Here is a 140,207-nt window from a genome sequence, read left to right as displayed (position 1 = left end):
TTGGTTCTGGATGTGAATCGACCCATTACAAGGAGCGAGGAGATGGCGAGCCCCTCATCTTCTACCAATGCAGAAAGTGCTGTAGTGGATGAAAACGGGGATTCGTATGATGACGAGGAAGCTCCTCTATTATCAATGGCAGAGTGTCGTATTTGCCAGGAGGAAGATTCCGTTGATGCTTTGGAGACACCCTGTTCTTGCAATGGCAGTCTTAAGGTATTAATCCATTGTATCCATAACTTTATTGCTTTCAACTTAATTTTTTGAGACTAATTTTATATTGTTTACTCTGTTTGAAATTTTAATATATTAAAGTCCTTGTTGTTTATGTAGTATGCTCACAGGAAGTGTGTTCAACACTGGTGCAATGAGAAGGGTGACATAACTTGTGAGATTTGCCATCAGGTATGTTATCATTATCAAATATATGTTATCATCATTCTGTTAATCCACTTATAATTACTTTGGATGAATGATATAAGTCAGTGTTTGATAAACTTGTATAGTAACTATTACATACTCTGTATATCATATCGGGGAAAGATTCTACCACTTGTGACAACCGTGTGTGTGGTTTTTTACACTCGAGCAGTACTTGCTGCGTCTTGCATCTTGTTAGTCATTTGAAATTTTGAAAAAGAAGTAGCTTAAGCAAGCATTCTACTTTATGCATCTTTTTTGAGTATGTTTTTCCTTTCTAATATACAGTCTTCTGTTAATCTTTTGTTTTGCGCAGCCTTACCAGCCTGGATATGTGGCTCCTCCTCCCCGCCCATGCTTGGAAGAAACCACCATAGACATTGGGTATCTTTTCATTGCCATTTTGCTTTAAGTCATGAGAAAGCATCCGTCTTTACTGTCGTTGTTAGTAGTGCCAATTTTGACCCCTTTACTTATGAATGCGATGATTTGGTTGTGTTTCTATTCCAAATGGGTAAAAAAGAAAACATTTGATACTAAGAGAACATGTCAAATGGGTTGAACCAGTCAAATCAAATGGGTTGATGTGGTCAAGTGGCTTGAAATTAACCCAAAGTCTATTTTTAATGTAGCAATCTTCTAGGTAGTCTTTATTTAAATATTTAGATTAGCATTTTAAATTCTCATGGTAGTTGGTAATCGGAATTAAAACGCAATCATTTATAAATTTTGTTAGAACATGGACAAAAACTTTTGACTCATATCTAAATAAATCCATCTAAACTCAAATTCATTTTGGCCAATTACCCAGCCTGGCCGAGTCACCCATCTTGGAATTGCTACCCTGGACATGGTAAACATGAACATTTACAAATATGGTAATAATTTGTTCTTATTTTTGTAGTTGTAACTTACACTGGTTGGCTATGTGGATGTTTTTGCAGGGGAGCATGGCAAATTTCGGAAGCCGACCGTCAGTATCTGGAAGCCGAGTATGATGATTATAATGCCACAAATGCCAGTGGAGCTGCATTTTGCCGTTCAGCTGTTTTAATTGTAAGCCCTCAAAAACCACATAGACTAAGAACTTTAGATTGATCTGTCAGCAATAATCTTGATTACAAAATAATGTTTGACATATATGGAGAAATATAGCATTTGAATGTTTTAGGCTACTATCCGTGACATCTGTTTACTCCTAAGATGTGTGTCATAAGTGGCTCTAATCTTTTCTTTCTTTTGGCAGTTGATGGCTCTTCTGCTGCTACGACATGCATCAACTGTACCAGATTCTGATGGAGATGGAGATGAGGATGCTTCTACTTTTCTTACTGTAAGTGCACTTGCAGATTATGCTTCGTAAAAAGCTACCCTTTAACTAGATAAGTGGTTTAGGGGTTGTTCGGATATGCATACTCAACCATTTTGATCATCATCTTGTTCTGAACACGTCATTGAAAGTTGGGTTTTTGTCCTGCTTAAGTCATTGGGTGACCAGATGGCCCCGATCAAGTGGAATAGTAGATGACCCAAAATGGGATTAAAAGCCCTAACTAGTGACCCCTTTATGCAGTTATGCAACAGAAATGATGCAATTTCTTTAGGGACAGATGGAGTTATCTTATGAAGTGTTACATGTTTCCATGTTTGTAGTTTATACTCTACACCGATGGAAATAACTTCTTTGAGTTATGTAATTCTTCTCATATTCTATTTTCTATATAATTGACAGCTATTCTTGCTTCGGATCGCTGGGTTTCTTTTGCCCTGCTACATTATGGTCTGGGCCATCAGCATTTTGCAACGTCGTAGACAAAGACAGGTTTGTCTTTATTTCATGACAGTTGACCTTTACAATAATATATAATGGCCTATCGGCTGGAAAAAAAAAGAGATTTAAATTTACACATTATCTTTTATCCTAGAAAATCATGTTTCAAGATAGACTTGTTCCTTCAATTGAAAATCAGAATTTCATTGGATGATTTTTGGTTAAATTGGGTATGCAGGAAGCTGCAGCATTGGCGGCCGCACAATTTGCTTTTGTATTGCAAGCAGGACAAAGAAGAGGGCTACACTTCACAGTAGCTTCTGTAGGCCCCGCACCAGCGCAAGCACCCGCACCAGCACCCACTGTGACTCCAACTGCGGCTCCACAAGATGAAAATGTTTAAGATGGCGGTGGAAAATTTATTCTTTTTTATTCGAGATTTTCGTTCGAGCTTCCCTTTTTTTCTTTTTTCTTTTTCTTTGTTGATGGCGTCAGAATTATTGTGAATAATCAAATGTTATGTTAATGTGTATATGCAGCCATTTAACAGTTGAGCATTCTTCAACAACTTTAACAAAGCAACAGAGTTTGCAACCATGTTTTATTTAAGATATTATGTACTAGTATAATATAATGGCTGATTTAGTTCTCGAGACGAGATGAGCTTATTGTACTGCTTGCTTGCCCTGGCCTTGCATCTTCTACTTGTTTCTTCGTTAGACCCTTGTTCTCTCTTTGCCGCATCATGTGTTTCAAATTATGGATTTGGTTTTGCTTTCGAAGCAACTGCCAACCGGTAGGTCTTCACCAAGGCTATAATTTTCTTGGGATAATGACCTGTGAGAGTAGCTAATTAAGTCAAAATGTCTATGTAATGTAACCATCTTTAAAGCCGTCTATGCAATGCAACGGAAAACGTATTTGTGTCTATGTGATGCATGTAATCGGCTAATCTATAGGTTACTGGTCACTAATTTTTTTCCTTTTATTTTTATAATACGTGGCTGGCTGAGGGGGAGCTTTGACCCAGAATTCTTTTTTTCTCTCTTTCTTATTATTCATATACATATAACAGATTCATCGCTAATCAATCATTTGTTAAACTTCCAAAAAAATATCATCCAACATATACATACAGATTCATATATCTCAACTGGGTTTTCAAAATCTTCCATCAACAAACCAAACCATCAAATGGGTTTCTCTGTAACCCATCAAGATTCACGGAAAATCAAGAAACTGGTGGTTAGTAAAGAAAAGGTCATGAAACAAGTTGTTGGGCAAGAAAATGATACATTGAAAGTTGAAGTGATTGATGATACAGCCCTGATTGAGATGGGTGGTGGGTTCAACTGTTCAAGAATAGTAAGGGGAAGAAGGGAATTGATGTCGGTTTTGGGGACGGAAAGAAGAAGAATATGAAGAGGGATAATGGGTTCAAGAAACCAAGTGTCGAGTGTTTGTTGAAATGTGTGAATGAGAAGAAGGGGAGTGAGGGTCGTGTGGCTGAAGAGCGGAAAAGGGTGATTGTGAACAAGGTTGAAAAGGGGAAAGATTGAAAAGAGGTTAAGAGAATGAGTGTATCTGAAAAGATTGGTCGCGGGTTGTTGAAAGAAAGTAAGGTGGATTTGAATTTACCTGAAAGATTGTTGGTAAGGCTTTCTTTAAAAAAAATGCAGTGAATCTGAAGGTGTCAAATGGGAAAGAAAATGATTTGAATGTTAAAAATATGAGTGATAAAGTGAAAGCTATTTATCGAAGGAAGGATACCAAGAATCTGGATATGGTAGGAAATGGTGTTGAAGAACACAGAAAGTTGATAATCTGAGTGTATCAGAAAAGAGCAGTTGCGGGTTGTTGAAAGAAAGTGAGGTTGATTTGAATGAAAAGATTCTTGAAGAAGGTGAGGTTGATCTGAATGAAAAGATTGTTGGTCAACTAAAAATAAAAGGAAAAAAATTGGTAACCGGTAACCTATAGATTAGCCGGTTACATGCATCACATGAATACAAATACGTTTTTCGTTGCATTGCATAGATAGCTTTAAAGATGGTTACATTACATAGACATTTTAACTTAGTTAGCTACACTCATATGGGAAAAAGGGTGACAATGTTACCATATCTGAGGGGAAAAAGGGTGACAATGTTACCATATGAGTTGCTTCAAATTAATAGAGTATTAAACATAAGAAATCATTATTTCAATAAGATATTGTCGAAAAAGTTAATTCTAGAAATGAAGATACATATATAAGACATAAGCCTATATGTGATCTAATTTTCAGGGACGGATTTGAAGGTGTTAAAAACGTGCAAACGAATAGGGCCTAGTCTTGCTTAAGGGCCCAAAAGTTCAATTATTTGTTTGTTAATATTGAATATTCATATTATAATACCCAAGAATTATAATTTGATATTGTATTTCTGTTTGAAATTGCTTATTATGAAAAAAGTATTTTGTTTTTTTTATAACAAAGGAATACGTAAATAATATCGATAATCTTTTGATTTTGCTTTTCTAATGTTTTTTCTTATTTTAATATAAAATAACTTTCTCATATAAAATTTGGTTATTTTATTTGTATAACGAAACAAAAACTTTTTTCCAAACCTTTCACTTAGTAAAATTTTTTATTTAATTAAAGGTCTTTATATTCAACACAGGACCTCTAAAATCTATGAGACGGCCCTGCTAATTTTTATACAAATATAGTATATGTAAATATAGATATATTCACTAATGGCAGAATTAGTACTATTATATAGTCACTAGCAAGATGCTAGGATCAAGGTATAGAATCCCAAATCTAGAAATAACTGAAACTACATATTTTGGATTCATACTGGAATTTTAACTGACTGCAAAAGGGATGAAAAAAACCCTGCTGAGACGAGAGAAAAATCCCCATCTACAAAGGTTGTGTAGCCGGTTTTCACTTCCTAGTGTTTCTGATGCAGTCCCATACAAACCCACTGATAATAACGAATGATCCATTAATCAACCTTGAGTTGTTGCTCCATACTTTAGATCGATAATTTCTAACTCTAAAGTCATTTACACCAATGCTATCTTCCATGCGTGAATGACCCGAAACAACCATAATAAGCATCTGGCTGGTCTTCAGACATTGTTTGCTGCCATCCTTCCGATTTAACAATTTCTTCCAGTTGGACAACCACTTCTTTCATTTCGGGCCTCTTCCTTGTATCACTGTCCCAACATTTTTCCATTAAGCGAGTCAACCACATTGTACAATTCAGTGGTCTGCTTGGTTTTGTATGCTGTAAATATCAACGACCGTATTCGATCTGTATGTCAGATTCTGATACTCTCGTATAAGTTTTAAATCTACATATTTAAATACTACTCATCAATGAAGAAAACGAGAGATTGTTGTTGTTGTGTGTACTCATCATCATGCCGTCGACTGCTACTACTACTTTCTTCAATTACGTATACGTATGCGTACTGTGATTTAACCTATAATCACAAGTACTGAAGTACACAACTACACATCATTCAACCTGAATTGTGTGTTTATGGTACATATTAATTACTATCCACTTATGAACTACTAGAGTTGGATACTTGGATTTTGTAGATAGGACATAAATTTGAAACTCAATTATTTTTTGATTGATGATAATTGATCCAAACTATTGAGACCTAGCTAGTTAGCACTTAATTAGCACCCAATACATAAATATTAAAAGAGACTCTGAAAATAATATATTTTGATTAATATGGTAATATCTTGTATACCTTAGCATGTACATGGAAAATTATTACTTTGCGCCACTTGTAGCATGTCATGTTGTCAGCTAATAATCTTTAAAAACAAACGATATTTTATTTCTTGATTGACATTTGAATATCCATTTTTTAAAATATACAAAATGAAATTCGTTACCTTTTTTTGATTTACGAAAACGCCTTACAAAACCTCATGTCCATACAAAGATTCAATTTATATATCAAAAGAGAAAATAAAGTCACTTTATTGAGTAGTATAATTTTCTCCAACATTTGATGACAGATCGATTGATAGTGGCACTTAACAAATTAAGTGGATTTAGAGTCATGCATGCTTTTCGTGAAATGGATAGCATAAGTATGGGTTTTAAAAATAATATAAAACATGCAAATCATACGGGCCATATACATGCCTTTTTACTACTAATTTTTTCCCTTTAACGAATGATATATATATATATATATATATATATATATATATATATATATATATTATATATATAGGGTTGGGTATTATAAAACAACTATTAAAATAAAACAAATAAGACAAGATCTTGACCCTTAGATCATGGCTAGATTGATGCACGAAGATTCACGAAACAATTGATGCACGATGATTTTCATGAGGAACGTTGATTTTCAGTAAAGAGAAACATATTGTTTATTTGTTTTACTTTAATATTTGTTTTATATTACCTAAAACCTATATATATATATATATATAATATAACTAAAAGAGGAGGTTGAGGTACATTTGGCATCCATAATCCCCTCCTTAACCTAATACTCCCTCCTTATTAATCGTCAATTTTTTAAATATTTATTTAATAAATGACTAACCTTTAATAAAAAGATCTTATAAAAAAATCTTTAATATTATTATTATCTATATATATACATACCACTTAAAAAAAACCCTCACATATTATTATTATCTATATATATATATTTCTTTAATATTATTATTATCTATATATATATATATATATACCACCTAAAAAAAACCCTCACATATTCTCAACCCAAAAAAAAAACCCACGGCAAAAAAAAACCATATGATCGACTACCAAAAAGGTTTTTTTATTTATAAACTTTGTTTATATTTAATTATTATTATTTAACATTGAATTTTTATGTTATTGTTATTAATATCTCTTTTAATTTAGTTTGTTATCCATTATAAGTTTATTATGGCTTCTTCTTTAACAACAAAAAATAAGATCACATTTGTTCATCTTGAAGATCTTAAGTCAACACATGTAACCATCATCAACGACTCTGTGTTGTGCATGTATGGACTGTTTTTGAGTGGAACAACTCGAAAAAAATCAAAACGTTCGAGATGGTCTTTATTGATGAATTGATATGTATTTTTCAAATTATAGACTCTACACTTTCTGTTTCTCTTTTTATTTAATTAAAGTTGGGAAAAAAAAGTAAATGGAATCAATATTTATATGGAGTAAATTTTCATATGTTTCTTCTTTAGTTTTCGTATTGATTAGGTTGTGATATTGGTTATATTAATGGTTGCTCGAACCATATCGTTACTGTATAAATTTTTAATTCGTCTATATCTGATGTAAACCAAAAGATATTACTGTTTGGTCGCTAGCTTTTTGTTGCATAAGAAAATCACACTTGAATTAACTTTAACTAAAAAAAATCAAAAGTGGTCATCAAGAATCAATTTACTAAGAATATATATAGAGATTGATCCATCAAAAATTAGTACTTGATCTTCGTACGCAATGCAACTTCTATTTAATATATTTGAATTCCAAATTTTTAGCTTTGATTAATATATTTTAGGACTATCCGTCCATTGTACGGGGCTGAGCACTAGTATATATATATATATATTAAAACAGCAGGAATCCTAGCATTCTAAAGTTTTCCTTAATCTTAAAACTATGTTAAAATATTGTCACGTAAGGCAGTAAGCTTTCTCTTATGTGACATCTCCATATTAATTTGAATTTTTATTAAATAAAACTATTAAAAAATTGCAAATGTCATAGATGTTTATAGAAAATGATAATACCAAATCCTATACAAATATTCAAAATCTTTGTTTACATATACAAAATAAATATTATATCAAACTATGATTACGAAAGAGATTCATAATTTTTTTACTCTTTATCAATTATATTTTACTTTTTGTATTTTTATTTGTTCTTTATTAAATTGACATCCTCTTTTGTTTATAGTATTTCTGGAGACAACTATATTAACACAACTTTGATTATATATTTTTTATATTTTGATGTACTTTTTTTTTATCATGTAGGTTTAGAAAAAAATGCTTTGTTTCTGTCAAATAATTGATCCTATTCACGTTGAAAATTACATGTCTTTGAGGATGTTAAGGGATAAATCTTTTGTGACAGATTTTTTCTATGACTTTTGTCAGAGGACGTATTTGTTTGACATATTTAACATGTATTCACTTTCATACAATTTATCAAGGTGTGTGTATTTCTACATGTTTTATTTTATTTTATTTTAAATCTATATGTTGAGGATTTTATGCTCATGCGTTAAAACTTATAGTGTTTACTAATTAGTTTAAAATAATACTTTTTTTTTCTAACAAGTTTTTGTTATCAATCATCATTCATAAATAAAACTATGATATTACTTCTTCAATCAAATTGTTGTTTGCTTTGTATGTAAGTACAAATTCTTTAAACTCATATAATGTTATTAGATTGCTTGATGTATCAAAATTTTTGTCTTTTGTTTTATTTCTTTCCATGTTCTTAGAAAAAAAAACTAAGATATTAAAAATACGATAATAACTAAAACGTTTGTAATTAAAAAAGTTTGTATAAAACTTTTAGTAAATATTTTTTAACAGCCGCACCTCGTGCGGGTAAAAGACCTAGTGTGTATATATATATATATATATATAAGGTAGAGATCCTGGAAGAATGTGTCTTAAGGAGAGAAGGGAGAGAAGGTCTTATAGGCCAATCAGAACGCGACATATGTCAAAATGAAAAAAAATGTGCGTTGACATTTTGGTAAATAAATCAAACTTTTCTGAAGCTTGATCAGCCTGGGTTCTGATCAGCTTGAGTTTGGGTCAGCTTGGGTTTTGATCAGCTTGGTCAGCTTGGTTGGGTCAGCTTGGGTTCTGGGTTAGCTTGGTTGGTCAACCTGGGTTCTGGGTCAGCTTGGATTCTGATCAGCTTGGTTGGTTAGCATGATCAGGTTGGTCAGCTTGGGTTGGGTCAGCTTGGTGTCAGGTTGGGTCAGCTTGGGGTCAGGTGAGGTCAGCTTGGGGTCTTGGTCAGATTGGGTCAACTTAGTTAGCTTGGGTTGGGTCGGCTTGACAAAATCTACACAAATGTAGATTATGGGTTTTGGGTCAGCTTGAGGTCAGGTTGGGTTAGCTTGGGGTTGGGTTGGGTCAGCTTGGTTAGCTTGGGTTGGGTCAGCTTGACCCAATCGACACATAATCTACACAAATGTAAATTATGGGTTTTGGGTCAACTTGGGGTCAGGTTAGGTTAGCTTGGGGTCTGGGTCAGGTTGGGTCAGCTTGACCCAATCTGCTGCACAAATGTAGATTAATCTACACAATTGTAGATTATGGGTTTTGGGTCAGCTTGGGGTTCGGTTGGGTCAGCTTGGGGTCTGGGTCAGGTTGGGTCAGCTTGACACAATCTACACATGATCTACATAAATGTAGATTAATCTACACAAATGTAGATCCCAAGCTGACCCAAAACCCAGGCTAACCAACCCAACCAACTGACCAAGCTGACCAACTAAGTTGATCAGAACCCAAGCTGACCCAGAACCCAGGCTGACCAAGCTGACCAACCAAGCTGATTAGAACCCAAGTTGACCCAGAACCCAGGCTGACCAAGCTGACCCAACGAAGCTGATCAAACCCCAAGTTGATTAAAACCCATACCGACCAAGCTTGACAAAAGTTTGATTTATTTACAAAAATGCCACTGCGTTTTTTTTTTAAAACCCACATGTCACGTTTTGATTGGTTCATAGGACCTTCTCTCCATTCTCTCCTTAAGACACATTCTCATTTGATCTCTCTTTCTCTCATATATATATATATATATATATATATATATATATATATATTGAAATGTTCATTTTAAAACTAAAATTTTTGTGAATTAGAATACTGACCAAAACACATTGTGATCTGAATTTAACACAATATGTTTTAATTGTGTTTTCTAAAAACACAATGTGTTTTTATTGTGTAATATAAAAACACTTTATGTTAAGTTTTAAATCATAGTGTGTAACGTGTGAAAATCAAAAAATTGTTCAAACACACTGTGATATGAACTTAACACAATGTGTTTTCAAACAAAATTTAAAAACACATTGTATTAAATTCAGATCACAGAATGTTTTGACCAGTTTTCTAGTTTCACGAAATTTTTAGTTTTCAAATGATCACAACTCATATGTAAAATGTTCATTTAAATATTACGAGTAAATTTTATGTAAAAACCAGAATACTGGTCAAACATATATATATAGGGGAAAGATAATTTGAGACCAACTAAAAAAAGTCCAAAAAAGGACCATTGATTTTCGTAACTTACACACCACCATCATCATCTACTACGATATACAAGACTTTTTTGTAAAAACACTAAGACTTTCCAGCGACCGGCCCACAGAAAAATCATGGAAAACAAAAAACGCGTTCAAATTGTATTTTTCTTAAAAAGTTTTCCTAAAAAATGAAAATTCCATTTTCTCACTTTTGCACTAAAAATTATAAAGATGTTTTTTTCAGTTTTAGTTTTTATTTTTCTATTTTCCAAACCTTTTACAAACCTAAAACAAGTGAATTTGAACATGTTTTTTAGTTTTCTAAAATAGAAAATAAAAACTCCATCTTTTATTTTAAATGCGTTTTCAAAATTTTTAAGTGTTTTCTAAAATTGAAAACCCTTTTCATTCTCTAGAAAACTGAAAATGAAAAACTTGAAATCATTTTCTCGAACTAAATGCGTTCTTAGTTTTCAAGTTTCTATAGCTTTGAAAATTAAATAATATTCTTGTTCAGTTTTTTTGAAATTTTTTTAAAATATCATGATTAGAACGTGTAATCTATACTCCCTTAATAAGCAAACTACCCACCCCTCTTTTAACATCTCTACCTTTAAAATGTCTTTTATGCCATTCTAATTTATTCTACCCTATTTTTTCTCCATCACACTCATTACACACACATACGTTCATCCGATTTTCGATTTTCTCTCCCTCCCCCCTTCTCTGATTTTCTCCCCCATAAACACCATCCACCACCGCCCCAAATACCACCATCCACCACCGCAATCCACCTTCTATGTACGCTATCCCCCCATAAACACAATCCACCACCGCCCCAAAAACCACCATCCACCCCGCCGGCTTATTTTTTTTTCTTTTTCATCGCCGCCGCCCCACAAACCACTATCAAACCACCAGCGTTTTTTTCTTATTCCTCGCTGCATCGCGCGGGTACAACGCTAGTTTAATTAATACTCACACCAAACTTTTTTCAGAGTATCTATTAAACTGACCTAATTGGTAATAATAATTACTCACACCAAACTTTTATAATTACAGTAGGATTTATAACATGGTCACCAAGCCTCGCCACCGACTGTTATATATACATAAACTTATCACGAGTATAGCGAGCCTTAGGCACGGGGCTTCTAAGTCAAAGGTCATTAACTATGTCGATTAATTCATCTAGCGAGTACTAAAGCAACTCCTTAATTATTTTCATTATGGTGTAACATTTACTAACTAGATTAATACCCGGTCGTTGATCGGGTGAAAAACAACTTAAGTATATAAAAATACGTTTCACACATGTTCATTTTACTAAAATAAATTAATAAATGTATGTGGTTGAAATTCTCATGTATTTTGATTTTGTAGTCTAAACTTTAAATATTCAGTCGAAGTATAAGTTATAATAACGCTATAATATAGTTATTATGGCCTTAATACCCGGTCGTTGATGACCTCCCAAAAAGATCTATAAATGTGTCACACATTACAAAAATATACATCAAATTGTTAGAAGATACATTTTGAAAAGACAACAAATCCTTTTTTTAGTCCAAGGCTATTTATATTAAACTTTTTTTTCATTACATTAGAATTGATGTAAAAAACAACCCATCAACTCATTTGACACGTCAACATGAAACTTGACCCTTCAATCTGCTATCCCGGTTTAATTGGATTTTTCATTTAAAAATGTCATTTTTGTAGGACTATTTCAAAAGTTGAACTTAGTTTTTTATTTGATCAACATAATAATATAAATGAACTTATTTATGATAAGTTAGAATTTATATACAATACGTTAACGTAAACGCATTGATTAATGTTTTTTGTTTCTTAATATTTTGTTTAGAACGACATAATATCCTACTCATATTCTTAAGTTATATAAATGTTTGAAATAAAACTGGTGACTTTCAACAACTCTATTAATCTACCCCACAAAAAGGAAATGAGACTCGAACTCAGATGAATTCTTTTAGGGTCAAAGACCTTGCTAATGAGCCGCCAATCTCATTGATATCTTTCTATAAGTTTTTTTTTGTTGATTTTAAGTTGGTGATTTAATAATCTTTTCAGAATAAATGTTTTTATACTTTGTTTATTTTTATACGTAAATTTGGTTATAAAGTTGTGTGCAGATTTTACCATACATTAATTTAACATATTGTTTATGAAAAAAGAATATGTAATATTGGTTTTAATTTGAGCTCTAAAAACATGTTTCCAATACTGATGAATTACAACCCTTTTATATATTTTTTTTCTTGATAAGTATATATATAAACTAAAAGGTATATATATTTGTTGATATGATGATGTATGTTTTTGTAGTATGAGTCATCTCGGTTGAATCGGCCGATAATAACCCTTTTCGATTACAAATATTTATTTATTCTGTTCCCTGTTCTATGAATAATTAGTTTTCAAGGTGAGCTTTGTTGTTTTTTTATATCTCATTTCTCATTTTAAAAATGCTTCCTTAGTTTCCATACAAATTGACATAAAAGTAAAACAGTAAGTGGCTAGCAACATAGAGAAATAAAAAGAAATTGGAATTCAGCTTCGAAACACATTGTTATGACATCCATATCTTTGTAATTACTAGTAGCATAGTATCCGCGTGATGCGACGGTAATTATGGCGGTGACGGTGTAATGATTGGGCGACGGTTGGTGATTGAGCGAAGTTGAGTTGTGTATATAATTGATGTAAAGGGTTAATGGACATATTTTTAAAACATAAAGGATTGATAGTGTAATTTAATCATTAATATTAAGGAGGTAGTGTATGTGAAAGTATTTTAAGGGGTGCCAAGTGAAAATATTACATATTTTCAACATTAACAAAAACAAAAAGGTCTATTCTTTTTACAATATAGTATAGATAATGTTAGTTGTTTATTTTAAAAGAGGCATTAAATACTTTCCAAAACTAAATTCAACCAATCATAACACAAAGAATTCATCTTTTTAACTAATAGGAATCAAGAGAATCCATAATATTTTCTCTTAGCTCCATGACAATATATATATATTAGATATATATAATATACAATTGTAAAACATTTTTTTTCTGTTTTAAATAGAGCTTGTACTTGTATCATCATATATTATTAATCTATCATATATAATTAATCTATCATATCTTACAATTGATATAATAAGCAATACAATTTTTGGCATATGAGAAAAGAGCCTGTACTGTATTTTAGTATGTTTGTTTCAATTTTTAGCATATGAAAAAAGATATTTCAAACTTTTAACTAAAGCAACAATATATAGTTGTATACGAATGGTCGATAAATATTTTCAAGATTCAGATGTATCGACTTCTTAGTATTGCAATCATGGAATACATGGATGTTTCGACAGGGAGTAAAGAAATTGCACATCACTTGCTCCCAAAATTCAAAAACCTACAAAAGGACATAATAAAGGTTTATTTTTGAAGATTTTTATAATCTTGATAAGATATGAAGTGGATAAATGATGGGAAAAAGTGAAAGAAAATGAAACAATGAGGGTTGGAAACTGAAAAGGGGAGAAAGGGATGGGACTTAAGGGCAACATCTTTTATTAGTGCATTAGGCTACGCATTTGGATGCTTTTTCGTCTTTCCTTCAAAATTAAAAACACATGTTTCGGATTTAAGGTTTATAAGATTTAAATTTAGATGTTCTTATTTATTTGGTGCCTAGCAGGTTTTGGGAGAGGATTCCCTCAAGTTGCTTAACATGACTAGTCATGTTAGACAATTCTTAACCCTTAGATTAAAATCATAGGTCAAGATTCAAAGATTAACTTCGAATCTTGACCCTTAATTGTCATCCAAAGGCTAAGATGTTTCCAACTTAATCTATCAAGTTGAAAACAACTTGAGGAAATCCCTTCCCGCAGGTTTTTAGGAGCTATAAGCTTAAAAATCCTTAACTTTAAAAAGAAGTCCTTTTAAAAATGATAACCCTTTTTGGATATATATTTGAGATCAAAAGTTCCAACTTCATCAAAAAGTTTTTAAAATCTCTGAAAAGTCTGTGAAATAAAAGCTTTTATAAAATTGGTTGAAATAAAAGTCTCAACTCCTATTTTCATTTCCAAGCTCTAACTCAAAACCCCTAACCATAACCTAGCTCGAAACTTTTGTACCAAATATATCCTTTGTATTCAAATCCTACCCAATGCATATATGATAGTGACCACAAATATTTAATTTCCACCAAAGGTGGTCATGAGTAACTTTTTCTCTCCAGTTTTCTAAGTGATAGAAGTTTCTCATCGAGAGTTTAAATTGGAGATCTCTTCGACAAGGAGACTCTCTTATTGAGGCCAGGTTAAGACAACATAAGCTAGAGCTCTTGATATTCACGAGTAATTAACACTTTTTTTAAAAAAAAAATTATTTACCAAAAACTAATTTTCAAAGACATAGAGGCGAATGTGAGCTGCAAATTCCCCCTAGCATTTTTTATATAGTTTTTATAATCTGATTTTCTTAAATAAAAATTCATTCAATATATTATTCACATATGAACAACAAGCAATAATTTAGAAGTTTTCATGGTTTTTTTAATTCAAATGGTTTTTAATGAACTTTTTTATATACAAGTAAATAAATAAAATAAATTAAAGTAATGAGGTTTATAAACTAAAGTTATAAGGTTCATAATGACAATTTTTTTTCTTGAATGTTTAATCTTTGGCTATAAGAGTAGTCCAAGACGATATATAGAATCCAATCAAAGAATTCGGGGAAAAACCACACAAAACTAAAACTTGATAATGATACGATTTGAAGAAGGTTTATATATATGAACCTCTTTATAATTTATTAATTATATGTTGGATCTACAGGTTTATTAATTATAAATATTTTAGCGTTACTACATAATAAATATAGATATATAGTATGGTAACCGCATAATGCGGCATTGATAGTTATGACGGCGGTCTGCTGGTGATGGTGCGTGCGAAGAGGAGTGGTGGTGGTAATTGATGTAAAGAAAATTGATTAAGGATAGGATGGTAAATTTGTCGTGGAGTGGTAGTGGATAATATTAAAAGATTAGGGACTAATGATATAAATTAATTAATTTATTAAAGATAAAATGATAATTTTGCGTTTCTTCTTTTTCTAATTTTAATTTCAATAAGTGTGCATTATCGTAATCGTAATCGTAATATAGATATATAAGTATCGATAGGTTTATAAAATGAATACGTTTTTAAAATATATGCATGTAGTTTAGCATTGTAAATGCTATGGTGATGGGAATATGGGATCACATGCATATACCGGAAGTAGTGATGTTTCTCCTTTTTTTCTATAAATCGAGGGTATAAAATGATTAAATGGTAGTCTATTCATCTTCACTATCTCCATTTGCTGACTAGAAGTTACCACCCGGGCATCCATTAAAATCAAAATAAAATATAAAATTTAAACAAATATACAAACAAAAAAAAAAAAAAAAAAAAAAATCCCGGACGTGGTATGATACTATTATATGCCATCGTATCACCTAGCTAGCTAACCGTCTCAATTGTCTTTCGTTGTCCCAATCCCTTTAACATAATAATGGGTTAAAGTAACCTAAACATAACAGTACGTTTTACGAATCTTAATTACAAATCTTTCTATATATTTGGATTATTTTTCTTTCACAAACATACGACTTCTTTAAATATATAATAATGGCCCAAAAGTTCTTTACTATATGCATTTACTAAGAAACCCGAATTCTCAAATTGTTGATACCACTAATGCAACTTTCCACGTAGTTAAGAATAAATTATTGCATTTTAATAAGCGTCACTCCACTATATATACAAACCAACAATATATAATTTTTGGTATCCATATAGCCAAAAATGGGCACCAATAACGTAGAAAAGATGGAGAGCCAAATTAACATGCATCCACAATCACATGAACCACCACCAATCAAAGGCACAACATTTATAAGAACTTGCTTTAATGGTGTAAATACTTTATCAGGTGCGTGTAATTGACTACTATACCCGACCCAAAAATACTCTTATTAAATTGGGTATATGAACTTTATGCATTTTTTCATACTTGTTAACTAAAAAAGTTACTATATGCTATGTTTTTCAGGTGTTGGCATACTATCAGTCCCGTATGCACTCTCGAAAGGCGGTTGGTTAAGCTTGTTGTTACTAACGTTGGTAGCTGTTTTGTGTTTCTACACGGGATTACTTCTTCGTAGATGCATGGATACCGATCCGGTCATCAAATCCTACCCGGATATAGGTCAAGTTGCGTTTGGGAGAAAAGGGAGGGCAATAGTTTCGACATTCTTGTACCTCGAGCTTTTCTTTGTTGCGGTCGAGTTTCTAATAATGGAAGGTGATAATTTGCACAAGCTATTCCCATTAGGCACCTTTGACATTTTTGGAATGAAAATTGGAGGAAAACAAGTGTTTGTGTTGGTGACTGGTCTAGTGGTATTGCCTACAACTTGGTTAAGAAGTTTGGGAGTTTTGGCATATGTTTCTGCTGGTGGGGTAATGGCATCAGTGATTCTTGTGTTGGCTGTATTTTGGGGCGGTGCATTTGATGGAATTGGATTCCATGAAACAGGGGAGCTCTGGAATTGGAGTGGGTTGACAACCACTATAAGTTTGTTTACCTTTTGTTATTGTGGTCATGCTGTTTTTCCAACAATATGCAATTCTATGAAGGACAAGTCTCAGTTCCCTAAGGTAACTCATTAACTCATTATTAGTCCAATCAAAGTACTCGTATAATTAAAAGTAATCATAGTTTATGCTATATCTTGCCATAAATCTATTCATTTAGTGATCGTGTGTGTACACTTTTGGTGTGGATAATATTGGTAATTTAATAAAAAAAATTAAACAATTTTGTTTATAGTATATGAGCGTATATCAAGTCTAGTGGTATATTGACTTTTATAGGTAGATCATGTGATGATTACATTATGACAAATTAATATCATACGGACATGGGATTTTTATGAGCATGATCAAATGTATATGCCTTTAATTCCTTAATTTTTTAAAGTTTTCCGATTAAGTGGTCAGAGTAGTATACACGAGTAGTTCTTAACGCCTACTTATAACCTTTCTTGTCTCTTTTTAATAAAGTTACGTTATTGTACGAAATTATAAATATTTTTTAGGAATACCAAACCATACAATCGACTAGTCACTAGCCCACCACAACACGCTAGAAGTTCAGGAGTAGTTATTGATACTTTAAAAAAAAATCCATAAACATGTCCCTCTAAAAAGCCCAACACATGTATACATTTTTGGGTCCATATTTTGCACTTCGAAAACCAAAGAGTTATTAATTTTCAATCGCTGTTCCGTTTAACTATATTTTCCCACATGATGCGACTATTAATCGATAAGGCATAATTCATGGCTCGGGTTCTTGATATATCTATTTACAATTCCAGGTTTTACTAGTTTGCTTTATTCTCAGCACCATCAGCTATGGATCGATGGCGATATTTGGCTACCTGATGTTTGGGAACACTTATCATCACAAGTGACCTTAAATCTTCCTACGAAAATATAAGCTCAAAACTTGCAATTTACACGACATTGATTAACCCCATAACCAAATACGCGTTAGTTGTATCACCAATTGCAATCTCAATAGAAGAAACATTCCCCTTTCGTGAAAGCAAGATGATGAGTTGTCTCATTCGAACTTGTCTAGTGATCAGCACGGTCTTTGTGGCATTGGTGATCCCATTTTTTGGCTATGTGATGGCGTTTATTGGATCATTCTTGAGCATTACAGTTTCGATATTGTTGCCCTGTTTGTGTTATTGGAAGCTTGTAATAGGATTCAAGAAATTTGGGATAGAAGTTACTATGGTGTTAATGATCTTGTTAGTTGGAACTTTTGTTGCATTAGTAGGTACTTATACTTCTTTAACCGACATTATAAAAGAGGTACAGCCTAAATGAGTTGAACATGATGATATTCTTATTATCACTCCAAATTGTACGCATAGTGTTTTCATGCTTAATATAAGTGACTCCTTAATCATTTTTATTTTGTTGCGGACTCAAATTAATTTGTGTGTTGTTTTGACACATTTACAATATGTTCTTGAATTCTTTTTGAAACAAAAACAAAAACTGATCATGAACCCGAAATAAACACTAATGGTGGTGAGATTCTATATTTTCCGGATCGGTCAGGAGCACTTCCAATTTTCATCATTTACAATGATTGGCAGCGACAACTCAAAGGTGTTTCACAAGAACGAGTCTCCATAGCGATGAATAAGTTCGCTTTGAAATTAAGGCAATTGTTGGAAAGAGAAGATGAAATACAACGGCTTAGCAAGAGTCAAGTGGACCTGGATCATAAAAAAGCTATGAAGTTAGTTAGGTCTCTGCCAACCATGAACTTCTTCCTTCCTCTTCCTTACTGCCACACCAACTTTCCTCTCTTTTAAAACATCTCTTCCTTATTCACTGCCAACCCATCTCTTCCTCAACTTAAAATAAAACATTATATTAATAAAAATACAATAATTATATTATAAAAGTAATATATATGTAATATGAATTATTTTATAAAAGTAAATATGAAAAATTGTTAACTCTTAAACTTTTAAGGACTAAAGCTGTTAACTCTTAAAACTTGTAGGGACTAAAGTTGTTAAATCCTATACATGTTTTCATCTTCATCTAAAATTTCTATGCAAATATATATATATATATATCAGCATTGGCACAGCTATATCAGTAGGTATAAAAAAAAGAAACTTTTTCCAAATCAAAAAATAGAAAAACTCATAGTTGGCCCCACACCCGCACCTCTCTCTCTCGTCGTGCCTGTTCGACCCAACGAAGCACATGACCATGAACCATCCGTCGACGAGTCGCTGCCAACGGTTGAAACAACGACGAGCCCAAGGAAGAAGCCAAGGACTCGCCGTTGGCAGAGGCCTTAAGAATGTTGGTGCATGTAGTTTACAAGGTGGTATAATTCCTATTTTCAAGGCGTTAGAGAATTTCAGCCGTGACGTTTTTAAAGCTCATAAGCACGTAAGACTGCAATAAACAGGCAATTCTATTTGCGTATACTTCCTAAGGCTAATCTATGAAGCTAATTGTTATGCTTATTACCAATTCATTAAATGGTGAAAATTTTAGGAACATTTTGCTAGGCTAGTGAAATCGAGACTAGCTTTGCTACATTTTGTTTAAATAGAATCATCTATATGGAGAAAGAAAAAAAAACTACTCGTATTAAATTTTTTAAGTAGTGGAAAAATTTGATAAGAAAAAAAATAATAAAGACATTGTTAAGTTTTAAAATTGCATGGAAAGAAAATGAGATGAGAGGAAAAGTAGGGGAATTAAGTTGTAGTTATTTTTGCTTCTAAGACTTTTCTTTCCATTTTTGAGGTGATTAGAAAGGAAATTAAACTTACTCTCCCCTCTATTTCCCTTTCTATCCTTAAGTTAACTAAACACTACCACTACATTCTTGTGTTTTTTTAGATAGGATAAGAAAAAAAAAAAATGAAATAATATAAAATCTTCATTCTTGAGTTTTTATTATACAAAAAAGAAAAGAAATGATAGGATAACTTATGGAATTTTGGTCTTAAAAATTTCTTGCTAAATTGGCATGATTTAGAAAGAAAAAAATGGATAACTAGGTAAAAATACTATTTCAACCTTCAATCTATTTATAATAATTTATTTAATAAGAGCATATTTGTAAAACTATATTTTTTTTCTTTTCTTTTTCTTTCATTTAAACTCAAGAATGTACATAATCTTTTTGATTCTTTTCTTTTTTTTCTAAAACTCAAGAATGCACTATATGCATACAATTTCTTTTCTTCTCCTTCCCTATTTAATATTATCATTTCTTTTCTTTTAATTTTTATCTCAAGAATGCAGTGTACATGAGTGGCAAAAGAAAGAATTTAACTTATTTCTTTTCAAATTATCCCAAAAATGAGATGATTGTTTTTGAACTAGATTTGTTTAAAATTTTCATCCACTTTATCTCATTTCTTTTCACTTCCTTTTTTTCAAAAAACCTAGTGTTACGTTAGCAGACGACCAAAATCATGTCCACATGCTAATTTGCATTCATACTTTTAAATTTAATATGCTTCCTTTACTATTTATCTATGCAAAAATACAATATATCTTTATTGCAAAACCGATTAAAGGGAAGACGGGAGAAAAAGAAAAAAATTAGGATTATTGTATTATACCACCTTCACAATAAATCGATTGTATATTTTTGTGTTTTTTTAAATAGTTAATTTCAATATAAATACAGTAAGACATACTCTTCCCAATCGGTGTATATTTAATAATAATAGTAGAGAACTTTTTTTTAAAAGCTCTATAAAGAACATTTTGTATTGGTGTGGCTTATATTTGGTTGTATAAAAGTAAAGATTACTTTGTGTTAGTGTTTTCTCAAGGCTTGTTTGAGATCATAACAAAAACACCACGAAAAAAAAACCATTGGTGGCTCGGCCTGTGGCTGGGGATTTTTCCTTTGTCACGACAAGCGTAATTGGTTGAGTTTTTTCATTCATATTATGTTCTAGTTTGCAGGTAAGCCTTGTTAGTGATCTAAATTTGTCGGTCGAGTTGTGCATGTACAAAAATGCCCTCATGTTACTTACCGTACGGTGCCACGGTGGTACCTAATTAGCGTATGTGAGAAGAAGGGACCAACAAACGATGAAGGATTTTGCAAACAGTTCGATCGACCAACAATCCGAAAAAGTAGTTTTTTAAACTTAGTGACCAACCATTAAATTTCAAGCAAACCAGAAGGACCATCTGTGTAATTAACTTTTTTTACATGACTTTTTTTGACATTTGAAAAGATTTAAAATTTTGGTGTCACCCGAACCCGAAAGAACAGTTTACGCTATATTTGACCCGGATTATCTGCATCCAAATCGGGCTCAATTTTTAATTTTAAAATCGGTATACGTAACCCTAACCCATATTCGCAGCTGAACAGAGCAGATTCCGGCTTCCGATATCCGACTACCCACCTCCGGCGTCTATCTTTCAATATTGTTAATCATTTTTTATTTCTCCACGGGTAATTCATTTTACTTCTTTTTCAATTAATAGCATTATTTACAAAAAAATAAAAAAAAATGCTATATTGATTTATCTATTTGCTTCAAATTTGAAATCATTACTGTATATATGATTCTGTTAATGCCTGTGTTTCTTCAGTTATATAGATATAATATTAATAACAATTGTTAATAAATTTATAAAATTTTGGTTTATCACATTTGCAATATTTTTGCATTTCGGGTAGCCAGAACAAGTTACGATCACAACAAAATGAGAGAAAAAAAATTATGCCTTTTTTCGAACACATTACCAACGACTAAAATGACGAACGGAACGGTCTTACCAACTCTTCATGATAACCACATTTTGAAAATCTGTAGTTAGAATGTGGATCATGAATGTCCACTAGGTTGAAAGTGCTACCAGTACTAGTGGAAATCTTTTTGTCTTCCATGAAACCATAAACGGAACTTTTTTTTTTTTCTTTTTCATTTGACCTTCACTGATACATTCTTATTTCATATCAAATAGTTTGTGGGGTTGATAGTAATGACCATAAAGTTTTGGTTTTTCAAAGTGCCGTTCTATTCGGTAAGCAATAGTAGCATGTTATTTGTGTATTAGTCAATGACAATGCAACACGATACTAGCTGCATTGTAACTGTAATACAGAATTTACATGCCGCGGAACAGTACCTGCTTCTTTTTTTTCTTCCCGTGTTACAATGTAGAAGTTTTTATTCGCATATACAGATTGGTCTCGTAACAGGTTGAATAGTTGAGGGGTGTACAGTATGCCCATAAAGTCTCGGCAGTCTCAAAGTGCCATTTCTTTAATTAAGTAATGGTTACATGGATCTTTTCATTAGTCGGTTACAATGCAATATGACACTAGCAGCATTGTAATAGTAATAAAGAATCTATATGCTGCAAAAGTCCATGTCTTTTTAATATGGTACACTTAATTTCATATACACATTGTTCTTAAAGTCTAGACACAAGATGGACTGAAATTAATAACTGAAATGACCTTATATATCTGTTTTGAGCAGCTTGCTCTGTTTCCAAATTATGTTATTAGTAATTGTAGTTAAAGCAAAAACTGATATAAAGAATGCGATATCCTTTGTAATTACAAAGCTAATATATCATGTTTACCTTTTTAATTTAAAACTCACCTTTGATTTTTTTACAAGTAAAAGAGATTAAACATTGTTCTGTTTATAGTGTCTATTAAAGTTCTATGATTTTTTTATAGCTTACTAAAAAATTATCGGTAAAGTCATATAATTTATGACTGTCTACCTCCCACCTCTCCCATACCCTGCTTTGACTTAATTGGGTATTGTTGTTTTGTATAATTTATCACCTGTTGATGTCTTCAGCTCTTTATACGTTTGATGGTTCGTATATATGATATAGACATTAGATTCACACGGTCTTCTGAAATGTTGGACGGTGAATCAATAAAACATATATTTGATAAAGTTTCAACCTATTCAAGTAATATCGTAGTTTCATGGTGGTCAAACCACTGCTGTATGCAAACTATTTGATGTTATTAATCAATGCATACTATTTCAGAACAAAGAATTTGTTACTATTTAACATAAGTGTAATGTGTATTTTTGATTGTTTGTAGTGAGGCGAGCAGAGTTGGAGATGAGTTGCTGATATGAGCAGACTATCCTTTAGACCACGGCCCTTAGACATTCACAAGAAGCTTCCTATTCTAAAATCTATAAAAGATTTTGAAGATGATGATACCCCAACATCTACTCGTACACAGATGCTCCGCCTTGTTTCCGAAGCTGATAATGATACTCAGGTTCTGCTTGATTTTTTTTTATTTTCTAAATTGTCTTTTTATTTATATGAGTTTCAGTGTGTTCATATGTTGGCAATACTCTGGTGCAAATGTTGGTCTGGTTAGTATTCGATGTCATTGATCAAACTTTTTTCAGTAATAACTACATTTGTTGAGTACTCCTATCACTGAATAGTTCATTTTTTTGTATGATTATTATCTTTTCAGTATCTCTATCAAGCTGGGTCTAAATTAGAGAAGTAAAGTTGATTGAAAATTACTTAATTTATAGATCAATTAGTCATCATTGAGTCAATCACTGTGATTATTGGCATGGATTGGTGATCCTACTTGGTTTTTACTAACTTTAGGATCAAGAGAAGTTTGTTACCAGATGACTAGCTTAAACTAGGTTCTTGACTTCTTGGTACCCTCTAGTTCTGGCCAAGGAAGGAGAGGCGGAAATGATGTTTGATGAAATAGCAGTTTTGAGTGTTTAAGTTTAGGGTTTATGGAGGGAACTCTATCCCACTAGCCTTGCTCATACTACATGGCATTCTACATGAATCCTCTTTTGTTCACTTTTGCTAATTTGAGGCTTCATGGGAAAATCATTTGTCTATTAGGAGGTTACCAATAGGCACCACCTCGCTGATAAAAGTAGTCATATTTCTATATGGTTCCTAGGCATGCAGTTTTTTAATTTTGTAAAGCGTGTATTGAAGAGGCAACATCATGTGTACATATGAAATATATGCTTCAAGACAAGTGGATTTTCATCCCTTAAACATCTCATCTTGCAGGCTGGTTGATAAGATAGCGACCCTTCTAGCTGCTTTTAGCCATTTATTGGGAAAAGAAATTGCAGGGAATGATAAAAAAGGCCAGGGTACATCATATGCCCTCTACTTCGTTGCAAATTTGCAATGGTTATGATGGTTCCATGTCTATAGCGAGCATGGTGAATAGTGTTTGATGTGTATTTTGCCAATCTCCAAAAGCTATAACTGACATATTTGAATTGGAAGTAAATGATTAGGGTCATATCAGGTGTTCTTTGGGCGACAAACTAGGATAGAAAACATTAGCTGGTTCTTTATACTGATAAGTTCTATGTATTTGTTAATACTCTATTATGCTGTAAAACCGGAACTGCTTCTTCCTGGTAAATTATATGTGACCTTCCACCATTCACGACATCTCTTGCTTCTCACAACAGCTCAGTTGTTCATAAAGAGGGAAATCTACAATGAAATTGTAATATATACACAAATTAGATATATGTTGACTTTTTAAACTTTAATAGTATGTTCAAAAGCATGAAAGAACCATAATGAAAATGGAACTGTAAACTTACTGTGCTTCTTCAGGCTTTACACATTGTGCGAAAAGTACCATGTTTACTGGCTTATACAAGGAGCAGATATAAGATTAGCTGAACTGATGAAAATCTTTTTGATATCTTGCTGAGTAATTGTGTTTATTTTGATCTTTAGGTACACCAAGTCCCTAGTAAGAGAACTGTTTCTGAAATACCTACACCCGAGTATGTTATTGTGGATACATATGAAAGAGATTATTCTCCCACTTTCAATCAGCCAGCATCTTATCTACGCGCAAGGGGAGGTGTGTGGACTACTGAACACTTACTTTCTAATAGAGTAATATCAATTGATCTATGTTGTTAATAGTATCAGAAACCTTTGCAGCACGAGCTGAGATCGGAGAATTTGTTGAGTATGATCTTGATAATGAAGATGAAGACTGGCTTGAAGAATTCAACAAAGAAAGAATGATCCTGTCAGATGAAAAGTAAGTCCTTTTAGTCCCACACATGCTAAAGTTAAGAGTTGTATTCTCATGTTGAGTTCTATGACTGGTTCAGATTTGAAGCTATTTTATTTAAACTGGAGGTATTGGATCATAAGGCCCGGGAAAGAGCAGGTGTTATAACTCCTACACTTGGGTCACCTATACCTGTACTTTTGACATTTGATGCTGCAGTCGAGGTAGGAACTGATGATTCAACTTAGTGACGTTTCTCTTAAATTTATGGTCTTATTATAATTGAAGGTGGTTAGTCACTTAGTCTTAAAGAAATATTATCAACTTCATGTTGGTGGCTTCACTTTCACTTCTAAATGACCATGCTTTATGTTACCCTTTACATACATAATTTTGTTGTAACTCATAGTTCCTCAAAGTCTTCCCCACTAGGATGTTTTCAGAAAAAAAATGTCATTGGATCAGCACAGGAATACATATGATAATATCATTATACACTTGTTTAAATTTTATTTATATAAACCTGTAGGGTACTAATTTCTTATTTTACTTATTTGGTAGGCGCTTCAAGCTCTTTCTATACAATATGGAGTTTTCCAGTCAATTTACAGATACTGGAAAGAAAAGGTATGTCACTTTAACTTACAATATCATGGTGCATTGCAAGATACCGAGCTTTCTTTAGGACTTAAGCTCTTTGCTAGTTTCAAAAGTTATATGCCACTTTGTAGTTTGTACCTGTAGGCCAATTAGTTGGCTGCTAGAGATTTTCTTTTTAAAATTTTTCAGTGAATGATATTGGTCTTATACTCTCATAATGAACTTTAATCTTACACATAATGATGTGTGCTTTCAAAATTTTATTTTATCAGCGGGACCGATATCTAAAACCTATTCTGCGGCGCTTGCAGGTTCGTTCTCTTTCATGTTTATTTTAATATTTACAGCCAAGGACAAATTTTGTTTCTGCTTTCTAAAAAAATGTTACACATTAAGCACAATTCCTCAGAATAATCAGTCTTCGGGGTACCCCTTCCCTCTATGTGAATGTTAATGTCTTTCTTGTTTGGTATTACAGCCGCCTCCTCCAGTTACTGACACCAATCCGTACAATGTATTTAGGCCACGGGAGAAGGCTCATAGACTTCATACAAGAAGAGTAAGTTCCTGAATTGCTATTTAGACCCACCCCTGCTGCTGATTTAAGTGTCTTTAATCCTTGTTACTAGGAATTACATGGTATTAAAAACACTGCATTGGGTTCTAAGTGGACTCCTAGGTATTAAGTGGGTTCACTACTCTGATTAGCTAGGGATGCTCAATAGACCGGCCAAGATTAACCGTCCCTCCCCGTTTAATTCAGCAATATTATATTAGTTATAACTGTACTTGGGGTGTATGTTTTTCTGACTGGTTGCATTAACGAGAAAAAAAAAATGTGAAAAGTTGCCGTATGATGTGTAATATCAAAATTACTTCTTATATGTTTAGAAAATCTAAAGTTGTACAATATAGTTAACTGAATCGCTTCTGCTTTCTCTTAATCCTCCACTTAATTTCTTTTTAACGTCGATAGTGCTGAAAGTTGACTTGACCTCTTAGACTTAATATCTGATAAAATATGTCTATAATCGACTGCTTTACAATTTTTCAGATGCAAAGACGAGAAAACAATGTGCAATCATTTGAGAAGCTTCGACAGGCAAGCTTCTCCATTCTTTCGAATACAATGTTATATCTGATCAACTGTGTACTTTCAGTGTAGGATTTTGTTCTTTCCATCTAATGTATTGCATGTTTATATTTTTGATAGGTGAGGCGCAACCTCGACCAAGCCAAAAATTTACTAGAGGCTTTAATCAAGGTTTGCATGTCTTCACTTTCTCTAAGACTTCTTTCAGTTCATTTTCTTCTGATAGTATTTGGCACTCACTGGATAAAAATTGCATGGTACAGAGAGAAGAGAAGAAGAGAAATGTCATGGAGAGTGAAGTTACCCTTCAAAGGATACAAATGAAATACAAAGTAAGTTAATGTTGCTCATTCTCATATCATTTTTGTGCAAACAACCAGACCGTGGTTGATCTCAATTATTCAAAGCCATAGTTTAATAAATGGCATATAATGTCGCCATTTGAATAAACAAATTACAAATGCTTATAAAATTAGATTTGTTTGTGATTATAGTTATATTGTTCTCTCTCTATATAAAGTCTTCTTATCTAAATTTATGGTTATTTGCATGAATCTATATACTTCTCTTGTTATTACTTTTCTATGTATTATAATTCCCAACGCCAGCTATCGTAGCTGTTATTTATATGATGTGGTTCTTTTCTTTAATTTTGACTCGTTTCTGATCTTTTTGGCCAAAATTACTACTACATTTGTATTTATTGATTAATGATACAATACAATTTTGGGTCTCAGAATCAAACAGATCTTCTTGAAGAAAGCTTAGCTCTGCCTGAAATACCATCCTTTCAGTCCAAATTTGTTTCGAGTGAGGATGAGTTTTTAGAGTCAGATGACTTTCCACACAACCGTGTACGTTTCCAGTCTCATGGCTTAGTCGACTCAAGATTGGTATTGCCTTCTGGTGGATTTATGAAGCAAGAGATCAGACGCGAACCCGTCCCATCTACATGGCTCCATAAATTGGTACATCTCACAGTATTACCTCTTTTTCTATTTGATATGACCAATTGAATGTACCCTAGTATTAGGATCTATAATCATACATAATAATAGTTGCACAATATGAGAACACTGGCCCTTGGGATCTTCCTTATATTGCATGAATTTTCGCTGGTGTATTTTATTTTTTAATCTCAAGAGTTATGATACGATTAAGTTGCCTAGTCGTCCTTGCTGACCTCTTATTCTCTAAACGCATGTTTTGTTTTTTAGGAAAAATATAGTTGTATATTTGGCTAACTTTGGAATATTTGCAGGATCCACTTGAACCAGTATTGCTATTCACAAAACCTCTGGTGCCGGAAAAATTGGCAGCAGCTGGGATAGTACCACCAGTCGATTCTTCAATCCCATCACCACGTAGTCATAATTATCGTGGTAGGATTGGTAGAGGTGGAAGAATAATATTCGATAGGTGGAATCCACTGATGCATACCCCAATAGGTTGTGGTGATTCACTATATATGCCTCCTAAACCACGATCCTCTACACACCATTAATTGCATGGTCTCTCTGGTAAGCATATTTATGGGCAGCAGAGTGACGGAGAGCATTGGAGTTTAGTTTTTATGTATCATAGGGTTCGCAATGAGGTGATTTCATGCACATAAAGTAAAGAGGTTAGTTTTGTTATGTTTGTGCGGGAGCCTAGTAGTTAGGTTGCCTTTTCTGGAAGGAAAAAATATGTGCATGTGCTTGTATTATCCTAATTTAACAATTGATTTTTTTTGGTTAATACAAGGAAAACGTAGCTAGAAAAAGCTCATTCCCCCTTTCGCCCGGTATAGTAGTACAATCATGAGATCCCAGGATTCCCTAAACTTGTTCTGTATTAACTCTATCAAAGAGATGCAGCAAGCAGAACCATGTAATATTTTAATGTGTAACAGCCGAAACTTCCTACTTTTATGTTTTACTACATATGACAAACTCACATAGGGCCTTGATAAGCAGTTATACTTTTAGTAGATCTGATTAATTTCAAACTTAAGAATTGGCTGTAGGTAAGTGAAAGTCATTGCTAAAATATACATGTCAGGTAAAAATAAAGGATCTTTTAGTTTCCGTTCGCTGGGCTCGCCGTAGTTTCTAATTAAGTTATTGCAGATTACATAGTATTTCAGATTACCATACATACTATAAAGAGAACGGAGAAAGTTTGTGGTTATATACTAATATATCAGACGAGTTTTTCATTCAACTATTCAAGTGTACGTGTATTTCCATGATTGTTTAAAAGCCTTTAATCAGACCAAACTTGAGATGTTTTATAGATCATCAATATGTCTGACTATTAGGCAATCTTGATGGTGGTTATATTGATAAAAAAAAAAAAAAAAAAAACATGCATGAAAAATTTGAGAATGTTTAATATTATTGGTTATAAATGTTTGATCATGTATATGACACCCGCTAAAGCAGAAAGACGATAGTAGTATACATTGCATAAAACATAACATGTCAATATTGTACAAAAGAGTTATAAATTGTTCATCGAGTAACATTCTCGGTACAAAAGATCATATTAAAAGTACATTACCTAAGTACAAAAGAAAGAAAACGTAGTGATAGGTCTTATAGAATATAAGCTAGGCCAAACACTTAATAATAGCTTATAAGCTTATAGAAAACAAGCAATAAGCTAATAAACATAAGCTAAACAAAAACGCTAGGCCAGACACCCCCAAAACGAAGGCACAATATAAACTCACCTTGTAATATATAGTACGATATAGATCACAAGTACGCCCAAGAGATCAAAGAGAACATAAGCAAGAAAAAAAAGAAAATGTTTAACACGTCAATTAAGTCTTACCATGAATAGCCCTATACGTTATATAACCTATGTCTTTTGAAATTTCATTACGTCTTTAAGTTCGTTAACATGTGTATATCCACTTTTTAATTCGTTATATGTTTAATTGACATATACACTTTTTTTTTTGGAGGGTAGCTTATTTTAGATGGCTTTTGGTTTTTTAGCTTTTCTTTTCGACTACATAAGCCAATTTAGTTTAGCTTATGGTTTTGGGCTTATATAAGCCATTTTACAAAAACCAATTCAACAATGGTTTTATAATAAAAGCCAATAGCTTTTTTCTTGTGAGAACTTCAAAAGACACATATACCTTTTTTTTTCTTTCACAAAACCACTCATATATGCCTTTATCTTCTTTGTACAAAATCTGCAACATCTATCCCTATTCTTCAACAACTCATCTTTTCATCATTTGTAGTGTACTAAAAGTCTAAAATATTATCAAGTATTTCCTTATTCGTATTCAAGTGTAGATATATATATATATATATATATAACTATTTGTATATATATAAAACTATTCATGGTGTTGTTTTTGGGATATTGAACATATATATTCATGAACTCCATGCATTTATTAACTAATATTATTATGATAAAACAGAATGAAATCGAAAGTAATAAATGATTTATAATGGATGAAGTTTTTAAAATTTATAATGCGTAAATAATAATTTCTGTTTTTAGGCTTTGTCAATTATGTTTTAATGCTTGACATTTTGCTTTTAGGCTTGTATTTTTCACTTTTTGTTTCTATTTTCAAGCAATTCATATTCAGGTTAATATTATTTATGTATGTGATAATATATAACTATGTCCTTTTTTTTTATCATTTTGCTAACAAAAGTTAAATTAAAAAAAAGCTAACACAAACACTTAAAAAAGCTTATGCTTGAACTTGTAGAATATAAGCTAGGCCAAATACTACATAATGGCTTCTAAGCTTATAAATGAAAAGATATAAACTAATATGTACAAGCCAATATATAAGCTAAGCCAAACACTTTCTTTGACTAAAAGAAACTCCTATATGATGTTGACTTTCAGTGACTCTGACCAGGTTGTCAGATTTAAATCAGAGCGTGGGGTTTGGAGTCTTGAAAATGAAATCTCATAGTTATGGTATTTGCATGTAATATGGTTGGTTTCGGGAAAAGGGAGCGCATGTTAATTTAGGGTTCGTTTAGTTGTCGAAATGTTTTCAAGTTTTCGATTTTCAAATTTTAGGAAATGAAATGAGTTTTCAATCTTTAGAAAACAAATGAAATTGTTTTTTAATTTTCCATAAAAAAAGTGGAAAACAATGTTTTCTATTTTCATAAAAAACTTTTTTGGAAAAACTATGATTTGAACGCATTTTCTGTTTTTCATGTTTTCTTGGAAAACAAAAGTGAAAAACACAAAGTGTTTTCACCAACTAAATGCACCCTTAGGTATCTAAAAAAGGATTTGCTTTGAATGGCATGTATACATTAATTTTTTTTGAAAGTTTTTTTTTTAATATTGTATTTTACATGTATATAAAATATGTGAAATTTTGTTGGACATTTCTAAGACATAAAGTAGTCTAGGCGTCAGCTTATTTCAATTTAAGAACTATCTATAGCATTAAGACCTCTTCCTTGTTTCTTCCTAAACTTTTTTTTTATTCTATTTTATTTTAACCCAAATATTAATAAAACTATTATTTTTATAAAACTAAAATATTATACTATTAAAAACAAATCATTACATTTATTAAAATAAACATTACATTACAAATTAAATTACAACCTGGAGATTTTTGTTTAATTGATCACATGAAGAAAAATAGAGAAGAGATGTGAGAGTAGAGTACGGTACAACTTATGTTTTGATCATTTGCCCAAATTCTATATATTTACATGTATTAAAACATGGGGAAAAAATGTTTTTTTTATTAAACAAAACCCACGGTACCCCCGGCCCCACTTCTCTCGTCCACCCTCTGCTTAAAACCGACGAGCACGAACTACTCGGTGGCATTAAGGTCCTAAATCAACGACATGGAAGAGGCCATGGATGTGCTCATCCATGGCTTACTACGAGTGGCCTAAGCAGGCTAAGGCCAAATACTATCGATCCTCTCGTACAAAATATAAGATGCATGTCTAAGTTGAACCTGGAAGACCAAGAATGACAGTTGTTACAAATTAATACTCGTAGTTTTGTTTCAAAGAAATCTTAGAGAAAATAACACAAATAAAATAGTAAATTTTGTTATATTTGTATATATCGAAAGGGTACCTTTATTTATTTTTTTTAATTAACGGCAAAAAAGGTACCTTTATTGAGTTATTCTGTCAACTTTTGATTATGAAAAATTGATTTAGTTACTTGTAAGAAGTTGTTAACGTTGTTTTATGACTTTATATATATATATATATATAGCAACTTACATCGTAATGGAAAATGATTAATCAGCCTAACTCATATATCTAAAAATCAACTTAAAACCTTAAGAATATGACACGTGGATTTCACTAATTCTCTTTACTAATCTTAGAATATGTATACCTTTGTTTAATCTTAGAATGTTTCAATTTTCAAAAGTTTTATATTAACTACTTTTGCAGCCATTCATCGGTTTTAGAAATTCTAGGCCACGATGTTGGCGTAACAAATTTGGTAAAGCCAACAATGTGGATGGGTTTAGATTGTTCCGAATCAAAAACTTACAATTAAATACTACAGTAGTGTATATATATATATATATATATATATATACGAGTATTGTTTTTGTTGAGTTTGAGTTGGATTAATGTCTAGAAGGGAAACTAGCTACCATATACCAATTAGGAGATTATTTAAACGTAGGTTGGGTTTGATTTAAGCTCTTTTTAACGATTGTCCATTCATGGGTTGGGTATGATTTGCATGTTTAGTCTAGTATCTACATTCCACTTACCCGTTTTTTAGGTTGATTACAAGTTCTTATGAATTTTCAATTTTTGGCTTCCTACTATACTGTAAGGTATTAATTGTTTTTCAATTTTCCGAAGATATAAACTTACGTTAAAGGTATTAATCATTTTTTAGGTTGATTACAAGTTCTTATGAATATTCTAAAAAACCGAAGATATAAACTTACGTTAAAGTGATTGTTTTTCAATTTTCCGACGTCATTGGTATTCTTTGCACGGACGTTATGTTGAGTACATGCAAAATTGCACCATTATACAATGAGGTGTACGTTTCTGTTTTTCAATTTTCTGATGTCGTTGGTATTCTTTGCACGTTATGTTGGGTATGTATAGAACTGCACCATTATACTATGAGGTGTATGTTTCTGATATCGAATATATATCGATTAACTGTTGAAAAAATCAAAACATTTATTATATTAAGGCGTGTAACGGATCATGGTCAGCAACGAACTCGCGTTGTCTTATATTCCGACGTTGAATACCGAGTGAGTGTTACAAAAAATAAAACATTAATTATACTAAGGTATTAATTACAAAATTGAATGCTATAATATAATATAAAATTTTGAATGCTATAACTAACATGGCCTTTAATTTAGTTTACCAGCTAATTGCCATTTGTCAATGCTGTTAATTTGAGTCTATATATGCCCAGTGCAATCCAATTGAATGTATATATATATGGAGAGAATGGAGAGCCAAAACCAGCAGGTATCAATATCACAGCATCAACAACCATCAACCACCAAAGGCACCACCTTCTTAAGAACTTGCTTCAATGCTGTCAATACTTTATCGGGTAATTAAAAATTACCATATTAATTGCAAGATTTATCATTAATACTCTATGCATGAACGAACTCGATGAAAATTATAAGTATATATATATATGGTCTCTTGTAATGTAACTTACATTGTTTGTGTGTTTGATGATGATGATGATCAGGTGTGGGGATACTGTCGGTCCCATATGCGCTTTCGAAAGGTGGTTGGTTATGCCTACTATTACTGTTATCGATCGCTCTGTTATGTTTTTACACAGGTATCCTTCTTCGTAGATGCATGGATTCGGATGCAAGAATCAAGTCCTACCCGGATATTGGCCAACTGGCATTTGGTAGAAAAGGCAGAGTAATCATCATGATGTTTATGTACCTTGAGCTTTTCTTGGCCGCAGTTGAGTTTCTAATCATGGAAGGTAATCTTTTATCCAAGTTGTTTCCAAAGGAAGACATTCACATTTTTGGAAAGAAAATTGGAGGCCAAAAAGGATTTGTTTTGCTCACTGCTCTTATGGTATTTCCTACAACTTTGTTAAGAAATTTGGGAGTTTTGGCATATGTTTCTGCTTTCGGGGTTGTTTCATCTGTGGTTCTTGTGTTGGCTGTATTCTGGGGTGGTGCTTTTGATGGAATTGGATTCCATGAAACAGGGCAACTCTGGAATTGGAGTGGGTTGCCAACTTCTATTAGTATGTTTGCTTTTTGTTATTGTGGTCATACTGTTTTTCCAACTCTCTACAATTCCATGAAAAGGAAGTCCCAATTCCCTTATGTAAGTCAAGTCTCCCTTAATTATGTATGAATCAGTACTAGTGACGGATCCAGAAATTTGAGTAAACTTATGAAACTTTGTCTGCAGGTTCTAATTGTTTGCTTTACTTTGAGCACAATTAGCTATGGAACGATGGCGATAATTGGTTATATGATGTTTGGGGAACACTTGACATCACAAGTGACACTAAATCTTCCAACAGAAAAGATTACCTCACAAATAGCAATCTACACAACATTGGTCAATCCAATAGCCAAATATGCAATAATCATTGCGCCGATTGTAACATCTGTAGAAGAAACATTAGCTTTTCTTGAAAGCAAGGTAACGAGTTGGGTCATTCGAATATGTCTGGTGATTGCCACTGTCGTCGTGGCATTGGTGGTACCATACTTTGGGTATGTGATGGCGTTTATTGGTGCATTCTTGGGTATTTCTCTGTCGATATTGATTCCATGTTTGTGTTATTGGAAGATTTTAATAGGATTCAAGAGGTTTAGCCCTGAGTTGATGATGATTCTGGTGATCATGTTGATTGGAACTGTTGTTGCAATTTTAGGTACTTACTCTGCTGTAGCAAACATCATAATTAACGAGGTTCATCATAATTAAGTAGTCGAGCCTAATTAATATTCTCATTGTATTTGCAATATGCTTAGAGTTCATCATACGTGACTATGTAGCCATAATTTTAGTGATGTGCATTCTTCAGTACATTTTAATTGGAAAGGGAAGAAAATGAAAAGCAAAATCTAAAAATTTATTCTAGATTTCTTTAAGATTAATATGATTCGAAAAGAAAGAAAGATAAGGGAAGAAAAAACAATAACAAAAAAAAAAAAAATCATATCTGTTACAACTCAAAAATAACAAAAACTATAATATTTTTTTTTTTTTGTCTTTCCTTTTGCTACTAAAAATGTTACCATTTCTTTTCTTTTTCTTTCATTTTTTTTCTATATTTATTTTTCCCTTTCGTTTCTATTAATACTAATTTGAGAATAGTAGTATTAAAACTCCAAAATGTGGTGTTTGTGCTCCTAATTTGTTCGCAAACTTGGTACTCCTAACTTCTTTGTTGAATGAAACACCAATATTGCATTGCATCTAATATAGCATTTGAAGAGTAGATTTTATACATTATTCTGATTTATTACAATCATAACCAAACTACATATACTATTGACACGAAATTATGATAGTAAATAAAAGAAACACAAATCTAAGCAGACAAACACCCAATCCCATATCGGGTATTGGGAAACACCAAGAACAATCCACTACAAACAATCCCAACCATCAAAGGAAAACTTTGCATAACTTCATCCATTTCTTTAGCATGACCCGGAAACAAACAATTAGTGACCCGATGATCAGAGAACGCGATTGCTAAGAACACCATCGACGACATCATTGCGTGAACAAAATCACTTAACCCGAGTTTATACCTTTCGTCTTTAGGCACTTCCATTCCAGAAACAGTTTTAAACACTTTTAACCCCCAAGGGGTCACAAACCCATAATAAACCTTTCCATCAGCCGCACGAAAACTATCAGTAAAATGAAAGAAAAAACAAGAAGCAGTGCAAATTGCTAGAAGGACATTGATCATGAGGGTTGTGACGGTAGTGCATTCGCCTTTTCCATAAACTGAAGGAAGAACCATCTCGAATGTGAGAAGGGTTCCGGTTGGGAGGAAGTTTACGAGCATTGAAGTTTTTGAGAGTGTTTTTTGGACCCCATTTGCCACGGCCCGCCTTCTTCGTGCACCAGGAGTGAGAGAGTCTGGTGTTGGCAAAGGGGGTGGTTGTGGGATTTGGTTAAAGTTGGCTTGTGGGGAGGGAGTGTAGACTCTGACATTGGCTTCATATGGTGGCTCCATCTTTTGTGTGTGTGTGCGTGTGTTTGGAAAGTGGTCTGAATTCTGGGTTTGAGTTTGGTGTATATGGTTTTATGGAAATCGTGGTAGTAACTGTAAATTTGAATTTTGTAATGGCGGTTAATAGCCTGTTTTAACCGTCTCTTAGATCACATTTAATAAACTGTGCCTTTATTATATTAGATTGTATGTAATGCAATGTTTAGCCCTTCTACTTCTAAAAATTATTACTTTTGATCCTTTATAAAGACTGAATCCTTTAAAGAAAATCCATATTGTGTCCATGTAAAGATGAATCGGTTACAATTTTGTATCACAATTCAGACTGAATTAAAAAAAAAATAATGTGTCAAATCAGATTGATGGCTAGTGAGATCATGTATTACAGCCAGTGACAAGCAAGAGAAATTTGACTATGTATCATAGCTTGGTAGGAAGTTAGGAACAAGCTTAGATACAACTATACGAGTATGATCATGTATTACAGCCAGTGACAGAGGGGCTAAGAGGTGGTCATGTACTCATGCCCCTGCACTTCCAATGATGAATAGTTCCATAATTATAGAAAACATAGTGAGTTAAGTGATTTCTAAGAACATCATAACCATTTACATAAATCTTGCGTATACATAACATAACCTTAAGGGGGACCAGACTACCAAACGTTGGCAATTAGATATGAAATTTTACAATGACATTATAAAATCAGGAAAACGGCACCCAATGAGATCAATTTTGGGGCGGTCTTACTATAAGTTAATAATCAAAACCACCAGTTTTCACAGAACTAATTTTATGGTTAACAGTTATATACACATGACTTACCACTTCATGACTTCTTTCTTGAGCTTGAAGCTGACTTTGAAGACCCGACCCCATCACCACCACTCGATTGAGGTGAACATGAGCCACTTTTCTTCAGAGAAAGACTCTTTTTAATCCGATTTCTGTTCAGTAGCAACATAGCATTACGTGATGGTGTAGTCAGAGCCCCTTCAACACAATTTCCCGCTTGTGCACATCCCCATGTTCTAGATGGTCCCTCTTCACGAAACGGTTTGACCCGTGGGAACCCATTTTTCAATTTTGACACAACCCGTTGATCAAGAGAGTTTTTAGCTTCAGTTTTAGCACATATAGGACACGGAGGGTCACCTTTGTGTGTTTTTGGTGTTGTTTGATCCAAACATTCAGCATGGAAGACATGGCGGCATGAAAGAACTCCTGTGACTGGCATATCTAAACTTCTGATTATCTGGCGAGAACTCCATGGCGATCTTTGGGAAAGAAAACGCTCACATAGGTTGCATTTGTGACCATTGGATCTGTTGAGGGTATCGGGTTCCATTGGTCCAGAAATTTCTAAAAAGTCATAGTCACAAGGAAGGGTGTCGTTGGGATCATCAAGTCTGGAGGGGTTTGTTTCAGCTGAAACGGCCAAAGGGTGAACAGCTTTGGACATGAAGCAACCACGAGCAGTATAATTATGGTGGGAAGACAGTGATTTGGTTGTTGGGCCATAATCACTACTGTCAGAATTAGAAGAAATGGAAGCTCTGCCATCATGGGGAGCGGAAAGTCCCTATAAAAAAGATTGCCTTATCAGAAAATTTGATGGTAGTTGGCTACTTGTTAGAATGGAAAATTTTGGGGTCTGCCTAGTTAGGTAATGGCTCAAAACGAGCATATTTGGTATGCTGTGTTGACCCAATTTCCAACAAAATTCAATTAGTGTCAATATGATTTTAAAAAAAAGCTATATTATTTCGGTAATAGTATTAATGTTTTGAACAATATATTAAAATTAACTAGGAGGTTGATGCTTCAAACTAACCCTTGGTTCCTTTGACCCATTTCTATTTGGTTAACATTTTCTCCACTCGTTTGAACAAAACCCATATCAATCCATTCATATAAAAGTGATCAAAAATGTCACCTCTATGGTTTACTGATCAATGAAAAGCAAAAGAAGGGGTCACAAGATATAAAAAATCAATACCTCAGAAGTAGGCGAAAAGGATTGCTGTCCCAAAACTGCAGAAAAGAATTGCAAAGCAAAATATATCAGCATAGGTTACAGAGCTTACATCTCATGAACAGATGACTACTGAAAGCTTCACCAACTATCATCCAAATTTATGGCAAACTTGTGTTCTCTTAATTTTCCTATATTACGAGCCTTCTCTCAAATCTTAATAAGCACTTAAGAGCAGAGCAAAAGTGAAACATTGTAGCTCAGTTTAATTTAATGATAGTCATAACTTCAGATGTTAATTATTAGTCAAAGTCTAGAATTAGTGTAGGTGTAAAGTCAAACATTACAAAGTTATTTGGACCGGTAGCGCAAGGCAACACAAGATCATGGGGAGTGGTCCTCTTTACACTCGCACTCCCTCATCTTTCTGCCACATTACTTCCCCTTCCCCATCTTTCTCCAATCTTTCTTCATTGAAAATGGTCACCTTTCCACTTACCTACCGAGAAACGCATAATATTTTGTCGAAAACACAATAACTGAAAAGGGGCCAAAAAAGGAGAAAGGGAAACAGTGTTAAATGGAGAACCTCCCGAAAGAGGAAGTTTTGGTGGGGTGGGAGGGGGGTGGAATGGTGTTTTCGCAACCCCAATCTTGCCATATCGAACAACCGAGCCGGGGATTACACCCACTCCCCATGCTCTTATATACCTCATTTAGATTCCCAAAACTCCTACTTAAATAATCTCACATAACTGATTCAATCAATAAAAGTACATGAGAGAATCAGTATATTAGATGAGCTCCTCCAAATGTTGGTCGCATTGTACAATGTACAAGTTGATATAAACAGACATCTTCGGGACTTGAAGAAATGCCATCAAAAAAGTTATTTATATTGTAAACTCTCTTTCTTTGATATCCTTTACAGATAATCCAAACTAATACTTAAATAGTCACTTGAAAGTTGGAACCCCTTTATAATTAACAAATGATCCATATATAGTAAAAGGATATGAACATGATATAAATTCCAGAATTAACTATATAAAGACGTTCATCTACAGAAAAACAAGAATAATAAAATGCTTAAGACTAACAACAAGCAAAAGGAGACATTGTGAATTTGGTTAAGATTCAAGAAACTATTGTCAAAACCATACAAAGCATAGGTAGCAAGATGGACATATTTAAGTACCATGTTAAAATCAGTCGGGGGTGACCCAACACTTTTTCCATTTTTTTTATAAATTCATAGACTGAATGTATTAAGCATAATTTAAAAAGAATAAAAAAACTAAACTATACCATTCAAAACCAAATTGAACTTTTTAAATAGTAGTGTTAGGAAGTTCTAAGCATTTGAATCCACTTAAGGCGATTTCCGACCTATTTCACCCATTTCATATTAAATAGGTGATACATTTTAACAACGGAAGGTAACATAACCCACCCGTTTAGCTAAATGGGTCAAAATTCAAAAACAGTCTAAATTGGAAAAAAGGAGATCAAGTAATAATATACACACCGACAATTGCAGTTATCAGGTTAACTTAGCAAGTTACCATATCCTACCTTCAACAACTCACTTAAAACACGACAAGTGGTATCAGCGTGTCGCCAAATTTAAGACAGCGCCAACCAACACACCATTAAATACATACCATGATGCAACACAAATATATATAGCAAGCAACATAACAAATCTTAATCGGATATATGCATATTACCTCTTTTTGAAGAAGTAGCATAATCATCAAGCCTGATTTGTTGAATAGCAGGAGGAGTCCATTGCTGTGCTGGAGACAAGTCGGACGGACTACTAAAAAACACCCCAGTTCCGTCAGAAACAGAATGGCGATGATTAGGTAAATAATTCCCTCTTAACCAGCTCCTACTTCCTCTACTGTCGGTAGACATGGAAGAACCAAATAAACGACTACCCTCTTGAGAACCGAAAGATTGACCCTCGTTTTGAAAGCGAAAATCCCATGTAGGTGGAGGGGGTGAGAAGCTGGTGTTGGTTCTCCAGTAAGGCTCATGTGGACCCATGGACCAATCTTGGCTAACCGCATTGGACCCATGTGGCCTAGCGGCCACACAACAGAGGGACCCCGTTTTAGCTATGTTTTTTGTAACCCCGCAGTAAATTCAACAATCTTTCAACTATAAAAGTTACACAAATTAAACTTGATTAATACAAGAGCAGCTACATAAAATGTCACCCAAAACTAACAAACACAAAAATAAACATTTGGAAAAGAAAAGCTTCAAAAAACACGGAAATGGTGTTAGGTTTGGGGAATATTGATTGAGGAATGTAAAAGTATGACTTCATAATTCTACTAACTACATTAGCAAGACATAATATAATTAAATAAAATATATTTCAAAGTAGGAAGAAAGGAAGGGTCAAAGAAAAGAGTCAACTTTGACTTGTACAACTAAGAATTAATTAAAAACATGTAATATGTTACACGTACAAAAAGAGAGAAACAGTGTGTACTTACTGTGTGTGTTACGATGATGGGGTTTCAAGGAGATGATAGAAATGATGATGATGGAGGAAGGGGGGATATTTGGTGGGCGTGTTATTCGGAGAACAAATAATAAATAGAAACAAAAAACAAAACCCTAATAAATCGGAGAGTGCGCCATTCATTCACTCATTGCCTTTGCAATTTCTTTTGCTTCATGCCTTTTTTCTTTCTTTCTTTTTGTTTTTTTTCTAATGCTTTCTTCTTTTCCTTTTTCTTTTTTGTTATTTATTATTTATTAACTAAATTAATTAATATTAATATCACTATATTTTTATGAAGTTGTACAAGCTATTAATACATAATAATTGTGGCACACTTATCACACTATATACTAATTTATACAATTTTTATCGATATATCACAATATACAAATTTCATTGCTGACATAATTCTAATAATTTATAAACGGTTTTGAACGTTAAAACATATCATATAAAATCACATGATGTAGTTAAAATATTAAGTTTTGGAATAAATTTAGTTTGTTGTCATGTTGAATCTCTAGATTTTGTAACTTTGTATCACAAGCTCTCTCTAAATAACCTACAATTATACAAATGCATATCTATATCTATCTATATTATAATTATACAAATGCATATTTATATCTATCTATACTATATTATAAAACAGATTTTTCTTAAAATTTTCAATATTGATTTTAAGTACTTCTCCAAAATGCCCCTCTTATCTATTCTATATTTATCTAAAATAACTATAATACCCTTTCTCTCTCTTCAAATCTCAATCAATCATCTTTTTTTTCTCTCCTCCATAAATCACTTATTCCTCCAATTCATTCAAAATCTTTTTATCTCAAAAACCGTACATCGATAAATTATAAAAATTGTATGGGTGTTCTTAAAATTTCATGCTCTTTCATTAGAGATGTCATTCGATATACTTTCGACAAATTTTTAAATCCGAGGGCAGAGCCCGTACGGCTAAGGCATTTGACTATCATACTCTATGACATATCAACTCCTATAACCTATCATACTCTATGACCTAGATATCACCCCACCATCTCACCGCTGCAACGCACGGGTACTTGCTCTCGTATTATATTATAAAACAAATTCTCTCTGTCTAAATTTTAAGTTTCAACATTTACTTTCCCAGAATGCCCTCGGGATCTATTCTATATTTACCTAAAATAATTTAATACCCTTTCTCTTTTCTTAAATCTCAACCAATCATTTCTTTCTATCTCCTCCAAAAATAATTTATTCCTCTAATTCATTCAAAATCTTTTATCTCAAAAATCGTACATCGATATATATAGAAATTATATGATGTTCTTAAAATTTTATGCTTTTTCATTAAAAAATGTCATTCGATATATTTTCGACGAATTTTTAAATCCGATGGCAGAACCCGTACGGTTAAGGCATTTGGACTCTATAACCTATCACACTTTATCACCTATCACCCCACCATCTCACTGCCGCAATGCACGGGTACTTATTCTCGTCAAAACAAAATCAAACATATAATTCCATTCCACCTTCCATTTCCTTTCCCTTTCAAGACAAACTTGTTTATAAAACCTCCGTGTTCTTTTACTTTCTTTCCAAAAAAAGAAAAACTAAATTCAACAACATAGCAATGCGATTTTTTTTAATGAAAAATGCTAACTACAACCCTAAAAATATAAATAACAAGTTTGTATACCCGAAGTCAAATAAAAGCATTGTAAAACACATCATACTCGCCTACTCGTAGATAACATGGATATTGATATGTTAAGATGAGATCAAAATCTTGTTCATGTGAAGTTGTAAACTATAAATATGAGATCTAAAAAGTAAAACAGTTGGCTGATCTCCATCCCTAAGTAAAATTAGCAAAAAAATCGTTACACATCTCAACACTTAACACCAGATGTGTATTGATTTCGTTTTTTGGCAAAGGGGAAAAACAAGAATATGAGACATCAGATATCTTATATGTTTCTCAAAGTGTACAACCATTCGAACATATAGTGTTGCTGGTTTATGCTATGTGGTGTATCAAATGTCCCAAAATGTCTATACCTACGCTTCGCAATGATGCATTAATTGAACCCTCATTAATCTTCAATTCTTCATAGACCATGAGCAAGTTAGCCACCATGGCAGTTGGTGTGACCATAACTCGCATAAAAGACACACACAGTAACAGACTGAAATCAAATATTGTTGAATTATAGCCTTAACTTAAACTGTTTAAACCTGAGGGACCATTTGTGTTAGTTTGTTATTTTGCAGGTTTGGTGCTAAAAGTGTCAAAGAAGAAATAAGAGGGTGAAGATTGGAAGATGATTATTTTGTCTCCTATATATTGAAGATTATACCCAGCTTAGGGTTTTTTTTTTCTTGAGAGAGATAAGAGAGAAATCATACCGTTTGAAGTTTTGTACTATCTTCTCCAGTTCATTGTTTTAATTTGTTTTGTAATAGAACTATTATCAATATTAGATAATAGGTTTACAACCGATTAACGGGAGTAAACTTTTATTTAGATTGTTTGTCCTTAGTCTGATTGAAATCAGTCTTGTGAATGTTTATTGGATTAAGATTCAATATATATGGGTTTGTTTGGATTTCTTAACATGGTATCAGAGCCAGGTTACGGAAAATACTAATTTCACCTAAATCTTTTCAATAATAATTTTAGGGTTTGTTGATCGATTTGGGGTTTTTTTTATTAGATCTGGTTTTTCTTGAACGGCGTATGATTATTTAATCACCGTTTGAGTTTACAGATCTAGGTGTGTTCGGAAACCCTAATTTCTTGTTTTAGGGTTAGGGTTTTCTGGTGGTTCAATATCTTCTGGGTTTATTCTATTGACTAAGTGAATCAATAGATAAACTTCTTCTCCTGGTGTTTCTGCTGCTTTGATCCTGCTATGTTTATTGACTAAGTGAATCAATAAACTAGTAGGGTTCCATCATCTGAGCCTTCTAAATAGCACTGTTTGCATCCTTTTCTTCCCTTCTTATTCTTTGTGCTTATTCTTTCCTTTTTCTAAAAGTTTTTTTTATCATCTTTTTCTCACAAAACCAACTGTGTTAAACTTGACCTACCTCCGTGAGAGGCAAGGAATCCTGTCCCTGGCACTATTTGGGAGATAAAAGATAATTTTCCTTTTTCAAAAAAAAAAAATATATATATATATATATATACATTTTCTGCTTTATTCTTTTTATATATTCTTGCTTTTCTGTGTGTTCTTGTTGTTGTGTTAGTTTATCGTGTTCTTCTTGATCTTGTGTATTATTATCTGTGTTTGCTTGTTTCTACTTGCTATCATGGATGTTGATGATAACCTGCATGACTATGATTATAACACTGATAATGAATCTGTTGAAAGTGAAACTGCAACAAGAATTAGTAAACTTGATATAAGTCACCCTTTACATTTGCATCCTAATGACTCTGCTTCTTTGACTGTTGTCTCTGTTAAACTCAAAGGAACTGAAAATTATAATATCTGGTCTTGTACTATGATACTTGCTCTTTAGGGTAAAAACAAAATTGGTTTTATTGATGGAACTTGTAAAAGGTCTAATAGAGATGAGGTTTTAGGAAAACAATGGGACAGAGTCAATGCTGTTGTACTGGGTTGGATTTTGAACTCTATCTCTGAAGAGTTGTATGTTGGTCAAATTTTCTCTAAAATGGCTTCTCATGTCTGGGCTGAATTACAGGAAACTTATGATAAAGTTGATGGTTCTGTTACTTTTAATTTGCATCACAAGATTAATTCTCTTTGTCAAAATGGTTCTACTATTGCTGATTATTATCATAAACTAAATGCTCTGTGGAAACAATTTGATGCTTTGGTTAAACTGCCTAAATGCACTTGTCATGCTGCTGAGGATTTTAAAAAACATAATCAATTGTTAAAATTGATGCAATTCTTAATGGGTCTTGATGATGTTTATATGCAAGTTAGAAGTAATATTCTGTCTAAAGATCCTTTGCCTGATGTGAGACATGCTTATGCTATTATTTCTGGGGAAGAGTCACATAGGTTGATCTCTAGTGCTAATTCTGGTAACTCTCAAAAGGTTTCATCCTCTGTTTTTCACTCTAATGTGAATAACAAAACTGATTTTAAAACTGGCTTTCAAAGGAAAGTCCCAAATGGAAACAATTTAAGGTTTGGAAACAAAAATTCCACTTTCAAAAGGAATCCTGGTGGTCCTTATGTTGTCTGTGAACAATGTGGTTACAATGGTCACACAATTGATAAATGTTTTCAAATCATTGGATATCCACCTGATTTTGGAAAAAAGAAGACAAATGGCTTTCAAAACACTCAAAATTTCAAAAGATTTGTAAACAACAATAATACTGTTGGTTCTAGTACCTCTGCTTCTTTCTCTGATGAACAAATTTCTCTGATCAAAGAAAATTCTGTTGGTGCTCCTAGTCAAAGTGTGAAAGTGAATATGGCAGGTATAAGATTGTTTAACAACAATGTTTTTTTCAACAAAAATTTTCATAAGTTTGTGTGCTTCAATTCTAAAATCAAACCTGCATTAGAAAAACTAGGTTTAATCTGTGATTCTGGTGCTAATCAACACCTCACTTACACTGATAAGTATTTGGTTGATGTTATTGACATATCTTATTTAAGAATAAGAGTGTCTCATCCCAATGGGACTGAGGCTTTTATTACCAAAGTCGGTAACATGATTCTGTCCAAAGACATCATTCTATATGATGTTCTTGTTGTTCCTGAATATTGTGTTAGTTTAATTTCTGTGCATAAAATGTCAAGAGATAATAAATGTAGTGTTGCTTTTAATGAAAATGCTTGTTATGTGTTACCTCAGGATTTGAGGGATGTGAAAATTCTGGGGATTGGTAGACAGAATGATGGACTTTATTATTTTGATCAAGGTATTACAATGGGTCAAATAACTTCCTGCTCTGTTAAGCAAATGTGGCATAATAGACTTGGTCACCCTTCTGACCAAGTCTTAACTGTTTTAAACAAAAGAGATGATATAAATTTTTCAAAGGAAACTGTAATGTGTGAAATTTGTCAAAAGGCCAAACAAGTAAGAGAACCTTTTCCCTTAAGTGATCATAAATCCACACACCTTGGTGAGCTTGTGCATCTGGATGTGTGGGGTCCATATAAGGTCCCAAGTCTTGAAGGGTATAAATATTTTTTAACCATTGTTGATGACTATTCTAGGGCTTTTTGGGTGTATTTACTTAAGTCTAAAACTGAAGTGTATGATTGCATTGTTGTTTTCTACAATCTGATCTTAAATCAATTTGAAAAGAAGGTTAAGATCTTTAGAATTGATAATGAGACTGAGTTTTGTAATAAAAGCTTCATCATGTTTTGTGAAAACAAAGGTATTATTCATCAAACTTCAATTGCTTACACTCCTCAACAAAATGGAATTGTTGAAAGAAAGCACAGGCATTTGCTTAATATTTCTAGGGCTCTTTTGTTCCAGGGGAATTGCCCCTTTATTTGTGGTCTGAGTGTATCTTAACTGCTTGCTATTTGATTAACAGATTACCTGCTTCTGTGTTGAATGGAAAATCTCCATACTATATGATATTTGAAAAAGAACCTTTTTTTATCTCATCTTAGAATATTTGGGTGTCTTTGCTTTGCTACTACTCTTGCCAATCATGACAAGTTTAGTAGTAGAGCAGAGAGGTGTGTGTTTGTTGGTTATGCTAGTTATAAAAAGGGTTATAAGTTATTCAATCTTAATAAGAAACACTTTATCTACTCAAGGGATGTTAAATTTTTTGAGAAAGTGTTTCCTTTTAAAATAAGTGATCAGGCTACCTTAAATAATGATCAAGAAATAAATCAAATTGAATTTTTCAATTTGTGTGATGATCCTGATGTACCCTATGATGAAAATGACCCTGCTAGTACCCCTACTAGTGATGGCAGCAACTCTGGGCAGTCTGGCACCCCAACTATTGATCTTGGAGAATTACCTAGTGGTAATTTACCAGATTCCAATGAGGGTACCAATGCACATGAGATGGCTGCAACACATGAGGAAAACATTGACAATTCTGAGGGGAATAATCAAAATAACATACATAGTATAAATGAACTTGAAGGTGAAAATACTTCTCAAATTGGAAATAGAAGGTCTGAAAGGTCATCACACATGCCAAACAAATACAAGGATTTTGTCATTGACTCTAAAGTAAAATTTGGTATTGAAAAGTTTGTTGGCTATGCTAATCTTGATCTTGAAAGCTTTGCATTTATTTCTGAATTGAACAAATCTGTTGAACCTGCCCACTATTGGCAGGCTTGTAAGGATAGTAATTGGGTAGAAGCTATGAACCTGGAAATGAGTGCTTTATATGATAATGATACTTGGGAAGTTACTGAGTTACCTGAGGGTAGAAAACCTGTAGGATGCAAATGGGTATATAAAATCAAGTACAAGGCTAATGGGGAAATAGAAAGGTATAAAGCTAGGCTTGTTGCTAAGGGCTACAGTCAAAAACCTGGTGTGGACTTTGATGAGACCTTTTCCCCTGTTATTAAAATTGTCACTATTAGATGCATGATTAACTTAGCTGTGCAAATGAATTGGCCTTTGTTTCAACTTGATATTAACAATGCCTTTTTGTATGGTGAACTTGATGAAACTGTGTACATGTCTTTACCTGAAGGTTACTTTAATTTGGATGACAAAAGGGTTTGTAAATTAAAAAGATCCTTATATGGATTAAAGCAGGCACCTAGGCAGTGGAATGCCAAACTTACTCATGCCTTGCTTGAACACAACTTTGTGCAAAGCAAGAGTGATTACTCTCTTTTCACAAAAAGTAAAGGAAATGTGTTTATTGCCTTACTGGTGTATGTTGATGACATTATTGTCACTGGTAACAATCTTGATGTTATTGATGAATTTAAGATGTTTCTTAAATCCAAATTTATGATCAAGGATTTAGGGTTACTTAAATATTTTTTAGGAATATAAGTAAAAAAAACAGAACAGGGTTTAGTGCTATCTCAAAGAAAGTATTGTATGGACTTGTTAAGTGAATTTGGCCTACTTGCTTGTAAACCTTTTGCAACTCCTCTTGAGCAGAATTTGATTATTACTAGTGAAGCTAGTGAAAAGGACAGTGTCATTGATAACATCACTGAATATCAAAAATGTAACACCCCAACAAGGCGGAATCATGGGGTATCACAAGAAAAGCACAGCACGACATGGAAATTATGTAGAGTAAGTCTAAATGCATAAAAAGGATCAAGTAATCCATACGAACCATTCAATAATGCAAGTATCTAGATCACACATAAGCATAACCCCTAATTCGGGAAATGAATCATGGATCCAAGGAGTCCAAGTCCAAGTCTAGCATGATCAAGTAAATCAACCATCCAAATACGTCTCTGAGCTAACCTGTTCACCTGAAAAGTGTACTAACACGCGTCAACATAAAGTTGGTGAGTTCGTAGGGGCAAGTAATAGGAAACAAGTGTGTCGGGATAACAACTGTTCACGATATACGAGGATTAGAATACCTAATCATGTTCCAAGGAAACCCTAAAAGGTTTCACGTTAGCACAATATCAATACAATCAACGTTTAACAACAACGATTCATATAATGATTAGCAACGTTCAATAACGTGGGCTCAACAACCCATAACTTGGATATAAAGATACCCATAACGTGGATATAAAAATACCCATAATGTGGATATAGAGATACCCATAACGTGGATTCAACAATCCATAACGTGGATATAAAGATACCCATAACGTGGATTCAACAATCCATAACGTGGATATAAAGATACCCATAACGTGGATTCAACAATCCATAACGTGAGTATAAAGATACTCATAACGTTGAGACTTATATAATGAATAATGCACCATATCACGTTACGACTTACATATATTTCAAATGCGTCATATCACGTTACGACTTACATATATTTCAAATGCGTCATATCACGTTACGTTTCAACTAAACATTCATATACAATATACACGTTAAACAATATCGTTATCAACAACGTTATACCACAAATCGTGGGCTTATCGTTATGCCATCAAGATGGACTTAATCGTTATCACAAATCACAAATCTATAATACATTATAGGGGAAAATATTATCATGCAATGTCCTATGTCCCGTTCCATATCAAAACGTTTTCCATCATCCAACAACACAATGCACATACACTTCATACGATTTTACTTTCAAGGAACCTTTGATGCTTATATATAGGGTCACCCGCAGCCTTCCCACCACATCTCCAACTCATTGAAAGTAAGATTGTCTTATATGTATGTACAACTAACCAAATCACAACGTGTATTCATAAGCGAAAGCGTAATTAAACGATCAACAAGTCAATGTGTCAACTGAACAATCAATCAATCGATTAAGCAACAAACAAACAAGCACGTACACTTTTCAGCCCGAATCTCAATTGAGTAGGGAGGGTTTACGAAACTCACCTTGATTGGATATGCAAGCTAAGTACAAGTTATAGTCGAGTTGTAAACGTCCAACAATCGCTTAGCGTTCACCACCTATTAACATATACATTACAAATCACGTGTCAAACCCTATCCAGGTTCTAGAAGAGTAAATCAACCTTAGAGGACAATTGGGACTCAACTCGGTTACGTTACAATCCTAAAGTGTCAAACAAGGACACTTTAACACGACATTTCTGGAAACAGTGGAGGATTCAAGCTACAAGAGTTATACTATGAGAAAGTAGACTCTCTCACGATTCCAACGATAGGTCATACGTCTAAAACGGAGTTACGGTTCAAAAGTTATTGAAGTTTGAAAACTGATGCGCAAAACAACCGAAAATCTGAAAAGTGACTCAAGGGAGGGGGCGTAAGTTACGGCCCTGAGGGGCGTAAGTTACGCTGGTTCAAAATTGTAAGGGCGTAAGTTACGGCCCTGGGGGCGTAAGTTACGGTGGCTTGGAAATTCATGTTTTGGCGTCTCGACTGGCGTAAGGTGGGCGTAAACAGAAGGCAAAATGAAAATGGAAGATGGAGGGGGGCGTAAGTTACGGCCCTGAGGGGCGTAAGTTACGCTAGTTCTGCACCAGAACTTCCTGCACAAGATCTTGAAGCTAAGCACGATCCAAAACCAACCCAAAACCCCATTTTCGACCTATGAACGATTTTGAGAGTGCAGATACTCATTTTTAAGCATATTAAACATATATAAACATAACCCATAACAAAAATCCATCCATAACTTCCCACAAATTCCGAATTCATCTCAGAATCATTCAAAACCCAAAATGAAACCCTAATTCGACTCAAATCCGGTTTTGACTCGATTCAAGACCCAAGAACGTTTAGATTTGACTAGAGACATGTTCAATAATATAAAATGGTTATTATGAGATAGTTTTTACTTACCAAAACTTCCAAAAGCCCTTGAATCCGAATTTGACCCAAAAATGGAGGTGCTTTGCACTTGGAGATTTGATCCTTTGATATGATGTTTAGTTGATGATGATGATGAAGTATAAATCACTAATCTAGCCCAAACAACAATAGGTAATCCAAGAATTTAGAGAGAAGAAGGAGGTGTTTTGGTGTTTTCCTTTGGAGAGAAAAAGAAAGAAAGAAATGAAAAGGGAAAGGAAGGGGGAGGGAGTTGGGGGCCGGCCTATTGAGGTCCAAAGGTGGCTCCCGCTCCGCTAGCTTCGACCAATAGCTATTCTTTACCCATTTAAACGCTAGAACGAGGCCGTAAACACAATTAAACTCAACGTTACATTTATACACGACAAAACGTTCGATAATCCATTTAAACCAACAAACTAGTGCATTTTCATTTATGTTCAATTTGCAAGTCAACTAAGTCAAATATCACGGATGTTACAAAAAACTTATTGGCAAATTAATCTATCTTACTCATACTAGGCCTGACATTGCTTATTCTGTCCATTGTTTGAGCCAGTTTATGCATAAACCATTAAGATCTCATGTGAAAATTGCTCTTAGAGTATTAAGATACTTGAAAGGGTCACCTGGTTTGGGGGTTCACATTGTCAAGAACCCCAAGTTATATCTTGAAACCTTTGTTGATGCTGATTGGGCCAAGTGTGTAGTTACCAGAAAATCTGTTACTGGTTTCTGCTTGTTTTTAAATGGATCATTGGTATCCTGGAAAAGCAAAAAACAACTTACTCTATCTAAGTCTTCTGTTGAAGCAGAATATAGAGCTCTTGCTTCTGCTACTTCTGAAGTTGTTTGGGTTCTAAAACTGCTTGATGATCTTAAATGGGGGAAATGGCTTCCTGTACCTGTATATTGTGATAGTCAGGCTGCAATTAAAATTGCAGCCAGCCCTATGTTCCATGAGAGAACAAAACACCTTGAAATTGATCTCCACTTTGTGAGAGACAAGGTCTTGGCAGGTGTCATTGAAACAAGAAAGATTGATTCAGCAAATCAAATTGCTGACATTCTGACCAAAGGGTTGAACAAAGTTCAACATGATAAGTTAGCTTCAAAATTAGGCCTCTATGATGTGTTTAAGGTTAAGGCTAAGAGGGGATGTTGAATTATAGCCTTAACTTAAACTGTTTAAACCTGAGGGACCATTTGTGTTAGTTTGTTATTTTGCAGGTTTGGTGCCAAAAGTGTCAAAGAAGAAGAAAGAAGAGGGTGAAGATTGGAAGATGATTATTTTGTCTCCTATATATTGAAGATTATACCCAGCTTAGGGTTTTCTTTTTCTTGAGAGAGATAAGAGAGAAATCATACCGTTTGAAGTTTTGTACTATCCTCTCCAGTTCATTGTTTTAATTTGTTTTGTAATAGAACTATTATCAATATTAGATAATAGGTTTACAACCGATTAACGGGAGTAAACTTTTATTTAGATTGTTTGTGCTTAGTCTGATTGAAATCAGTGTTGTGAATGTTTATTGGATTAAGATTCAATATATATGGGTTTGTTTGGATTTCTTAACAAAATGATATTGCGGTTACATTATGCTTGAAGCATATTGTATACATACACGAATGGTAGATCGATGGTGGTATTTTTCTTACTTATAAGCAATTCCATAAATATTAGGATTTACTAGCGATGCAGACGAAAGGAAAGTTGTTCTCATGTCAACACTTGTAAACCCTGCTGCAGAAATACTGTCTCCTGTTTCCCTCGTAAGATGACATCCATCAGCAACAGTCTGCTGCAATGGATCTAAAGCACGCTGTATAACTTTAAGAAGCGTACCATCTGCTCCAATAATGACACCGGCCAAAATACTAAAGTTAACAAATTTTATGATACTATTATTAAGTGAAGTAATAGTTACATTTTGTAACATATAATATGACTACTTTGCAACGATACAAGAAAATTGGGTTTTGGCGACGCCTACATGTTGTCTCCAAAGGTTAGCTAATTGACAAAATAAAATTGCTGTTTGACCCTGAAAGTCAAATTTTCTTTTAGCGAGTCGTCCGCAAAGGCGTCCCTGATGAGTATTTGTATTTTTTTTTTTTTTACTTTCTTTTAATGCAAAAATGTATGGTCAAAGTCATTGAACCTGTTTATTTATTTATTGGGTGGTCTAGTATAGTTTTGGTTTAGTACCTTTGGCAGCTACATGTTCCACAAATATGTAAAGACCACCCGGTTTAAGCACCCTTTTAATCTCTGCACACAATAACCATGACATATTTTATTGATTGCAAAATATAATCTACCAATATATATATAACAAGGTCCTAAATTCTTTTATGCAAAATAGTTTCAACTTTTGATTACAACCCTTAAATCTAAATAATAATACCATTACCAAATTTAATATTAAGTAAACACAACATTAGTCCATCTAATTTAAATAATTTACACTTTTTTATTTTCCATCACTAATTTACACTTTCCACCATTAATATTCCATCACTAATATTAAGAAAAAATAATATTAGTCCTTGTCTTTTAAATAATTATATATTGTATACTTAATAAAGTATATATATATATACATAGGAAGCCATAGATCGATCGATCAGTGTAATGTGTAAACATAATAAACTAATATATATATATATATATATATATAGGGGGAAGTGAGTATGGGGTTGTCCCTCATCTAAGCTTAGATGGAACCCCTCACATTTGGTTTTTATAAATCATGGGGGCCATGTATTTATTTCAAATTCAAACAAAAATTTAATATTTGTATGTGATGGATTCCCCATCTAAGCTTAAATGGGGGACAACCCCATACTCGCTTTTCCCATATATATATATATATATATATATATATATATATATATATATATATATATATATATATATATTCATGCATGTATGAATTCATATTGTAACTGTATTATTAAGTTATCAAATTGTTTACAATTATATTATATACATTAAAGTCTTTTAGATTATCTGATTATTATTTAACCAATATAGATAACTATTAATTTATTAATTAAAGAATAATTGATACTAAATTAAACCCGTACGTTGTACGAGATAATTGAGAACATAAATATAAAAACAATAATTGATAGTTACATTATTATTCATAGTTATGGTAATATTTATATTTTATGAATATATGATATACGTCATGTATATATAAAAGCAAGACTAATGAAACATAAATATTTATAAATCATAAAAATCTTTCTCATGATATATAATTATTAAATATAATATAATAAATACTTTTCAAAAAAATTAATAAACATAATATAATAAACAATCTTATTTAATAAAAGATAACTATCAATGAATTAATAAAGACAAAAAAAAGTATATATAGAAAATGAAAAATTAAATATTAATGATTAAGATTATAATTAATAATTATGATCAAAATTGATGATAAAGATCATACATGGCAACATAGATATAACATAGGGTAGATCGATGAGAACCCTTTGATCCCGTGTACCGAATTGGTACCTACGAAACCTCTATGTTGAGTTTTTTTGCATCGATGATTAACTATAATTATCAGTCTTATCCATGGCAAGAATTGAATATGTGTCCCTGAAGATAACAGACTCTCAATGATGTCATGGTGGCCAACCCACCAAAATGAGTTGGTTTGAAATTTAACCATTATAGTAAATAAAGTGTTTTGTTTATATTTACTTTCATATCGTCATTATACAAATATATAACAACCATATTATAAAACCAACTACAATAAAGAGCAATTTTGAATATTACTATCTTCACCAGTATTAGATGTTGCATTGTCATGATACAAAAATTTATATATCTTACTAGCCATATTTGATGCAAATAAAACTTTGAATAACAATACAATTGTATTTTAACATGTTTTATCTATAATTAATAATTATGTTATTCTTAAAACTTATTATATGTTTATCTCGCGTATTTATATTGTCTCGCGTAATATGCGAGAAAATATAATTTAACTTTTATATATACAAAAATACGATTTTCTTAAATAATTATTAACCAATTGAAATATTTTATTTCACTTAATCAACATTTGTCTATGTTGTTGATCCTATCAAAATGAAAAACTTATTACTTGACACTTTTTAATAAGTTATTTATTATATGTTTTTCTTAATAAATTTAAATGCTGAAATTTAGAGTCTCTTATAAGATTATATTATGAACTTTCAAATCTTGATTATTGTATTATAATTTGCTTTTACATAAGTGATGTTAATTAAAGTAAATATTAAAAGTTTAAAATTTTAATTTCCTAAATATTTTAGTTTTTTAAACTTGTTACATAAACCCAATATTTGTTTCAAATATTATTAATATTAATAACAAAATTCAACCATGATTTTACAAAAATACCTTGAAAAATTCTAAAAAAAAACTAGAAGTACATAATCCGAAACTCTTAATATATTAATGTAAAATTAATTTTAAAAATTCAAAAGGTTAATTATAAACATAAAAAGTAAGCTTTCAGAAGGTGGATAATTGGCAAGATCTTAAACCTTTGGGAAATCCATCAGGGTATAAATCACACTTTCAAAATTTGTAGGAGTGGATAATTAAGAGGGTTTTCGATATTACTGGGCTATAACCCAAACATACGTAGTTCAAATTCTAACTACTTGTGTTTTGTTAAATTTTATTTATATGTGTATTTATATAAACATTAAAGTACGTAAAAATTATAAAAAAATGACTAATATAGTTACACTAATTAAAGAGAAGTCAAACCCATATAGAGCTCTTATTTATATTCCGCTAAACAAATCTGTTTATATTGAATTTCAAACCATCACTTGATACAATAATTTGAAGTGTTACTAATTGTTTATACAAACATACATTAACTTTGATCGTAAATGTGATAGTTTTCAATGAAAATTTGCTTATATGCATATTAACTCATTACAGCAAGATACTAATTAATTTACATCTTTGGCATCATGATACTAATTAATCTATTTTCAACATTTTTTTTTGTAGTTGTCAATGTATGATATTGTGAAACGATAACTTGTCACTAATTAAATACGTTATCTCGCGTATTACGCGGGACAATAATCTAGTGAGCAAATATAACAATTATGGGTATTAATCATGGGGATAACTTAGATGATGTTAACATTATTTTGGTTGGATGATGTTGCTCTCACAAACCATTAAAATCATGGGGGGATTTTTGACATGTGTAGAAAATGATTTAAGTGAGTTTGTGAGAGCAACATCATCCGACAAAGATGATGTTAACATCATAAATCATTTTCCCATTAATCATTCCCTTAAGATATTGGTATCAAACTTCCAAAAAAACTTTAACCAATCATGTAGCTACACTAGTAAGAAACTTGACGTGAGACGATAATTACATACCTTGAAGAGTCTGATGGACATCCTTAACAGAACATAGCACCAACGTTCCTACCACTGCATCCATGGAAGCATCACTAACAGGCAATGCTTCGGCAACCTACATTAACTATCCATCTCATAATGAGCTATTTCACGAGTTCAATGAAGCTAATGAAACTTTGCTGATCACTAAGGAATTAAGTAACCTAATTCATATCTAGTTGAATATTAATGGTTTATGCTAGAAAAGTTGACCAAACATATATGGTTGTTTAAAAACTGAGGTTAACATAAATGTTTCTAATAAATGATTCCCCTTTTCATCTCAGGAATGAACGTAGTAATGAAGAAAAACATACAGCATGAATAAATTTGAAACTTGTTTGAGGCAAACCAGAAGCTTCTGCTGCAGCTTGGGCGTATTTCTCCATCTTTCTATTTGGATCCACACCAATAACACTTAGACCAGAAGATGCATTGCTGTAGTATTTGAGATTAGGACCGGTTCCTATCCCAAGCTCCAATACCTTTGCAGCCTTCCCAGTCAAATTTGCAAAAAGCTGTGACTTATAACCTGCAATCTTATCAAATAACCCGTGTCATGTACACAAACCTACAAACGAAAATGAGTTAAAGAGAGTTGAAATTTTTTTCCACGCCACTGTTATATTTGGTTTAGAAACAAAATTTACTTGTTTACTAACCTCGGCCTCATAAGATTTCATTGTTCTATCCATGGCTGCAGCATAAAACTCTTCATACCAATCTGGTCGTGGAGGGTGAATCCTGTTTAGCACATCCTTCATACAGAAGGGGGCTGATTTAAGTTTTCATTCAGGAAAGTGAAAATTATAAAGGAATTGAAACAAGAATATGGCAGGTAACTCTCAATAATCCATGTAATCATGGTACTGTAATTATTACCCTTAGCAGATTATGCAGCATGTTACATAATCCCCAAAATGAGACAACTTATCTTCGGAAGTAAACTTTTATGATGGACATTGTGGGGGTGTTTGGGTTTACTGCTTATTATTGCTTGATTTTAACGCAACCCCGTACACTCCCTTATGATTAAATAATGGATAATCTGTTCTATCTAACTGAACCTAACTAATACTGCAAACAAGCTGAGTTCAGATAGCTCAACCACACTTTCTTTATCCAAAGCTCAAAACTATGCTATAGAAAGATTTAAGCTTAGTGCTAAACTTATGAGCTTCAACACTCAAAAATATCTAATCCGGATTATCTCCATTGATAAATCAAGCTCAACCATTTATTTCATGCATCTCAAAATAATTGCCGTTGTTTACTTATTAGTAATATAACATTTTTACCATTTACCATTTATTAAATGGTGCTTTGAGTTTGGTGGCCGGGATTATACGAAAAAGTTCTATCTACCCAATATTAGATGCAAACAATTACTTTGGAACATAGAAAAACACCAAAACTTAGATAGTAAAGTAACTTGAAACTTTGGCTATATATGATGTTAATAATGGCAGGATTGATGATAAAATACTTGGAAGTCCAGTTGACCAAAAATCAACTACTTTGAAGAGTAAGGTAAGGGAGGGAGGTACCATGGAATCTAAAGCATTGGATGGGTGAGGTTGGATAAGGTTAAGAGCAGTAGTGGTGGAGATTGTTGCTAAAAATGGCCTTCTCCCACATAATAATGAGCTGCAGCATGCCTTTCTCATGTTGCTGTTGCTGGTACATGATGATGATGATGGTGATTTGACATTGTTTTGGATTGAAGTGGATGTGAAGTTATTAGGGGGACAAATATTCAGCTTCAAATTGATCATATTGAAGAAACCATCATTATGGAATGAGGGGTTGGATTGATTTGATGAAGGAAGACAAGATACACCATAAACAACCATCACCTCTCACTCCTCCCCTTTGCCCACTAAAGATTTTTATTACACTTTTGTTTTCTGACTTTTCTCCTTTTTATCAACGGATTAGATTTTTTATTCTAGAAAAATAGTCTTTTTGACTCAAATATATATCCATCATTCCGAACCCTTTTTTTACTGGTCCATCAAAAATTGTATTAGCTAGCAGGATTCAAACCTAGAACGCTCTTGAAAAATCTCTTCTTCTAATTAACCGCAAGATTGAGGCTGGATCGAACATCAAAATGAAGAACAACTGGAATATATTTAGTTCCAAGTTGAATTAGCACAGAACGAGGCAGGCTAAAACTCGCGAGTCATGTTTAATTGTTTTTTTGGTAAACTTGGTCTAAACCCCACCGGAAAATTTAGTTCTGTGTTGTTTTGGGTGTGGTGATGATATGGGTAATCTTATAGTCTGCTGGATTGTTCAGTATGATTTTACAGATACTATTACTGATGCGTTATCGTGTGTAGATGTGCAATAATCAATCTTAAATTTGTAACTTGAACAAATATTGACCCACTTTGTGTGTAACACCAAATGTGATAACATAAAATCGATTGCCTGCAATATTTTCTTTCCCCTCAACAACATACTCTTCATTATACAAGTCACATAACAAGATTATTTAGTCTGTCATATATAGAGACCACACACCACATTCTGAAGATGGTAAAACTCCCATGATACAAGAATGGTATAGTACTATCAGACATGTATGTGTTTCTTGATTCTGAAACAATAGGTACAAAATCCATGCGATGTTATTCATACCAGTCTAGTCCTGAGCAAAGGTATGGCCTCTTAATTGAAAACACTCAATTCGGATGCTTCTGCTCTTCGAAATGAGAATTTTCATCATTGGTCATTTCCAACACGGAGCTCTGATCCTCTGAAGCAGCTTGATTTGGGCTACCGCCATCTATTATAAAAAGAATTTAGGACAGCAATAAGACAAGGTAACGATGAGTCTGTCGTTGACTGTAACGAAGAGTGACAATTTCAACCCACATACTTATGGATGGGGTGAGTTAGGTTATGCTTATTGACAACGAGTCAGATGAATAAAAAAGTATGGTAAGAAAGAAACGTGCCAAATGGGTAAAATAATTATAAAAAATTTTTGCAGGAACAAGGAAACTGGTCACATGCGTAAAGTCAAAAATGATTACAATCAGAAAACTGGTCAAATGGGTAAACTAAAAAAAATTACGATAACGAAGAATTGGTTAAACGGGTCAGATGGTTCAAAAAACAGATAATAACTATTATTATAATATAGTTTAACGATCTTATTTAACATTTTTAATATTTATCAGAAGTTAATATATTAGAAAAAAGTATCTGCAGGCCAAACCATTTTGACCCATTAACCAAACCCACCCATTTCGCCACATCAAACTCCAACTGTCACAATAGTTTTACAATTTTTTTTACGGAAAACTACACGTTGATTGTTCTTGGTTTTGGGAGCCATGAAAGCATAAAGTACCTTCTCCTTCATCTGCAGGAGCGTAAGCTGACCGTCTCGAACGACCTTGATGATGTGGTGTTGGCTGACAAAAAATATCAAATGAAACAAAAGTGAGGAATAACGAAAACACAAGGACGATACTTCATAGAGGTCATAAAATGGACACGGTAAGCGGTGAGCAGGCGGGGTAATAGGTAAAAACGGGTAACTTTGATATGGGGAGAAATGGGTTGGGTCACACACTCATGCTCACCAATAAACACTGTATCTGCCTGATTCAAGAAGAATATAACTGTTTAAAGCGTTAATTGTGATATCAAAAAGGACATTTTTACAACAATATACATTTTTTGACAAAGCAGCTTAAAATGATTATGAAGATTAAACTACTCTGGGCTTTTGACCCATTTCTTTTTTAGCTGATTTTTAGGTTAGGCCAGTTAAAGATATATCATAACCCAAATTGACCCATTCATAAGCAAATGGGTCAAAATTGCCACCTTGGTACAGGAACCGCACTTGTATACACATGTATGTATGCAAGTCAAAAGCCGGCCTATAAAAAGAAGAAACTATCTCACATTTTGTATGTTCAAATTGCAAAAGTACCTGTAATTTCGGACGCAATGCCTCTAAAGGTCCTTTACTCTTTTGTGATCCCTGTTAGCAAGTGTCAAACAAGGAACAACCAAAACATGAAAATCAAACTCAAAACACCAAAATTAATCGAGATACAGTAGAAGTTAGTAGTCTAGTACCTTTCCCAGTGCCCAATCTGCTGAATCAAAGAAGGCACGATCATGGTCCTGTATACGAACAGGCAAGAAAGCTAAGTAGAGTTATACACACGTACGCTTTCTGGATATAGAGAAAGAAAAATAAACGTGGTCACCTTTGAGATTAATGGGGTTTTCCGTGGTAGTAACCCTCCATACTTTTTCTTCATTACTGCTTCCTGCACAGAGTGATTAATTAGAACTATTCAAACCATAACATTCCGCTATTTTTGCAAATAAACTAATGTTCTTGTAAGAATACAGATTTACATAGCTCTACATTGTTAGATTGAACAATCTCGGGATTAGAATGGTCAAGCAGATTGTTGGTGCAATACATGGTATACATTATAATGCACTCCTTAGTTTTGATGATGATTCAGAACATACCACATGAAACTAAGTGTGAAATATAAATGATCATACGTATATTCTTACATGCTTGAACATCCTTTTTAACAACGATTATCAAACATGCAAAGTAGCACTATCTATAGCGTCGATCAATCTGTGGCGTGCCATAACAATACATGTAATTATTCAAAATATCTGAAATATAGACTTAAGCATGGTGTACGCTATTTCCAGACCAAAAACGTAAAAACATGTCAATTTGGTGTTGCACTGGAGCACGGCCTCTCTGAAGCATAGCACAGCCTCTGGGTGGCATAGCACAGCCTCTGGGTGGCATAGCACTGCCTTTGCCCTGTGCAAGAGCCATGCGCCACTGTTCTCGGCACATCCGATTTTTTCCCGCTTCGTTCTTTATCAAATCGACTTGTGACTTTCATGGAAGTCTTATATCATCATATAATGATGATCTAAATCAAAATTGGTCATTTCCTAACACTTTGATTTTTTGTCAAAATCTTGTGCCAAAATTTGTCCAAGTATAAAAAGTCAATGTTGGTCAAACTTTATCAAAAGTCAAAATTAATCAACAAAGTGGTCAACATCTGAAAATGGGGTATTTATTTGAATCAATTGCCTTATCCTTTCCCATTTTCTTAAGATATCTTGTGACTTCCCATTCTCCCAAAACCCTTCAAATTTGGCAAGCATCTTCTACCTTTCTTAAGTCTCTCTTTCAAGAAAACATGAAGATGGGATTATTCCCTTGTATGGTGAAGACATCTATGGAGTGATTCATGGCTTTTTGTGAAGTTCAAAATTTAGCATGGATGGTGCACCTGCGCACGGCCTCTGCAAAGTCCATACTCCTCCACGGTCATCTTTTTAAAAATTGCTATATATTCAACATTGGGTGCTTTTGGTACTCACCTCTTGAGCTTATAATCTGAGTATATCATTGTTATAATCATTCATATCTCAAATCTTTATATCTTTAGCAAGAGGGTTCAAATTTGAAGTGAGGATAATATTTGTGTAATATTGAGCCTACAAATTTGTATTCAATTACAGTAACGAGTCTGATTGTGAGTATAAACAAAACTCTAGTGGTTAGAGTTTGGCTTGATTCTTGAAGTGTCAAGAATCCATTGCTTGTAATCTCTAGTGGTTAGAGTTTTGATTGTATCTTAAAGTGTCAAGATCATTTGGGTGTAAACTAAACATAATTCTTGAAGTATCAAGAATTGAAGATATCCTAGTGGTTAGGAATCATTGATATGTCTTGAAGAGTTAAGACTTGGTAAATTCCTAGTGGTTAGGAATTGTTGGTTCATTTTGAAGTGTCAAGATTGTATTCCGAACTCTCCACTAGTTTTGAAGAAAGATAGTGCTACAAAATCTCGATTGTGAATCGAGGGGTGGATTAAGGCGGATTAGTTAACATCCGAGCCCAACCACTATATATTGTGGTGTTCATGTGGTGATAAACTTTCGTACCCTTATCTTCTTATTATTCTTCATTAACTTGTTATCATATTTTCTTCTCAAGGATTCAATTGATTGTTATAGCTACAAGTGTTAACTCCTTTATTGTTCAAATCATGCAAGTTTTGTAACTAGTAAGTTAAGATTGATTATAATCAAAAAGTTTTGTAAACCAAATTAAATATCGGGTACAACCTATTCACCCCCCCACCTTTTTTTTTTCTGTGGTGCACTTACACAGATGATTTTTTATTTATCTCTACATGCATAATTGCATATTGACCTCTCCATGTGTCCCAAATCATTTGATTCTCGCTAACTAGTGTTCCTTGTTTCCCTTTTCACATGAAGGATGGTTAGTTTGTACATAACTATTAAAGACATAAAAAAAAAGCTTAGGTAGCTCGTTTGATCAGAGAACAATCCCACTACTTAAAGAAATTCCAAATATTTAGTATGCATATAGTTATTTATAAACTGTCATGGATAACCTTTAAGATGGACATGAACTAATATCACAAATATGTTTTTTATAATGACTACGGCCTACGGGGCAATAAGTATTGAAAAAATAAATTTACCAAAAATGAAAATTGTTCGGAGTTGTACCTCCTGGGCTGGAGAGGGCATGGGATTCTCCTCGGTCTTGTCAACATGATTTGGGACTTCTTCAAAAGAAGGGCCATCATTTACTTCAACTTTTGGATCATTTTCGGCAACAATAACGTCTTTGGGACTCTCATTTGTCTGAGACATTGTGTGTGCACAAATTCACCCAAAAGACCTGGTGAAACACAAGAGTTTAATATTGGGTAATATCATTTCAAGATATCAAATGATAAGTTGATAAGAAATGAGACAATTCAGTCCAAACTTTTCATTAATAACATTTCGTCCCACAAATCAATGTAGATGTACTAGTTTTGACTTTTGACCTATAAAACTAACTAACTTTAGGGGGATTCTAAGTTTTCTGCCGGTTCATCACTTTGTTTTTAAACGATGACTACGGTATGTGAACTTTCAAAAGTGATTACTGTCAAAAATTCATAAATTTTAAGAGGTGTTGTAGATTGTGTTCCCAAAACAAATTTGCGTTTGCAGAAAATCATTTTCTGTCTATGAATACGCAGATAATCACTACTTTCATGTCGTTTTGCATACACGATAATCAGATGACCTTCCCCGAAACACCCTCTTAGAAATAATGTCCAACTATTATAATAATTTGAAAACTGAAAAGTAAGAAGTTATTAGATTTATGAAAAAAAGTAGATTAGTTTATATAGTTAACCCCGAGACACGGTTCTGTTGCATCAACTCCTTACCCTCTTGCCTAAAAAACCAGAGATTTTAAAAACAATAACCAAGCTCATAAGCATATAATTTTGAGCTTATTCCGTAAACAAAATGTATATTTGGTATTAAAAATAGAAAAAAGATGATGAAAAAAATATGAAAGTACCTGAGTGAGTGAGATAGATAAGGTGACAAATGAGCAGCAGCAGCAGCAACTAAGAATGGTTGTTATTATTCATTATCATATTATAGGGAAGGGGGGAAGAAGAGAAAAGGGAGAGAATCCCGGCCAGACTGCGTAATTCAGAGGCTGTCTGTCTTTCTCTTGCCGACCACATTCTTTCTCCTTTTTAATTTTTCATTCTTTTTATTTTCAATCTTTTTTTAAAAAAAAGTATGGAGTGGTGTTTGGTCGGTGTAGTTATAAAGCTACGTATCCCTATATATAAATTTTCCATGTATAAAAAATCAATAATCATACATTTTAACACGTCAACCTTTACTATTAGGTTAAGAAAAAAACATCTAGTTAAATAATACACAGTAGATCTAAATTAAAAACACGAGTTTTTGGTAAAATTTACCATGACAAAATATAATGTAAACTTTTTTAGAAGATAAAAATAAGAAGTTAAAAATTTTGATGTTAATAAAAAAAATTAATCCCTTAAAATAAAACTTTAATTGTAAAGAAAAACTTAAAGATTTAATAGGTAAATTATGAAACATTAAAATGTTATAAAAACAACTGTATAACCGTTAATTAAAAATTAAGAAAAAAACTAAGAAAAACCAAGCATATAGGCAAGCTGTTGAGTCAGCTGCCAACCAGCTAGGTTCACCATTTACGCAAAAACTTTTTATGTGGTTATAATCTAAAAATTAAGTTAATTGTAATTATTTTTAAAAGTGATTTAGATTAGTTAATATCTATTTAAATTTAAACATTTCTTATTTTAAATACTTATTTATATTAAAATTTGAATAGAGTTTTTTCAACATAAACCTATGATCGTTCCTAAAAGGCCCTCAAAAATACATTTTCTAAGCATACCACGACCATGACGTACAGTTTGGAGCGACCTTATATACCTCCTAGATGATGTAACAATTATGCATTCATAGATCTATGTATCTTTGTAAAGAAGAGGTCACATGTTTAAATCACCTCCATTTGTTTTCATAATTACTAGTTATATGTTCGCATGATGCGGTTGTGCGGTGAGATGACGGTGGTAGTAGCGGCGCAGGTAGTGACGTGGTTATTAATATAATAAATAATTGATATAAAAGAAGGTATTGTAGTTATTTTAAAGGCTAAAGATGTATGTTATAAATAATTTTATTAAGAATATTATAGGTATATTAGGTAGAAATATTTAAATTAGTGAATATATGAGATGGATAATTTGAGTTAATAAGTTTTTTATAAAAAAATTTAAGGGTCAAATATTTTATAAAGTAGTTAAAATAAGATAAGATTAATATAAAGTTATATGAATTACCTTTCTCGTATTTAACCATAAAATTGGTCCATGGAAACAACTAAGAATAAAACTTCAGAATTCAAAGTTACCGATCAACTATTTACGAATAAATGGGACGTTGCCATAAAATCTATCCCTTTTTTTTTCCTTCCAAAACTGCAAACAAGAACATAAGTGAAAGTTGTATCTACAATTGGAATTATATGTTTAATTTATTTGCATGACATGTAAACTAGTTTGTAACAATATACATTCTAGATGCAAATATATAATAAAATATGAAACATACTTTAATTAAGAAAGTGACAAGCATAAGATGGTTTGAAGTTCTAGCAAACTAAACCAAAAATAGGCTATTATTGGAGTTAGAAGTTGACCATTACCTTAAAAATGCCATAAGTTGAGTGGTTAAGTATTTGTTTATAATTTATTAAATAAACACTTTTCTTAAGATAACATAATATTATAAATTGTCAACCAAAACTTAACATACAATACTGACTCAACTATATATTCATTTGTATAAATTCCCTAACTTCTTCAAGAGTTTCCGTACAATTTCAGAGTATTTCTAGTTTCTAATACAAAACACAAGTGCAACAACAACAAAAACAACAAAAAAGAGGCTAAATATAAGATGATGAAACACGAGCAACTCGAGACAGGAGGTGCTAGTACTTCTAAGGTCCCGGTTCGTGTTGGGTCTAACAAAGGGGTTTCGCTAATGGACCTCATTCTACGCATTCTTGCTGTTGTGGGTACATTGGCTAGCTCCATTTCCATGGGAACCACAGAACAAACTTTACCTTTTTTCACTCGTTTTGTTCGCTTCAACGCTCAATATGATGATTTTCCATCTTTCAGGTTAGTTTCATTGTACCAACACACAGTATGTCATACATATTGCTTAAAGCGTCGACATAAAGTAGTTTACAGTTTAAAAAGGCGATAGTAACTAACTTCATTCTTTTCTCTTTCTTTTTTCTGCCTGGTTGTTGTCCAACAGGTTGTTTGTGATTGTGAATGCGATAGTTTGTGCATATTTAGTTCTGACTATCCCATTGTCGATCGTTCACATCATCAGGAGTGCAGAAAGGGGCACTAGAATTCTCCTAGTAATCCTTGACACGGTAAACAATACTTTGAAAGCTTAATCCCAAAAAATATTTGTCCATGTTTAACAAAGGAATACTGTATCAGAAACTTATTACAATGTTAATTATGATTAACAAAAAAATACTGTATTAAAAACTTCTGTATATCAAAGTTCAATAAAAATTTAAAATTCTTTACTTATTAACACGGTATGGTACTTTCTGAAGGTGATGTTGGGTCTTTTGACGTCTGGAGCATCTGCAGCTACATCAATGGTGTATTTGGCTCATAATGGTAACAACTCTGCAAATTGGCTGGCGGTGTGTCAACAATACAAAAGCTTCTGTCGACGTGCATCAGGATCACTTATTGGATCGTATGGTGCGATAGTTGTGTTTATACTACTAATCTTGCTTGCAGCCATTGCATTATCAAGACAAAGGAAGCATACAATTTTGATTTGAGTTTGGGAATTCCTTTGTAATATTGTGTTTTTGTGAGATTGGCTTGTGTGAATTTGAGGTTTTATGTTTGATTGAAATACAACGAAATCTAATTCTTATCTTGTAACACACGGATCATTTAGCAGAAGAAAACTAAGTATACAACCATTTACCAATTACAAACAAATAATAATGTATCATAGATTTACAAATAAGTGTATAGTTTGTCTATCAGAGATGAAATCCAGTCCATCTTCGGAAATTCTTGAAGTCTTTACCTTCAGAAACCGCCATTCCAATCCCTGAATGCCCGTTTTGCCCTATCCCTTTGTAATACAACCTCCATTCATCATTCTCACCTTCCATATGAACAAGACAAGGCGACCCGACCCCTTCATCATCCCAACACCCCTTTTCTTCAGTTGACTTCAAAATGGGCTCACCCTCAACCCGACACCATTCTTTTAGGCCATCCGTAGACTGAGCCAACCCAATTGCCCTTCTCCCATCTACATTGACCCCTTCATAAACCATCAAATAACCACCATCTTTCTTGTTCCTAACAACACAAGGATTCATCACACCATACTCATCAAAATTACCACTTCTTCCACCCCCCATTATCTTCCCAAGCTTCACCCACCTCATACCATCACGTGATCGGGCCATTCCAATTGCAAAATGGCCCTTTTCGTTATCAAAAGAGTGGTAATACATCCTGAGATCACCACTACTATGAAAAACAACTTGTGGAGAAGATATAAACATCGAATCCCATTCCCCTTCGGATCCTAAATCGAATAAAGCTCCACTATGATGATCTCCTTCTATCCTTGCCCAATGCCTACCGTCTTGACTCATAGCTAAACCAGGCAAAGACCTACAAATCTTTCCAAATCCACCATTTTTAACACAACTTTCAGGATTTTCTAAGCTAAAACCAAGAGAATCATCTAAAAATTCAATCTTTTCATTACTAAAACCAGTATAATACAACCAATAAACTGCATTACTTGCTCTAATCTTGGAACTAGACATGATAACTATTTCACCTGGCATAACACCATTTGTATCAAAAGACCACCAATCAGTACTTGATTTCAAGACTAATCCAACATCACTTCCTGACTGAACACCACCTTTGCCTCTTTCCCAATGAATCCCATTACTAGAAACCGCTAAACCTATCGAACCCGAACCCGAACTCCCACCTGACCTCCCATAGTACCACATGTACCACCTCTCTTCTTCATCACTCAAGAACCTTCTCACCACAGGAGAACCAACTTCAAAGCTATCCCAAGAACCTTCCGAGCCCAAATCAAGAACCAAACCTCTAGAAATCAATGAACTTGAAGTTGATTTTTCTTGGTTTATATTGGGCTTTTGTTGGTTTTTGAAATCAACATCTGAATTGTGTATAAAGTTTGAATCTTGATCCTTAATTACATTATCTTTATCATCTGAAATTGTGGGGTTTGTAGAACAATGGGTTATAAAGATTGGATTTTTATGGTTGGTTTTAAAGTTTGCAGAAATTGTGATTTGGGAAGTGTATAAAGATGAATATACATCAAAAAGATTTGATCTTTTGAAAGATGTGATGATTGGATTTCTTGTTCTTGGATTGGTGGGAAATAAGAGGGGGTTTGTTGTGGCAGTGAGTTCCATGAGCAGACGAGTGTTTGTCAGAAAATATGAGAAGATCAGACTGAAAGACTTGTTGGCAAGCTGTGGACCAATTATATGATGACACGTGTGTGGTTTTGATATTTTAATTAAGCATTGAGAGAAATATAAAATATTGGTTTGATATTTATAGATGAGAAGGTGACCCAAGAACAATGACAGCGAGAAGAGAATTGTTGTGTGGAAAAAAGATGAGTGTGAATAATAAAAGCCAAAGTGATCTTCAAAGCTAAGCTCACATGAAATTTAAATGATGATTATCTAAAGTAAAATCACTTTGTCCCTTAACATTAGTGATTTTGATATAAAAAAATACTCCGTAAAAAATTATAGCAATTTTTTTTTGGATATAAACTATATTAATTATTAAAAGTTTTTTGCATTATACCGGTTATAATCTTAATTTTTTTTAAATATATTTGTTTGGGTTATACTGTAGTAAGGATCAATCATAAGCTCTTAGATCTCAATTTGGCACCTTGAATAAACCATAAATTTGTATTGGAAAGACATTTTCTTAAAAGATTTACTTTTTTTTTATATACTAATAAGGTTTTTGAATCTATTTTATGATTAAACATAAGGCTAAAAGCTACAATGTAACACCAAGACAACAGGCAAGTATGGTCTAGAAAATTACACAATTAGACCAATGCATACCAAAGCCACAAAGCAAAAGTGGGAGTTTGTGCTTAGCCTTCAAGAAAGGCATCAAACCCTTTTGACTGAACATACAAGATCAATTTGCCAAGATGTTCACTTTCATATGTAGTATGGAGCCACCGCATTAGAGTAAAGAGATCGTAACCCTTAAAATTTATTTACGCAAAGAATGAACAATTCAAGCTAAGAAAGCAATCTGTAGAATTTGCATAATATGCATAGAGGCCAGAAACCAAAATTCCAGAACTAGATCCTCAGAATTAGTTGAGCTGAATATGGCGTCTCTTCATTGTTTATTACAACTAACAATAACCACAAAAAGTTAATGTCGTGGGTACCTCAATGCATAAAATTCCTAAGAACGATGTTTGAAGCATGAAAGTATGGAGATTACGAGCCACCAGCTCTGCCTCTATCTTGCATTTCTGCAGCCTGCTGCTCCTTGAGCTTGTCGACAATTTCTAGAATTCTTGGATTGAAGAAACGGTCTTGGACATATTTCTTCTCTTCAGCTTGTATCTGCTTTACAGCACTGGGATATGGGTTTGGAGGAGGTTTTGTTCCTCTTAGTTGTGCAATTTCTTTCAACCGTTTATATGCCTTCTTTTTCTCTTTTTTCTGTAGCCGGTACTCCCTCTGGAAACATTAATATTGATATAAATATTAATGAACTTCCATCTAAAGAAAATTAAAAGTTGATGCTACAATCCAGAAATGGCAAAATGGGTGCATTTAGTAACAATTCAAAACGGGTAATTTACTGACATTTGTACAGGCGGAACAAATGCAGGACAATTGAAACGCTTTCAGGCCAAACTTTTTGATATTTTATAACATACTACACTAACTATATTACTTCAGTAATAATGATTTAACTTTTGATAAATATAAAATGATTAAGCAAGTTTATATCCGTTAAAAATACAATTGCTGCGACTTTCAAGCTGTTTGATCTGTTTCCTAAGTAGCCAAGATCTTAATGTTGCAAGTTTAACTCCACATAGATATTTAATAACCCAAACCTACCCATATATAAGTCAATGGGCTGAAATAGCTACCTATACTGCCATCACTTGAAACATTCATTTACGAAAGTTAAAAGTTTCGAGAAACTTACATCTGCTACATCTATAGCATCTGCTTCGCTGACACCTTGCTCTATCAGCTCTAACACCCGATATCCAAATATACGCGATGGGGCCGGGTCAAAATCACAAATCCTTTTGTCCATCAGATGAAAAAGGGTGAAAAAGTACTTATCATGAGAAACATCATACTTTATTATCTACTTACGCAACTATGTTTGACAGATAAATGCACATTTAAAACATCAAACTTACTCATAACGTGCAAATCTTGATTAGAGAAACAAAGAGATCATGTACAAGCAGTAGCAACTAGCAATCTTGCTTTTACTACATGTTTGGTCTTACTATCTTACTATCAATTATAAAATGATATACAAAACCTATCAATTATGAACTTTCTGTTCTTGATAAATTTTCAATGTATGTCCAAGCATAAAGTCTTGGTCAAAACAGAAAGCTGAACCATACTAAGAAATTATTCTTACAATATGAAAGGCTAACATGACAAATTAACCCACTTTAAGTTTCTAAGTATGTATTAGAGCCTACAATCACCAAAGTACATACAGCAGTAACATCTATATCGATATTAACTACTAATGTAAATTTGCAGCAAAAAAGTGTGCAGCACAAGGCTTGTTTAACAAGTTCTATATATATATATATATATATATGTCCACAGAACTATCTCTGACAGAAACAAAGATCATTGAAAACCAGATGATTTTGTAACCAGCTTGCCCAAAGGCTTCTCAGATATCTAAGTCAGTATAACTTTCCCTAAACTTATCATATGCACAAGAAAGTAAAGTCCAAAAAGATATTCTTATGATAAATCCATCAAAACATACGACAGTTAAAATTTGAAACTTGGATACCATTCAAAAAAGGAACTTCACAGAGAATTGCACATACAAATACGCTCAGGTTACAAAATGTAAACAGAAGAAACTTATAATGCTAGAAAGTAAAAGATAAACAGTGAAATAAGTACTTGATAGGATCTTCATGCAAGGATTCAGGATGCTTCTTATAGAACTTATTGATATAAACATCCTCAGGGAGACAGATCCGCTCAACTTTCCTTTCAGCACGTGGAAATACCGCAGGTGGTGACCTACACAATCCATACAACATCATCTTATTACTCCGCACGTCAGACACTATATAATTGACTTCTTCAAAAACTCATGAAAGCAGCAAATATACAAATTATATAGTGAAATTAACTGACAATGTATTAGAAGTCACCTTTAAATGATAGCAATTCACCCTCCTATGAGTCATCCTAACTGAAAATAGCATTAACTAATGGTGTTTTGACTTTTGCAGGTAGGACATGTCATGTTTAATTTATGACAAATGTCAATTAAGATTGTAAAGTATCATTCTTTAAGGAATATTGTTAATGATTACCAATAACAACATTCATAATATATTTCTGTTGTTAATGATAACCATTCACCGATAATTACTTGACATACAAACTGTAAAGTTCTTAATCCAAAATGAAAAGAGTCAAGGTCAGAAACATACTTTTCCATAGCTTTAAGCCATATAGGCTTGACCTTGGCCAAACCATTTACTAGCTTTCTTGTTTTTGTTAGCAAATCACCTTTTGTGAACGACATAGTTTACTTCTGCAACAACAGAATCCATAAAGATAATTAATATTATACAACTAAACGGTAAAACGTTAACTTCAACTAACGCGCCTATCCCAAAACCAAATTAAGTCAAAAATATTTGGTTATACCAAACTATAAAAGAACTCTATATCAAACCATTTCCAAAAACAAACCCAGTTCTCCATAACAAGTTTAACAACAAACATTATAGCACAAGTAAGTAGAAACAGCTTTTATACCTAGTAGATAATTTAAAATTACAAGAAATTTATTCTAAACTACAATTCGAAATATAATTTCAATTTTTTTTAAAAAAGAGGAGACAGCAAGAAAGCAAAGACAAAACACAATTTGGTAAACGAGCTAAAGGGTTTTGTTGATTAAGTTTTGGGTTTTACGATTTAACTTAACCCGTCAATTAAACTTTTAGCTTTAGCCCCCTCAGAGCACAGTTTAAAAACAACCCCGTCCTAACAAATAATTACACTTGGAACTTAGGCATAGTAGAGGCTTAGATGCCAGGAGGTAAGTTCCATATTGGAACCATATATTCCTTAAAAAAAAAAACAGCTTGAGCTAATATATGTACTGTTTAATCATTAAATGTGCTCCTTATTAGCATAGTTGTTAGACTCGGACGAGTTGAGTCTTAAATCGTCTAAGAGGTTTCTCAGAAAAGGTTTCGATGACAAAACAGTTCACTAACAATGTGTTGTGTCATACTACTAAAAACAAAATTACATAACTGAGCTCAAAATGAAGGACCTAATCAAGACCCTTAACAAACAGGGAATTGATCTATACCGTAGCTATATGAAATGCAATCAACATTCTCAAACATACAGTCAAGTAACGATAAGTTTAGCAATATAGCCTCTTTTTTTTTTCCTGAGACCTATCTATGTTAACAAATGAAAGCTTCTATAGTTGCGTGAATCCGAAAAAAAAAGTATCATATAACTACACAATCCTATTTAAAAGTAAACAAACAGCTCCAAATAACTCGAATATGTGAAATGCCCGACAAAGCATAAATCTTTATCTTAGAACAATGAAATTATATTAAACCCATCACAATTTTAACAGCATTTCAGAAATAATATGAAAAACCCTACAACCTCAGATAATCATAAGCCCAAAAAATGGGCAAATAAGCCCAAAAAATTATAATTACAGGGCTAAAAATGATAGTATCTTTTAATGCTTAAAATTAGGGACAATATTGTAGTTCAGAGTAACGAATCTAATTAAATCTAATACAAACAAATGGATTTTAATGAAAAATGAGTGCATATTTTGGTTACCTGGTGAGAGATTCCGGCGAGTATGTATGGCGGCGACGTCGACGGCGACGGAACTGAGTGACGGTAAGAAATGAATTTGTTTGATTTGATTTGATTACACATAAAAGGGGTTTATACTGTTGTATTTGTAATTATTGTCCCTTGATTATAAAGAAACATACAACTTTGCCCACTTGACTTTTACACATTCAATTAGATACTTTCTTTTTCTTTTAAAACAACAAATATAGGATAAAATGTTACTTTTTTCGTCTCATTTTAATTGTCCTATTTTAGTTATACAAGTTTTTTTTTACTTTGATCGTAAATATCTTTATTTGTGTTATATATTAGTTGATAAAAGTTATATCAATGAAAAGTACGTTTAAAACTCAATTAATTCATATATGTTATCTATCAAGTGTGATATAACACAAACAGAAAAATTTACAGTCAAATTTAAAAGAAAAATGCTCAAAAAGTCAAACTATGACACTTAATATGGGAAATATTAAAGAAATGTGTATATAAGTGTGTATAAGCAAATCATAAATACAAGGTAATGTAATGACTAGAATTTTAACTTTTTTTTTAGTAAAGAGATAAAATGAGACGAAAGGAGAGTTATATAATTTTAAATTTAATGTTTCTTTTTCTTTTGACATTTAAACAAAATCATGAACTAAATACACAAATGGGTATTTTAAAACTTACATTACAAAGGTGTTTGTATATGCATGTTAATTCCTGCATTCTACATAAAAATTGTTGTTCACTTAATTTTAAGTGAAGACCTAAGGGGGTGTTTGGTACATGTGAATGATAAAGAATGGAATTAAAGAAAAGAATGGAAAGAGAATGGAATAGAAAAAAGATAGAATAATTCCTATGTTTGGTATGACGGTGATCAATTATTACCAACAAAAAAAATTCCAAGTAATAATAAAACATATATTCTATAAATGAAAACTACAATTAAATCCAATATCATTACTCCAGTTGACCGTCGAAATTTTGAGTACCCCACCATTACCTTTGATATTCCAAGACTCCTCAAAATAGCCATGAACAATTTTTCTTTTTCTTTACCCAAATTAAAAGTTAAGAAACTAATTTATTAAAACAATACTCAAGGTTTGGTGGGTTTTGAAGGAGGAGATCGGGACAGAGTAGCAGTTGTGGTGGTTCATGACGAGGGTTCCCGGTGATGACCGAAAATGGATGGGCTAAAGGTGGCAGTGGTTGTCGGCCTGGTGATGGTGGTGATCGGAAGTGATGTGATGGTGGTGATCAGAAGTGATGTCCAACGGTGGTGGTCATGTCATGTGGGTTTCAATGGTGGAGACCCAGAAGTGGAGGGTGATGGTGCTTTCTGGTGGTGACCGGCGGTGAGTGTGTGGTGGTGGTGGGGGTTTCAATGGTGGAGATCTAAAAGTGGAAGGTGATGGATCGATGGTGGTGGGATGAAGTGTGGTGGTGGGGTGGACTAGTTTCATTCACATGAGAATCCTCTTAAGCTTGATTTCACCATTCTCACCTTTCCTTAGGTTTTTTGAAGGAATGAAAAAGTAGGAAAGAGAATGATAAAATGATTCTCTATTTACATTCTTTATGCATAACAAATAAGGGAATGTTTCTTTTCCCCTTTCTCTCATTCTCTTTACATTCTACCAAACACCCCTTAAGAGATTCTAGGTAGAATTATATGTAAATTGTTAAGAAGGTTTTGAATTTAAACATAACAAAAGTTTATTCAAAAGTAAAAACCAAAACTTTAAAAAAACTCTCAAAAGTTTCCTAGCAAACATCCTCAGTCATCAAAATCAAATGTTAGGTTGTATTTGTTTCACAGAATTTGATGTAATCTGATTGAGTTAAAATTGAAAGCAATTATTTTTCACTATGTTCGGTTGTTCGAAAGTAGAAGAGTCTTATTTCGTTGAAATTTAAACATTCTCTCATTTGATTAAATTTCCATTGCATAGGAATGAGAAAGAATTTTCTTCCGCCCGTTACTAAAATATTTTTAGAAAATGAAAAGTTCCCTCGAAATATTATTTTGACAAATTCAATTTATTTTGTAAACCAAACACACTTTTATCTTAACCTATATGTTTTGTTTTAGTATTCATGAATGAAAAATTAGGAACGGCTCAAATTGTTAGTACACTTGAGTCTAAGGACTACTTTTGTACAACACTTGAGTCTAAGGACTGTTGTAATTCTTCACTAGTCATGCTTAACCATTAACGACGGTCGTTTTGAGTCCATATATATCCGCGGGTAGTTTCACTAAAAAAAAAAAGGAAACATAAAAAATGGCGTTATTGAGAATGGCGATGATGAGAACAAGCGGGTCCGATATCAAATACGCACTGTCCTTCAAAAGGGGTTTTCACGGCACCACTCATCCACCGCCGCCGCCACCACTTGATATTCCGATCAGTAAAGCAGCCACATCATCACCACCAGTGTTCATTTTACCCGAATTTGAAAGAAGCTTAGACGGTAGCAACAGTGGGTTATTCGGGCCGGGTTACCATATTGGAAATGGATTTATGGACCTCATGGCTGTCCCCAAGAAAAAGGTTAATTTCTTAAATCTTTGTGCTTTTATTTTTGTTAATGGGGTTCACAAACCATGAGACGAATTTATATTATTTTTCTTTGCATTAGTACTCTTTGATTTGTTCCTTTCGATGATATTTAACCTCAATTGCTACTCTTGTAGTGAGGATTAGGTTGGCACCATTGAGCCAAACAAATATCTCTTGGATTTTTGAGTTTTGTAGCCTGTGTATGTCATATTATCTAGTGAAGTTTTTTTTAATGACTGCAGACTTCTCCTCACAAACGTGGAATCAGAAATGGACCTAAGGCACTTAAGCCTATTCCAGTCATCATCCGTTGCAAGTATGCCCTCTATTTAATGCATCAACTTTTCATAAAAAACATGATCTGACCTGACCCGACCCGTATTGAAACATCTCATATTAACCTGATGCCAAACTATCTAACTTTCCTGCTTTGGCACCTATAACTAGGATACACGTCTTGCTTCAGAAAACTTATCGTCATAACACCTTCCTGTCGTTTTTAGCAATGACCAATATTGAAAACTAGTTTTTTATTATACAACTTTTATTGGACAATGTTACATTACATATATATGTTACTTAATGAGACATATTTTCTTTGGATTCTATTTTTGAGCATCTCATATTTATCAAATGGTCATAATTTATTGGTAAATGGTTCAATTTTCAAATCTTGCACTATATTATTTCAGGGCTTGTGGTCGAGTTAAGCTACCACATTTTTTCTGCTGCAGTGGTCTTAGGGATAGTAACGGACATAATGGTTCAAGTAGTTGAGGGCAGATTAGGCAAGAAGTTCTCCATATGTGATCAATAGGAGCAAATGCAACATGAGGTTTTCTCTTTCACATAAGGATCAAATGTTCAGTTTATCAAGTCTTATGGTTCGTTGTCATTAGGATCATGTACTATCCTTCATTGTTGCTATCTCATGGTTCATTGCATTCCTTTTATACCAAGCATTCTGGCCCAATAATATAGATACCAAGTTGTAGTTTGTGTGGCATCAATTGGATTTATGGAGTTCGGGAGAACAATTCATCAACCTTTATGTTTAGTTCATTAAAAATTTGTTATGCCCTTTTGTTTTCCTTCTGATTTTCGCTCACAGACCCTATGCTTATTTTATGTATTCTTACGCCAACACATTGAGTCATGTGTTCATCCTTAGTCTTGAACACCAGGGATTTACACAGTGATGACCTCACTTTGGGCCCAGGCTCCAATCCATTCTGGTACAGTGTAGCTTTACAGTTTGCATGGCAACTTAGCTAATGCATTTACATGTTTTTTGGCTTGATCATTGGATTGGGTCGGAAAGGACACCTTCCCTTTACCGTACAAAAATGCAAAATTTAAAGATGTAGTGGTGGCGGATTATTGACCATTGTTAAAGGTAGGTGAAGTTAATAGGTGAAAGGAGTAGTTGAAAAAGGTGAATCGCTAAGGGGTGTAGGTAAAAAAGGTAACACTATGTTCTTGAGTTTTTTTATGGAATGAAAAGAAAAGTAAACAAAGGATTATAAAATGAATTATTATCGAGTTTAATTTAGGGATCGAAAGGAAATGAAAGGATAAGTGAGTTGATTTTCTAGTTAATTTTGCTTTAAAAAAAATAGCCTATTTATGGGGTGATTTGAAAAGAAACTAATGCTACTTCCAAGGTTCCAATCATTTCCTTTTAAGTTTATAATTACACTCTAGAACACATTGTAAGTGATAGGAGAATGGTGACGGGTGAATGTGTTCGCCTATGATAATGGGGTTCATTTTTTATTTTATATTATTTATTTATTTTAAGGATTTCTTATTCACACCAATTTATTTTATTAGAGCTACCAATATAAAATTTGAAAATAAAAATTCTGACTATCTTCCTTGGCTAATGTGATTTTATTACTTTTATGATAATTACTGTAGGCTTTTTGATATACATAGTGAGTCGCATTTAATTTCCTTATTATTCTATTATTTTTATGTAAGGAGTTAAATTAATTTTATCAACATTTAAATGTAATTATATTTGACATTTTCTAATGAGAACTACATACATGATTTTATAGTTTTTGCTTATTTCATAATTATAAATACTTTTATGTATTGTTACTACTTACTTTATTTATTTAATTAATATTATTTTAATTATCAAACTTACAAAAAAAAAGTTCATATAAAAATAAATTAAGTTTTTATAAATTAAATTACAATAAAAATAACTCTTTATCAAAATCACATAAAATATGTTTTAAAAGATAGATTAAGAAATGTTATATATGTAGTTTTACGTGTAGCATAAAATTCGAAAATATTTAGTTATTATTATACGATAGTATTTTTTTTGATAAACTTATTACATTATAATCGTTAATGGTTTACAAGTTTTAACAATTGACATATACTATTAACGTATTATGATATTGCCGCTTAACTAATATAATATTACCGTGCAACGGACGAGTTTAATTTAGTTTTAATATGAAATGAATTATTAATTATATAAATTTAAATGTATGTAAGTATATAAAATGAAGTTAAAAATGATCGAACTACAATAAGTTTGAGATACAAATTTATTATATTGTTTTATTATTTAAAAGAAATATTTAGTAAAAAAATGATTAAATTAAACGCCTTATCAAAAACAAAAATAAACAGAAAAAGAATTTCTCAAAAAGTATTTACTCTAATCATTCATTTGGTATTACCAAGAATACGTTGGATATGTAAACAAGTGATCCCTACACAACTTATTTTTACCATATACAACAAATATATGCATTATATGGTTGTATTGTACAACTGTGTAATGCATACAGTGTTATGTATGGCTAAAAGTTGTTGTGTTTTTACAACTGCTTAAGCCTCCCGTACTACGTTTACTTCTGTTGCCTGTGTTACAACTCTTTGGTAATATGAGAAGTATCCAGATAGTATTCTTCTTTACTACCATGTATTTAATGTAACAATGATCCTGCATTAAACTTAGTTTCAAATATGTACATGTTTGGTATCAAGTATATATGCGCTAACAGGTCATTTAACAATGTGTTGTCCTTTTGTTATTATATCTTACAGATTGTCGTTCGCAAAACTAAGCAATATGAAAGTGGTGCAAAAGCTATGTTTACAAAGTCATTAATTAGACCTGCAGCCTCATTGGAAGATGCCAAAATTCTACTTCGATAAAGCACTTCAAGACAATTTCAAGTTGTTACTGGATGATGCTAAATCCAATTTGAAGAGCCATGAATGGAGTGTGTGCACCAAGTCTCACTTGAGGTTGTTGTATGTTATTAATCTATTACCGAGTCTAGAAAAGTCTGGCTTGAATCATTATCACAAAACATTGCCAAAGTTTCAGTTCCGGTTTTCATGCTCTCAAACTTATCTTTTAGCATTTTACTATATTAGTCAATTTTATAACGTCCCATGATGTTCTTATTCCTATTATATATATATATATATATATGAAACTCTAAGAAAAACATATGTTATCCCGTTTGGTAATAATACTAGTAAGGAAAATGATTTATCCTCCTAACCAATTAGCCTAAAAATTCTTCTAATAGCTTTAAATGGTGACATGTGGATACCATTAGTTTTCTTTCCTAATCTCACCCCTTGATTTTTTCACATGTCCTCATCTAAAAGTTAAGAAGATTTTTAGGCTAATATGTTAAAAGGATTAATCATTTCCCTACACGTAAATACTCTTAATGTTAACTAATTAGGCCGATTAGGAGAGAAAGACCAAAACATAAGGGGCTGTGTAGTAATAATGACAGTGGGACCAACTAAATAAATACTCGTAATATATCTAATTTTCTTTTTGGTAGCTATAACAAAAAATAAAAAATGTTTGGGAGGATGAAAATGAAAAAGGTGGAAATGGAATGAGAATCACTTCTTTTGTTTGGTTACATAAGAGAAGGGAAATGAAGAGGGAGAAGGGAAAATCATTTTCATTATCATAATTCCTCCAAAAATGGTACAGAATGGTGAGAATGGAATTAACTTACCTTTTTTTTTCCTCATGTATTTAACTATTAGTTTTAATTATTTATATCATGATATTATAATTAGTTTTTGTTATAAAAAAATCATATTAGTTTGTTTAACTTTTATATTTCTACTATGTTCATTTATTTGTTGTTACCAAACAATGTAATATATTCTTTTTTCAAATACTCATTCTAGCTTTTTCCCACTATTTTTTTTCTTTATTACATTTCCATTCTCTATGATTCTCTTCTACCAAACGCCTCCTAAAAATTTACTTCCATTTCACCAAAGCTTATTTCACTCACTTTTAAGGCTTCAACTTCTACTTGCTTTAAAAAAATGTAAAAAGTAATCAACACATCTATTAGGATATTGCTACTAATTACATAAGAATTGTCAAAAATAGATTATTACATTTATAGAAAACGAAACTGTTTATTTAAAAGGATGTATTTTTTTTTTTTTAAATTTTCCAGCAAGACAGGAATGGTGCACTACTGCACTTATACATGTAAAAATGGTGGCTGTTAGGCTGTTAGCAATCTTTTTAACGTATCATGAGAAGAAGGGGGAAAAATAACTTTTTTTTCATTTAAGTGGTTCCGTAATTAGAAAAGAATCAAAGATTTGTCTTCTCTCTTTGGGTATGGCCACAACACGCAACATAGAATTAATTAATATTTACATTTGAAGAAAGTGGACAACTAGAGACCTGCAGTCGCGTTATGGGAAAAAAAGGTTGGGGTCTTGGGGAAAAGAACTAGTATAATAGTAGTTTTAAAACAAACTTATGATTACACAAAGTTAATGCATATAGTATAGCAAGACACATAGGAGTAATAATGGTTTACTGTTGACAAATCCTTGGAGGTCTAAACATAAAAAATGTATTTCTATGTAAATTTATGCCATCAAGACATCACCGTTTATAAAGAAGAAGATTTAAATTTGAATGTTACAAGAGATTTATGCTCACATTATGTTGTGTTGTGATTTGGGTATAAACATTTATTTATTTCTAAACGAGAAAGCTATCCGCGTAATCCGCGTAATGGTAAACATAATAATCTATCTAAAATTATGCCATCAAGACATCACCGTTCATATACAACAAGGTTTGAATTTGAATATTATAAGAAATTTATGCTCACATTATGTGGTGTTGTGGGTATAAACATTTATTTCATTTCTAAATTTATGATATACAACTATGATAATCAATAATCTCGTTTTCTCTTCTTTTTTTTTCAAACTCATTATATTAGGTTTTAATATATAAACTACTACTTTTTATATATATAACGGGCTATTACATTAGACGGAGTGGAGCATCTCACATGGTGGTGTCTTCCGCCATGTGGTGATGCTCATCCAATTAGTTGGCCCTCCATTTTATGGAGTGAGACAACTTTGTAGAGGGGCAACTTGTGCCAAAATGCACCATATAATAGGTTGAAAATATAAAAAGTTAAAGTAATAGGAGAGAGACAGTGTTAAAATGTCCTTTAGGGTAACTAATATAGTCATGGAGAAGAGTTATATATATATATATATTATAAAATGCCTTTTGGAACAATGTATGGGGACTTGAGGGCTACTTGGTTCGGCGTTGAAGCAAGTGGCGCCCATTAGATATAGTTTTAATAATGAATACCTTCAAGCGGTTATTAGTATTTTTTTTAAAAAAAAAATCTTAAAAGATTAAAATCTACTAGTAAGAATAATATTTTTTGAAAAGTACTAGTAAAAATAATATTAATCCTTATTTTCTTAGAGAGACTATTTTTAAGTTTCACTTAAATAGTAATAAAGAACTTCTGGCCTTTACAGGAGATGAGAATTGAACTTCTAAGCTCTGTTTTCAAAGACCAAAGTGTTTATCACCGATCCAAACCATGCTATTTATACTTATAATAGCCTTAACGAAATTATTTTAGAACATACATCCCTCTCAACCGTTAAAATAACTTTTTTTTTTTGAATATTCAGTCGGTACATGACATCAAATAAACCCCACTGTATAATGGTGAAGCCTTGCATGTACCAAGATATTGACTATGAGCCGTTACAAATATTCAGAGAGAAAAACCACAAGATTTACGTAAGAGGATTCCCTCAAGTTATTTTCCTAACTTAAATCAAGTTGAAGAAATCTTGACCTTTTATTGAAAACCAAATAACAAAATTCAAAGATGGGAGGGCCAAGATGGGTAAGAGAATCCTTTTCCAAAGTTTACTATTTATAAAGTTCTAACCCAACTTTAGACTAGACATCATAATAACTACATCAGTCCATATAAAACAATTACTACTTTTTACACTAATAACTACATACTTATCGCTACTATCGTCGACACATATTGTGCGGGTAACCCACCCACTAGTAAATAGATAAATGAATCGCAATAGTAAAATCCGTAGACCGGAGTGGTGTATTCACATTCACATTTCAGAATATACGTGTCAACACCATTTCAAGCATGCATCCCTGAATTTCAGACAAAACGCCTTATAATGGTATCGTTATTTTGAAGAATTATCCTCTCACTGCTTGCTTCTACTGTTGCTCAACCGCCGCCACTCGTCATTCATTCATAATTATACAACTCCATATACATATAATAAATCATCAAGTATATACAACTCTCACACTCACCACCTTACACAACGCACCGCGCGCCGGCCGGCGGCCTTCGCTCTCTAATAATAAGGTTCTATCCACAATTCTCTATTGCTGCATTTTAATTAATTTGCTCCGCCCTTTCATGATTTTTTTTTTCTCTTTTTATACATATATACTAATGCTGCTTGTAGTGCAATTAAGTTTTAATTTTATATGTGTTATTATACAGATGATTATATGTGTTTATGTGCGCTACATAAGATATTTTGAAGTTTAGATTGAATGTTAGTCAATTCATATTTAACAAATTAATTAAGTACACAAATTAAATGCTATAGTTTTAGTTTAGGTACTTGCTCTCGTGTACATGTCACTTTGTTGTGATGCTTAAGTAGTCCGTTGCGATCCCATATCGGTCAAATGTATGATTGGTAGGTGGCTCATAAGTCTAGTTCCTCCTTTTATTATCTAACCTTTTAGGGTGAGTTATTCACCTAGCTTGTGGTTTTGTATCATATTCATTTACTTTAGTAATTTCAAATGGTGGGATCACTGTTTGAACTTCGATGAACGTTTAGTAATACGATTAAGTCTAACCAATGATTCTCAGTCCAAGTGGTTGAGGTGAGGTACCCACACGTGACGAAAAATAAGGAGTCCATGTTGGGCCAGGGTGGTTACTCTCTGACTCTCACCTATGGTGGGTTTTCTTCTATTGGTGGTCTTCAGGTCTTGTACTCGGGGAAGGGAGATGATCTGGTGGGTTAGTGGCCCGTTAGTGATCCAATTTGCCATACAAAAATATAAAATAAATTAATTCTAGTGTTGTTTAGATATGCTAGTCATGTATGCATGCAAAGTGGCGGATTATGGTGTGCATGCAAAGTGATGGATTATGGTGTGCATGCAAAGTGATGGATTATGGTGGGTTACGATGATTGTTGGTGGGTCCCAGAGGTGGCTGATGGTGGTGGTTTAACAGAGGGTGTTTGATAACATGGTTCGAAAGAAGGATGATGTGACATAATTTGATTGGTTAGTTGAATATATGTAAATGCTTTTGTTCAATGGTATATATAAAGATTATATCCCCTGAAGTTTGGTGAATCATTAAGGTCTAGCAATTTAGGACTTTGACTTGATAATAACAGTGACAGGGAATCTAAAATAACTCGCCTGTGATCTTTGTATAGTTTGAATGTTTGATATGCTTACATTTTATGCAAAAGATTGCCCACTGTAGAATAGGTACTTCTACGTGCAACATCTTGTAAGTTGATTAACATGTTATGTCGACTGATTTGAAGGTCTTTTGTGCTCTAAGAGAGTAAAGGACTTTAGGTGAACATGAAGTTTGGGAAAGAGTTCAAGCAACAGAAGGTGCCAGAATGGATTGAAGCCTACATGGACTATAACGGACTCAAAAGAATATTACATGAAATCCAACAGTTCAGACAAAGTGAAAGACCTTCGACACCAATGAGAACTTCACAGAATCGGCTGTCATTATACAAACCATTTACTGGGTTAGATGTACAGACAAGCTCCGAAGAAAGTGCTGGTGATATAGAGGACCAAGTTATAGCTGTCGAGACTGTAAAGAAAGATGATACTAGAGAAGTGTATAGCACCAATTTTCTTCTATCATCCGAAGGAGGGCATGGTGAGATAAAGTTTTTTGAGAAGCTTGACAAGGAGCTTAACAAGGTCAATACCTTTTATAGGGACAAGGTGGAGGAAGTGATTGAGGAAGCAGCTTCGTTAAATAAGCAAATGAACGCTTTGATAGCATTGAGAATTAAGGTGGAACAGCCAGATATAAATAAATGCCGTATTAAGAGAAACGTTTCTATGGATAGTAGTTCAACAGAGTCCTCGGAAGCTGTTTCTCCAAGCAGAGCAGATACATCAGGTATGTTCCAGGTGAAACGTAACAATTGAAGTAGACATTGACTATCTTGGAAGTGACAAGGTTGTCTTACTGACACGAAAGAAAAACTGATAAACACGTAAAGTAACAGAAAAGAATTTTTGCAGATGAAAACATAAACGTTCAGGAATAAAATATAGGGTGATATAAGAGCTAGGAGCAAATGCAATTAGTTTTTGGAGGGCATCTAATCTGGTGTTGATTAGAAGGATACTTTTTTAGTTTTAAGAATTACAAGACAAGTCTTGTAATTAATGTGCTCTGGAAAATTTAGACAAAAGGTATTATTTTGTCGGTTTAATAACCACTTAGAAACTTCAGATTTTTATTAGATAAAACTGCATCTCCGTATCTCATGGTTGTGATTGATAGGAAAGTATTTGTTATTGTAATTGTCAAGACCGTTTATTATTTCATGGTAGGAGGAAGGCATATGTTTGATGAGCACCAGATTGAGATGGTTGATTCGAACCAGCTGATTGATTCATCTTCTTATTACAATGGCGAGAAAGGTCCATTTGATTCATAAAATAATGTGTTACTCAGTGCAATATTAAACATTAAAAATTGAAATCTGAGTTCTGTAGTGCAGAAAATGAACATGTGGATTCCAAAGTTATTGACAGGATCAACAACCATGGGCCTGTTGAGCCTGGTTTCCCTTCCGATATGGTTGCTTCCTTAACTTCTAGTGTGTGTAGAAACAAGGCAAATTCTGATAAATATGAATTAGATCCCTTAGATGTCCTGGACCGCGTGAGGCTTAATAATACTCTTGAAAGCCCAATGTCAACCATTAGAAGTGTCCTTAATGATTCTAAAGACAAGGATTTGCGGTATAAGAAAGAGGAGCTGAAAGAAGTGGAAGGACGACTGAAAGTTGTTTTTATTGAATTCTACCACAAGCTTCATCTTCTGAAGCACTACAGGTGATAAATCAATAGTGAAACTTTGGAATTGATTTTATTGTTGCTTGATTAAATCTTCAGTTGAACCATGACATTTTTTTTTTGTTCATGCATACAGTTTTGTAAATCTTATGGCATTTTCGAAGATATTGAAAAAATATGAAAAGGTTAGGAAACGAATATACTCGAAACCTGTTATGGACTTCCTATATCAGTAAAACAAATGTCTGTATACTAAGGTCAAGTCTTGTTCACAGGTATGATCGTGATTGCATATAAGTCACTTTATATCTCAAATTTTTGCTGTGTATGTGCAGATTGCATTAAGAAAGGCAGCAAGGTCATATATGAAAATTGTGGATGACTCTTACATTGGGAGCGCTGATGAGGTTTGCTTGATATTGTTTATTTCTCAATCCTATTTGTTAGTGTTGAATCCTCAGACTGGTCAAACAGATCCAATCCCCGAGATCTGTATTCATTCCAAAACTGCTCCAGTGAGCAAATGGTGACTCAGCACCCACCTTTGGATGGGTTAACAGGATCCAATATGAATCTTGAACTTGGGGCGCGGACAGCCTAAACTATCAATCTATAATGTTGTAACATTTTTCAAATAAGTTATAAGACCATATTTTGTCTATTGTAAGTAGCGTTATTTTCTTTCGATCATTCATACGATTATGTCTTAGTTATATTGATCCTGCTCCACTGTCCATCTGAAGACTTCAGATACTCATCACAATGAATCAGTATAATTAGATGTAATTGTAATACACTCTATTTTGCACCGTCACTATAGGTTCTTCTATATATAGGGTCTTCTTAATTGGATTACCTTCGGTCCAGATGAAAAATGATAGATGATTTGTGGAAACTTATCCGGATATATTAATATCATGAAAGAATGTGTAGCTGTTCTCATGCAGTTGATGTTTTCCTAAAGACAATATAACAAATTATAACCAGAGAGTACATACTGGCAGATAAGCTTTTCCATTAAACATTGGGCTAGCATTAACCTTTTAAAGTCTGATAGTTCAAGTACGTCAGATCTTATTGAGTGACGTAAAAATTGATCAATTGATACGAGAAATATAAATACATGTAGGTCACTCATCTCCTGGATCGAGTGGAACAAACCTTTATCAAGTACTTTGCAAGCTCCAACCGTAGAGAAGGTATGAAATTATTGAGGCCAAAACGAAGGAGAGTAAAGCACAGGGTAACATTCTTTTCAGGTACATAATGAACCATTAGTAGAGCTTGTTACTCGATTCAACTTACAGATATCATGATCACTGCTTTTAACAAAATACACAGAAAGTACAGTTAATATGATGCTGTGTCCTGTTAATTTCAGGGTTTTTTGCTGGTTGCTCAATTGCTCTCTTGATTGCTATCGTCTTACTTATACAAGCGAGGAAAGTGATGGTTAAAGAGGAGCATATCATGTACATGGAAAATGTTTTTCCCTTATACAGGTTATGTAGTTCCTTGTGATTAATATTTATAACAAGTAAAACTGATAGCTCACTTCTAAAATAAAACTGATAGCTCACCTCTATTGAACTCCTGACCTTTTTGCAGTTTATATGCATATATAATATTGCATATGCTATTGTATGCTGCAAATATATACTTTTGGAGGCGCTGCAGAATCAACTATCCCTTTATATTTGGTTTTAAGCAAGGAATGGAATTAAGCTACCAGGATGTTTTTCTAATCAGCACAGGTGTTGCAGTGCTCACACTTGGCACTTTTCTGGTGCATGTGCACATGAAAGTAGATTCTATTAACTCAGGCTATACAAAGTATATGGAATTAATTCCATTGGGCTTACTCATTGTAAGATATGACACCATGTATATACCTTAGGTGCGCAATAGTACCAAATTATTAATATCATTTTCTTTGTGCAGATTTTTCTTGTCATCTTCTTCTTTCCTTTCAATATCTTGTACAAGTCCAGTCGTTACTTTCTTATCCGATGTTTATTCCGTTGTCTCTGTGCTCCTCTCTACAAGGTACTCAGCTTCCAATAAGATAAAGGCTTAATAAAGGATAATGAAAGTACGAAGTACTTTATGGTTATAAGATGTTATATAATTTCATCAGCGTTATGATAGCTACAGCAGTGAACAGTAGTTACAAACTTACAATAGGGAACCTGTCATTTGCAGAGTCATTCTAGAAATTAGAGGTGGCAGTTTTGACACATTTAGTTATGAGTGGATTGATTTCGATTATGGACCATCTCTAGTGGGTCATATGGGGGTAAAACAGAAAATCAATTTAAAATGGAAAGGCTCAGATGGGACAAATGGGTAAATAGAAAATAGCTTAATCACAACAGGACATATTGGTAGTGAAGGTCAGAAGTTTTACAAAGTTCGTATTCTAGAATTTGATTATTGTGAATATAAAACTTTTGTAAGCTTTGACACACAAGTATTTATAAAAAAATATAAAGTTCTGATAGTCAATGTAAACATTAACCTAGTTTGACCGATGATCCAACCTACCCAGCCTGCCCATTTTGTCACCTTTATCAACAGAAGTTCTTTGATGGAAAACTTCTTATTTGTAAACTGTAATTGACTGGTGAGGTCTTTCATGCCTTCTATTGAATCTTTTTCATGAACATGTGTTCTGTTTTTCCTCTCTGCAGGTTTCACTTGCCGACTTTTTCTTGGCAGATCAGCTGACTAGTCAGGTTTAACGAGATTGAAATTCTATTGGTAAATCATGCTTGTAACCTTGTTATTACTATGCATCACGTTCTGCTTGACTTCAGGTTCAAGCCATGCGGTGCTTAGAGTTCTACATTTGCTACTACGGTATGAGATGGTATCAGAAGGAACAAAAGTGCCATAGTCTGGATCTCTACAATGTCTTCTATATTATTGTAGCAGTTATACCATATTGGCTGCGGTTCCTACAGGTTTCTTCATACCCCTTCAACTTTCATACCAACCAAGCAATAAAGCAGTAGTAATACTAGTATAGCATTTAGGGACATAATATTTGAAGGGTATGAGTTTTTTTCACCATATCATTTTGCAAACTACTTTCAGATGACTAGTGTTATGTACTTGTAGTGTGTTCGCCGGTTGTTAGAAGAAAAAGAATGGGTACACTTATACAATGGTTCGAGATACTTTTTGACCATTGTTGCAGTAATAGTCAGAACCGCATTTGAATTCAAGATGAACAAGACTTGGAAAGTTTTGGCCCTTGTGAGCTCGATCACTGCAATTTTGTTCAACACATATTGGGATATAGTTGTAGACTGGGGACTTCTACAAAGAAATTCCAAGAATAGGTTTCTTAGAAATAAGCTTGCGGTATCACGCAAAAGTGTGTACTTTCTAGTGATGGTACAAAGACTAGACTTACAACTGTTTCGTTTGTTGTTACCTTTGTATGTTTTAATTTTAATCTATCCCGAATATTTTACAGGTACTGGATGTTATACTAAGACTTGCTTGGCTTCAATTAATCTTGAAATTTAACATAAAAGCCCTGAAAGGAACAGCCATATCAAGCGTGTTTTCCTGCCTAGAAATTTTTCGTCGCGGGGTGTGGATGTTTTTTAGGTACAATATTCAATTTACCAAGAGACAATTGAAAAAGTAATAGTTCACATAATTATGACACTCAAAATAGGTGTCAGTACAGGCACTGAACAGTAATCATAGCCTGCATATTTTCATTGTGCAAACCTTGGCCAAAGTTATCAAGGATTGATATGGATATGGGTGTGTAATACATGTATACTATGATTTAGTAAGATATGGGGATCAAAGTCATATAGATGTACGTATAACCTAACAAATGAAGAAATAAAGAAACCATGTTTCCTATACAAAATATATATATATATATATATATAAGATAAGAATAGAAGAATAAATATATGATAATCTGCCTCTGCATTATGTTTGGTACAGTCCAGAAAGTGCTAATAAGGTCATTGTGTGTGTGCAGGTTAGAGAATGAGCACTTGAACAATGTTGGAAGGTATCGAGCATTTAAATCAGTCCCACTTCCATTTAGTTACTATGAAGAAGATGACGAGAAGGATGACTAACGTGAATATATACTGTATAGCTCATGCTATATACTAAGGTGGCTTATCAGCTACAAAAAATTGTCCATATGAGTTTTCTTACAATTTATTACGAGTAGATAGTAATGAGGAACTGTTGTCTTGAATTTCAAAGAACCTTTTATAATCATTGCTTTCTGTTTAGTCTAATGCGATAGCTATTTGTATTGCTGAGGTTGTGGCTTGGGTCCGGTATGGAGTCTCACGGTTTGGCAAGCCACGATTGAAACCACACACAATCCGAACTTTAGAGCTCTTCAAAAGCAAACTGCTGGTTTCTCCTTTTTTCCCCCCTATAAATACCTCTAAAATTAGTTAATTAACATGTCATTTTGACCGATTTGCCCTTGCTTTATTCACTTTTTTTGAATGCAAGGTTAAGGCTTTTTATTAGTTTATTGTTTTGTAGTGTAAATAAATCCTTTTAGATCTTGTTTTCTCAACTAAATCCTTTTTCAAAAGTAAATTTACGAATTTGAATTCACCACTTTCTTTAACACTTGAGTCATATCTGATGCATAGTTATATATTCGGTGATGTCTTCCATTTTTACTTTATCATTTCATTGCTTATAATTGGTCAAATCCTTTGACAAAATAAATGACTATATCAGGGTTCATTGAGCCCATTTAAAAAAACCGCACCTATATTATTAATTAATCCGATAAATAAATGTATTTATATACTCGTATATGCTTAGTAAATAATGATGATAAAATGTGTAACGGACGGATAGACTCCCGTCACTTTTAAACCAACCAAAAAAAGAAGGAAAAAAAAAACAGGAAAGCAGAAAGGCCATTTCACAGCCATGGCTACTACTTTCTTCTCAACCTTCTTATCATCTCCAATTATTAACCCTCACATTTCCAGACCAACCTCCACCCATTCCTATCACCACCGCTTCAACATCAGATGCAATGCAACCACCGCTCCATCACCACTACTTTCACCAGCTGTCCAGACTTTCTGGAAATGGTTATCTGATGAAAAAGTTGTGTCCTCTAAATCACCCGCTAAGCCCGGTTTAGTCTCCGAAGGACTCGGGTTGGTTGCCGAAAGAGATATCGGTCGAAATGAAGTCGTTTTGGAAATCCCCAAGAAGTTTTGGATAAATCCTGAGACTGTTTCAGCTTCTGATATTGGCAGAGTTTGTGATGGTCTGAAGCCTTGGATTTCTGTTGCTCTGTTTTTAATTAGAGAAAAACTGAGACAAGATGATTCTGTTTGGAGAAGTTATATTAATATCCTTCCTGAGTTCACTGATTCCACTATCTTCTGGTCAGTCTGTTTTTAGCTTTTTTGTTTTCAATTATAATTATTATATTGTTTTCTAAGTGGGCTGACTTTATATTGTTTACTTGCAGAACAGGTCAGAAGAGGAACTAAGTGAGATTGAAGGTTAGTGATCCTTTATATCTTAAAAACTATAGGATTTGAAGTTATTGCGATTGATGTAATTTTAAGCATTTGATTGACTTAACTACTTTCTTGATTTGTTTATAGATTTACTTGTGATAGAAACAAAAACAAAAAAAAAACCTTGCTTTTTATTGTTCCTTATGAGAAAACTTAATCGTACGTTAGGCTCATGTCCTTTTTAACCATCTTGTAACTTGATATGTGAAAAACCTAGTAAAATCTTGTTTATTTGTATGCGAGTATACGACATGACATAATTTAGCCTGGAAACCTGTGATAGTGATGTAAAAATTCTCTAAACCCTAGTCTCATAATGTTTGGACAGTCCAAACATGAGTTATCACGCGCCCCGTAAGCCACATCACTCTCGTCAGCTAAATTATGTCACGTCATATCCAGCTCAATGGAGTTTTGCCGCTTTTTTCTGGATTTGTAGAGAGCAAAAATCTTGTTCTCTTGTTTCTGATACTACATAATTTAGATTGTTACAAATGACAGTGTAAATATGATCGCAATTACTTTTCAAAAACTTATTACAAACATCGGAAAGCAGATGTTCTTACTTTCAGTGTCATGGGTTAGTCACTGGAACAGACAAACAGTAATAATCCTGCCAAACAGGAGAATTAATGAATGAATGAATAATAGAGTTCTTGTTTGAGAATTACTTGCATGTAAATTTTGATTTGTGGTTTCTTAGGAACTCAACTATTGAGCACAACATTGAGTGTCAAAGAATATGTGAAGAATGAGTTTCTTCAAGTCCAGGACCAAGTTATTCTTCCCAACAAAAAACTCTTTCCTTTTGACGTTACACTTGAAGACTTTATTTGGGCTTTTGGGATATTGAGATCGAGAGCATTCTCACGACTTCGTGGTCAAAATCTTGTCTTGATTCCTCTGGCAGACTTGGTAACTCTTGAACCTATTCTTTTTCCAAACTGGTTTCTGTGCTTGAAACTTTGAAAGTCAAACATTAAGGCGTGTACATACTACAGATAAAACTTCCTAGCAGTTTCTTTTCTGATATATGTGTCAATCGATGTCAGATCAATCATAGCCCCATTATAACCACGGAAGATTATGCATACGAAATCAAAGGGGCTGGCTTGTTCTCCAGGGATCAAATATTTTCATTGAGAAGTCCCATATCGGTCAAGGCTGGTCAGCAGGTGAGTCATAAGCTAATCCCTCTGACTTCTGAAGTCAAACTTATAACATTCAGTATTAAGTTTGTTACATTACATATTCTCTTAGACAGGTCACACAAAATATATCATATTTGCACTGTCTATTTCTATGTAGTACCTTTATGAAAAGTCTTCGAAAAATGTAAGATCTTTGAGATACATTCAAAGTTGAGTGAATTGTTTGTTTGACCTAAAAAGTGGAAAACTTTTTTTTAGAAATGCCAAGTTCTTATTTTTATTTTTAAACTTTTCTTCCAGGTCCTGATCCAATATGATCTGAACAAAAGCAATGCTGAATTGGCACTGGACTATGGATTTATAGAATCAACACCAGACAGAAATACATATACCTTAACGCTGCAAATATCAGATTCAGACCCTTATTTTGACGATAAGCTAGATATTGCGGAGAGTAATGGCACAAAGGAAGTTCAATATTTTGATATCACTTTAGGACGGCCTCTTCCACCTAAGATGCTACCATATTTAAGGCTGGTAGCACTTGGCGGTACTGATTCTTTTCTACTAGAATCCATTTTTAGAAACTCAGTATGGGATCACCTTGAACTACCTATGAGCCGTGACAACGAGGAGGTCATATGTCAAGTTGTACGCACTGCCTGCCAGTCTGCTCTTTCTAGCTATCGGACCACAATTGAAGAGGTTTGTCGACTTAATCTTTGGTTTGGTTAGCAAAGTTTGAAACCATTTATTGGTTAGTTTAACGCATCAAATGGATATAAAGGCAAATATCACCAACGGGTCACCCAAATTTGATCCACTCAGATTAGTAAAAAAAACAACTTGATCCACTCAAATTAAAATTGATTCACTCAAGTTAAAATGTAAAGAAATTAAGAGGTTACTGGTTACAGTTATTCATATGGAAACTTATTTGATAACGAGTCTTTAAACTGCAATAAAGAAATGTTTGTGTGACCTGGATGCAAGTAGGGTCACATCTGCTCATTACATAGTTTTTGTTTTGACATTCGACACATTAATGAAGTTTTTGTAATGAGATTCAACACATTAATGATTTATGATTGACCCGAACCTGTTTTGAGTTTTTACGAAGTGTCAACCCACCCATTTTGTGTTATTATGGATGACTGAAATCATGGGTTTGCAGGATGAGAAGTTAAAGGGAGGGAATATTGATCCAAGGCTGGCAATAGCAATCGGGATACGAGCTGGGGAAAAGATGGTGTTGCAACAGATAGATGAGATCTTCAAAGAGAGGGAAATGGAGTTGGATGAATATGAATATTATCAAGAAAGAAGGCTTAGAGATCTTGGTTTGGTTGGAGAACAAGGTGATATTATCTTCTGGGAGCCCAAATGAGGTCTTTGAAATAGCCAAAATTAATGTACAAGTTGGATTCGGGAATTTTTATAGCCAAACTACCATGAGTGGTTGAGTTCTCAGACATACAAAAAAGTTATATAAAATGAAGTTAGTGAAACTGGGTTCATGTTTTGTCATTAAGTTGGCAGTTTGAAACTTTGAATTATATACTTAAATTATATAACTATCAGAAAGTGTGATGTTCAAATCACTTTATATCATAAGAATCATCAATCATGTAGTGCATTTTACATACGTGCTTGTTAGCTCATAAACAATCCAATTTCAGTACTATCGGTATTGAAAATGGATTGTTAATGAGCTAATATGCAGTAAAAGAAAATCCAGAAAAGATGTACACATGCAAAATGACCCTATCATAAATCCTGGAAAGGTGAATAATCAATGCCTTAACCTCCTTTCAGTCTTAGGGGTTGCATTTTATCAAATAACAGCTCTAGTTTATTTGTCTGACAACTCACACGTTATATTATACAAAAATCTGATTATATGTTCATCTTAAGAGTAATAGATTATAGTTTCTTACCTCACATCTTCATAATTTCTGCAAATTTGATGAGTTAAACCATTAACCATACATACATTATTATTATTATTATGGTTAACTTGCAGTAAAATGTTAATGTATCAATTGAAACTTTTTTTTTAAGAGTCTAACATTTATTACGTGTTAACTATAGCATATATATGTACCATGATGTTTAGCAAAGAAAAAAAACTAAATTAAATTTAATAAACATATAGGAAAGTAATATAATTGTGAAAATTTTATTATAAATTTATAATAAATGTAAATAAATGCAAATGAAATGCCTGCCATTGACGTTGGTTTACTTAATTCATACCATCCCAATTAAAACCAAAACACATTTCCTAATTCTTAACCATGGAGCTTGGTCTCGCCTTCCTCATTTTAAGCTTACCATATTTGTTGTTTAACATGGCAGAATCGATCCGTTTCGAGGTCGAATCAGGTCACACAAAATGCATAAGCGAAGATATAAAAGCCAACTCGATGACAGTGGGTCAATACTCGGTAGTAAACCCGAATGAAGAACAAGGCTCTCCCTTGCCTCAACATTATAAGATCACTGCCATGGTAATTCATATTTCATTCGTTAATCTTTTTAATTTTTATATATATGTTCATGTGTATATATGTGTGTGTGTTCATGTGTATCATCTTTTTGTGATTATCTAACTGAAATGCTTGTTTTACTCACTTTTTTTTTTTTTTGGTATTTGCATTGGATTAAATTGCACTATATACTATATATGGTCGTCTTTCTAATATCCTTTTGATTATATACTTTTCGGAATTCTTGGTTTTCATCTAGGCATTCGGGTCGTTTTGAGTTGAAGTAAGATAGTTTGTTGTTCAAACAAAATATATAATACTAAATAAATAGTGGTATTTACTAGCTTTAAAAATTAAAAGGATAGTATTTTTCCCATAATTACAGATTTTAAAAATTAATTTTCAAAAGTAAAAGGTGAAATACATTTAAGTACTAAAATTTGCATTAACTATACTTTTAATTTAATAGCAACATTTTTTTTTTTTCTCCGATTCATAGAGAGATGTACTAATTTGTTTGGGTGTTCAGTTCAAAAGTATTTTTGTTTGCAAATGTAGCTGTTTTCAGGTAAAGGAAATCGCTATCACAATGCGGAAAATGTAGAAACAGGACAGTTTGCATTAGATGTAGTCAAAGATGGGGATCATGTGGCTTGCTTTTCCGCTCTCGATCACCAGCCAGCGGTCAACATCTCCGTGGAGTTCAACTGGAGGTCTGGTGTTGCTGCTAAAGATTGGACTAACGTTGCCAAAAAAGGTTCTGTAGATGTAAGTGCATTCCTCTTCTTTGTTAGGCAGAGGTGGCTCAACAATACTATAGGACTAAGCAATCGCTTTAGGCCCCCAAATTTCTAAGGCCTCAGAATCTTGTATATTAGACTTAGTGTTTGAATTTTGGATTAAGTATCATTATATAATTTGTATTGCAGTAACGCCTTTTTGATTTTTGCATCAACATCTGCATATTTTTTATTACTTGTAGTTCAATAACAAAAGACGAACTACTTTTTTTTTTACTTTAGTTTATATGGTAATGAATTAGGCCCCAAAATTGATCTCGTTTGAGGCCTTTCAAAAACCTTAAGCCGCCACTGTTGTTAGGTATATCCGTCTTATATGTATTTGAGTCGCCAGAAATAGTCTGTTTGGTTACAATGGTTACCCTTTTTACAGGCAATGGAAATAGAGCTTAGGAAAATGAGGGACACAGTTGCGTCAATTCACATGGAGATGTTTTTACTTCGACAAAGGTTGGTCACTCAAATTTTCTCTAAGTAATGTTCTCAAACAAAAAGGATGATTTATAATGTTTTGTGACATGATTGCTACAGGGAACAACAGATGCAAGAGCTAAACAGGAATACAAATACAATTATGGGTTACTTGAGTTTTATTTCATTGTTTATGTGTTTATCGGTGGCAAGCTTGCAAGTATGGCATCTAAAGTCGTTTTTCGAAAAGCAAAAAATCATTTGATCATATTCTTCTAGGAATATTTCAGTTTTATGTACGGGTCATGGCCTCATGGGTAGTTTTATCTGCAATGTGGCCAGCAGAAAGTTAAGATAAAGTATTAATTTAGATTGCAGTCAATCAAGACAAACCCAAATACTGTGCAGCTTCTCAACATCTTTCATCTAATCAAGTTATTAAAAAGAATGAAAATCAGAAAATTTGGATATTTTTACAATGATACATTTTCTAAATCATATGTTGCTTCATCATACGTATATAGCTTAATCAAATGTGGATTAACACAATAAAAAACTGGCACATCTGTTTGCATCTTTTTGCACTTGTAATGGTAAGCAACTTCACAAATAAAGAGTCACAAAAAGATACCTAGCATAAAGGTAAATCGTATAGACCTCTAGAACAAATGGTCCGAAATAAAAAATCATCAAAATCAAGTTTATAGGAAAAAGAGGTCGATAACTCATACTCCATAATTTACAATATATAAGGGAAGTGTGTCATCACAGTGAAGTGAACTAAACCACTGGAGCGACACATAAGGAAGAGTAGAAAGGGGAAAGCCAGTGGTGTTATTTTGGCTACACATGTTCATTGAGAACGTATCGATGCCTATACTGGGGATTTTCACACGAATATAATCACAACAAAATACCGCATAACAAGAGGTTTGCGAGTACTGGAATTGAGAATATGGTAACAGGAAAATCATGTTCAAGATGAAAAAACGTGCCAATGGTGATCTGTGGCCATCTTTTCCTTTATTTTTTCAAGCCTCTTCAAAATCTCCAAGAATGAAGGTCTCTTGTTCATGTCTGCATCCCAGCAATGCTCAGTCAATCTGCATAATGACCAAAGATATTAGCATACAGCTATTCTACTTAATTGAAAGTTTAAGTCCAACAGCAATGGTAGACTATGGTGATTCACAATTTTTGTTTCTTTATTTTGATAAAGGATGGTCATCATTGCAAATTTAGGGCAAATAAGACATACGCTGGGAAATAAATTGCAAAAAAGAACCAATTTGGTTCATATTTCAATTTCGGGTTACTATCTTTGTTTTCACTAAAAAACCCACAGACAGTTTGAAACTCTCAGTTTAAACCCATGCATATTATAATTATGGAACTGAAATCAGGTTAAGCAACTTGAATAAACATACTCTCTCAGCACAGGACTGTAATTTTTTGATCGAAAAACAGGCCGGATCCCTTCTGCTGCTGATTTTGCTGCTTCATAAGGTTCATAATTTGATAGCGGTGGGTCTCCTTCAAGCATCTGTAACATAATGATCATGAGATCTATTTGCTTTCTTATCTTTTTATCATCAGAAATGCTAGACTTAAAACTTTTACAAACCAATGTGTCACCAATAAATAAAGAGAAAGAGAAAGGAGACAGAGAAAAAGGAAACAAATACCATTGGTCCACTTCACATGCCATATTGGTCTGTAAAAGTTTGTTTGAGTCTAACATTTCTCTTTCACCACTACAATTTTAACACAGATTACCTGGTATAATATCATTCCAAAAGAGAATACGTCAACTGTCTTGTCATATTTACGGTGCTTGAAAACTTCTGGAGCCATATAACGATCTTTTGTTGTATTCATGCAAAGACGAGGAAAACATTAAAGGGGTGTGATGTGACTGACTTTAAAAACTACCAAATATAATATCAGAAGTGTTTTAAGACTTAGACATACAGCTTCCAGTTTCGCCAGTCATTTTGTAGACATCATGAGAATTTTTAACCCTGATTAGTTTGCTTAGTCCAAAATCCCCGACTTTAAGATGGTCTGCATTGGAGTTGACTAAAAGAACATTCCTGAAAAAGTAGATGTAGCCTTCAATGTTACAACTATAGATGCAATGAAAAATTGTAAGCTGAAAACTCAAATTCTCTCAACCCATGTGCAAGATATATGTAAAATATACACGGGAAAGACAGCAAATCATAGTGTTCTATATGTGGCAAATGAACAAACCTTGGTTTCAAGTCTCTATGGACTATGACGTTCGGCTCAGTATGAAGGTATGCCATGCCTCTGAAAAGACATAAATTAAGAAAGCAACATCAGAATACGATTTTTACATACTTAGTTTATGCTGCTTCATAAGGTTCATAACTTGATAATAGTGTGTCTCCTTCAAGAATATGAGAAGCAACACAGTTTCAGATGCAGCATCACCATGAACATTCTCCTTAGAATGGATAATGAGTAAAAACAGCCATTTTGTTGAGTTGGATTGACCCATTGATTCTTTTTGTTTATAACTCTTTTCAACTTTCTTTAATCATTCATACTGAATTACTGATAACAACATAAAATATGACTGTATGGGCTATGTGCATTCAATATTTCAACCTTTAATTATAGTTTATTAATAAAACAAACTAATTAACAATGATAACAAAATGTAAGACAGATTTTTTGCTCCCCTGAAACAACAGCCACATGCACTTTCGCCTACTTACATCATGTCCCATGATAACCAACTCCCAACCAATCTGACCCAGTTGTTTCGTTTCTCTTGCCCTTTTATGATATATTTTTCATAATCCATTTTAACAAAAACACAACACTTTAATAAAACAGGCCATTCAGGTTTTCTAAAGAGTTTGGGCAGGAATCACAATGTCTAACAAGCACACATGTGATGAATATATGCTTTTAATGAAATTGCTACAAGTACCTGGCAATGTCTAAAGCAAAGTTGATAGCTGTTGTTGGATTAAGAGCACCCTTCTCCTTCAGGCACTGATGAAGATCACCCTACACCCACAGATTAATGTTCATACTTAAGGAATAAGATCGTTCATCTTTATGTTAATTAGATGTTTTGCGACTGTTACCCCTCGTAAGAACTCAGTGATCAGCATTAATGGCTTCTTTTCCGTAACAGCTCCAAGAAATTGCACTATATTAGGGTGGCGCAGTTTGACCAGCAAATTCACCTCCTGCCTAAAGTCCTGACTGTTGCAGCAAAGCTAGGCAATTCATCATATAGTCATTTATTCTAAAGAATAAAAGGGCATACAGAGAGGGATCCTTGCTAAGGATACCCAAGGAAGGTCAAGACTTTGGCTCTTATGTACAAGGCCTACCGACATTCCCGTGGCCATTTCCTAGATTTTCTCCCTAGTCATCCCAAGATGTTCACCCAGTGACGTTCGAAACCTAGTGTCTACTGAGACCTTCAAGACACCTAAAAGAGTTATTCACTCAATGATAACTTTAGCTAGAGAGAAACTTTAGAATAGTTATTGTAGGAAATTTACAGGCTTCATAATATAAATCAAGCCACATACGTAGGAGAGTTAAAACTTAAAAGACATGGCAAGATCAGTCGGCTGGGTAACAGTCCAGAACAGAGTTGGGTTCAAACGTGATTTTCTTTCTATTACAAAAACAATAGTATTATAGCAATTATCCAACTCTTTGAATATAATAATTTAGGTTGCATACATTAATAGTAGACTCTGAGTGACCTATTTGACCCACTCCCATTAAAGATATTTTTTTTCTTTCACCCGTCAGAGATAAAACACAATCAACCCATTCATAAGTGATAAAATCATCACCATTAGAGAAAACTTAATATTACTCACACCACAAATCTATCGTCTGAGAGACTGGGAAGTATACGTTTCACTGCAACAGGTGTTCCACGCCAAGATGCTCTTACGATCTCACCAAAGGACCCCTATTAGCAACAATACTAAAAAACTTAGTATGTATGTTACCTCAATCGATCATTGCTACAATCATAGATTTATAGGACAGCGGGTCCAACTAAAACATAACTTGTTAGGGAAAGAAAAAGACCTTGCCAACAAGGTGCGAGTTTGTGAAGTCCAACTCCAAAGGATCAATTTCCCAGTCACACTTATTTGAAAGAGGGGGTAGCACAGGCTTTGGTTCAGAATGGCTTCCATTTTGGCCCTGCACAGGAATTGTTACAATTTAAAAGCCAATAAAAACATAAGGTCAAAATGTAAGCAAGACATTTCCATGATTTCATATCAATAATCGTAAGGATGGAGCAATGAAGGAGGTATTTACGCATATGTAACTTTATTCGTCTCAGTAATGAAAATGAAGAATAAAAAATACTAGAGTAATATACACGGATCGTCCCTGCGGCTTTTTGTTTTCTGGTTTTGCCCCTTTCAAAATTTAATTATAATGAGCATCCCTATAGGTTGAAATAACAAAATACCCTTAACTAAATTAAAAAATAAGGGCAATTTGGTCATTACATGTGAAAATTGGGAAAAGGAAGTAGGGACTAGGGATGCCCATTGTAACTAAATTCTTAAAGGGACAAACCACAGGAATGATCAGTATAATTTACTAAAAAGGCTATATTTTTGTTATATGTTGCATTATGGCTTTATCTTTACATCCTCACATTAAAAAGAAGGTATAGTGAATAGCTTGATATATATATCTTCATTGACAAGTTCATTACCAGCATTTTATAAATTCATTCACTCTTCATATAGGTTTCAAATCATGAAACTTAGAAGTAAAAGTAAGCAGAAACTTAGAGAAGAGACAATGATGTATGCACTATCAGAATACGGTGGGGTATTCTATAGAGAAGATATAATGAGATAAACTACTAAAATGGTTGGACTATAACAAGAAATGATGCCCTCCAATTGTGGAGCCATAATACATAAAGATTTGTAGGAAAGAATTGAGATTGGTAGTTGAATTGCCTGGTTGCTTTTGACTATAACAACATAAAGAGGATGTTATAATCAAGAAAAGTTAAGAATTGTTCCCATAATGCTTTAGCAACCAGGATCAAATAATTTCCGTAAGATGCGAAAGGAATCATTCCCTTGATCAAGAGAATAATGATCAAATACCTACAATGCTCCTTCAGTCTTGACAAGACACAAAGAAAACTTGTGGACCAAAATCAATGTCAGAGCTATAAGAATGCTAATGGGCATAGGGATGTAGATCCAAAACTGTATAGAAGAATATATAGATATATATATGTATATAATTTATAAGAGAATAGGAATTCAACTTACAAATGACATGCCATTGTGCAACTTCAATAACTCAACCATGTCGTGTTTTTTAGCTCCTTCCGCATCAGCTAGAGGCTGTCATGAGCAGTATTATATTGAGGAAAGAGTGTTATGTTGAGTTGACATAATTCAAAGATAAGCATGGCTTACAACAATAGATAAAAGAAATATGCATCATTTAGTTAAAAACTAGAAGCATAAAAGAAAAGGGAAGTAACTTGTCTTTCCACTACACCATTAACCATAATGATTGCTTTAACAATCATAAACCCATCAGGGATGTTCATTAAATAATACAAATATACAATCATCATGTTTGTTAGTGTCGATAACAGGTGGATATGGACAATGTCCCTGGGATCATTAATAATATTAGGACTTGCAAATTTATGATTTTCATTTACCAAAGAAGCCTACCTCACCATCGATCTTATCTCAATAAACATATAATGATTAAACTTAATACAGCTTTTTAGGCATAATATCTATATATAGACATATATATAATGATTAAACCAACTGGGTTGGATCAGTGGTTGGAGCTCGTGCCTCTGGAAACAAAGGTCATGGGTTCAATCCTCATGCCCAGCAAGGCTGGAGGTCCTTTTCTACCTATGGTAGAACCTGGAAGCAGCCTCTCTACCTTTGGTAGGGGTAAGGTTGTCTACGTATCAACCTCCCCATACACCGTCGAAGACGGTATTGGGACCCAAAACCCGTGGAAGACGGCATTGGGAGTTACTTACTTACTTATCTATATATAGACATATACATAATCACTAAGGCGGGCTAGTGGTCAGACGTCATGATATCCTCATAGGTTGAAACAACGCGCGCACACACACATATATGTGAATGAACAAATTTAAGACTTCTCACGGTTCTTATTCTCAAAATACGGAAACTCTATATATATATATAGAGAGAGACATATAAATAATAAAATAAAATAATTAAAAAAGGAAAGTAAAATTACGGTATTTTTCCAACGATCCTGAGCATTAACATCAGCACCGTGATCAATCAAACACTTGGCAACGTCGATCCAGCCGTGAAGAGAGGCGACATGGAGGGGAGTTCGATTATCATAATCTCTCGCATGAACTAAGGATGGATCTTCTTCTAGAAGCTTCTTAACAGCTGACGGATCGTTTTGATGTGCGTGCCATAATATCAGCGACGTTCTGCTTACTTTTGCTTTGTCTTTCTTTCGTGCTGCTGCATCTACTGAATGCCCTGAACTTCCTTCGCTACCGCTCATTTTTGTTAATTGATTGATTGATAGATTCAGTTTTTGGGGATTTTGGTCGTCGTCCTCGTCGTCGGTGTCGGATTAGTCTGGAAATAATATATAAAATTATATATCTTTAATAATAATAAAAAAGGAAATAATGAGTGAGTGACTGAAAAGAGAGGTAACTTTCTTTTTAGTTTTACTTTATTCCGTTTGAACGATTTCTTTCTTCTTTCTCAGGTTTCGGCTTTCAAGTTATGTATTAATTACTCATTAATGTTTTCGTGTCTAAAACCCGATATATGTGTCTTAACTTTTGACCTCGAAAGCGTGTCATTTTTTTTTTTAAAGGCTGTAACGGATAAATGGCTAACACCCCCCACGCGGATGCGCCCACGCCGGTTCATCTCCTGGCAATGCCCTAAAGGGTTTGCTCCTCATATGTTAGATAAGTATAACATTGCTAAGGCCCCCTCACCACATTTGCATGTGGCAGGATTCGAACCTGAGACCCCCCAGGAGAAAAGCGTGTCACTTTTGACTTTTTCTTTTTTCTAAAGTAACTTTTGTATTCACACTTAACTCTGCAATATAATTTATAACGATACAAAATTACAACAATCACTTCAAAAATTACTCTTATGTTTCGTTTTATTTCTAAACCAAAAAGAAAAAAAAAGCTTCGTTCTACTTCTAAACCAAAAAAAAACAAGCGATCTAATATTTTGAATGATTCTCCTCGTGCTCACTGTAATATTCTCGAACTTCAAATCGTTTCTGACTTTCCAGATGCATCATCAGTTGATGATTATTAAGCCCTTCAAAATATCTTTTTCCTTTTTACTCTTCCTCAATGACTTGTGAAACTCTAGTAAATCTTAGATGTCAAAAATAAAGAATGGTGTAGTTTTGCACCATCTGCTATGATGATGTCGAGGCGGTTCAAAAAAACGCAACCTGAAGTTTGCGTTTCTTCATCATCCAAAAAACACACAAGACGAAAACATATGAAGAAAATAACCAAGGAATCGAAAAAATAAACGAGAATCAATTGCCTTGGAAAAAAACGAAAGCATGGTTTTATGTCGAGCTTGGGTTGTAACCGGTGGCGTAGCAACCATCCTTTTGCTATCTAAAAAATTATAAAAGTATATTTATTAATTGAAACTGGTCCTATTTAATTGAAAAAATTTACAAAAAATTTACCACACATTTGACCGGGTGTAACTCTTAAACCTGATGGAGATCCATAACAGTAAACATCTTGGCAAGGATACATTTTCCTAAACAAAAAATGGTGAAAACTTTGTTAGAACTCTACGGATACAATTTTTATATATAGGATAGAAAATGTAGATTTCTAAGGATATATGTACGATAGAAAATAGAAAATGTTAACCCGTGAGAAAAGTTGTAAAAATAACAAATGACAGTTCTTGAACGGTAGCTGCAGGCTAAATGACAAAAGGGCAATGGCGTTCGAAATGTAATGTTTCAATCATTTAATCCATCCGGAACGCCCCCGGGCCGAAGAGGGGCATTCTCGGGGAATTCCTATGCACTTTTGGGCATAGAACGGGCTACTCCGTGTAGTCTAATGACCCAAAGTGTTCGGATTTAAATAGTTATAGGACCGAGGACAAACCATAGCAGATGCCCCCGTTATCGGAGCAATTGATCTTTTAACAACATAACAAAAGATTTTTAAAAACAAACATGTCTTATTCATTACTCGTATATAACTATATCATAGGTTTCTAATTCTCATAGTATGGTTCCATCTTCATTTCACGCACCAAATTATGACTTAGTGATATACCTGAAACATATTCAACATCATATTTACAATACGCAGAAAGATCAAATGCCATAGTCTCAAATTTCTAGTTTGTCTATACAAATAGCTCAAGTATTTCACAAATATGAGCAATTTCCAAAATATATACCTTATATATGTAAAGAAGACACAAACTCATAACTCAAACCGAGAACACTAGCTGCATCACAGAGGCAAGCAAATGAATATGCTTGCAAAGAGATACTTATGAATGAACAAAGAAGATGAGCGCGAAACAACAGGTCATGTAGGTTTCCAGTCCAGTGTTGGCCTGTTCATGATTGGGCGATCAACCACAATACGATGCACTGGAACTCTCTTTCGAGCTGACAATATTTCGTTCATTTGGTTAATTTGGATGAGAAGCTGTTTGATTTTCTGCAAACAGAACAACAAAACAGTTGAATCAGGAAACTGACAGCAAGCAAGACATTCATGAGTGTTTAAATATGCTTCAGTAGTTAAGTTCAAGAAATCCATGACAGGTCATCTATAGATCCTTATGATCTTCGTTCCATCAAAGAGTCACAATCAACGGCTATAAAGTAAGGGCTTCTTCTTACAACACTACAAGATATATGGCTATTGGCGATGACATCTTTGACGTCGCCGAAAGCCCGCAAAACGACAAAATTCACGACTTTGACTAAGAAAGACAATATTTGAATTGGCAAATGACATTTTAAAGCGTCGCCAAAAGTTTTTAAAATTTCTTTTAGAATTAAATATCTTGTTGTGCAATTCTGACCATTTTTTTTCTCTAGTTGCTTCTTAGAACTTAGAAGGGCTTAGGAATAGGTCGAACCCTATGTCAACAAGCTACCCGGCTACCACACATAACAAATCTCAATTGGGGGATTCAGAAAGCAACTAAACAGTTACAAAACCTTGCACCATAAGCTTGCACAATACGTACGTATATAGAGTCATACACACATTATTTAAGCCAGATAATTGATCTGCCGGAAAACCATCCATCATATTTAGGCCTTTCTTGTATCCCCCATTCGGGTCACCAAATACTTCACTAAAAGTCTAAAACTCCTAGTTTAAATGATTCTACTAATCACCACTTCACAAAAATATGTGTTGCTGTAACTATCCACCTCATAGGCCATTGAAAAGAAAAAAACTTATGTAACATAGCAACTATGTCTACAACTACTTCTGTTATCAGAGAAAAAGGCTGTGATTGTTTAACTAAAACCCCTTAGCCAAATGTAGGAAAAAGATTGACAAAAACGGGACAAGTGTAAGCTAGGCATTTTATCGAACACCTGGCAGTCAGAGATAATGTAAACAAACCTCATCCTTCTGATTTATGAGAAGCATCATTTGATCCATTTTTTCCTTTTCAAGTCGTTTCCGTGACGACCGCAACCGCTGCCACCGCCTTGCATAGGACGCCGCGAACACAACAGCAACCACCGACACAAATGACCAAACACCAAATCTGCCATAAATCCCAGAAACAAACCTCAATATTCCCGAACGGTCCGGAGTTTCCGGTTCCTGTTGATATGGCAACCTAATTTCCTCATCTTCTTCTTCAATTATTCCAGATAAAGATGAAGGAGGAGAAGAAGATGGGGTCAAAGATGACGACGACGATAAATAAGATGGTGGTGAAGGAAGGGGAGGTGGTGGAGATGACGTGGCAGGAATTGGTTCATAAAAATGGTGGGATGGGGGTAGACCCTCGTGATTGGTGGGTGGGAAAACATTGTTGACTAATACGACGTCGTCTTCTGATTGAGTGGAATCACCTCCGGTGGAGCTCGTCGGAAATTGAATCGCCTCCCATTCATTTTCCTCCATCCAAATTTTACCTTTTTTCCTTCCTTGTGTGTAACCAAGTGTGAGTGTATGCTTGTTTTATGATTTTTATTTAGGCCAACCCAACAGGACTCAAAGAAATTTGTTAATTTATATTTTATTTTAAAATATTATTTAACATCGAGGTCGTTGTAGTATAGTGGTAAGTATTCCCGCCTGTCACGCGGGTGACCCGGGTTCGATCCCCGGCAACGGCGTTTTTTTTTTTTTTCCCTCGTGATTTCGACCCGCCGATCCAACACATCTATCTCTCCACGTAGACACCACCCAACACGTCATATATCCATTCATAAACCAAATCAATCCCGCAATAATCCATCCATCCACTCAATCACTCTCCAAAATAAAAAACAAGAAAACACTCTCATCCCCGTCACGCAACCACCATGTCATCACCGTCAACACCAGCTCACACACTGAACCTGATCGGCGTGTTATCAGAATCCAAAAAAATAATCAACTCCCACTCCCGTCACTTCCTCGCTTTATCTCTCATCTTCTTACTCCCTCTCTCTTTCTCTCTCATCATTTTCCCCACTCTCTCCCCCCCACAAAACGACATCGTTTCAACCCAATTCATCATCACCCCAGTCAACAACCCCCTCCCAAATCACCCTCACATCCACATATACATATACACATACATTCTCTATATCTATATCTCCCTTATTTCCGCTACTGCCACTATCACCTACAGCACCTTCCACGGCTTTTACGGTAGACCTGTTAAGGTTTTTCCCGCTCTTAAATCATTGTTTTTTACCTTTTTCCCTTTACTTTCTACTGTAATTTCAGCTCAGCTTATTTTATTTTTAATCGTTTTATCCTTTGGCCTTTTTATTACTGTCTTTGTTAAGTTATCCGAAAACCTAGGGTTTGTTATCGACTACGGTTCGTTTTACTTTACCGTAGTTTTCGCTATATTAGTGACTGCTTTAGCTTTGTTGCTACTCTATTTTGTCATGACATGGTCTTTAGCTTTCGTAATTGTTGTTGCGGAGTGGAAATGGGGGTTTGCTCCGTTACGGAGGAGCTCGTATCTAGTAAAAGGGATGAGGAGCGTTTCTTTATCGGTGATTTTGTTGTTTGGCGGTTTGATTGGGGTTTGGGTTTGGATGAATTCGAACGACGTGTTGCATTTTGATGTTGTTGATGGATGGAGGAGTTGGCCGTTTGTATTGCAGTTGGTTATTGGGACGAGTATGTTGACTTTGTTTTTGCTTCATAGTATGTCCGCAAATACAGTTTTGTATATGTATTGCAAGGCGTTACATGGTGAATTGGCGATTGAGATTGCGCAGGAGTTTGCTAGAGAGTATGTTAGTTTGCCGTTTGATGATGACAAGGTTCCTCATGTTGTTACTGTTTTTCCTGCTTAAGGATTGATATATTGTTGTTCATGATATCTGGAATAACGGTTTATGTATAGTACATTTGAATGTTGGATTTGAAATACAACTTTGCTTTTGAGAATTATATCTGTGTTTCTTTAGATTGTTGCTTCTGTAGCTTTTATCAGTTTGTGAATAATGTTTAGGTTTTTTTTTTCCAAGTAAGGTGAATTACTATGTCTCTGCTGTGTCGTTACTTGCATTATTTGGAAGTCAATATAGACTTGATCAAATAAACCTTAACCACAAATACAAGGTATTTGACATCCGTGTTCCTAAGAAACGTGCAACTACTCTCCGACCTTGCTTATAATTGGTCAAGTCATACTTATTTTCACATGGTTTACTGTAAATTCAAGTCATCCTATTAAATATCTAGGCCAAGCTTGAGAGTTGAGACCATAGATGTAGTCCCCCTTGATGAATGTGACAGACTATATTTGCAGCTGTCTTCCTAGTTTAATCCAATAGTCTGCACATTTTCATGTCTTTTTGATGCAAATGGTTTCAGATCACCTGTTCTTTATGAGCTTTGCACCATCCATTTAATGCAACTTACAAAAGCATGGGTTCGGTACTCTAGATTTTACTTTCAAACAAGTAACACTAAGAAATATAATGGAAAATACCGAGAACATACTACCTATGTAGAAGAAAAATACAATCATACGTAACTCTCCCCTCCCTTCAAAAAAGAAAAGAGAAACTAAAGCTAAAAGATATAAAAATTAGATCAACTATTTCTTTCATGTGAGTAGCTAAATCTTGACGATGAAGGCATATTCAATCTAGCCATCCTATCATCCTGATCAGCATCAAATAGTCGTGCACTTGAGTGTCCAGACCTTTGCACCAACCGTGACGGGACCCTATCACTATCTTCCCCACCGGAGGCATCATACCCATCACTCATTGATCCTGTCAGTGACATGATTCCCTGCTTCTCAAGTCCACCAGAGACGGGAATATCTGTATGGTTACCACTCTCTTCTGCTCCTGAAGAAACCATGAATGGGTTAACATCAGGGGAGTCCAAGCTACTGTCTGGAGATGAACCCATGGCTCTGAATGCAGAACGAGCTTCAAGCTGCAAAGGTACCAAACTTGACAAACTCCTGTTTGTCACACTATCATTCCTGGTGTTGCTCATATTTTTTATATCTGGAATACGGATCCGATTGCTTCCTAGTCTTTGATTATTGCTGAGGTTTGAGGGCACCCAACGGTCACTTTTCCCGGAGCTTCTATCTTTTTCGACTTCATGAGAACCTCTTTGTCCAGCTTCTTTCCTTGACACAGGCTGCAGAATTTTGGACTTCTTTCTTGCCTCTGCGGCGGCTTTTGAAACCTCATCTGCATTTAAACGAGCCAACGTCCAGGGGCTAATCTTAACAGCTGTTGGGTTCTTTTTCTTGATAGGATCATCTTTAGTCTTTTTCCCTACTGAGCTAACTGAGCTGGTCTCTGGTGGAACTACATCATACTGTAAAAACATCCAGTGGTGTCAAACACAAGTTAATTCAGTGAAATGAGTATTAGGTGCCACCCCTCTAATAATTTTGGATGCTACAAACAGATGAGAGGGTTGGTGCATAAAAAAGATAAAACAAACTCTCAGAATATTTGATAAAATTTTTACATAAGACCACCCTATCTTTTTCAACACATGGTGGTGCTTACATAATGATTACCTTTTAAGGTTGAATTTCGTGCTAAATCATAGAATTCGTGAGTTTGGTGGGTTCTTTTATGACAGAAATAAGTTGCTCACCAGAGATAGAAGTTTGAGCAAAGTTGGCTGCATCGTATGCAATTTTTCCCAAAGATAGAATAAAGAAATTACCTGATCTTCAACAAACATCCGTGGAGGAGTGCACCAAGCTCCTTGTCTAAAAGTATTGTTGAAGGAGCTAACACTGCTGAAACCTGTGAGTGAGCTAGCTGGTGACATTTGAGGACTTTGTGGCCCCTCAAATGCTTGATGCTCCTGCTCCCTTAATGCTATGATATAATCATATGTGCTAATTCCCTGTAACCAGAAATGGTCAACACCCTATATAAGGTCAAATGGTTCCAACTGTAGACAGACTACAAGATAACATTAATAGTAGATACTAAGCTTACTTTCTTTATGAGAAGAATGTGGAAAAAGAAGAGCTGAACTAGTGGCAGAGTTGCAACCATGGCCAAAATCGTGCAGACTACCTGTTCGATTTTTAGTATTTTGTTAGACCTCTAAGGTTATCTAGTTTGAATTACAACAGATGCATTGAACTTTACAGTAGGAGATCTAGAGTGCCAACCACAACTGTGACGTAAGGTGCTAATGTGAAACTGCTTCCTAACTTGGAAGATATATCAGCTGTGAATTGTTTGTGCTCGGCAATTAAGCGTATCAATACAACAATCCCAGTCGACCATTGATGTATAAGCTTCGCATCTCAAAGTCAAAGTCAAGAAACTCGTGTTAGACTTTGGAGTTTTTAAATTACAAATCATAGAACTAAATAACGAAGCTTTGCCCTTACCAGGAGAAGAGCAGAGACCATAAGGGCGAAGAACTTTTTATAGTTCCTTTTGCCAATACAATTATTCAGCCACTACAAAAAAAAATTAAGGCATTAGATTATTGTTGGTAACCAAAAGGTAGGGGAAGTAATCATACCCTGCAGTGATGATCAAATCGATCAACACATTTGTCACAGACTCTGCAGTGCTTGCTATACTTGTAAACCTACAAGAAACCCAACCACCATAACAAATTGTGTCAAGTTTCAAACTTTTAAATTTTTTGATTATGTTGATTATGTACAGATTTTACATCCGCTTGTTCATGCTGAAGTAGGATAACAGAGTTTGATGTCTTGTACAATACATTTCAAAATTTTAAAGGGATCGTATCAAGGTTTGAAGCTAGATAACTGGCTTTGTTGACCTTAAAAGTCGGAGACTTTTCAGGAATGGAATTACAGGAAAACACACCTCAACTTCACATAGATTGCAGTAGAACATGCCATCCTCACTTGTTTGGAGCTCTGAAGACCCTTCATCTGGACTGGAGCAATGGCATATGAGAGCACAAGGAACGAGAGCCAAAATAGCCATAATACAAGATGGTGATGTTGAGTTTGTTTCAGTTTTTGAATCTGCGCTCATTCTTTCATGACTTGGAGATTTCGCTATAAGATTCGCAGCAGTTGGATCTTGTCTTGATGACATTGATTCGCCACCAAGTTTGGATCCTTCCTTTTTAACATCTCTTTTGTTGCATGTGGTTTTACCATACTTTCTAGACTTGAAAACTCCTGCATCTGCTGGATCAGCAGCAGCACACCAAATATACAGGCCGAATGCACAAATAATCTGGTAAGATAATATGACAACTCAAGATTTATTAAGAATGCAATAAAAAGCTATGTCATGAACCTTGCAATGTTTTGGTTATAGTTTATTTTTTCTTTTGGAACTCAATCCCTGTCCTGTTTATATAACTAGAGTTTTGGAGTCAAATCTTGTTATAAATGATCGTAATTTCCTTTTCGTCTCTGTTTGCGGACAACACCACTGGCACTCTGCAAGAATGAGCACTTGTAGGGTGAAATGTGATTATGTGAACCATGACATGTTTTCTTTGTGAAATTTGGTAATTCCAACTGCTATTACATTATCGCCTTCCTTTGCATCACCTATGGTTATTTTGCAATAAATGGTCCAAACAATCACTTCTAGTCATTTCAAACATGAAAAAATGTGACATATTTCTGGATTTCCAATCCTAAAAGTTGTTGAAAATAGTCATGACTCGTGATAATATTGAGAAATATAAGTGAAGACTAAAGAGAAGAGAATAGAACTTACAATAGGAGTGTAGATTCCCATCACAATATATTGATGCATCTTTTTCCCAACAAAAGGTGCAAAGAACACATAAAAAGCAAATCCCAAAGCCAAAAACACAGAAACTGCCACCACCTACAAATTTAAATTTACAATGATACAGTATTAAACACCCCAAAACTAAACAATTACCAATGACTAGGATGGTCTGTTAGGGCATTGTTATAAAATCAATCCAATACCCACTACCTAACTTTTTTCAAAGCCCTAAATAAGGGGGGTTTTTTTTTATAATCACATGAACAAAAAAGTGAACAATCTGTTGTCTAATTGAACACCCAGAAGCTGAACTTCATAAACCTTGCAAAATTCATCAAAGAAATATGTTACGAAATCAAACAACCAAAAGCCAAAAGTTGTAAAACTCCTATGAAGTTTTAGCAATGACGTACATGGTGTTAATATAATCACATAGTCTATTAGTCTGTGAATTGTGAAATCCACAAATGCTAATTAAATCTTGGAAAATCCCTTAAAAAGAACTGGATGGAAGTAAGTAGTCAAAATTAAACACTAAAATGCTAAAATTCAAAAGTATTTAACAATGACATTGAAGATAGTAAAATGAAAACATCTATAGTTGGTGAAAGCAAGCACCTAAATGTTGAGTAAATTTTTGATAAAAAGAAAATAGGAGTAATAAATTTGAGAAATGACATGAAAGAAATAATGCAAACACCTGAAGAGGATGGTAAGGAAGTTGCCAGCCATGTTTTCTCATCTTGTAATAATTTTCTAACAAAGAAAATCTTGTTGGGCTGTTTGGCTAAGATTTGCTTCTTCTCATTTCTTTTTCATCATTTAGTACTCAAAAGAAATCTTGAATCTTTTTGACATGAGGGAGGATGGTTATTATTAGAAAGATGATATGTAGTAATTCGGCTACTACAAATCTTGGTCTGGGTTTTAACACAATGCTAGCTAGCCTAGCTAGTGTGAGAGAGAAAGGGTGTGTGTTGTGTGTGTGTAGTTGGGGGAAGGAGGAAGAAATTCAAGGACTGTCACCTTTACACCCAAATTTACTCCTTCCGACAACAATATTAAATACAGTAATAACAATGTTTTTCTAGTTTTTTTTTTTTTAAATAAAAAAGACATTGCTTAAGAAACATGTTACATTTTAAATTAGTTTTACAAACAAACCAGGCATGTTTTTTACCCTCAAATTTCGCTAAGTCAATCCTACAACTCACTCTAAATTAATTAGTGTTTAAATACTCATATCCAGGTTTGAACCTGAAACCTTTTAGAGACGTAAAACCTCCCATCTCGTAGTATGTTGTTCATGAATGATTATTGCTGTTCTAACCATCTAGTAAGTACACGTTTAGCTCTTTTGTTTTAGTTATGATTAATACGAACATGTGGTAGTAAAATCAAATGTTTCTATATATGATGCATATATACTATTAAATATAGTATAAGCTTTTGACATGGAGAAATAACATATTACCATGTAATTTTAATTTGACTGTTTCTTTTTAACTTTATGTTGGAAGGTCCATGATACCCTTTTTTAATGGGCAAATCATGTGAAACACAGGTCACCCTACCATAATGCAGTTGCTCATATCTGCCCTGCTTTTGGATTCACTCTACTTTGGATATCTCCTTTAATTTTTCTTCAACCTTCTACAATCTATACATGACTTATTTTATTATTATAATTAAGGAAGTTATAGCTCAGTTTAAAAAGACTCTCTTTTCTGTTATTTGAGGAGAACGAGCCTTTGACTCAGATATATAGTCCATTCAAGTATCTTGGTTAAATGTTTGAACCCTTATCTAAAAAGTTTCGAAATTGAACTTTTATAACTGACTATTCAACCATATTGAGTGTGGTTACACTCCAGTTTACATAAAGTTTAAATAAAAGTTCTAAGATGTAATCTTAGTTAAAGAGGCTAGATTATGTGTCATGTGTTGTATATAAACTAATACATATTTCTAAAGGTCTCTGAATTTGTGATTTTGGCACCTTCTTGTCAGAATATATTGGGGTTGACAAGATTATAAATATAAGGCCAGTTGAGTACATTTTAGACATTAATTCCAACAAAGTACATTATCCCTTTTTATATTTAGTTTTTGTGCATAATATCACTTGAATTGAGGTGAAATTTTGGGTTCTAGTATTTTGGATCTTGTGTTATGCTACCTTTTTTTAACCTTAAGCTATAGACTTTCTAGCAATGATTGTACAAAAGTTATTGCAAGACATACAAGGTTTGAATGCATATGTCATCCAAAGTGGAATAGTCAATTGGCCCTATAATGGATTTATTCCCTTTTGGGCCCAATGAAATGTTCTCTTCAGTCTTATTTTTGAAAAAAAAATTATTACAACTATCATACGAGTTTACAGAAAACCATACATGTTTAACTACTCAACTACGAGCAATTAGTTAGTTAATTAATTAATTACGAGTAACAAGAAAAAGAATCTTTGTATTCTTTTTATTGAACATTGAATCTTCGTTCTTTTACGTCTTTCTTTTTTTATTTTTAGAACATTGGAGTACACATTAGAGAAGGAAAAAGAAAAAATACATTGTTTGAACATAAAATTAAATAAAAACCCAGGAGTATAATTCAGGGGTTATAAATTGAAAAGTTATTCTTCAAGAAATTAAAAAAAAAAATGCAAAATCATAAAATAAATACGCCTTTCTTATAATGAAATTTTTTAATTAAGTAAACGACAATTATCAAGATGTACTTTTAGTGGTCAAGTGATCTAATTTTTCACATAGTCTAAAAACTCATCATCATTTTCAGGTAATAAACAAAAGGGTAATGATAAAATAAGTCTCATTCATTATCCGTTTGACTAAATTAAAATGTTTTATTATATATAATACCTTTTCCATTCAAATTTTTTAAACCATTCAAATTTCAAGATTACAATATGATTAAAGTGATCTTCAATGTTTGCATCAAAACACCAAAATGATGCAAATTTTGGTGTAAATCATAGCCAAGCACAAAAATGGTGCAAACTTTTGGTGCAACACTCTTCGGTCTTCACCACTTTATTTTACATTATGTTTGATACAACACTATTCATCACATCAATTCTTATAATTTTGTTATATTTATCAATTTAGTTTATCCTTGTAAATATATATATACGGCACAAAAACTAGTTATATTATCCGAATATGTTAGGTTCCATCAATTAGTTATTCCGTTTTTGCTACAAAAATATATTATTAGGTAAGCTTGAGTTCGATTAATATATGTATGCAAGTGATATGAGACAAGTTTAGAGTTAGATATACTTTGAACTTTAAATCATAAATAAAGGAATTTCTTCGGTGAAATTTGAAGCATCCTCCTCGTGACAATAAACTTTTAACTTTAGTGTTGTTGGTATGTTATTGGGTCTAGCATATGTGCATGTGACCCTTGGTCTCAATTTTCTTTTATAGTTTTATCCCACATCACATATATTTTTTACAAAGAAACGAAAACATATACGAGTACATGCTTTGAAAATAAGTTTAGTTATGCATATTAACGTTTAAAATATTTAGTTATTTGTGATTAAAGCATTTTGGAGTGTGTATGCACGCGCGCGAGACCCAAAATAAAACGAGAAAAATAACATATAGGAAAATTAGAGTTGAAGATAAGGCATATACACAGCTTAAGGATTATCGATCATTGAGTTTGAACGGTTATTTTTTCTTAGCCTCATTTTAATACTTGCAAAAGAAAAAAAGTAAAGAGCCTAAAATATCACCAAATCTCAGCTAATCAGCTGTGGCCCTGTTTGTTGTGTACATGATGCAGACTTTTTTCTATTAATAATATATATACGAGGTGTAGTAGTTTTTTTTTTTTTTTTTAATAAAATGCATGCTTATTTAGAAAAGTTAGTAATCATACATTTATTGAAACAAACTATGTCGGTTCTTAATCTCGTGATGGTTAAGACAACTTATAAATATGGGTTAAAAATATTTTTTGATTATGTTCTATACAATCTTAAACCTGTAGGGACTATTCTTGCCTAGTTACAAAGTTATACAGGTATGTTTAATAAAGATTGTTCTAGTATTGTATTGTTTATTTGTTCAGGGACTAAAAGAGTAACTTCAAGATTAAGGGCTATATATACAGGTCTTATATCAGTTTTAGATAATACACAATAATTCGATATATATTTTCTCTCTGTATCTATAGTCTGTATCTTCTTCTTTGTCTGTCTAAAAGATCATCTTGATCTTGATTGAGGGTTATTGATTCGTTTGAGAGTTGTAGTGAGGATTTATGTAAGTGTGATTCTGTATTAGTGATCGAATCCATTAAGGGGACGATTCTTTCTCTTGTAATAAGTAGCACTCGTTTGAGGACTACTTTGTTTGATGTAATCTTTGAGCAATAATATTAGATTATTGCATTAGTTTGATTGTGTTCATATTTCTTTACATGGTATCAGAGCCAGGTTACTGATATTCAAGATCTAGAGATTGGAAAAATTAGGGTTTGTTGATATTTTGGGGGTTTTGTGTTTTTTTTTTTTGAGATCTAGAGGTTGAATATTAGGGTTTGTTGAAATCGAAGATCCAGGGTTTGAGAATTAGGGTTTTTTTTTATCAAAAACTCTAATTACGGTTTCTAGGTTGGGTGATTGTTGCTTCCGCTGAGTATCAAAACGTGTTGATACTCTCTTCTTCTTCAACTCCTTCTTTTCCTATAGCACTGTAAGTCCTCTTTCCATTATCTGGTGGATTGCCTCGAATTGATATACAGGATATATACGGCTGCCTTGACCCTCTTCCTTGAAGAAGTGTGGAATCCTGGTAGTAGTTCTATCTGCAAACTATATTGATTCTTGTGTGATCTGTTAAACTGCAGATAAGTATTTGAAGATTTGTGTGTTTTTTGATAATATTTGGTGTTTACTATTGGTTTTTTTTTTTGGTTTGTGTGTAATTTTTGATTATTTTGTGTGATTAATTTTGTTATCTGTCTAAATGGGTGATACTGCTACTGTAAGTGATCTTGATATTGGTAATCCATTGTATTTGCATGCTAATGACACTACTAGTGTTCCAATTATTACTATAAAACTGTTTGGTACTGAAAATTATCGTGTGTGGGCTAGTGCTATGAAACTTGCTTTACAAACTAAAAATAAAACTGGTTTTATTGATGGATCTGTTGTTAAAACTGCTTATGCTGCTAGTGCTGTTTTATCCCAGCAATGGGAAAGATGTAATGCTGTTGTTCTTTCATGGATATTAAGTTCTGTGTCTCAAGATGTTTATTTGGGTCTTGTTTTTTCTGAGAATGCTGCTATTGTATGGAATGAGCTTAAAGAAACATATGATAAAGTAGATGATTCTATTGTGTATAATTTGATGCATAAGATTAATAATCTCAAACAAAATGGTATGTCCTTATCTGAATATTATCATAAGTTGAATTTACTTTGGAGAGAATTTGATACTCTTACTAAATTGCCAAACTGTACTTGTGATGCTAGAGAAGAAGTTGGTACTCATGAAAAAATGATCAAACTAATGCAGTTCTTAATGGGATTAGATAATATGTATCAACCAATAAGAAGTACTTTGTTGTCTAAAGATCCTTTACCTGATGTAAAAAGTGTTTTTGCTACTATTTCTAGAGAAGAGTCTCATATAGGAGGTCATAAAATTGTTAATACTGATAATAAACCTCAAGTTTCTGCTTTTGTGGCTAAGTCTGTTGATTATAAAAAGAAGTTTCCTATTAACAGAGGTCCTAATCCAAATTTATCCTGTAAAAATTGTGGTATGATTGGTCACACTATGGATAGATGTTATGAAATTATTGGATATCCACCTGGTTTTAAGAAGCATCCTAATCCTATTAGACAAAATCATGGTTTTAAACAAGGTTTTAATGCTAATTGTGATGCTAGTACTAGTTCTGTGCAATCTGCAAATGTGCAATCTGCAAATGTGAATAGTATGCCTGCTAAAAATATGAATTATGTTCCTTCTATGTTTTTTACTAATGAGCAAATGCAGAAATTACTTTATTTGATTAGTGATATGCCTTCTGGAAGTGTTCAAGCTAATATGGCAGGTATGCCAAGCTTCTTTAATAATAGTGTGCAATTCAACTCACATTTTGATCAATATTTCTGTGCTTCTAGTAATAAACAAAAGACAATAGAAATTTTAAAATGGATTATAGATTCTGGTGCAAATCAACATATGACTACATCATTTAAAAACATGTTTGATATAATTGATGTTTCTGATCTTAATTTAACTGTGAGACATCCTAATGGAACACTTGCAAAGATTAAAGGAATTGGAAGTTTAAGACTCACTAATAATGTAGTTTTATATGATGTTCTTGTTGTGCCTGATTATTGTGTTAGTCTTTTGTCTGTGCATAAGTTGATTAAAGATAGCAAGTTATTTGTTGGTTTTGATGAAAATAAATGTTATATTCAGGATTTGACAAAAAGGAATGTGTTGGGGACTGGTAGTGAGTCAAATGGACTCTATCTATTTGATCAATATGCAACTGTTATTGGTAAGTGTAACAATGTGATTGGTATGAATTTTCATGTGTCAAAAACTTTGTGGCATAACAGATTAGGTCATCCTGCAGACCAAGTTCTTACTGTATTAAAAACTGATTTAGGTTTAGAAAACAATGTGTATATTTCTCCTTGTGAAGTTTGTCATAAAGCTAAACAGACTAGAGAACCATTTCCTTTGAGTTCTCACAAATCAACAAAACTTGGTGAATTAATTCACTTAGACTTATGGGGTCCTTATAGGGTTCCAAGTAGGGAAGGATTCAAATATTTCTTAACTATAGTAGATGATTTTTCTAGGGTTGTCTGGGTATATTTATTAAAAAGTAAAGATGAAGTTTTTGATATGATTGTGTCTTACATTAATCTGTTAATTAATCAGTTTGAAGTTAAAATTAAAACAATAAGGCCTGATAATGGTACTGAGTTTGTTAATAACAGAATGAGTAATTATCTATCTGAAAAAGGGATTATACATCAAACTTCTGTTAGCTATACACCTCAGCAAAATGGCATTGCTGAGAGAAAACACAGACATTTACTTAATGTTGCTAGAAGTCTTTTGTTTCAAAGTGGTTTACCTCTTAAGTTTTGGTCTGATTGTGTTCTGACTTCTGTCTATCTTATTAACAGGTTACCCTCATCTGTCTTAAGTGGTCTATCTCCTTATCAAAAAATTTATAAAAGAAAACCTAATCTCTCCCATTTGAGAAGTTTTGGCTGTTTATGTTTTGCTACAGTTTTAAATAATTCTGATAAATTTTCCTCAAGGTCTGAAAAATGTGTTCTTATTGGTTTTTCTGCTGTAAAAAAGGCTTACAAACTGTTTAGTATTGATTCAAAATCTATTTTATTTTCAAGAGATGTTAAATTTTATGAAACTGTTTATCCTTTTAAAATGAAATCTGATAACAATGTTGGGTCTACTGAAAATGAACAAACTGATTTTTTCAACAGTCAAAAAGATTCTAATCCCAATGATGAAAGGAGAGATACATTTAATGGTGAAGGTAGTGCAACTCACTTGTTTGATTTCATTTATATGGATGAACAAGTTGATGGCAGCACAACAACACCAATAAATGAAATTGTGCAAGAAGCTAATGCTAAAGCATATGCTCCTGAGGGAAATGAGAATGTTATTCCAATTGTTAATATAAATAATAACAATGATGAGGGTATTACTGTTCCCAGAAGATCTGAAAGAATTACTAGACCTTCTGTTAGGTTAAATGATTATGTGGTAGGATCTAATGTTAAGTTTGGTATTGAAAAATTTGTTTGTTATTCTCATTTAAGTAATAAGAATTTCTGTTTTTCTACTTCTTTAAATAAGTGTATTGAACTTGTATGTTATGAAGATGCTATTAAAGATGATAAATGGGTTGATGCTATGAACAAAGAGATTGAAGCTCTTCATAGAAATGACACTTGGGAGATCACTGATCTTCCTTTAGGAAGGGAACCAATTGGTTGTAAATGGATATATAAAGTTAAGTATAAAGCTTCTGGTGAAATAGAGAGATATAAAGCTAGGTTAGTAGCAAAAAGGTTATAGTCAAAGACATGGATTAGATTATGAAGAAACCTTTAGTCCTGTGGTTAAAATGGTTACTGTGAGATGTTTAATTAGCCTTGCAGTTTGCAAGGGTTGGCCATTATATCAACTTGATATTAATAATGCATTTCTTTATGGTGATTTGGATGAAGAAGTGTATATGGGCATACCTTTAGGGTGTGGTCATGATAATAAGAATAAAGTATGTAGGTTAAAAAAGTCTTTGTATGGTCTTAAGCAAGCCCCAAGGCAGTGGAATGCTAAGCTAACTACTGCCTTGGTTGAGCATGGCTTTGTGCAAAATATGCATGATTATTCTTTATATATTAAGGAGTCTAATGGTGTATTTATAGCTTTGTTAGTATATGTTTATGACATTGTTGTCACTGGAAACAATGAAAAGGAAATTCAAAACTTTAAACATGATTAAAGATATGGGGTCTTTAAAGTATTTTTTAGGAATAGAGGTTTTGGAAAACAAAAAAGGTTTGTGTATGTCTCAAAGGAAGTATCGTTTAGAATTATTACATGAGTATGGTCTTTTGGCTTGTAAACCTATTGACACTCCTATGGAGACTAATGTTGTTCTTAGTTGTGTTGAAACTGAAAAAGATAAGTATCTTAATAGTCCAACTGTTTATCAAAAACTTGTAAGAAAATTGATATATCTTACTCATACAAGGCCTGATATTTCTTATTCTGTTCATTGCCTAAGTCAACATATGCATGCACCCTTGCAGTCTCACTTTAAGGCTGCTTTAAGGGAGTTAAGGTATCTTAAAGGTTCACCTGGTTTAGGTATTCAAATCAATAAAGATAACAGTTTAAAATTAAGTATATATGCAGATTCTGACTGGGCTAAATGTCCTAAAACTAGGAAATCAGTTTTTGGTTATTGTGTTTTTCTTGGAAATTCTTTGTCTCTTGGAAAAGTAAGAAACAAGCTACTTTGTCTAGGTCTTCTACTGAGGCTGAGTACAGAAGCATGGCTTCTGCTACTTGTGAAGCTATATGGATTTCAAATTTGCTATCAAGTTTTGGTCTAAAAGACTTGCTTCCTATAAATATGTTTTGTGATAATAGTTCTGCAATACAGATTGCAGGAAATCCTGTATTTCATGAGAGATCTAAACACTTTGAAATTGATCTTCATATTGTAAGAGAAAAGGTTTCTTCTGGTTTTCTTAAAACTGTCAAGGTTAATTCAGATAACCAAATTGCAGATATTCTTACTAAAGGTCTTGGAAAGATTCAACATAAAAACTTGAGATTCAAGCTTTATTTGGTGGACATGTTTTGTTATCAATAGTATTGTTAGTTTCTGCAGGTTATAAGATTGAGGAAGGGTGTTAAATATATTTTTTGATTATGTGCTATACAATCTTAAACCTGCAGGGACTATTCTTGCCTAGTTACAAAGTTATACATGTATGTTTAATAAAGATTGTTCTAGTATTGTATTGTTTATTTGTGCAGGGACTAAAAGAGTAACTTCAAGATTAAGGGCTATATATACAGGTCCTATATCAGTTTTAGATAATACACAATAATTCGATATATATTTTCTCTCTGTATCTATAGTCTGTATCTTCTTCTTTGTCTGTCTAAAAGATCATCTTGATCTTGATTGAGGGTTATTGATTCGTTTGAGAGTTGTAATGAGGATTTATGTAAGTGTGATTCTGTATTAGTGAATCGAATCCATTAAGGGGACGATTCTTTCTCTTGTAATAAGTAGCACTCGTTTGAGGACTACTTTGTTTGATGTAATCTTTGAGCAATAATATTAGATTATTGCATTAGTTTGATTGTGTTCATATTTCTTTACAATATGTCTACATTTATGTATATTCATGCGTTTCTAAAAGGAATAATCACATCACCATTATTTGAGTTGGGTGATGGTCACATAGATCATTAGTCATTAGTCAACCCAACCCATTGTTAGGCAAACACACTAAGCATACTACTTAGTACTTACCTTTTTCATTCCAAAAATCGAAGCATAATATGCTACGTATGATCATGGGCGGTATCAAAGGAGGGCAATAGGGGCCAATTACCCCTTGAAAATATAAATTTTGCTATGATATTTAAAATTTTCTTATAGATTTTTAGATTTTACCTCTTTGCATTTATTTTTCATTAATTATTTTAATTTGTTTCTTTCGGATTTTTTTTCTGGTATCGCCCTTGTGGTGATAATTCATTGTTGGACAAGTTGTAAAACGATTCGGAAGTAAATACACAACCCAAACTCCCAACGTGCTAATGCTAAACCTCAACCATGTAGTTTAATGCTAATACGGAGTAGTACAAGTAATAACTTCATTTGAAACACAAAAATATACCAGCAAAAAAAAGATATTTGGAACACGACATATTTATCTACTCTTGTTCAATGGCACACATTAGTGTTAGACCTATAGGTCTCACCCCTCACCAAAACCATGCTTGATATATATGCACATTTTTCAACAATTCTTGCTAACATCCAAACATAATAACATATGCAAGATATTATTGTTTTCAAAGTGCAAAGAAACTGTAACTGTAAATAACTAAGCAAAATGCATGATAGAGGTATGTAGTATAGAAACCTGCTTACCTAACTAGAGATGCAGAGTATGATCATCTGTTGATGAGCGCTTCCAGTAATCCTTATATACGTCTGTCTTTGACTAAACTAGAGCTTTTTATCTGCAGTTTGCTTCTTACTATAAATTTCAAAATAATTTTAGTACAATAATTAATACTCGTGTCACTTTTATGCAATAGTAATCTACATGATAAAGTGTTGAGCGACTCAATATAAGCTTTGTAGATGCAACCAACCAACAAGTTCATTAATACATCAACCACTCAACCATTCACAAGCAATAGAGGTTTTCTACTCTCTACAACAAAATTAATTAAAATCACTAAAGGAAAAGGAAAACATCAATGTCTGTCAAAATGCATGTCTTCAAGCTAGCATAATTCGAGATTAAGTGGTCCAAATTTTGTACCGGATGGTTAACAAACCTGATCCGGTTTTCATAAATGACAAATAGTTAAAGAGAATCATTCACTTGGAAAATAGAAATCAAACTTGACATCCTCATAACCATAAGTTGGTACCATTGACTTGTATCCGATTTTCATAAAAATGCCATATAGGCATATATATATAATTAAAGAGATCATCATTCACTTGGAACATGGAAATCAAACTTGACATCCTCATAACCAGAAGTCAGCACCCCTCATCTTCTTCTTGGTATATATTCAGCTCATACCCCTCTTATTGGCACGGTGACTCGGTAAATAGTTTCGAGGAGAGCGGGGTCCTTACGTTGATGAGGTGGACTTTATCTTTGAAGTTCATTAATTAAAAGAGTATCGTTAACTTTTTTTAACCTATGTTTTGATATCAGATTTTTGTATCATTGATGGAGATGGGAGAACATAACTATCTTCCAACTTCCAAGTCAGGGATACATGTTCAAGAATAAGACTATCTCCAATGCTAAGGACATCCTTAGGTGTCCTTGAGTTGTCACATCATATCTTTACAAATCCTTATACATCCTTACAAATCCTTCAAATCTTATAATTTTATCTCCAACTATACAAATATCCTTACATATCCTTACATATCCTTTTACCTCTACTAAAAAACAAAAATATATTAGGTAAGGACAACTAAGGGCATGCCCTTAGGTAAGGACATCCTTCAAAAAATCATTAGTTTTGGACAAGCTTCAACGGCGAAGGATATCCAAGAGCACCTAGGGGCGCCCCATTGGAAATAGCCTGCTCATGTTATAAATAGCATGCCAATAAAAGAATCACTACAAGAACGATTAGACATACCCACAAAACAGTTAAAAAGTTGTTGGAATCTACAATCAAAAGAGCAACCACAACCCAAAATTAAACCATTTCAAAATCCAGTCAAACGGCTTAAACCACAAATGATTTGTACAAAGTGTTTTAGACCATATCCTTTGTGAACGATGTTGTGCTTATATGATACGAGTACTATTGAAGATTTGAAGGGGGAAACAAATATGAAAAAGAATGTGGTTGAAACCATATGATTTCCTACTTGCTAAACCTTCATTGACATGTTGGTTGCATAATTTGATTCCCTACTTGCTAAAACCTTCATTGACATGTTGGTTAGTATGACTTGTATGCAATTAGAAATAGGGATTGTAAATTGACCGAACGAACACGAATGATATATTGTTCACGTTTATTTGTTTAGCTTAACAAACAATTTACGAGTAGATAAAAAAGTAATAAGATTTTGTTCATATTTATTCATTAAGAATATTGACTTGTTTAATTAATAAACAAATATAACTGGAAACAATATGATATAAGTTCCACTTTATAAAACATTCATTATCTAAAACATTTAATTCTTTATGTTTAATTATATGTTTCTATGTAAAATAAAACAAGTATTAAATTAAATCAAATAAAGCAAGAATTTTGTTTCTACTAAAAACATCGTGCATCATGAAAATCTTCGTACATCAATATATATACTTGTGCTTAGTACATGAATATTCGTGCATCAATCTTATCATGATCTAAGCGTCAATATTTGTCCTATTTGTTTTACTTTAATATCTGTTTTACAATAACCAACCCCTTAAACCATATTTTAATACAAAACATGCATTCGAGTTACTCGTATTAAAAAGGAAAGTTTTTAGACGGTTTCAATATAAATACTAAGACTAATCGGTATGAGACAACTTTTTTAAGGCAGGCTTCAACTGAGTAGTGACACATCATCATGCGGGGTGGAGTGAGACTAAGGATGAGCAAAACTTCCTGTATTCCGATCCCGTCCCAGTACCGTTCCGATCTCGGTACCAGGAAGTGGCACCAAATCCCGAATAGGATCAAAATCGGTGCCAACTTTTTAGAGTTTTCAAGGTCGGTACCCGGACCGGGAATGTCCCATGAATCCCATTTAGTACCAACTAGTACCGTGATGAAATTCCTACAAGATTAGGCTGGGTATCTTTTTTCAATGTGTTGGGTCAATATTAAGAGATAGAATACTGGAAGTTGTTAGACGCATGAGTTTCATGTTGAAGTGAATCAATATAATAACTCTCAAACATCAAAATGATCTACACATCAATAAAGGTAGCAACACCTTTCTTCTCTACTTTTTTTTTTAATTTCTTCCTTCATTCCACTGTTCTGTAAATAATAACTATACTTTTTCAAATTCTCACCATTTTTACTTGGTGGAATGTTTATTTTAAAAATTGAAAGTTGTTATGGACATTGTCCGACTTTAATTTTTTGTCAAATGTATCATACATTATGTTAATAAAAAATGACTGTGATCTAAAAAATGTAATATGTGTTTAATATCGGGATTGATACCGGACAGTACCAGTCTCATGATCATCCCTAAGCGAGACTACTATCCATGGTGGAGAACTTCCGTCACGTGACATCCATTCTAAGGTATTAGGTATGTGAATGGCTATATGTTGCAAAATGTAAGGTGGGGTGCCCCGTTAAGAAACAAACTGAAACGCTCATGCCATCTAGGACGGTGTGGGAGGCGACCTTGGGGCGACGCGTTCTTGTTGGTCATGTCTCATTCCGTTTAGTCTAAAGTAATTAAAACGAAAATCGTTTCATTCTAAGAAAAAAAAAATAACCATCGATGTTCCTAATCCTAGATTCCTAGGTCATTTCGGGTATTCATACTCTTCCTTCTTATTTTTAACCGAGTTTGGTGGCTCTTCCCAACGCCCGAAAAATGAAAGACATCATCAATCGCCCAAACATTCAATCAACACTTACTCATATTTAACAACAAAACCAACCATCAAATCCAAAATCTTATAAAATAATCAATCATTCATTCATTCATTAGTTATTATAATCATTAGTAGCTCCCATTGAATGGGGAGATGGAGAACCTCCCTGCTTTTTTCAAGATTCGCCGCCGATTCTTTTTCTCAAAAATCCCAACCTAATTTCATTTTCCGGCGTCTCATTACACCTCTAAATCACAGTTTTAGGCCTAATTGTTTAACACCCACTAATCAAGTTTGTATCTTTAGACCGTTTAATTCATACCCATCTGCTGCAAGTCCACTTTTTGATCTTGGTAATCATAATTATTATAATAATAATGAGCATGATGAACATATATATGACCAAGAATATTATATGCACAATGATGATGATGATGATGCTGAGTTGGCCAAGATTTCTGTTAAAGCTATCTTTCTTTGTACCAGGTTTTGGTTTCTTTTATGATGTTGTTTGTATTTGTTTAAGGCTGTTTGGTTGGTATGCTTGTAAACTGTTTGTTGAAATGCCAATAAGTATTCTATAGCTAACTAGTTGAGCTTTTATCAAACTACTCCTAGACGAAGCTCCAGTTCAAAATTGAGCTCGAAATATTTATCATATAAGCAATCACTTTTGGTAGGTGATATGTACATAACATATAGGCAATCATTTTTTAGAGGTGTTTATTGGAGAGAAAGAAAAATGGTTTATACACGACGGGTGAAAGTATTATTACGCATACACGAATGTAATGTAATACATCCTGAGAGTGGTGTGTATATAATGTAATACATGAGAGTGTTGTCACTTGTGTATGGAGAAAGTTTGTTATGTACATATTACTTTCCATCATTTTTGCACTTTCTACGAGTATGTAACGCGTGAACTTTGGCTTTTTAATAGAGATGCGTTAAACCATAAACGACGATTTATGATTATATGCATTATATTTAATTTACCACTAATAGATGTTTTACACCCCTTAGTTAAAAGCTGGAGCAATTAATTGTGTAGAGGTGTTTAGCAAAGTAGCTAGAGCCGGAGCTTAAAAATGTAAGATGACATAACATAAAATAAGAGAACTTTATGAAGAAAATATATGTAATTTAGCATATAAATATATTATAAGCTCAAGCTAGTTTTTAAAAGCTAATTTCAATAGCTAGTAGTATTAAGTAAGAGCACACTTGTAGCTTTATTGTTTTTTTTTTTTTTAAAAAGCTTTAAACTTTCGCCAAACACACACCCTAGATATATTCTTGTCCTTTAGATGAGAGGTAATCAGCCACTAAAGGTTATTGATTGCCAGTGACTGTTAAACTTTACTAGTTCAGTTATAGTTAGGTTGGTGATCCAGTTATGCTCTTTTGCATGTTTGTAGTGTGGCATTAAATCCTCTAGCCTCACATTTGTTTTTTTTTATTATTATTATTGTCATGGGATGGTTTCTCAGATATTTGGTTTTGACAGTGTCGATTTGAAGGGCTTGCAAGTTGAGATGTCAAGCCATGTTGTTCGTCCAACCTCCCGCTCAACAAACCATACAGCCCTTAGATTTTGCAAATTTACTTCAGATTACATGGTAAATTCAGTTGCCATCTCCATACCTCTTTGGCTTAGATTTTGCATGTTGTTTCTGAATGCTTATAAAATTTCTCTGGTTTTTGATTTAACTTTCTATTTCTCATTGCTACATAGGATGATACTTTAGTCTGTTCACTGTAGTTTTTTCTTCCGCAACTCATATTCAATGCGAACTTTGCCTAGAAAAAAGTCACATTATTTAAGGAAACCTTAAAAGTTGCACTATTTTAAACAAAGAAAAAGTAATAAATATAGGTCTTTTGCTGCAGGAGATTGCTGTTGAAGAAAATCTTAGCTATCATAGTTACATGGTGGTGTTTCAATATGGATCTGCTGTCTTGTTCAACATGGAGGATAATGAAATAGAATCGTATCTTAACATTATAAAAAGACATGCTACTGGAGTACTTAAAGATGAAGACACAAGAAAAGATGGTTAGTCTACTTTCTTATAGAGGTGGCAATTGCAACCCATTTACTTATTATTAGGTCTATTTGGGTTGTGTTTTGTCTCATACGGGTCAAGTAAAATATATTAGCTACAGCCTAGAGGAAAACGGGTTAACGTGGTTGAAAGTAACCCACGATCAATATCTCAAAACATTTAATCAATGATTTAGATTTTAGATTACTGCTATAAACTTGTAATAAAATGGTTTTAAAATCATAAATAGCACATAAATTGATTATTAAAAATGGCAAAAAAGTGTGGCCAACCCAACCACTTTTTAAACCATATGAACACATTCAACACTTGACATGCGAATCTTAGCAGATCTGCTTACTCATTACCATTAAAAACATTCTTATTTATTAATTACGCCTTGATAAAGATGTGATTACATGTGATTGTGTAAACAGATTATATCGTCAAGGAGAAGCCATTGTTGACTGAGGACATGCAGGCTGGCCCAGATTACATTGTTTTGAAAAACCTTGATATTGACAGTATACGTATCATTAGTAGTGTGCTTGGCCAAAGTATTGCATTGGATTATTTTGTTTCTCAGGTATTATTACCTTTCACTATTTCAAGACAGTTTTAGGCACCAGATGGTGGAAATACGCATCTTACACATCTATATGTTTTCCCTTTACAAAGGTTGATGGCATGGTTGAAGAATTTACAGATATCAATCGTCTAATGGAGAAAACCGGCACGTTTACCATGGAGAGGAAGAAGCTCTTCCAGCTGGTTGGAAAGGCTAATTCAAATCTAGCTGACGTGATTTTGAAAGTAGGAATTTTTGACAGGTAAGCTCATGTACGTTCAACAGTGTGCTTCAGAGGTGACAAATTGGGATAATTGGTGAAATTGGGTTTGGGTAAGGATGGGCATTTTTATATGCAAGTCAAAAATGAGCTGGGCTGGGTCAGATCAACATGGTAATAAAGTGATTGAATATGAGTACAAAACTTTTAGTTTAAGATTATTTCTTTTTAAAAGTAAGGATTTAGGACATTGTAAGTTTTTCAATTTTTGACCTAATTTCATGCCTTTTCAAAACAATATAACCCTGGTTGACCAATTTCGTTATAAGTGGGTTGTTGCCACATTTAGTTTTGCTGTGATGATGGGTCTTTGTTAGACATGGGTTGTAAGTGCCACCATTTTGGTTTTTCATGATGATGCATCTTTGTCAGCCTTGGGTAGTAATTGCCACTTGTTTTGTTGCAATAATGCATCTTTTTTAGCCACTTTATAAGTCAAGAACACTGTCATTGTATTTGCCTATTTTTATAACGTAGGTAGAAATTTTGACACTGTGAAAGAACTTGTCGATTGACTAGCTCATACATAAAGAGGAGAAGCTACAAAATCTAAAGCAGAATGATTCAAGTGAACAATAGAGCGCTAAGTTCTATTATTGAATATTGTTAAAAAAAGTCCCTTCTATATTTCAGATCAGAGATTGCCTGGAGAGACGCAAAATATGCTCAAATTTACGAGTACCTACGTGAGGAATATGAAGTCACCCAACGCTTCGGGAATCTTGATTATAAACTCAAGTTTGTGGAGGTAAAGTTCTAGGTCACCTTTTTTGACAGATTTTCATGATAACTCTAAACATTTTAAGCTCTAGAGGGACTATAATCAAGAGAGATTATGAAATTCGTGTGATATTGATCTATTGAACATGTTCTGTTATTACTTATCTCTATTGTTTGTTTTTACAGCATAATATTCATTTTCTGCAAGAAGCCCTTCAAAACCGGAAGTCAGATCTCTTGGAATGGTGCATCATAGTGTTGCTGAGCATTGAGAACATTATAGGATTATATGAAATCATACGGGAAGCGAATATAGTCACAATGATTTGATGAATGGATAAAGATAAATCAATCTTATAGGTGGTTTAGTTTTTCTGGTTAGAACATAGGCTGAAACAGGAAGATTATGCTAAGTAGCTAACCCCAAAGAATGTCTATATACTTATGTTTTTTGACAATTGCAATTAAATGTGAAATGGTGAAGTGGCATTTACTTCTGAAAGAAATAGATTGCTCTGAGTCTATTGGTGTATTACGGCCTTTGTATGATGTCAAATTCAAAACTATATGAAGTTGCTTCTACAGAAAGTGTGATGAAATTGCAATAACAAAGTGTAGGAAACCGAACAAGGCAAATACCACATAGGATTTCCAGGTTACAGTATTTGCTCCTTACCTGTAACTTAAATACAAAATTTTCCCATAAGTTTTACTAAAGTAGCAATGTGACCTTAAAAGTGATATATAACTTGACTTTTAATAGTGGGTGTTTGGACAAGTCACAAAGTTCATTATTGCACAGAGTTTTGCGGAATCAGGGAACGATTATGAGTATGAGTTAGATGTTTTGAGGAACTAAATAATCAAATTTGAGAGATATGGACCTTCAAGTATTTTTGTGCATATCTTGCTAGAGATGCCAGGAAAACAAATTGGAGTGAAAGGACAAGAGAAAAGCAAATACAATATGCATAAATATGATGTTTTCGGTGTCACTAATCCATAACATTTGCATGCTCGTATGCCAGGTCAAGCAATAAAACATAATCCACTAATACAGTACTACACCAAAAAACATCTATATTGAGGTCACCTTCATTATATGCATCTTGACTTCAAAATTCACTAATGCGAATGGCATCACGAGTTATTTCATAAGCATCTCTAGGCCTTGATTTTTTTACTCCTGCAGTAAACCACACCTTATCGGACCTATACCCTTCAACTGCCACATTTGTGACTTTGACCCAAACCAATACCTTCGTTTTCATTCCTTCGATGCCAGTGAGCTTTCCCTTCATCAAAATGCCTTTGACCCGAGTGGCGTACCTAATGACAGATGAGTCCTTGAAGGTCACCTCACAGGAAGAGGGCAAGTACACTACTAGTTTTGCCTTGGTTTCATCAAATTCATAAGACATTATGTTGTTGGGGAAAACACCCGGTGGTAAATTGTACTCACGGAGGAGTTCAGGCAAGGATTTCACGGGCTTTCCTGTGATTTAACAATAAAATTATCTTGTCAATGTACAATGAAAATATTATGTAAATCTCATCTTCATTCAATTTAATATTCTAGCAAGACCCTTAAACATAATATTTATACTTCACATATTGGACCGGTTTATTATGAATGGGTTGATTTGAGTCAAGTTATACTTCAAAGGGGTCAAAAAACTATAATTAAAGGGAGGACTAGTCAAATTTGTTGAACAGGTTTAATTAGTCGACAGTCGGCCAAATACTAGTGTATGCATTCAGCAGTCAATTCGAAAAATATTTGAAGTTATAAACTTTCTGTAATCATATCCAATGTATCAACTATGTACGTGGAACAAAAGAGTGGTAATGGATCAACCTGACTTGTTGCAACCCACCATAAGGAAAATACAAGTTCTAACCTGAACCCTTTTTGACCGTTCCCCAGCCTCCCCATCTTGCCACCTCTAAAAACATGGTTAAACAGTATCTGTGGTGGATAATAATGATGGTCCGGGTCATTTACCTTTGAGCTTGTTAAAAATCCATTTTGCCTTCTCTTCAACCGTACTTGAGAAAGTCTGCAAGTAATAAACATTGTTAGTAAAATAAAGGAGGTTCCGTGATTAACCAATGAACTGTTTTATCGAGTAAATGGGGGTCTTATTCTAAATATGGCTCACAACAATTACAACTATTTATACAATTATATGTTGCTAATCAACTATGCACTCCAATTTTTGTAGCCAAGAGGGTTCAAGTGTTTATTTACTCGTACGATTTTATGAAAACCCATCAAAATGTGAGTAAGCGCTTGGATGAGGGGAATTTGCCCAATCCATACGTTTCAAAAAACGACCACGAAATGTACAAGTTCTAAACATGATCTCCAATGTGACACTAACTTAAATCTTAAAGTAAGATTTTGTTAGGCTTGTGTTATTCAAATTAAATTAGAGAAAGAAAACGCGATCATAGTATTTCCTATAACTACATAGCCCGATAAAAAAGAGGTTATGAGATATAGTTTGTGAAGGTTTAGTTAAGCATCACTAGAAACTTGAAAGTAGGTCATCTGGAGAGACTATAGCCTCTCCAATGCAGGGAAGTTTTGCATTTCTATATAGAATTATAGATCTGATTTAAGTTCTATTAAATGTGAATGATAAATTTACGAAGAAATTTCTAAACATCTACTCTTCACTTTCCTAGCCAATCTAGTCTTGTCTCTTTAGAACGTAACAGTCCAGATATACGTTTTCTTTGTAGAGGGCCTCTATAAAGTATAAACCACCTTCTATTTGTTGAAAAGATCAGCTTTTTAACACCTGAATAATGGCTTTGGATATAGGCCGATTTCAACTAAAAGAAGCAATTCACATGCAAAATTTTGATAGTTACCATTCTTGTAATAAACAGAAACAGACCCCAAAATTGTCAAAAATAAAAAAATTAAAAAATAATAAAAAAAAGAAGCAAAAATAAAATAATAACCCACTTTATTAAGAAAGGTAACATAAGTAACTATCAATCAGATAACAAAGAAGAAATCCGTAGCTCCCAAAACTGCAAAACACTTGGCAAAATACACAATTCATTTTCTTAAGAATGGTAAAATAAGTTATCAGTTTCGTGACATGGTTTCCTAAAGGGTGTTTTTTCAGTAGAATAACCAGCCTACTTTTTCAATTGTCCAAATCAACACAAAGTACTAAAATTTGGCAACGGGTCACTAAAATTGGTTGTCATTTAACTTTTGAGCATTATGAAATGTATTATTGGTAATTTGTTGTAGTTGTTGTTGAGTGGATGATGACAGCTTCTTTGCTGACGGCTCGCCAATTTTACAATCCGTTGCCAATAATGCCCAAAAGTTATATAGATAATTAAGTTGTTATTTTAAACCATAAAATGATGAGGTCCATGCAAACTACATGTTCAACCATCCCCTCCCCTTCATCAATAGATCATGATATTGGCTTTTGAAATGGAAACCTCTCTACTAAACATATTGATCAAGGGTAAAGCTGAGCTTTAGGTCTTGGATTTTCCAAGTCCTGCTTTTGTATGCATCGTTATTCGTTAGATCTTTATTATATTAATATAAGACGGTTGGCCTAAAAGTCGATTAACCAATCAGAAGTTAGGATAATATAATTCGCAAAGCTTTAAGATACACTAATTATATTGTAATCAGTTATTAGGGTAATCTAAGCCAAGAAAACCTGTATCGTTGAAAGTAACTTACAAGAAATAGTTGGAAAATGTATACATGGTGAATGTATTGTTGTGAAATATCATAACTTTAACCTCTATACACACTAAACTAAAATATAATACACATAGGAAAAAAAAAACATACAATAAGGAGACTAAAGTCTATTATTTATGTTTACTTTTAAGCTGTATTGTAAGAGCATAAACCAAAATTGTATCTAAGCTTTATTAAAGTATAGTCAGAGTATTAATTAATTCGTAAGATTAACAATCAATTATAAGGCTAGCTTTTAGACCCTTAAACAAGTGCTTGAGATGTCCTTAAATCATATATACACATATCAACAACAATACTAAATTCACCAGAATGGGCAACAAGGTTGAATCAAGGTGCTACATTTCAAGCAGAAAAACAACTATTATATTAATTATAAATAAATAAAAGTAAGAAATGAAAAGAAAAGGGGGTAAAGAAGAAATAGAAGAGATACAGACAGTAAGGTCATCAGAAATGTTGGAAAGTTCTTGTTTAGCTTTCTTTGAAATCCAGAAGCTTCCTGCTTTTGCTTTTATGCTTCCAACTTTCACCATTGCTTTCTCCATTTAATTTTCCTCACACACTTACTGTGTGTAACTTATTCAGACAGTATGATCAAAAGGAGCAACTTATATCACTTATATATAGGGAGGAAGACAACACACACACACACTGATTTGATGCAACTGAGTGATATGCAGCTGTACTTCAATGGGACTTCACTTCACAGTTATCGATATTTTGTAATATTAAAGAAATGTTGAGGGTGTCTTGGTAATTTTGACGCCAGTTTTGGCGCTTTATTCTGTTGTTTTTGGACTTTTGGGTTTCCTTCTTTTATGGGATTGTACACATAAATTGATAAATTTATTACTAACGATAAATTAAATAGTTGTATAGTATACTATATAATTTATATTTTATGGTAAATTTAATAAATTTAGTGGTACTAATATCATCACTTTTGTAATATATGCAGTAGGACTTGTAATTTTCCAAGATCATGGATTGTTTGTTTATTTTTCCCAACATTCGGTATATGGTATGAGAAAAGTTTCACCGTATAATGATAAAGCCTTATATATACTCTAAATAACGAGATATTGACTATGGAGCGTTATAAATATTTGAAAAATCTCGACTCTTGTCATCATTAAAAGTAGAATTTAATGTTTTAAGTACTCTTGTGTAAAATCGAAAATGTCTCTATAATCTGGACTGATGATGATTTTTAAATTGTTGATATGTTAATGGGTTTATTGCACCCATTTGTCTCCTTTTGATCCAAAGTCAACAACAACGGCCCACCTTTCAACTTATATCCATGTATTTATATGAATTGTTATAAAGGGTGTGTTTGGAGTTTGGAGTATGGAACATATATGAGAGTATCCCCAAACACCCCCCTTGGCTTCGATGTCATCATCTCGAACTCCCTAACACAATTTTTAATGGCGTGCTTTGCCTTTGTAACCATCCATAATTAATATCCAAAATTATTCAACAAAGTTTAAAGTGTCATACCAATCCTTGAAAGATCTGCATATTCATCTCACCACAATTCCAACTTTTGCAGATAATTCCCATCAGGTAAAAAAGCCCTAATTTTCAGTCGCTATTTATTCATTTAATCAAAAATTGTCATAAAGTTACTTTCTTTCTGTCTCAATCTTAATTATATTATTATTTCTTTATTGGGTTATTATTTGATTTCATTAAGAATAAGAATTTACTCTACATAATGGGTTTGTATTTCATCATATGTTCTAATTCTAATGAGTAATTGGGGTCGAATTGAAATTTTGCATTTATAGAATTTTAAGTTTATATGTCTTAATTATAATTATACACAAACAAATTAGTAGCCCTTAGCTTCTAGTAACATCAGCATAATTGTTCAAATACTTCAAAACCGATTTTTCGACGAAACAGGTTTTTGAGGCGGAGTAGGTGCCTTGATCACTGACTGGGTAGTGAATAATCGCTGACTAGGCCGAGTTTTACCTCACTGTTTGAAATATAGTTTGGTTAGATCACAATGTGTGTGTGTTGGATGCGTAATTGTAGGACTATCATATTGCCTGCTAGAGACAGATAGTTTTGACCTTTCAAAAAAAAAAAAGATAATACTTCATAATTTTGGCAGCTTAGGAATGTGACACTTTCTCATTGGTGTTGCTTAATTTAGAAAGGAAAAGAGTCTCGCCCTTTCTAAGTTAAACAACACCGATCTTAATTTATGAATGCGATCTATTGCTACACCATGAATCTCCACCAGGTCTTAACATAAAAGCCATTCGGTTGGTATGGTATAGTAATCGATAGAAGCATAGTACAATTAGTTGTGGTGATTAATGTAAATTAGCATTGTATTTGTTTGGATCCCCTGCGATTTGTAGAGGATGAATGTGAATAAAATTGGCCTTTCTAAATTAATATGTAAGATGAATTCGATTGTACGGCTTGGAGTTTGAACTTTAGAGATCAACGTTTGTTTCATGTATTGTGATGAATGGACATGGATTGACGAGGCTCATCTATTTGTGATTCTTTGATGATGACATGTGTCATGATGCACAAATATGACACATATCAAAATCCTTCCTATTTTTTTTTTCAAGTGTAGGAAGATGCTTATATGTTATGTCTAATATAGTTATCATCTTGCTGAACTTGTGTGAAATAATGCGATCATGAAAATCATTATACCATTTTTGTCAACTTTGGAGGATTGCTTGACTTACAGAATGTGTTTGAATGTGATAGATTGTGTAGCAAAGATGGAGGAAGAGATGATAAGGCTGCAAAATATAATGCCACTAGACCTTGCTATAAAAAGGGAAATGGAATATCGGTGTAGAATGGAGGTCCTGAAAAACCGGCGACTTGTTAACTTAAATCCTTTGCTACCTTCCCAGGTGATATTACGTTCAGATTTGGTGTTAACATAACCATTTGCATTACATCATCATATGGGTCAAGTTTGTTCATTGCTGGAGGTGGCGTCATGGATGGATTGGGTAACTTGATGAATTGGTGAAACAAGTAACAAGCCTAGTATGTTGAATAGTAGAGGTGACAACGTGAATGGGCTGGGTAAGTTGACGAATTTTTGAAACGAGCAATTTCATACACTTTGGGTATAGCGTTGAGTCGTTCACCAGAAACATTGTTTCTGCGGGATATTCTAATATTTATAATAAATAAAAGTGCACCGTTGCACACTTCTAGCGAACCTATTTTCCTTTAATTTGGTTTTTATGATTTTACTCATTTGACTGGTTAAAGATAAAATGGGACCTGAATTTACAGTTTCGTAAATTACTGTGTAGGAATTGCCACCTCTAGTTAAGCAGCTATATTGAAAATGTGGTTTCATTGGCAAATCTTAACGTCGTTTTTGTGCTTTCATTCGTTTTCATTCCGCTTTATATTCATATAATATAGTTAGAAGCACCAATACTCACAACTATACATGTAGGTGCCACCCGCTAGTCAAGCATTAAAGAGAAAAGAACCTTCTTCTAGTAATGCAGCACTAGCAAGACGCTCAACAGGGCTCGTTTGCAAGATCTGTCACGTGACCTTCGGTACTGTTATTCATTTAAATCAACATTCCGAGACTGCAAGGCACAAAAACAATGTACTGCAGTTGAAAAAACGGGGTCAAAATGTTAGCACCCCTTTTTTATGTGAGCTTTGTAACTCATCTTGCTCGAGTGGCCTTGTAATGGATGGTCATCTTAATGGTACGAAGCATGCTACTATCCTGCTAGAGTATATGAATGCTAAGAGAGCTAGAGCCGAATAGAAATTTGCTGCAAATCTGTATCAAGTGTTTACGATATCTGTTATTAGTGGAAGGATGACAAAAGTTTCATCTATTTGTATTTAGAAGTATTCTGAGCTTACAAATATGTAAATGATTGTAGGTTTTATATGTTATTTTCTTTTCACCGCTTAGAAGTATGTCGTGAATTAGAGTAAGGTTTAAATGTTTAATTGTGATTGGAAGTGTTTTTTTTTTTTTTTTTTTTTTTTTTTTTGTGGGAATAATTGAATTCTGTTAAAATTGAGAACTTTTCATGGGTTTATTGAAGAAATTCTAAATTTTATGTTTTAAAGAAGGGGATATAATATGTACGGCCTTCAGCTTCGATTTCATAACTGCATCATGAAGGGGTGTTTGGTATGATGGAATGGAAATGGAAGAAAGGAAATAGGAAAGACTTCTCTTGTTTGTATACAACAAAGAAAGAGAATGAGAAAGAGGAATCAATTCTCTTTCCAATTACTAAATATCTTTCGCACTATTTTCATTTTTTATTACATTTCTCACTATTTTCATTCTTAACAAATTGTAGAGAATGAGTGAGAATGGAAAAAAAAAATAAAAATTTAAGCTGTTATATGTAATAAATATATCATTATTTAAAATTTTATTTTTTTTATACATTCATTCTCTGTGGGTACCAAATGACAGAATTCATTCTCTTTTCAAATACTAATTCTCTTTCTCACTATTTTCATTCTCTATTACATTTACATTCTTTATGATTCCCTCCTACTAAACACCCCCTAAATTCAGGGAGGATTTTTGTTTAATTGATCACATGAAGAAAAATAGAGAAGAGATGTGAGAGCAGCAGTACGGTACATTTCCGATCAATTGCCTTTTAAAGAATTTGAAGGATAGTTTTAAATTTCAAGTTCTTCATATTTTTTTTCCAATCATACATGTTCAAAGTTAAATTTTCAGGCTCCAATTTCAAAGAATTTGTAAAAGCTATGTGAATCAAACGAGAACTAGAATAAAATGTTAAAAAAATGACTCATTTAGACCATAAATGTAAAATGCAAGTTTATGAAGTTTATGAACCATTGCATGCCTTTTGCCAATCCTTGACTTGATTCAAGTCGATGTACAATTTAGCAACATAACATAGGTATATATATATACCAGAAACTCAAATAATTAAATCTAATCTATATTTCCCATCTAAAATAACGACCAAATGTAACAATCAATTATAATACTTTTAATAAAATAATTTACAGTATCCTCCAACACTTAAAATAACTACAATATTACTTTTAACATCAACTATTTTTACATTCACCACCATCGTCGCTACCATCAACGTCCCCACTGCCACCCTCACCACCGTCAACAACACCACTCCACTATTCAAAAACTTTTACGGGAAAAACAAGAAAGGTATTGCATTGAATAAAATACTCCTGAAAATAAGCCGGTTGGTCAGACGCGCAGAGATTACTACAGAGTACAGACAGCGTGTGCCTATGTCTATTTGGTCCCACTTTCACAACTTTTATTTGTTGTCTATTCTATTTGTACTTTTAAACCTAATTTCCCATTTTTGTAACTTCTCTATATATCAAGGGTTTAACTGAAAACTTATATCTTTATCGATACCGCCCAAGAGGCCAAGATTCGCCAACTCGAGGAATTTTAACATGCGGATCCAAGTCTTATTTTAATAGGTTTTTCCTTACACCCTTGAAGTTGGATACTGTTTCGAATGAGTCCTTGTAGTTTTTATACACTTTTCAAAACATTGGTTGATAAGATAGTCCAACTTGGGCTTTAATCCGTTTGGACCTTTGGTAACCTTTTACTCGTATGATTAACCTCAAAGGTTCAAAATATGCTCATTAATATATATATTTAAAACAAAGGTACGAAAATACGTAAAAAAATAGTAACGGGTCATTTTATATCGTTAGGCTCGTTTTCATTTTTTTAATGGGACACTTCATTTTCTTTTGGACCCATCTTATATTTTTAATTTTGGACTTACAAATTATGTTTGATCTTTTAAATTGCTTCCAATTTATTTACAAAAAATCACTTATTTCAATTGCATATTAATATATATATTAAAAACAAAGGTACAAAAATGCGTGCAAAAAATAGTAACGGGTCATTTTATTTCTTTGGGCCCGTTTTCATTTTCTTAATGGGCCACTTTATTTTCTTTTGGACCCAACTTATATTTTTTAATTTTGGACTTACAAATTATGTTTTGATCTTTTAAATTGCTTCCAATTTGTTTATAAAAAATCACTTATTTTAATTGCATATTATTATTTTTTAAGTTTGTAACATTTTTAAGATTATCTCATCTTATTATAAGTGAACTATTACATAATATATACACACATAACAGTAGGGTGTATATTTGGAATATACACCTAACCATCTCCAAAAATTTTGTTTGCAATACTTATTAGTTTCAATGTTATTTCGGTTGATGTTTTATTATTATGAATTTTTTTTTCACTTTCAATTTTCAATGATTCAGGAAATTAGCTTTAATTATGTTTGTATTATTAATTTGTTTTTTTATTTTAAATATTCTACTTTCATACCTATTATCTTTTAGAATTTATATAATATATTAATCTGTTATAAAATTATAATGTCGATTTTTTCTAATTTATAATTGCTTACTCGTTAAGAAATCAATATCAACTCAGATTTTGAGTTATATAATGTTTCTAAGAACATGTAATAATTTTTACATAGTACGAAACACAATAAATATAATATCTCTCGAGGCAACGCCCGAGTAACTTATCTCGTTAAACTGAAATTAACTAGGCTCAATAGAACTTTTAGGCTTGATTAGCTTCTTCAACTTGATGTACCTAGATAGAAAAATGATATATTCTTCTAAAACATTAATTTAATAATCCTTTTAATTTCATCAAAACTTAACATATAAGGAGTATAATATATTTATTCTCTCTCATAATTTTATCTCTTGATTTTTACATATGTCATGATATGTTGGTATGAAAACCTGAGATCGAATCTTGATTTTTCATGATTTCGGGCATTTACCTCTTGAGAGTATGAGCATACGTGTTATCACTCTTGTTCTGCAGAATTACACAGTTTCCAATTTCCATCATTATCCACCTAAGATGTCACTATTGGAGTTTTGAATCAATAACATGTAATACTCATCATTAAAAAAATAATAATAATAATAATAAAATTTTGTAACGATGAGCATTACATGTTATTGATTCAAAACCCCAATAGTGACATCTTACATAGAAGTAATTTTGTATTTCTTGTACGAGATCTATTATGTTCTAACTCAATCTAATATCTCGTTGTCTTGTTTAAGTCCCTATCACTGAATAATAACTTAAACTTTATGGCCAACTTTCTTTATCTTTTACAGTATGAAAAAGACATTCTAAATATTGAATCATTATTAAAATGTATTTGTTAGAACCACATTTTCAAGTTTGAAACCTTTGACTTCAACTCTTCAAGTCCATTCCTTTCTTATTTGACGCTGATTTGCACACAGTTCTGTATTTTTTTTTTTACTATAATAACTCACCATTTCTTTTAACTTTTTCCAACAATTTCACTTCTTGAGACTTGTGTAGATGATGACGATTGACGAGTATAATTTAGTATTGGAGGTAGTACGTATTCACTACTTTACTTGAATAGAATAATGAGGAAATATGTAGTGTTCGTTTATAAAAAAAAAATAATTTTTTAAAGGTGTGGATCATTTGTTTGCAACAGCGGAATTAGCTTACGTTTTCTTAATCGGGTCCGCGCTAGAAAACCCCCTCACCCTCAATACCTAGTAGGAGGAGAAACCCCAACTAAACCGCCCAAAAGCACGACATTTAATTGGATAAAACCTTGCCCCCTCTGCAGGACTCAAACATGTTTCACTTGAGGACTTAATTTGTGAAATACCTTGAAATGTTTTTCCCATGTCTCAAACTCAAAACCTCCAACATGAAAAGTTTGGTGCTCAACCATTAAGCTATAAGGGGAAGTAATATAAATTCTATTGATCATGGATCCGTTTCATTTGCATATCTAATTAATGATATGCTATATATAGTCTTTCATTTCGGTTATTATGACAACTTTTTGTTATGAACATCGTATTATTGGTAAACCTTTTAAACCGTAATAGATTTGGCATGGGATCGATTGTGCCCTTCTTGATGATTTGAGTGTTTGCTGTGAAAAGACCATGACATTACTTGTTTAGCCCTTAAAAGCTACTACATGAAAAGAAAGACCTAGATCTCAAAACTAAATGTTACGTTGACGCTTAAGATAGCGCGGTGAAATTACATATCATTGACGTCATTTGACGATGATTTATACACAAATAATACGCCTTATAAGTTATAACAGTATTTTGGGGAAATAGTTTTTCTTTCATAGGTTTTAAATTTTAATTTCATCTAATCTTCACCGCCTTTTCCAAAACCGCCTAATTTGGCTGCGGGTCCAAATTTACCCTTTCTACTTGAGATTGTATTTATATTTGGCCATTTGGGTCAGGAAACGTCATACATAGTTGAACCAACCCAGTCCATTGGGTCACCACATCATGGCAAAATGTAACCACATGATATCCTATAAACAGGGGAGGTCTAGAGGATGTGTAAACTTGATTCTCGGCCGGAGCATAAATTTTAAAGGGACATAAATTTTTAAAATTTATATGTATAATATGTTAAAAGATGTGTTAAAAGTTATTGAAATCTTATTTTCAATCAACAATGTCTCAAGAAAGACTTAGTGGATTGACCATGATAGTTATTAATAACAAAAACATAGAGAACATAAATTGTGAAGAGCTAATTAACACATCTGATATGAAGAATGCTAGGAGAGCTTCATGGATCATCGGGTAAATAAGTAACTATTATGGTATATAATTCTAAAATTATGATCTTACTATGCATATATAGTTTTCTATTATAATGCTAATTATCGTTTATAAAAAAAGTTATTTATATATTTGAATTCGGCTAAAGTTAGGGCATAATTTCCTTTGTTCGGTCGGGGTGTTAAAATTCTTAGGCCACCACTGCCTATAAATATATTGTGTGCTTCCAATAGTCATAGTTTTG

At 33.3% G+C, this 140,207-nt stretch overlaps 21 protein-coding genes, 1 non-coding gene and 1 pseudogene across 24 annotated transcripts in view; 13 read left to right on the top strand and 10 right to left on the bottom strand.

Moving 5' to 3' along the window:
* Positions 1-2,740, top strand: part of LOC122580157 — a 3,686-nt gene extending 946 nt beyond the window's left edge. The window contains exons 2-8 of the mRNA XM_043752427.1: positions 1-216; positions 334-405; positions 737-804; positions 1,365-1,476; positions 1,667-1,753; positions 2,153-2,242; positions 2,430-2,740. The exon at positions 1-216 is cut by the window's left edge and continues 29 nt beyond it. Of these exons, the coding sequence (XP_043608362.1) occupies positions 1-216; positions 334-405; positions 737-804; positions 1,365-1,476; positions 1,667-1,753; positions 2,153-2,242; positions 2,430-2,594 (810 nt within the window). The 3' untranslated portion in view covers positions 2,595-2,740. The remainder of the gene's footprint in view (positions 217-333; positions 406-736; positions 805-1,364; positions 1,477-1,666; positions 1,754-2,152; positions 2,243-2,429) is intronic.
* A 13,636-nt stretch (positions 2,741-16,376) lies between these two features.
* Positions 16,377-18,558, top strand: LOC122579530 (annotated as a pseudogene).
* A 2,919-nt stretch (positions 18,559-21,477) lies between these two features.
* Positions 21,478-28,659, top strand: LOC122579228. The gene is made up of 13 exons (XM_043751350.1): positions 21,478-21,610; positions 23,237-23,422; positions 24,898-25,027; positions 25,111-25,213; positions 25,287-25,410; positions 25,748-25,813; positions 26,059-26,097; positions 26,265-26,345; positions 26,841-26,888; positions 27,000-27,050; positions 27,143-27,211; positions 27,617-27,847; positions 28,141-28,659. The coding sequence occupies exons 2-13, from the start codon at positions 23,270-23,272 to the stop codon at positions 28,381-28,383; spliced, it is 1,338 nt and encodes a 445-aa protein (XP_043607285.1). The 5' UTR covers positions 21,478-21,610; positions 23,237-23,269; the 3' UTR covers positions 28,384-28,659.
* A 4,678-nt stretch (positions 28,660-33,337) lies between these two features.
* Positions 33,338-34,813, top strand: LOC122610827 (amino acid transporter AVT1I-like). The gene is made up of 3 exons (XM_043783784.1): positions 33,338-33,446; positions 33,594-34,201; positions 34,289-34,813. Exons 1-3 carry the CDS (start codon positions 33,338-33,340, stop codon positions 34,811-34,813), a joined length of 1,242 nt encoding a protein of 413 aa, XP_043639719.1.
* Positions 34,814-35,423: 610 nt separating this feature from the next.
* On the bottom strand, positions 35,424-36,083 carry LOC122609736 (protein DMP8-like). Its single transcript, XM_043782683.1, has one exon. The coding sequence runs from the start codon at positions 36,081-36,083 to the stop codon at positions 35,424-35,426; it is 660 nt and encodes a 219-aa protein (XP_043638618.1).
* A 570-nt stretch (positions 36,084-36,653) lies between these two features.
* Positions 36,654-40,788, bottom strand: LOC122578583. The gene is made up of 4 exons (XM_043750567.1): positions 40,566-40,788; positions 39,786-40,221; positions 38,080-38,114; positions 36,654-37,662 (listed from the first exon to the last, which is right to left on the bottom strand). The coding sequence occupies exons 2-4, from the start codon at positions 40,105-40,107 to the stop codon at positions 36,910-36,912; spliced, it is 1,110 nt and encodes a 369-aa protein (XP_043606502.1). The 5' UTR covers positions 40,108-40,221; positions 40,566-40,788; the 3' UTR covers positions 36,654-36,909.
* A 6,915-nt stretch (positions 40,789-47,703) lies between these two features.
* Positions 47,704-57,353, bottom strand: LOC122578546 (methyltransferase-like protein 7A). Of its 3 annotated transcripts, XR_006320522.1 has the most exons (7): positions 56,996-57,353; positions 56,111-56,206; positions 55,766-55,987; positions 55,428-55,524; positions 52,203-52,265; positions 49,073-49,147; positions 47,704-48,009 (listed from the first exon to the last, which is right to left on the bottom strand). XR_006320522.1 is itself a non-coding variant. In XM_043750525.1 (6 exons), the coding sequence occupies exons 1-6, from the start codon at positions 57,299-57,301 to the stop codon at positions 47,972-47,974; spliced, it is 822 nt and encodes a 273-aa protein (XP_043606460.1). In that variant the 5' UTR covers positions 57,302-57,353; the 3' UTR covers positions 47,704-47,971. The 3 variants fall into 3 exon arrangements, 2 of the variants coding, with proteins under 2 accessions (XP_043606460.1, XP_043606459.1); XM_043750525.1 differs by lacking the exon at positions 49,073-49,147; XM_043750524.1 differs by lacking the exons at positions 47,704-48,009; positions 49,073-49,147 and adding an exon at positions 51,531-51,842 and having other exon boundaries at positions 56,996-57,350.
* Positions 57,354-57,929: 576 nt separating this feature from the next.
* On the bottom strand, positions 57,930-63,071 carry LOC122578974. Its single transcript, XM_043751046.1, has 7 exons — positions 62,872-63,071; positions 62,016-62,190; positions 59,687-59,749; positions 59,553-59,600; positions 59,404-59,454; positions 58,813-58,876; positions 57,930-58,242 (listed from the first exon to the last, which is right to left on the bottom strand). Exons 2-7 carry the CDS (start codon positions 62,160-62,162, stop codon positions 58,139-58,141), a joined length of 477 nt encoding a protein of 158 aa, XP_043606981.1. The 5' UTR covers positions 62,163-62,190; positions 62,872-63,071; the 3' UTR covers positions 57,930-58,138.
* A 1,758-nt stretch (positions 63,072-64,829) lies between these two features.
* Positions 64,830-65,751, top strand: LOC122610826 (casparian strip membrane protein 1-like). Its single transcript, XM_043783783.1, has 3 exons — positions 64,830-65,056; positions 65,199-65,322; positions 65,515-65,751. Exons 1-3 carry the CDS (start codon positions 64,830-64,832, stop codon positions 65,749-65,751), a joined length of 588 nt encoding a protein of 195 aa, XP_043639718.1.
* Positions 65,752-65,868: 117 nt separating this feature from the next.
* LOC122611181 lies at positions 65,869-67,505 on the bottom strand. The gene has a single exon (XM_043784158.1). The coding sequence runs from the start codon at positions 67,399-67,401 to the stop codon at positions 65,962-65,964; it is 1,440 nt and encodes a 479-aa protein (XP_043640093.1). The 5' UTR covers positions 67,402-67,505; the 3' UTR covers positions 65,869-65,961.
* A 701-nt stretch (positions 67,506-68,206) lies between these two features.
* LOC122579326 lies at positions 68,207-72,203 on the bottom strand. The gene is made up of 5 exons (XM_043751480.1): positions 72,103-72,203; positions 70,707-70,810; positions 70,165-70,287; positions 69,200-69,302; positions 68,207-68,718 (listed from the first exon to the last, which is right to left on the bottom strand). The coding sequence occupies exons 2-5, from the start codon at positions 70,799-70,801 to the stop codon at positions 68,473-68,475; spliced, it is 567 nt and encodes a 188-aa protein (XP_043607415.1). The 5' UTR covers positions 70,802-70,810; positions 72,103-72,203; the 3' UTR covers positions 68,207-68,472.
* Positions 72,204-74,348: 2,145 nt separating this feature from the next.
* Positions 74,349-75,769, top strand: LOC122579904. Its single transcript, XM_043752162.1, has 3 exons — positions 74,349-74,669; positions 74,921-74,994; positions 75,371-75,769. Exons 1-3 carry the CDS (start codon positions 74,400-74,402, stop codon positions 75,453-75,455), a joined length of 429 nt encoding a protein of 142 aa, XP_043608097.1. The 5' UTR covers positions 74,349-74,399; the 3' UTR covers positions 75,456-75,769.
* Positions 75,770-82,639: 6,870 nt separating this feature from the next.
* Positions 82,640-88,381, top strand: LOC122580287 (phosphate transporter PHO1 homolog 10-like). The gene is made up of 13 exons (XM_043752565.1): positions 82,640-83,215; positions 83,826-84,162; positions 84,260-84,308; positions 84,459-84,530; positions 85,253-85,382; positions 85,505-85,625; positions 85,732-85,990; positions 86,065-86,169; positions 86,814-86,858; positions 86,940-87,086; positions 87,244-87,522; positions 87,605-87,691; positions 88,140-88,381. Exons 1-13 carry the CDS (start codon positions 82,651-82,653, stop codon positions 88,233-88,235), a joined length of 2,292 nt encoding a protein of 763 aa, XP_043608500.1. The 5' UTR covers positions 82,640-82,650; the 3' UTR covers positions 88,236-88,381.
* A 613-nt stretch (positions 88,382-88,994) lies between these two features.
* On the top strand, positions 88,995-92,331 carry LOC122578954 (fructose-bisphosphate aldolase-lysine N-methyltransferase, chloroplastic). The gene is made up of 6 exons (XM_043751018.1): positions 88,995-89,534; positions 89,626-89,654; positions 90,376-90,587; positions 90,725-90,847; positions 91,124-91,528; positions 91,998-92,331. Exons 1-6 carry the CDS (start codon positions 89,065-89,067, stop codon positions 92,208-92,210), a joined length of 1,452 nt encoding a protein of 483 aa, XP_043606953.1. The 5' UTR covers positions 88,995-89,064; the 3' UTR covers positions 92,211-92,331.
* A 789-nt stretch (positions 92,332-93,120) lies between these two features.
* On the top strand, positions 93,121-94,923 carry LOC122580492 (transmembrane emp24 domain-containing protein p24delta9-like). Its single transcript, XM_043752769.1, has 4 exons — positions 93,121-93,333; positions 93,871-94,080; positions 94,486-94,562; positions 94,644-94,923. The coding sequence occupies exons 1-4, from the start codon at positions 93,121-93,123 to the stop codon at positions 94,786-94,788; spliced, it is 645 nt and encodes a 214-aa protein (XP_043608704.1). The 3' UTR covers positions 94,789-94,923.
* Positions 94,924-95,202: 279 nt separating this feature from the next.
* LOC122579661 (integrin-linked protein kinase 1-like) lies at positions 95,203-101,270 on the bottom strand. The gene is made up of 11 exons (XM_043751876.1): positions 100,818-101,270; positions 99,842-99,916; positions 98,619-98,735; positions 98,402-98,496; positions 97,646-97,766; positions 97,486-97,565; positions 96,777-96,836; positions 96,495-96,616; positions 96,300-96,385; positions 95,951-96,066; positions 95,203-95,626 (listed from the first exon to the last, which is right to left on the bottom strand). Exons 1-11 carry the CDS (start codon positions 101,100-101,102, stop codon positions 95,500-95,502), a joined length of 1,284 nt encoding a protein of 427 aa, XP_043607811.1. The 5' UTR covers positions 101,103-101,270; the 3' UTR covers positions 95,203-95,499.
* Positions 101,271-102,916: 1,646 nt separating this feature from the next.
* On the bottom strand, positions 102,917-104,755 carry LOC122579111. The gene is made up of 2 exons (XM_043751217.1): positions 104,218-104,755; positions 102,917-103,290 (listed from the first exon to the last, which is right to left on the bottom strand). Exons 1-2 carry the CDS (start codon positions 104,728-104,730, stop codon positions 103,156-103,158), a joined length of 648 nt encoding a protein of 215 aa, XP_043607152.1. The 5' UTR covers positions 104,731-104,755; the 3' UTR covers positions 102,917-103,155.
* Positions 104,756-104,873: 118 nt separating this feature from the next.
* On the top strand, positions 104,874-104,945 carry TRNAD-GUC. The gene has a single exon. It is a non-coding gene; the product is annotated as a tRNA-Asp (tRNA).
* A 114-nt stretch (positions 104,946-105,059) lies between these two features.
* LOC122578818 lies at positions 105,060-106,224 on the top strand. Its single transcript, XM_043750863.1, has one exon. It carries the CDS (start codon positions 105,135-105,137, stop codon positions 106,125-106,127), a length of 993 nt encoding a protein of 330 aa, XP_043606798.1. The 5' UTR covers positions 105,060-105,134; the 3' UTR covers positions 106,128-106,224.
* Positions 106,225-106,626: 402 nt separating this feature from the next.
* Positions 106,627-111,035, bottom strand: LOC122578390 (probable protein S-acyltransferase 22). The gene is made up of 9 exons (XM_043750345.1): positions 110,716-111,035; positions 109,998-110,111; positions 109,122-109,502; positions 108,805-108,873; positions 108,668-108,739; positions 108,443-108,571; positions 108,264-108,344; positions 107,983-108,168; positions 106,627-107,622 (listed from the first exon to the last, which is right to left on the bottom strand). The coding sequence occupies exons 1-9, from the start codon at positions 110,755-110,757 to the stop codon at positions 106,873-106,875; spliced, it is 1,824 nt and encodes a 607-aa protein (XP_043606280.1). The 5' UTR covers positions 110,758-111,035; the 3' UTR covers positions 106,627-106,872.
* A 12,862-nt stretch (positions 111,036-123,897) lies between these two features.
* Positions 123,898-128,046, top strand: LOC122579310 (protein RETARDED ROOT GROWTH, mitochondrial-like). The gene is made up of 7 exons (XM_043751460.1): positions 123,898-124,410; positions 125,435-125,546; positions 125,818-125,983; positions 126,410-126,558; positions 126,651-126,802; positions 127,454-127,568; positions 127,727-128,046. The coding sequence occupies exons 1-7, from the start codon at positions 124,070-124,072 to the stop codon at positions 127,868-127,870; spliced, it is 1,179 nt and encodes a 392-aa protein (XP_043607395.1). The 5' UTR covers positions 123,898-124,069; the 3' UTR covers positions 127,871-128,046.
* A 442-nt stretch (positions 128,047-128,488) lies between these two features.
* Positions 128,489-131,920, bottom strand: LOC122579851 (uncharacterized protein At5g01610-like). Its single transcript, XM_043752103.1, has 3 exons — positions 131,732-131,920; positions 129,546-129,600; positions 128,489-129,035 (listed from the first exon to the last, which is right to left on the bottom strand). The coding sequence occupies exons 1-3, from the start codon at positions 131,837-131,839 to the stop codon at positions 128,656-128,658; spliced, it is 543 nt and encodes a 180-aa protein (XP_043608038.1). The 5' UTR covers positions 131,840-131,920; the 3' UTR covers positions 128,489-128,655.
* Positions 131,921-132,634: 714 nt separating this feature from the next.
* On the top strand, positions 132,635-135,268 carry LOC122579452. The gene is made up of 3 exons (XM_043751636.1): positions 132,635-132,863; positions 134,040-134,191; positions 134,755-135,268. Exons 2-3 carry the CDS (start codon positions 134,054-134,056, stop codon positions 135,082-135,084), a joined length of 468 nt encoding a protein of 155 aa, XP_043607571.1. The 5' UTR covers positions 132,635-132,863; positions 134,040-134,053; the 3' UTR covers positions 135,085-135,268.
* Positions 135,269-140,207: the final 4,939 nt, after the last annotated feature.

The sequence above is a fragment of the Erigeron canadensis genome, chromosome 8 (assembly GCF_010389155.1).
Source record: "Erigeron canadensis isolate Cc75 chromosome 8, C_canadensis_v1, whole genome shotgun sequence".
Taxonomy (NCBI): domain Eukaryota; kingdom Viridiplantae; phylum Streptophyta; class Magnoliopsida; order Asterales; family Asteraceae; genus Erigeron; species Erigeron canadensis.
Note: the sequence above shows the minus strand (reverse complement) of the source record. Positions and strands in the feature narration are given on the sequence as shown.

Coding starts and splice junctions, on each gene's coding strand:
- LOC122578954 (XM_043751018.1), top strand. CDS start 89,065: ATGGCTACTACTTTCTTCTCAACCTTCTTATCATCTCCAATTATTAAC. Junction 89,535..89,625: donor ACTGATTCCACTATCTTCTG/GTCAGTCTGTTT, acceptor CTTGCAGAACAG/GTCAGAAGAGGAACTAAGTG. Junction 89,655..90,375: donor GGAACTAAGTGAGATTGAAG/GTTAGTGATCCT, acceptor GTGGTTTCTTAG/GAACTCAACTATTGAGCACA.
- LOC122610827 (XM_043783784.1), top strand. CDS start 33,338: ATGGAGAGCCAAAACCAGCAGGTATCAATATCACAGCATCAACAACCA. Junction 33,447..33,593: donor TGCTGTCAATACTTTATCGG/GTAATTAAAAAT, acceptor GATGATGATCAG/GTGTGGGGATACTGTCGGTC. Junction 34,202..34,288: donor GGAAGTCCCAATTCCCTTAT/GTAAGTCAAGTC, acceptor CTTTGTCTGCAG/GTTCTAATTGTTTGCTTTAC.
- LOC122579851 (XM_043752103.1), bottom strand. CDS start 131,839: ATGGAGAAAGCAATGGTGAAAGTTGGAAGCATAAAAGCAAAAGCAGGA. Junction 129,601..131,731: donor ACATTTCTGATGACCTTACT/GTCTGTATCTCT, acceptor TATTACTTGCAG/ACTTTCTCAAGTACGGTTGA. Junction 129,036..129,545: donor GATTTTTAACAAGCTCAAAG/GTAAATGACCCG, acceptor GTTAAATCACAG/GAAAGCCCGTGAAATCCTTG.
- LOC122609736 (XM_043782683.1), bottom strand. CDS start 36,083: ATGGAGCCACCATATGAAGCCAATGTCAGAGTCTACACTCCCTCCCCA.
- LOC122610826 (XM_043783783.1), top strand. CDS start 64,830: ATGATGAAACACGAGCAACTCGAGACAGGAGGTGCTAGTACTTCTAAG. Junction 65,057..65,198: donor GATGATTTTCCATCTTTCAG/GTTAGTTTCATT, acceptor GTTGTCCAACAG/GTTGTTTGTGATTGTGAATG. Junction 65,323..65,514: donor TCCTAGTAATCCTTGACACG/GTAAACAATACT, acceptor TACTTTCTGAAG/GTGATGTTGGGTCTTTTGAC.
- LOC122611181 (XM_043784158.1), bottom strand. CDS start 67,401: ATGGAACTCACTGCCACAACAAACCCCCTCTTATTTCCCACCAATCCA.
- LOC122579310 (XM_043751460.1), top strand. CDS start 124,070: ATGGGGAGATGGAGAACCTCCCTGCTTTTTTCAAGATTCGCCGCCGAT. Junction 124,411..125,434: donor GCTATCTTTCTTTGTACCAG/GTTTTGGTTTCT, acceptor TGGTTTTGACAG/TGTCGATTTGAAGGGCTTGC. Junction 126,559..126,650: donor TGGATTATTTTGTTTCTCAG/GTATTATTACCT, acceptor CCCTTTACAAAG/GTTGATGGCATGGTTGAAGA.
- LOC122579326 (XM_043751480.1), bottom strand. CDS start 70,801: ATGTCGTTCACAAAAGGTGATTTGCTAACAAAAACAAGAAAGCTAGTA. Junction 70,288..70,706: donor TGGCTTAAAGCTATGGAAAA/GTATGTTTCTGA, acceptor TGGATTGTGTAG/GTCACCACCTGCGGTATTTC. Junction 68,719..69,199: donor ATGCTATAGATGTAGCAGAT/GTAAGTTTCTCG, acceptor TAATGTTTCCAG/AGGGAGTACCGGCTACAGAA.
- LOC122579111 (XM_043751217.1), bottom strand. CDS start 104,730: ATGGAGGAAAATGAATGGGAGGCGATTCAATTTCCGACGAGCTCCACC. Junction 103,291..104,217: donor TCATAAATCAGAAGGATGAG/GTTTGTTTACAT, acceptor TTCTGTTTGCAG/AAAATCAAACAGCTTCTCAT.
- LOC122578390 (XM_043750345.1), bottom strand. CDS start 110,757: ATGAGAAAACATGGCTGGCAACTTCCTTACCATCCTCTTCAG. Junction 108,740..108,804: donor GATTTGATCATCACTGCAGG/GTATGATTACTT, acceptor TTTTTTTTGTAG/TGGCTGAATAATTGTATTGG. Junction 108,345..108,442: donor CACCTTACGTCACAGTTGTG/GTTGGCACTCTA, acceptor AAAATCGAACAG/GTAGTCTGCACGATTTTGGC.
- LOC122579661 (XM_043751876.1), bottom strand. CDS start 101,102: ATGAGCGGTAGCGAAGGAAGTTCAGGGCATTCAGTAGATGCAGCAGCA. Junction 97,566..97,645: donor TCACTGAGTTCTTACGAGGG/GTAACAGTCGCA, acceptor CTGTGGGTGTAG/GGTGATCTTCATCAGTGCCT. Junction 95,627..95,950: donor TACAGTCCTGTGCTGAGAGA/GTATGTTTATTC, acceptor GTCATTATGCAG/ATTGACTGAGCATTGCTGGG.
- LOC122579228 (XM_043751350.1), top strand. CDS start 23,270: ATGAGCAGACTATCCTTTAGACCACGGCCCTTAGACATTCACAAGAAG. Junction 25,411..25,747: donor CATTTGATGCTGCAGTCGAG/GTAGGAACTGAT, acceptor CTTATTTGGTAG/GCGCTTCAAGCTCTTTCTAT. Junction 27,051..27,142: donor TACTAGAGGCTTTAATCAAG/GTTTGCATGTCT, acceptor TGCATGGTACAG/AGAGAAGAGAAGAAGAGAAA.
- LOC122579904 (XM_043752162.1), top strand. CDS start 74,400: ATGGCGTTATTGAGAATGGCGATGATGAGAACAAGCGGGTCCGATATC. Junction 74,670..74,920: donor TGGCTGTCCCCAAGAAAAAG/GTTAATTTCTTA, acceptor TAATGACTGCAG/ACTTCTCCTCACAAACGTGG. Junction 74,995..75,370: donor CCAGTCATCATCCGTTGCAA/GTATGCCCTCTA, acceptor ATATTATTTCAG/GGCTTGTGGTCGAGTTAAGC.
- LOC122578974 (XM_043751046.1), bottom strand. CDS start 62,162: ATGTCTCAGACAAATGAGAGTCCCAAAGACGTTATTGTTGCCGAAAAT. Junction 59,750..62,015: donor TGCCCTCTCCAGCCCAGGAG/GTACAACTCCGA, acceptor CACTCTGTGCAG/GAAGCAGTAATGAAGAAAAA. Junction 58,877..59,403: donor CATTGCGTCCGAAATTACAG/GTACTTTTGCAA, acceptor ATTTTTTGTCAG/CCAACACCACATCATCAAGG.
- LOC122579452 (XM_043751636.1), top strand. CDS start 134,054: ATGGAGGAAGAGATGATAAGGCTGCAAAATATAATGCCACTAGACCTT. Junction 134,192..134,754: donor ATCCTTTGCTACCTTCCCAG/GTGATATTACGT, acceptor CTATACATGTAG/GTGCCACCCGCTAGTCAAGC.
- LOC122580287 (XM_043752565.1), top strand. CDS start 82,651: ATGAAGTTTGGGAAAGAGTTCAAGCAACAGAAGGTGCCAGAATGGATT. Junction 83,216..83,825: donor AAGCAGAGCAGATACATCAG/GTATGTTCCAGG, acceptor TCTGTAGTGCAG/AAAATGAACATGTGGATTCC. Junction 84,309..84,458: donor TATTGAAAAAATATGAAAAG/GTTAGGAAACGA, acceptor GTGTATGTGCAG/ATTGCATTAAGAAAGGCAGC.
- LOC122578583 (XM_043750567.1), bottom strand. CDS start 40,107: ATGGGTCCACATGAGCCTTACTGGAGAACCAACACCAGCTTCTCACCC. Junction 38,115..39,785: donor TGCTACTTCTTCAAAAAGAG/GTAATATGCATA, acceptor TCTTTTCTGCAG/TTTTGGGACAGCAATCCTTT. Junction 37,663..38,079: donor CCTTTTCGCCTACTTCTGAG/GTATTGATTTTT, acceptor TCTTTTTTATAG/GGACTTTCCGCTCCCCATGA.
- LOC122578818 (XM_043750863.1), top strand. CDS start 105,135: ATGTCATCACCGTCAACACCAGCTCACACACTGAACCTGATCGGCGTG.
- LOC122580492 (XM_043752769.1), top strand. CDS start 93,121: ATGGAGCTTGGTCTCGCCTTCCTCATTTTAAGCTTACCATATTTGTTG. Junction 94,081..94,485: donor CCAAAAAAGGTTCTGTAGAT/GTAAGTGCATTC, acceptor CCCTTTTTACAG/GCAATGGAAATAGAGCTTAG. Junction 94,563..94,643: donor ATGTTTTTACTTCGACAAAG/GTTGGTCACTCA, acceptor TGATTGCTACAG/GGAACAACAGATGCAAGAGC.
- LOC122578546 (XM_043750524.1), bottom strand. CDS start 57,301: ATGGTTGTTTATGGTGTATCTTGTCTTCCTTCATCAAATCAATCCAAC. Junction 55,525..55,765: donor GTTTCAAATTTATTCATGCT/GTATGTTTTTCT, acceptor TAGTTAATGTAG/GTTGCCGAAGCATTGCCTGT. Junction 51,843..52,202: donor GGAACATGTAGCTGCCAAAG/GTACTAAACCAA, acceptor TTATTGGAGCAG/ATGGTACGCTTCTTAAAGTT.